This window comes from Jaculus jaculus, chromosome 9 (genome assembly GCF_020740685.1).
Source record: "Jaculus jaculus isolate mJacJac1 chromosome 9, mJacJac1.mat.Y.cur, whole genome shotgun sequence".
Taxonomy (NCBI): Eukaryota; Metazoa; Chordata; class Mammalia; order Rodentia; family Dipodidae; genus Jaculus; species Jaculus jaculus.
Window position 1 is genome coordinate 79370051 of NC_059110.1, and position 144179 is coordinate 79514229.

The following is a 144179-nucleotide window of genomic DNA, read 5'->3' on the forward strand; positions in this document are numbered from 1 at the left end:
TTGCTGCCCAGATCTTTTCTACACTCATTCATATTTTCAAGGAAGAAAATGTTGATGATTGAGCTAGAGAAAAGAAACATTTTGGCAGTTGATCGGTCAAAAAGCCTCTGTCTTGGAAGCAGAAAATCCTCATGCTAACAGTGCCTGCTGTGAGATGGAATGGGATGGTGAGCTCATTAGGACCAACTGCCACCTTTAAACCGTCCATCCCAAATTCAAGCCAGTGTTGGCCATAGCATCATCTCTTCCGCCTTCCTGGGTGACTGGTGGAAAGCTTTGAATGATCTGAGTCTCTCACAAGGACTCAGCACAGTCTTAGTCTGAATGATCCTACCTTTCGGAATAGCCATTTCCCTCCCCACCAGCCCTCACAACTTCATCAGCTCAGATGGTACTTCTTCCAAGAAGCTTCCCTGGCTCCTCAGCAGCAGCTCCTTTCCTGTGAACTCTTGGTCCTTCCCTGAGTCTTCCCCAGCATTGTTTACTGTCAGTCTTGACTCACCATGAGTTTTGCCCACTGCTTCTATATGCACCTCCCCGCTGAATAGCCAGTTCCACACAGCAGAGAATGTTTCTAGTTTTGGTTGACTCCAGTATTTAGCCAATGATTTGAATAGTGCAAATCTTCAATCAACCAGTAAATAGTTGAGTTTGTTACAAAACGGAGTGGGATAAAAGTCTGGAAAAAAATTGTTATGTTCTAAAAAATTTCTATATTATGTTTGTACTTTGGAAAAGAGGAGTAGAATAAGTTTTATTGAATCTATTTCCTCTTTGCAGAATTATTTTGTGGTCTCTTTCATTGGGCCAATTACATTTATGAAGATGAATTATGACAGGCGAGAACCTACTCTCATGGATTACTGTGTGCTAACTATGTAATTAGTGGCCTCGTCTAGGAAGGGAGTTTGTTAGAGATATTTCCATAAGAAAAAAAGACATTATGATCCATAAAAAACAATGAGCAATGATAATTTAATTTTTATTGGTCATTTAAAAACATTCACTGATAATTCTCCCCATGCTTAACAGGCATATGTTTGCTTCCTTCAGAATACACCCATAAACTTGTCGCAGAAAAGCATTCTTACATAATTGTTCAGCCTCGCTTCCATCATGAAAGACTCTCAAAGACAGGAGGCCTGGAGTCCATCAAGGGCATTTGAACAGGTGGTTCCAGTTTTCCTGAATCAGCAGGTCTTTCCAGGGAGCCTGGACCCTGGGCCAGGCCCAGTGCTAAGGGCTGCATTGTTCTCAAACCAAGGGACTATCACACTTGAAAGCCTTGGTCAAATGGTTTGCATTTGAATTAGAAACTCTTTTATGGGTAAGCCCCACCTGGGGAGCCAGGAGAGGCCCCTGGAAGCCCTGTCTGAAGACCTGGACCTCAAGACTAGGCCACAAACAGACACACAGCAGATGATAATAAATGTGAGTGAATGACCAAAGGCTGGGTGAGTGAATGAATGAATGAATGAATGGCTGTGTGATGATGGCTGGAGTCTGTTGGATTGGATGTCCTATCCCTTGAGATTCTGGCAGACTTCAGGCCTCCCTGCCACTGCTTCTCAGCTTTTTTGGAGAGAGGCCCTATTTCCCAAGCACTCTGGGAGCTGGTTAACAGCCTTCCAAGCCGCTTCTCATGTTCAGAAAGAAAAAAAAAAATGCTTTCATGCGTTTCCAAAAACACTGTAGGGAATTATTTCTATATTCCTAACTGAAAATGAAACCTCCCACATGAAGCATGTGTGTGTGTGTGTGTGTGTGTGTGTGTGTGTGTGTGTGTGTGTGTGTTCCTTTTCTTCCTTTTGGCCATATAACTGCTCTCTGGCCCCTGACTGATCACTGGCCTTAAGATCCACTTTACTGTTGTGTGCAAAGCCAGCAAAGCATCAGGGACAGGCAGCAGGATCCAGTGGTAATTAGCAGCTGCTCAGAGGGAAGAGCCTCACTTGCTGGCCTTCAGGACTTGCTGGTTTTGCTCCAGAAACAAGATCTGTCCATTTATCTGTGCTTGGAAATACCTGGAAGCCTGACAAACTTTCAGAGTATGTGTGAGGTATGTATATGTGTGAGAAAGTGCGTGTGAGCTTATGTCTGTATGTTTGTATATGTTCTCATGCATGTGTAATGCTACGTTTGTATAAACATATATGTGCATATGTGGTCCTTGTATTAGTGGGTCATGTATGTGTAAGAAATTCTATACATGTATTCCTGTGTGTGCACATATGTCCATATGCTTGTGTATATACATATGTGAGTATATATATGAAAATGTGTGTGTATGTATAAGTTTGTGTGTGGTATAGAGATTTATTTTTTTCAAATATCATTTATTTATTTGAGAGAGAAAAAGGCAGATGGAGAAAGAGAGAGAGAATTGGCATTCCAGGGCCTCCAGCTACTGCAAATGAACTCCAGATCTACCTTGGCTTATGTGGGTACTGGGGAATGAGCCTAAGTCCTTAGGCTTCATAGGCAAGTGCCTTAATCTCTAAGCCATCTCTTTAGCCCCTCAAAAATGTATATTTATGTGTGCATCAGGTGTTTATATGCATGTGTGTTTAAGTGAAAGTGTATGAATGTATGGGTGTGTCTTAGAAAGGATGATTGTATGCATGTGTGTCTATGTGAAAGTGTACGAATGTATGGGTGTGTCTTAGAAAGGATGATTGTATGCATGCATGTCTATGTGATAGTGTATGAATGTATGGATGTGTCTTAGAAAGGATGTTGCATCATGAGTGTCTATGTGAAAGTGTATGAATGTATGGGTGTGTCTTAGAAAGGATGATTGTATGCATGCGTGTTTAAGTGAAAGAGTACAAATGTATGGGTGTGTCTTAGAAAGGATGTTTGTGTGTATGTGTGTGTATGTCCATGCTGCCTCTGAGTGTCTCTGTCTTTCCAAGTCCCTGAATTCTTCCTGTTAGGGCAAGTGGGGAGAATGGCACACAGACCATGCTCCAGGGCCCTTCCTTCCTGCATCAGGTGGGCTGGCCTCTGTCGGGGGGCTGTGGCCTCCTCCTGATCTAAGCGTGTTCATCATGGGCTTCTTTAGGACATGCTTGGCTACAGTTTGATATCCCATGATCCTATGCAAGTGCCCTTGGTTCCACCAGCACCGGTGGTTCCCATAACTCCTGCCTGGCATTCACCCTGCCAAGAGATGTCTGCTTGCCATCCACGCTTTCTCTTGTCCCCTGCACCCCACTAGCTTCCTTTCATTCTCCAAAACCTCCTGTCTGTACTGATCTCTGACAGTGTGGAGAAGCCTTGGGATTAGAGTTTTCCCTGGAAGATTATGTACACAGTGCAAATGAGCCCAGGTCACCCACACTGCTGGCCTGGACACAGTCCTAAGGTCCTGTGTATCTGAGAGTAAACAATTTATTCTGGTTCCAAAAGGATAAGAAATCTCTCTCCACATCCCTTGAGAGTGTGTTTGGAATGACATCTTTGGATGTGACTTTTATACTAAGTGTGTTGATAAGATTTTTCTTAAGTGGGACAAGGGCAACCACAACTAATCAGAGCAGGTTCTCTCCCTGCCATTGCTTGGATTCTAGAAAATTCCATATTGTAGTCAATGGAGTGGACAGTTTCTCTATTGGTGTGACTTTTTATTATTTATTTGATTGTTAATATGTTTGTTTATTCATCAGACATTTAATGGCACCAAATGAAGCCAGTGTTCAGAGTGGTTAGTGCAAGATCTGCCATTTTTCACAGAGCTTCTAGAAACCCCCATTCCTTATCAGTTAAATGAGAGTCAATATATCTGGCTCATAAAATGGTGCTAGGATTGATGAAATCACATTATACCCCATCCATACGTGTTAGCTATTATTATTACAGTTGATGCTGTCACTATTACTACTACTCTGAGCTAAGTGACCTGTAGAAATGAGTAAACAGTATGTGTCCTTCCTCCAGGAGCTCACAGTCATGGCGATTGTTAAGGCAGATCTGAAGAAGCAATCATAGAGACAAAGTAATGGAATGAGGGCTGGAGGGATGGCTTTGCTGTTAAGGCTGTTGCCTACAAAGCCAAAGGAACCAGGTTCTATTCCCCAGGACCCATGTTAACCAGATGCTCAAGGGGGCACACGTGTCTGGAGTTTGTTTGCAGTGGCTGGAGGCCCTGGTGCACCCATTCTCTTTCTGTACCTCTCTCTCTCTCCCTCTTTTTCTGTCAAACAAATAGTAAAATAATTTTTTTTCTCAATTTTTATTAACATTTTCCATGATTACAAAAAATATCCCATGGTAATACCCTCCCTCACCCCCCTACTTTCCCCTTTGAAATTCCATTCTCCATCATATCCCCTCCCCATCTCAGTCTCTCTTTTATTTTGATGTCATGATCTTTTCCTCCTCTTATGATGGTCTTGTGTAGGTAGTGTCAGGCACTATGAAGGCATGGATATCCAGGCCATTTTATGTCTGGAGGGAGCACATTGTAAAGAGTCCTTCCCTTTCTTTGGCTCTTACATTCTTTTCGCCACCTCTTCCGCATTAGACCCTGAGCCTTGGAAGGTGTGATCGAGATGTTACTCAGTACTCCAGTCACTTCTTTCCAGCACTATGATATCTTCTGAGTCATCCCAAAGTCACTGCCATCTGAAAAGAGAAGATTCTCTACCCAAAGTGAGAGTAGCATTAATATAAGGGTATAAATATCAAGAGAACTGCTTACTGGGTAGTTTGATAAGCATAGTATATACATTTTTCCAGACATCAGCAGATGTTACACCCCTAGGGCTCATGACTACCCCTGTTTTAAGTTTTCAGTATCAGGGATGTGTTCCCCCCCCACCCATTGAGTGGGTCTCCAGTCCAGTTGGAGGGCAGTTGGTTTCCACCATGACAGACATGCCACTATAGCACCCGTTGGCTCATCTGGGCTGGCTGGCCAATTATAAGGCTTGCAGCGTCCACTGTTGAGTATCTTCACTGGTGGTATCTCTTTCTTCCATTGAACTACATGTAGAATGGCTTCTTCTAGTTTTCTGTCAGCTGGTCTACATGGAGGAAGTTATCAGTTCAGTTCCAGCAGTATTTCTTTGTGGCCTTGCAGCCCAAGTATGTGGAGTCTTCAGCAATAGGGTCTTACCATCTATTTCTGGTGGGAAACCAAGGGCCTTGGCAATGGCCTATAATGTTTTGGGGGCATCAGGGACCTCCCTGGCCAACAACTCACTGGAGGTATCCCATCCCTGGCACTGAAAATTTTATAACAACGATCTATGTCTCCTGAGTGTTCCATTGTCTGAAACCCGAAGATTCCATATTATATTTGCATCCTCTTAGATTTTGATTAGCCCTCCCTCCACCTTTCCTTTACTCAATTCCTTCCCCTGACCTCACTTTGGGCCTTTTCACTCCCGTTAATCTATTCTTCTACTTACATATATACAATACCAACCTATTAGGTACCCTCCTCCCTTCCTTTCTCTTCCTTTTATATCTCCTTTTTAACTTACTGGCCTCTGCTACTGAGTTTTTTCCTTTTCACACAGAAGCTTTTAAATGATGGAATGAATTTCGGGGATGCCAGAGGACTTACCCCTCAGTTTTCCTGGCGGGTGTGGGGCAGATCCATTCAAGTTGGGCCTTGAAGAATGTTTAAGATTTGAATAGATGCAGGCTACTGGGGGTGAAAGTCGTCAATGGTTTCCTTGACAGTATTCTGCAAGTTACACAACTGACCAACCAGGCAAGATGTGCCACTGGTGCAATTGTGGCATTCCTGTAAAAGGGGTAACCAGATGCTTTCTGATTAAATTTGAGACCTGCTCCACAGGAGGAAATTTATGCCTGGTATTGAAAACCTAGTCACAAATATATGGTTGGGAAGGTCAAGGGCCCTAGAAGGGATGTTACTACTATTGTTTGACTAAATAGATATGTTGTACCCATCAAATTGCCCTCTAAATATTTATGTTTATGCCCATAGATTAGTGCTTTCCTCTCCTTTTGTCAGAGAAGCTTCCTTTGGCAATTGTCTATAAATACTGGGGTGCCTAAAAACTCATCAAAGTGCTGAGAATAAGTTGCCATTAAGTGCTCAGCACTAAATGAGACATCTCCATTTGGCCCCCCAAGGCTCTGGGAACCTCCAAGGCTCAGAGGGAATGGGAAGAATGTAAGAGATAAAGGATGGGGTGGAGTACTTTGGAATACTATATTTCAGATGTGATGTGGCCATTGCATTCATAACTTCACAGCAACTGTTGTTAACTGCACAATGTTGATTCCTTCATGGATGATGGTAAAGGGAAAAATACATGAAAGTAAAAATGGTACTCATTGTTGGGCTGGAGAGATGGCTTAGTGGTTAAGGTATTTGCCTGTTAAGCCTAAGGAACCAGATTTAATTTCCAGTTACCCACAAAAGCCATATGCACAAGGTGGCCCGTGCATCTGGAGTTTGCTTGCAGTGGCTGGAGGCCCTGACATGCCCATTTTCTCTCTCTCTGTCTGTCTCTTTCTTTTTATTTGTTTATTTTTTGTTTTTATTTATTTATTTGAGAGTGACAGACAGAGAGAGGAAGAGGCAGATAGAGACAGAGAGAGAGAATGGGCACACCAGGGCCTCCAGCCACTGCAAACGAACTCCAGATGCATGTGTCCCCTTGTGCATCTGGCTAACGTGGGTCCTGGGGAATCAAGCCTCGAACTGGGGTCTTTAAGCTTCACAGGCAAGCACTTAACTGCTAAGCCATCTCTCCAGCCCATCTGTCTCTTTTTCAAAATAATAAAATAAATAAAATTTTAAAGAAGAATCTAGTTGGGAAGAAGGGGTTCAATGGAAGGGAGTAGTGGAACAAGGACAAAAGAGTAATGGGACTGGATTATGATCAACATATAATACATACATATAAAAAAATTGTGAAGAAAAGGTTTAAAAGAAAGACATTCCACACAGATGGAAGAGCCATCATCTAGGCTGGCTACAGCATACAAGGAAGATTAGAGCCATGAAAAGGAGGATTCTGTGGATGGGCTGTAGAGGGCCTCGAGTGCCAAGCCAAATGGGGCCTCTGGGTTTTATTCCACAGGCCATGGAAGCGGTTCCAACATCTTAAGAAAGGAAATAATTGGATCTTGTCATTGTCAAGGGTGAAATGTGTCATTGTAAACATAAATAGATTTACTCAAGTCTGGGAAATATTGGCAGGGATAAGTGGATAGTTTTTCACTTCTTTGGCTCTATGTGTTTGCTTTCTGCCACAGGTGAAAAGGCCAAAAAGAATGATGTCACAGGGGCTGTGGGACATTTCATGTTCACAGTGAGCCGCCAACTTGCGCTTACAGTGACCATGAAAAGAACATGCATTTAGCACCACAGCAAGCTTTCTCCTATCTTCATAGCCCTGCTGGGCTCCCAGAGACCTGAGGAAATTGCAGATGGGAAACTGAAGCAGATAGGGTCTAACCACAAAGGAAGTCAGAGCCAGTGGGTCCAAGTCTTAATCCTCTTTCTACCCACTTAGCTATTTGTATGATTTTGGGACAAATAGTTTAGCTTTTCTGAAGCTTAATTTCTCTATCTGTAAAATGAACCTAATTATGGTGACAAATTCACAGAGCTATAGGAAGGACTATGGGAGAGATTCATGGGAAGATTCAAAGGGCTCATTAATGGCAGCTGTTATAAGCAGCTTTGGAGGCTTTGCAAGGGCTTGTCACAGAGGCCTTCTAACCTCTTGTGTCCTTACCCCCCAGCTATGCTCTGACAAGGCATGGTCAACTCCAGAACGAACTAGAGAAGAGTGGGGAAATGTGAGTGTGCACTGTAGCCTTGAAGGGTTTATAGCGAGAGGAAACAAAAGCATAATGTGTATTTTTTAGCACTTCTCCTAAGGGGCTAAGAAATGTATTCTGCATCTCTTTTTCCCTTCCTGGGACCTTTGAAATGTTAGCTCTAAATAGTAAAACACATCAATGAATTTCGCCATGAATATTTATTGAGATAGCACTTTTAATACAAAGCCATTTGAGAAGTGAGCCTCTGAGGAAAATGCATCTTTTGTAGCCATTGATCTTAGAATATTTACTATGAATATGCTCATCCTAGAAATATTACACCTTGCTTTTATTATTGGTGCTAGAAGAAATGGCAGGGATTTGGCCCCAATGGATTTTACAAGCTGAGCAGCATTGGCAAGGTGATCTTCTGGACCACATTCAATTTCTCTCTAGCCCTTGATTTGTCAGTTTCTGGCAATTTTCCAAACACATCTCTGGGATTCACAGCTGGCCAAGAGGGACTTCACACTTACCTGCTAACAGGTGAGCTCTGAAAACAGGTAATGAAAGAATCATAGACAAAAGAGCTAGAAAGCTTTTGGAAGTCATTTGCCCAGTGCCCTTTCTCATATATGAGGCTGCTTTTAAAGATTCTCTTAAGCAAGGTGGCATTTCTCAACACTCCCACTGGTTGGGCCAGAGCTGAGAAGAGGAATTACTTGGTGCAGGGGGATAAGCATTCCACTTCGGTGGAATTCAGATTCCCATCGCTGTGCTTTGTAGAACAGGCCACTCATATCGAAGAGCATGAAAACCGCACATGCCCTTTGAATCCGCAGTTTTACTCTGGGGACTCTGTCCTAAAGGTGAAAAACACTAGTACACAAGCCTCCATGAGGACTGATGCTTGCTGAGGTCTTGTTTGTAATGATTCTTGTTTCCTCACCAAGGAGCAGCCTTCCCCTCAAGAGGGACATGGGTGGATCAATTGTCCCCTGATTCTGCAGACTAGTGGTCTCAAGCACTTTGGATTGTTCACTTAATGATAGTGTGCACCTCCAAAACAGATATTTATTTGCATGTATGAATAGCTAAGTGTAGGATAGACACACAAAGTAGAAATTTTAAAGAGTCAAGATAGAAATAGAGATAGACATTTGAATATGTTTTCCCTTGTGCCAGTGAGGTGTATCTGTTCATTTTGGAAATCCCTTCTGCAGAACATTATGCTACCTTCTAAAGGAATGAATACAGTGCATCATTCAGAAGCAATTGTTTAACTCTGTGCATTGTATACTCATTTTTTAACAAAAAAGAAATGATGACCCCCTAAGTTCTTATATCTGTATTTATAACTAGAGAGATGAAGATATAAAGACCCATTCCTCATATCCACATATGTGTTACATGTCTACCTGAGTGTAGACAGTGGAGTGAATGTTTCCTTGGCCCACTTTATCAGGGGGTTGGATAGGAGAGTGGAAAAAGGAAATTGGAGGAAAATAAGATGTTAAAAAGTCTATCAAAAATAAGAATATTCATGACATAATATTAAAGAAAAAGGAATAAAAGCCTATGAATAGCTGGATGTAGTGACTCATGCCTGTAATCTGTGCATTTGGAGACTGAGGCAGAAGGATTGCCATGAGTTCAAGGCCAGCAAGACTCTGTCTTAAAAAACGACAACAAAGTCCCCAAAGTCTATGAGTTATTTTAGGTCATCTAAATAAAGTTAAATTAGCATGAAAAGGGACCAGAAAACAACATGGATAAATGAGAAAATTGATTCAATCAGGTATACAGTGTTTGCCCTGGGTTTGGGTTGTCATTTTAGCATTAATATTAACAAATACTATCTCATTCTGTCAAGACTGTGATACATTTGCTCTACAAGAGACCACGAATGCTTATGTGAGAAGGCCATGGGCCCCACACATTCACTTTACATACCAAGAAAACAAGCCAGGGTCTATTAAGTTGAACTCTAAGTCACCAAAGGATAGAATCAGATAGTTTCATTATAGGTGATAGGTCCAATGGTACCAGGAACTCTGGCCAAGGAGACAAGGTCATAGGTCAAATTAGACATTAGCTTACCACCATGTTTGAATGACAGTCCTCTGGAAAGGGACTTTACTTTCAAAGACAGAGCCAGTCCATACACAGTCATATCTAGAGCCCAAGTCCCTAAGACCACTGATGGGGTGATTTTCACAACTCCCCTGGAGTTGCTTTATTCTCAGCCTCCCTGGGCTTGTGATCCTAAGAGAGGCTTGTTGTTGACTTATGCTTAGGGCAAGCAAGAGACATCACCACAGGGAATTTCTGTGGGGAATGGGAGAGTAACTTTAATGAAAGAGCAGAATTATTTTTTCAAGGACTGAGAGCAGGTGAAGGTGTCTCTGGTTTATTTACATGTTATTCTTCAGAAGTTGAAAATCTGCATACATTTGCATATGGCAGTCCACTGGCCAGTGTAGCTTGCAGGCCTAAGGGGTTTTGGCTGGCATCCTCTGCTGGAAATGTCTTCTTTCTAGTTCCATCCCTCATATAGTTCAGAACCCTAAGATACATTACCAAATTCAGCTCGCTGACAGAGGAGGGAAGAGATTGGAGTCCTGGCAGAGGGCTCTGCTGTTCCCTATGGAAGAAAGGTTGGAATAAGCTCCCTCGGTGCTGAAAGGAGCAGAAGACAGTACCAGGTTCAGGTCACTGCCCTGATCAGAACTCAACAGTGCCAGAAATGGCCCTGCCGCCCTTGACTACTGGGCCATTTGAGGGGAAAATTGAATTATAATCCTAACATCCTTTGTACATCTGGAAATTTGTCATAGTAATTAAATGCTAATAAGGCGAAGGAGATTAAATGGATAGTTTCCTTAAAGATTACACTCTACCACTCAAGGTCAGGTAGAAATGATAAGTAATGTAGTGGTGTGGACCGGTTACTCTAGCTGAATAAATGTCATGACAAAAGTAAGAAGTCATCCAGTTTTCTATATTTGAACATCTCATTAGCGTCTGTGTCATTTAAAGATGTATTGGGTGGCAGAAAGGTGACATTTAAGGTCTTTCATGGTAAGCCAAGCCCTTAATTATCTGATGGAGGTTAATGTGGCCATGGAATAGGGGAAGCTGGGCATAAAAGGGAATTATATAAAATGGATTACATTAGGAATAGGTTTCATGAGTGGGCCATTGAGTGGGCCATCCTAGAAGGGTGTTTGTTTAGGATGTTTCTACCTTGCTGTTCCCTGACAGGCTGAATGTGGAAATCAGAACTGGTTTCTTTGGTATAAATAAGTCATGGCTGCAATTGTCAGAGCGTCAACTGCAGGAAATGAGCACTCACCCCAACAATGGTAAGCAGGAACCCCGCCAGCCTTTGTGTCTGGAGAATCTTTGCTAGCATGCTGCGGCTAGATGGGGCAAGCCCAGTGCAAGAAGCATTGGGTGGCTGTGACTCCAGTATTGGAGGTCTTCACTGGGCGCGCAGCAGGACCTGATGTCCTCTGACCCTGAGGAATCATGCTTGTGTGCCCTTCTCCCCTGGATGGCCTAGGCTGGGGGACCAACTTTAGGCAAACACAATGCGATAAAAGCAGTGTGATGTCACTTCGAAGATTAGGTTATGAAGATGGTGACTTCTCTCTTCTTCACTCTCTACCTCTTCTCACTTGGTCACTCTGAAAAAGCAACTTGCCATGTGTAATGTGACCCATGGAGAAGATTAAACCAAAGGTGGCCTCTAACAGCCAACATGAGACTGAGGTCCTCAGTCCCATAGCCCTCAAGAAATTGAATCCTGCAACTTTGTCACGTGAGCTTGGAAGGGAGTCTCCCAGAGTGGAGCCTTCAGATGAGGCTGCAGCTCAGCCCAGTTTTGTGGCCTCATGAAAGTCCCTGAGACAGAGGACACTACTATACTGTGTGTAAGTTCCCAGCTTACAGAAACTCTCTATTCGTCAATATTTCTTTTTAAGTTGCTGCTAAGTCTTAGGACAAACTAGTTACAGCAATAGGAAACTAGCAGCGGGCTTGAGACCTTGAGATGTTTTCTGGAGGGGACCCAGGATGAGTCCTCGGTGGACCCTCCATGCTCACCCTGGCCTCATCCCATGACTGAGAAGCCTGATTCGGTGTCTACTATGGACCAGGGTCTTTGCGTTTCACCTTGGAGCCTAAACATAGAAGAGAGGAACTTGATGACTGGTGTTACTTAAGGAGCCGCAGAACCAGGCTCAAGAAGCTGCTGTTCCCCACATGTCCCAAGGCAAATAAGAACAATAGGGGTTCTGATGCGGGCCTCGGTGGGGATTGCGCCATTCGATTGCCTGAATATCCGCAAACAGAAACTTTGACAGACATTCTGCCCATTCGTATCCTTCTATTTTCCAAGAGATAGAAAAAGATGGTTGGCCAGGAGCTGGCATGAATGCTCAAAAAAGCTCGCCAGCAGAATGTGGCAGCCATAGTTCTTCCCCTTTACACCGGCAGCAGTGAGCAGTGGGAATTCAGTTCAGTTCAGTCCCCAAGCCATTCAATAAAGAGCAAGTAGCAAAATTTGCCAACTGTCTTCAGCAATATCTCCGAAACAGCAAAAGCAAGCCATTATTTCCCAGGGTGACATTATTATTATCTTTTAAAAAAAATTTTTTTAAACTAGGTGACTTAGGATTTGTATCTATTCCTCTTTCCATTTCCCTATCTCTTGGATCTTCTGTATACCAGGTTTAGTGCTAATGGCTGAGATTACAAAGATCAATTCAAAATAATGTACTGTCCCTTTAAAGTCCACTGAATTAAATGTGCAAATATAGTTTCTAATATGTGTAAAAAATGTCAGAAAATTGTTTATTGAATTAAAGAGACCACAAACGATGGGAGGAAGAAACAAAAATTATCAGAGAATTTTAGTTTTTTCCAAGGACATTGTCCACTCAGGAAGAGCTGCTCAAAATGGGGAAAACATTCTTTGGGAGTCCCACATTTGTCTACTCTGATGTCATGGCTAGGACTTGTGTTTTGAGCAGGTTACAGAAATCATTTTTTTAAAAATTTTATTTATTCATTTGAGAGAGAAGCAGATACAGAGAAAAAGAGAGAGAAAGAGAGAATGGGCATGCCAGGGCCACTGCAAACTTCAGATGCATGCAGCACTTTGTGCATCTGCTTAGGTGAGTCCTGGGAAATTGAACCTGGGTCCTTTGGCTTTGCAGGCAAGTGCCTTAACCACTAAGCCATTTCTCCAGCCCTCATTTTTCAGATTATTATGTGGGCTTATTAATAAAAATTTTAGAATGCCCAAGGTAGATAAGGATTAGACAGTTCAACTTTGAATTTTTTTCTTTTATTTATTTTTTAATTTTTTATTAACAACTTCCATGATTATAAAAAATACCCCATGGTGATACCCTCCCTTCTCCCACTTACCCCTTTGAAACTCTACTCTCCATCATACTCCATCCTCATCTCAATCAGTATCTCTTTTACTTTTGATGTCTTGATCTTTTCTTCCTCTTATGATGATCTTATGCAGGTAGTATCAGGCACTGTGAGGCCATGGATATCCAGGCCATTTTGTGTCAGGAGGGAGCATGTTGTATGGAGTCCTGCCCTTCCTTTGGCTCTTACATTCTTTCTACCACTTCTTCTGCATTAGACCCTGAGCCTTGGAAAGTGTGATACAGATATTGCAGTACTGAGCACTGTGGTCATTTCTTTCCATCACCATGATTCCTTCTCAGTCTTCCCAAGGTCACTGCCATCTGAAAAGAGAAGAATCTCTACCAAAAATGAGAGTAGCATTAATATAAGGGTGTGAGCATTAACAGAAGTGCTTACTGGGCAGTTTGATAAGCATAGTATACACATTTGGCCAGACAACAGCAGATGTTACACCCCTAGGGCTTATGACTACCCTATTTTAAGTTTTCAGTATCAGGGATGTATTCCCTTCCCATGGAGCGGGCCTCCAGTACAATTAGAGGGCAGTTGGTTTCCCCCATAACAGACATGCCACTATTGCACCTGCTGGCTCATTTGGCCTGGCTGGCCAATTATAAGGCTTGCAGTGTCCACTGATGAGTATCTTCACTGGTGATTTCTCTTTCTCCCATTGAACTGTCTGCAGAATGGCTTCTTCCAGCTTTCTGTCAGCTGGTCTACATGGAGGAGGTTATCAGCTCAGTTCCAGCAAGATTTCTCAGTGGCCTTGCAGCCAAACTATATGGAGTCTTCAGCAATAGGGTCTTACCATCTATTCCTGGTGGGAAATCAAGGGCCTTGGCAATGGCCTATAATGTTTTGGGGGCATCAGGGATCTTCCTGGCCAACAACTCACTGGAAGATATCCCATCCCTGGTACTGAAAACTTTCTAGCAACAATCTACAGCTCCTGAGTGTTCCATTGTCCAAAAATGTAGGATTACATATGTTTTATTTATATCCTCTTAGATTTTGATTAGCTGTCCCTCCACCTTTCCTTTACTCAGTCCCTTCCCCAGACCTCATTTTGGGCCTTTTGTTTTTTGAGGCAGGGTCTCACTCTAGCTCAGGCTGACCTGGAATTCACTATGTAGTCTCAGGGTGGCTTTGAATTCACAGAGATCCTCCTACCTCTGCCTCCCAAGTGCTGGGATTAAAGGTGTGTGCCACCACGCCCGGTTTGAATTGTTTTTTAAATGAAGAAACTGAGATCCAGAGAAAAGACACTGGCTCTAGGCCATATAGTGAGCAAATGGGAACCCAGATTTTCCATGCAAGTCAGCATTCGTGAGATGCTCTCAGTTACCCAACAACTTCTAAGTCTTGATGTTTATGATCAGGTTATCTATTAACCACCAAGGATCTCTCTTTCATGAAATGGTGGGCTAAGCAAGCACTTGCTTCATTCCCATAATTAAATGTGCTTGAAAATACAAAGGGGCACTGGATTGGGCCCCAAACTGAGCAAACACTGGGCAGAGAGTAGATGGAAGCTCAGAAGGGTGCCAGTGTCAGGATGTAGTTGGGAACTATGCTTAGGAAGTATAAGTGCTTCCTACCAAGAGCTGGTGGAACTGGGGATCAAGAAGTGACCCAGGATGACCAACAGTCATTAGTTAGTACGTCACCTTTAGAACAGGCAGGAAGGTGACTCTGCACAAGCTTCTCCTTTTATGAACACATAGTCACCAACATTTAGATAAAAATCGAATCCATGAGACAATAAAACCAACAAAGGAGGGCCTGGCAGATGGCTCAGTGGGTAAAGTGCTTGCCACACAGACACAAGGACCTGAGTTTAGATCTCCAGCACTCACAGAAAGCCAAGTGTGGTGGCATATGCCTACAACTTAAATGCTGGGGAGATGGAGACAGGAGGATTCCTATGGTTTACTGGCAAGCTAGTAAATGGGTGAGCTCCAGGTTTGGCAACAGTCCCTGGCCTCCACATGCACCCATGCCCACATACACACATACACATGCACACACATATACGTGCAAAAAGCAACAAATGAGACTGGAAAGATTGCTTAGTGGTTAACGTGCTTGCTGGAAGGCCTAAGGACTCATGTCTAACTCCCCAGATCCCACACTAGCCAGATGCACAAGGTGATGCATGCACAAGGTCATGCATGTACAAAAGGGGGTGCATGCATCTGGAGTTCCATTGCAGTGGCTGGAGGCTCTGGTGTACCAATTCTCTCCCCCCTTCTCTCTCTCATGTAAAGGCATATGCCACCATGTCCAGCCCCCCACCAAAAATATCAGCAAATAGTAACACACCTAAAGAAGCCAAGTTAATAGAGTAAGCAGTGCAGGACATTAATATCAGCATATTAACTGTGTTTATAGGGATATGAAAAGGTGTTGTTTCTATGAAACAAGTTCAAGTTGATATAAAATTCAACTAGTAGTTTCAGGAGTAAAAACAAAATGAACAGGTGGGTTGCACACCATGGAGAGTAAATTATAATATCTGACTCTCAAAGTGAAGAATTCTTCCAAAGCCTGGCACAATGGGATGAAGAAGTGGGGAATGTGGAAAAGAAGTGAGATGTGGAAATAGGTTCTTGTATTCCAACATTAGTTTAGAGAAATGCCAGAACCAGAGTCAAGGACAGAGTTGACAACACTCAAAGCAATAACTGGGATGGGGAGATGAAGCACTTGCCATGCAAGCGTGAGCACCTGAACTTAAGACCTTCAGTCTGCAATCCCAGCATGCCCAGGGTGAGAAGGGAGGTGGAGACAGAATTTTCCAGACGTTCATAGGCAGCCAGCCAGCCTGGCAAATGCATCAGTGAACAACAGGAGACCCTGCCAAGAGAACCTGCAAGGTGACGACTAATACCAAAAGTGGTCCTCTGACCTCCACATGTGTGCAGCAGCACAAGCGCTCACACTCACACGTCTGAGTATGAACATGCACGCCCCCCAAAAGAAGTACAAAGTAGTAATGCCCTATGGGGCTGGGGAGATGGCTCAGTGGATAAATAACTTGCCAGGCAAGCGTGAGTACCTGAGTTCAGATTCCCAGAATCCGCGTGAAGCTGGACACTGTAGTGGGAGTCTCTAACTCCAGCATCCATAGCAAGAAGGGAGGCAGAGCCAAGAGAATCTGCCAGAAGCTTGTGGGCCAGCTAGCCTGCTAGATGCAATTCTGAACAATGTGAGGCTTTGCCTTAAACAAAGGGGAAGGCTAAGACTGACAGCCCAAGTTGTCCTTTGACCTTCACATGTGTACCATGGTGTGTGTACCCACACTCACACACATGAACACACACACACAAGCATACACATGAACATACATACACACACACACACACACACACACACACACACACAATATGAACTAAAATTAAACAGATAAATTCAGACATCAAAAGAGGCCACTATAGGCTGAGAAGCATAAATTTTATTTTAAAAGCAGAGTTGGCCTCTATGACTTGGAGAATTCTCCTTTTGCTTCTCAGTGGTGGGCTCTGTTAATGCTGGGAATATCCTCTTGGATATTACTTCAACATAACCACCACAATCAGTAAAAGCCAGTGGTCAGTGGTCCTGATTGCTGGACTCCTTCTTTACTGGTATTGTTGCATATTGACTCAATGGTCTCCACCTTCTGGTGTTCATGGTTTTGTCATCTCCTTGGGTGGGACCTGTGACTTGCTTCTGACCAGTGGATATGGCAAAGGTAAGAAGATGCCATTCCCATTATTATTTGGCATCTGTAGGCTTTCATTTTCAGGATGGCCTTAAAGGTTCAAATCCTATGGAACATGGCCTTATGAGAGACCCACTTGTCAAGGAGTGGTGAGTGACCTGTAGGAGACCAAGGCTCTGTCTTACAACCTCATGTGAGTTAGTGTGCCACCTTTTAGTGAGTTTAGTAGTGGGTCTTTCCTTGTCAAGACTCCCAAAGAAAGGCCAGTGTAGCTAGTTCCTTGACTGCAGTGTGGTGAAATGTTAAAGCAGAGAATCCAGTTAAGTCATGCCCAGACCAGGACCTACAGAAACCACGAGATGGAAAATGTGCTGTTTTAAGCTGTTCAGCCTGTGATAATCAGTTCTGGAGCAAAAGAACACGAATAAGCACAGGTGATTCTGATGCAGTACCAATGCCTGAGTCCCGTGGTATCCATGGATGGCCAGGGTTGGGGAAATACCTGTGCTGTGCTCTCCTGAGCCACCTACAGCACACAATAGACAGGTACCCCACTTTCTAAAGTGGGAGTGAAGTTCTGAGTCATCTAAGATGGCAGCTCTGGTTACTTGCTGTAGAGTGAGCAGGTGAGTTGACAACAAAGCCTCAGTGACTTGGCTCTTGTCACTTGCAGTGTCAAAGATGACTGGCATGTCATTCATTCAGAGCCGGGGCTCACACCTGCATGCACATGTATATATTATACTGCTGGGATGAGGCCCACTGAAAATGCTTGCCACTAATATTGTGGAATAACCTGGCCTTTCGGTTGTCTGGAATGTCTGCGACTCCAGATGAAAACTCTGGGATCCTATCTCTGGAAATTGATATATTTTGGATAACTGTGTCCCAAAGAGCCATGAAATAAAGAATTTGTACCCAGCCCATTGCACTGTTGAGAGGTGATGAAAGCCTTAAGGAATGGAACCTAGTGTAAAGTCTTCTGGTTTTGGGGGGTATGCCCTTTAAGGGGAAATTGGGCCCATAAGTACTTCATCTTTCCCTGCTTTGCCCCTGTCCATGAGGTCAAGGCTCTTCTGCCTCATGTTCCACCATAATGTATTGTTCCACCACCAGCCCAAAAGCAGTGGGGCCATCTGGCCATGGACTGAGATTCATAAAACTCTAAGCCAAAGAAATCTTTTTCTCTTTCAAAGTTTGTTACCTTGGGTACTTTGTCACAGCAATGGGAAGCTGACTAATATAGCAAGTTATGGCTCATTTCTTTGACCTCCCTTGTTCAGAAAGAAATTTTTCCTCTGAGAAGATTTTTAAGAACTGGGGGTGCTTGATAAGTGGCTTGTAAGAAGGAACTCAGGTGCCCACCCAAAAAATGTTGGCAAAGAATCAGCAATGAAATGGTCACGTCCCAATGAGCTGAATGTGTGTGTATGTTCCATTTCCATGAATTTCTTGGAGTTTCAGGGACGCAGTATGGACATGATCAGAGAGAGTGAAAAGACATCTTCCAGTCCTTGCTGCACCCTGTGTTCTCATATCCTGACATCATATAGCACCTATTCTGAGCCTCTTTTTCTTATCTGTAAAATAAAGGGGCTGAACTTTGGCCAACTCAGTGTCAGAAACTAGATTTTCTCCTCATATGGAAATAATAATGTTCATTCCCTCAGATACATGTGGGTTGATGTCCATGGAACCCCATGACCCACATCTTCAAACTGTGGCTTTGTCACCATTGATAACTGAACCCAGATTAGAAAATGTCTCAAGTACCAATGACACCTTGGAAGGTTACTTCACTTGGCTCATGCTATGTGTATATCATCAGTTGGGATTTTTGCTGTTATTGTTTGAAACCAAGATCCCTCATTTTATAGGCACACCGTGGTTTTAATTTATGGGAGATCTGTTCATATTTACCATGCAGGTCCTAGGCTTCCACATTTCTGCACAGTAGTCATCCTCAGGAGGGACCTGAGAAACTTATCTTCAGCCACAAAAATGGGGAATTATGAACAGACATAGTAACATTGTTCTCTAGGGAATCTTTCCTTTCTCTATATATCATTCAGACCTCTGACCTAGCATAGTCCATGATATGCATCCATTCCAAGGAGAGCTCAAAGCTGGGGACAACATGTTGATTCTTTTGTCCCTTTAACTTCCGGTAACAATGAAGTTACACAGAGTAGACCAGGGAAGGTCTTGCCTCACATCTGCAGTGGAACCAGTTCTGAATTGCCTCAAACTTGCACACTCTATTTGGTAAGATCAAACTATATGATTGATATGCAAACCTTCAGAGGGCAGTTCACTGTCTACCTTCTGTCACTGTTGTGATTTCTTGAGGGGAGGCTCCCTTCCAGCACCACATGATTTTTTCCACAAAGAAGGATCATGGTGAATACAAAAAGGCCCTACTTTTGCAGCAGTTAGCGATGGTATTCTAGTCCTCTCAACTGTCAGGCGGAGACCATAACCAGGTTCTAGTGATAGCACAGGGTTGACAAGGAGTAACTGGGACATTGGTTTGGGCTGAGCATCCAGGAAGAATTATTTTCTAAGGGTATCTGGGTGATCCCACATGCTGATTTAAACATGTTATTTGTTGTGGTTAACAGTCACACTTCCCCATTGAGCCCATTGAGGAGGAATAGCTCCCAATCTGAACAGCTCCTGCTGATGGCAGAGACAGGGGCCCTTGGCTTTTCCATCCAAGCCTTCTTGTTCAAATGCTCTGGGCTCCAACTCAACCCAATTTGAAAAACAAAGATTCTATTGGCTCCTGTCAAAAAGGGGCCTGAGGCAGGACCCCTCCTTTCAGGCAAGGCATTTCCTTGTCCTTAAATGAATCACCAAGGATCTGGTTTCCACCTGCCACTCAATGTTTTTTAAAGTTTTTTTTTTTTTTTTTTTTTTGAGGTAGAGTCTCACTCTAGCCCAGGCTGACTTGGAATTCACTATGTAGTCTCAGGGTGGCCTTGAACTCATGGCCTTTGCCTCCCAAGTGCTGGGATTAAAGGCATGCACCATCATGTCCAGCTGCCACTGCGCCCAGCAATACCCTGCTGTGTTCCCTGTGTAGCATCAGGACTGCTACTCTGAACCCACAGTTACCCATTTCCTCTTGCACATCTACTGAAGGTTGTTAAGAAGCGCTACTCAGCATTCCCCCAAAAGTCAATGGACATAGCTCACATGATCATGTAATCAGTCACTAAGCCAGAGGTGGAATGTGAGTTTGTTGGGCTCTGAAAGGCCCAGGCGTGAGGCCTAGTGGAACTTCCTGAGTCTAGCTAAAGTTTGGCGACCTGTCTCTGGCCAGCTAGGACTCAGCAAGACGCCTAATGGCTTCTGGCCTGCCACCTCCGCATGTTAATTGTAAAAAGTTAAAGTTTTGTAAAAGTTAAATTGTAAAAGTTAAAGTTTGCTATTGGCCCTTACCTCTACCCCCATCCTAAAATCCCTGCCTTCGTCCCCAACATGATATAAGCAACTGCTCAGAGTAATAAAGAGAGTTGTTTCTACGAGTTCCTGCGTGGAAAAGACTCCCGACTCAGTGTGGTTTTTCTCCGGGGGCCAGGAGAGGTCTGAGTCATCCGACGTTCATCATCCTTTTCAACCCCTTGGGAGGAACCAGCAGGCCTGGTCCTTCCCTCGGCACTACCTGACCGGGAAGGAGCCCCGCATGAGTTGGCTTAGCCCAGGTCCTGTGTTCCTTCTCTGGTGAGCGCCAGGTTACTCAGAAGCAATAAGAGGTTCTGGGGAATGACATGGGAAGAGATGTTGGGGTTGTACCCAACATTTACTACATCCCTCGTTTGTGGAGGGATGGTTATAACCAGAGAGGGAAAAGGCCTTGTTCGTGGTGACAGCAGAGCCGGGACCTACCTCGCGCCACATTCTCCACCATTCTCAGCACCCCACGTGGTGCAGGTCGGCACATCCAGTCCTGAGTGATGGGCCATGACACCACAGACCCAGTGACTTCTCTGCAGCCCCCGCCAACTGCTCTGGAAGCCTTGGATTTCAAACACCTCTAAGATTCCAGGTCGAAGCCAAGCCAACCTTGACCGCAAGGCCTCTTATAGCCACAAGGAACAACTTCAGTACTTCCTCCATCTGCTCTTGGGGGCCCTGAAGAACCACAGATCTGTTGCTACTTTTAAGAGGAAAAAATTGCATTCTGATGTGCAAACATTATCACATATTCATGCACTCAAAATCTAATTTTAGCTCCAAGAAGCTTCATAATAAGATGCTCATATAATTAAGCTGCTTTTTTCCCAGGGCTTGGAAGCTGGTCTATTCTTCTCTCTCATTTACACAGCACTGAGATTATCAGAATGTGTTTTAGTTTTTTTAAATTATATATTTTGGTTTTTCTAAATTGATCCACAACAGGAGATAAAAATCCATGAAAACTACATGTTTTAAACACAGGTTCGTGTCGCTTCATGGCCTTATTATTAAAGTTGGAATCGTACACTGTTAGGGATTCTGTGGTTCTGTTCTAATTTGGGTCCTGACGCATTTGTCACCCGCCTGACTTCCAGACAGATTGGCCATTACAATTTGGCTGGTCGGTTGGGGCAGTATTTTCTTTACTGAGAAGCTGACAGCTCTATAGGAGTCCAGGGGACTTTCCAGAAGGACAGATAGCTCTATCCTCACCACAAGGCAGGCCTGGAATAAAGCCCGCTGAGGATCAGCTGCTGCCGCAGGGCCCTTTCATTTCCTTGTTTGCACAGGTCATGTGAGCTGGTGGCACTCCACCTGAAAGTAATGGCCAGTGCACATCTGTAGGCAGTAGATGTATCAGCTGATTACCCAGGGAATCTGCTGCCCTCCCAAGACTCCTGAGGTGGAAGTCGTCCAGGGTTACATGCCTGGTGGTAGACTGCAATAGAGAGCAGTAGAGCAGACTGGTACAGTTCTGCCTCCACAACCTGCTCATCTCCACCTCCATGACTTCTGTGTCCTCCTCCAGGGGTCCCCTGCCTGGCCAGGAGAGAGCTGTGGAACATTAGAGGCCAGCCTCCTTGCTTTCTAGTCAGATGCCACGCCTGCTGCCTGTTGAAAGACTGGGTTTGCTCTGGGATACAAGTGTACCTGCCCCTGGCTCCCCTCCAGGACAGTGTAGAAACTCCTGTGAGGTCTCAAACACTTCAGAATGAACCATGGGGGCTATCCTGAGCCCATAAACATTGACAACGACCCTGGCCTTTCCTGCTTCACACTGGACTGAGTGAGGCTGAGGGAGGGTCAAGAGCAGGCTTGGTAGGAATGAAGGGACCCTAGGGGAAAATGCTCCATCCCACCCCAGTGACTGGGGGAGGCAGCTACAAGGACCCCAGATCCCACTCTCCTCCTGTGCTCCTAGAGTGCAGTGGAACTCTAGCCCCCATGGTCTGATCAGAGAAAAAAGGTTCAGGGCCTGCCCACGACCCTCCTCCCAAACTTCTCACCCTGCTTCCTTCTCCCATGCAACTTGCCTCAGGCTGAGGTGTCTCCCCAATGGCCATTCCAAGGCAGGTCCCCAGGTCTGTCAGGGTCACCCCACTTAGAGAAGCCACAGAGGTGCTTCCAAGATTAAGGACTAGTGCACAATCTGATCACCACCCCACCTTCTACTCCTGGACCTTACCTCCAGACTACACCCACTCCACATGGACCTTCAGGTCTCTGAGCCATGACATGGAGCACAGGGTGACCCAAGAAGGCCATTAGCACCAGCAGCTCTCCTGATCCTAGATGGCAGGCCTGGGCAGAGCACTATGTGGCTATTAGGAGAGTCCCTTTGTGTCCCAGCTGTGTCCTAAGCCAGCCAAACCCTTTTCCCACTGCACAGACACATCCATGCTGAGCTCAGGGCTCTTCGCCTGCTACCCCCACACACCAGGTTGCTGCAGCCGGAGTCTCCACTCACGCTGTCCTCTGCCCAACTACCCTCCCCTATCTGCTGCAGGGGTGGTTCAGAGTCCTCCCGACCGTCTCCTGCTGCTGTGAGGCACTCCCCTTGGACCCTGGACATGGGGCTCAGCCCCGTGGAGACTCCACAGCACACAAATTCCTCTGCGACTTGTTTCCTGCACCCACTGGGTCAGCCAGTTCCTCATCCCTGCTAGCTAGAGAGATGGACAGGGCAGGAAACAAGAGGGGCCCGTCACATCTACCTTCTCCCTGTGGCCAGCACACAGGTGGGTCACTGGCTCAGTGTATGACTTGACTTAGTGCTCTTCCGCTTTGGTGGAGAAAATAGACCAAGAACTGGGAACACTGTTGGCTTGCAGAAATGGTGTGCCACAGGCAGAGAGCTGGAGTGAATAAACAGTGTCAAGGAGAGAGAGCTCTGTTACCAGGGCACAGGGGAAATGTGGTTCTACTACAGCATCTTCCCTGAAAGATCATGTAGCACTTGTTTATTTTGAGACAGGGTCTCATGTAGTCCAGGCTGGCCTTGAGATTGCTAGGTAGTTAAGAATGACCCTAAGCTCCCAACCTTTCTCCATCTATCTCGCAAGGGCTGCTCTTGGCTTACATAGGACTTTAAGACCCCAGTGTGGGACCCTACAGAATAGGAGCCACAATGTGTGAGACAATCAGTCCCAGTGGCCCTGAAGACACACTCCTCTAGGGTCTCCAGACCTATTGGACTCCCTCCTGTTGGCATATGGACTCCCTCAGGTCCAGAGCTCCCCCCAAGGCTCAGCTCCCACCCCATCCCCTGGTCCTCGCACTCTTGTTTCTGGGACAGGGTGTGACTCCCCAGCTTCCCAGTCTGAGGAGGAAGCAAGCAGCCCTGATGTCATGATTTAGAAGGGATCACATGGCTATGCAAAGTAGAGTAGCCATCCTGAGGTCAGTGTGTATACTGCTGGGCCATGCTGCCACAGTGCTGCCAGCTCTTGTCCACGGAGAAGAGAGAGGCAAGGCCACAGCATCTGCAGTGCCAGGTGGTCATGGCACACATTTATAGGTTGTCAGACACGCAGTCAGGGCCTTATGCCCATCAGCAACTGTCTGTCTGCCCACCTCCATCCCCACAGTCCTGCTGCTTGGAGCGTGTTTGCCAGTCCAGCCTGGCATTCCAGAGCCAAAGACCCCAGCAAGCAAACCTATGCTGAGGTTGGGTGCAGGAAGTCCACAGCTTCACAGAGCCAGGACATGTGTGCATATGTGAGGCAGTCAGCCGGCATCTGAGGACATCTTGATACTTGTGTCTGTCTGGCACCCCTGCTCAGGTGGTTTAGGCACACCAAAATGGACACTGTGAGCACAGAGGAATGACTAAGTGTGTCTGGGGATGTGTGAGGGTCTGACTAGGAGCACATCCATTTATGTCTGGCCTGTGACATGTGTCTGTTGTCTCCCTCCACCTGAGCAGAGCCCCTGCTGTGTGCCAGGAGCTATGCGTCCCGGGGGCCCACAGGCTAGTGCATCATAGCAGTGTGTAGCCCCATGTTGTGGCAATCTTAGCTGGGGCAGGCAGGCAGCCAGACCAGGGTCTATCATCTGGGCACATACTCCCTGGGGAGCCCAGCCCAATTGTGGTCACGCAGGGCCTGGTCCACTGTCCGGATGTAGCCATTGATCAAGTCCTTCATCTCAGGGGTGAAGGGCTCAGGGTCGTGAGGCTGCCGGCCACGCCGCCGAAAGCTGCCCTCCTTGTTGTTCTCCACGCAGAGTAGCCGCTCCTCACTCACAGACACGTTGAGGAAGGCCACCATCTCCCGCAGCGTGGGCACCAGGCTGCGCCGCAGCTCCTCGTAGTGCACGACCAGCAGCCGCTTCCCGTACTTGAGCCAGTCCAGGACGTGTGAGGACCACCACGAGGCGTAGCTGTTCACGAAGTCTGGCCATTCTAGGGTAGGTAGAGAAGGGTTAGAGTCAGGGGTGGCTGGCCCTTTGGGGCCTGCTCAGGAGAGGGTTGCAGCCAGATTTTTACCTCCCACTGCCCAGGGCTAGTGTGCCTATATCCTTATGGAGCAAGACCCTTTGGGGGCCTTGTAGGAAGAATTCCTAAAGCTGGGCATGGTGGCGCACACCTTTAATCCCAGCACTTGGGAGACAGAGGTAGGAGGAATGCTGTGAGTTCAAGACCACCCTGAGACTACAGAGTGAATTCCAGGTCAGCCTGAGCTAGTGAGACCCTACCTGGAAAAACAAAACAAAACAAAACAAACAAACAAAAAAAGAATTCCTATACAGCTGGGCTCTGCAGAGTCTTAGGTTTGCCTGGGACATACATAGTGACCCTGTGCCTGCCTTTTTCTCAGCAATGTTTCCTTGGAAACATACCAAATTAAGACAACTGTGGCCTGTCGTGTGAACTTGTCTCCTTGGTGTGCTGTGAGTTTCTTGATCTCTGGGATATTCCTTTGGAACGGCGGGATGTGGTGGATGGAATGGGTCTACAGGTCCCTGGCCAATGTGACACAGCAGGATCAAAGGCTGTGGGAAACCCACACACTGCATCTCTGTCCAGATGACCCAAGAGCACAAGACCTTGTCTCTCACCTATGGATATTCCGTGATAAGGATGGAGAAACAACCAGGGGTTCCATTGCCTGCCACCTGGGACCCTACAAAGATCTCCTAGGAACAAGAGTCTTGGGGACCAATAGTGAGTGTGTGCATGGTTGTGGGCCCAGTGACTAGATGAAGCTGCTGCAAAGCTTGGTTCCCCTGTGCTGTGTAAATATGGCACACGACAGATGCATGTGGTGCTTTCTGAGTGTGTACGTAATTAGAACCCACAACTCATGCTGCGAGGTTTGTCATGGAATCAGACCACACACAGTGGGGGGGGGAGGGGCTCAAGCTTCCCCAGGTAATCTATGTCTCATGGTGTCTTTTCCAGAACAGTAAGAAATTAAATTTTTAGAGTGGGTGGGGTACAAAGATCAAGAATTATCCTAACTAAAAGAATTTCTAGTTGGTTATGCTGGAATCTCTCTGAAATTCCAGCTCTGGGAAGGTTGAGGCAGGAAGATCATGAATTCAAGGCCAGCCTGGACTACATAGAATTCTAGTCTAGTCTAAGATACACAGTGAGACCCTGTCTAAAAAACATAAAGTAAGGTTTCTGTTCTTGGGCTACTGATACAATTGAGTGCCATGACTTGCCCCCCTTGTCTTTTTTAAAATGACTATTTCTTTGAAAGAGAGAAAGAGAAGGAGAGGAAGAAAGAGAGAGGGAGATAGAGACGGTGTGGGGGGGAGATAATGGGTACTCCAGGGCCTCCACCCACTACAAATGAGCTCTAGATGCATGCGCCACCTTGTGCATCTGGCTTATGTGGGTCCTGGCGAATCGAACCTGGGTCCTTTGTCTTTACAGGCAAGTGACTTAACCACCAAGTCATCTATCTCTCCACCTCCCATCTTGTCTTTACAATGATCCTATGAAAGAGGAAGACCCTGTCTCTACGATAAGAAAACTGAGCTCTGAAGACAAGGTATGCAGCTTGCTCAGGGTCACAGGGATATCATAGCCAGAGGAGCTAAGGCTGCCTGACTACAGAGAGGTTCATGTCTTGCCATTGTCCCTGCATCCCTACTGGGGACTGGGGATGGCTGCTGGGGATTGGCCTAAGGGAAAGGGGAGGACCAGAAGCTAGGTCAGGTCACCAGTCAGCTCCAGCTGCTTTAGAGACAGTGGGGCAGAAGCAAAAGCAGCAGCTGCTGGCCCCGCAGCACCTCACCTCACTAGCACCCTACCTTACAGAGCTTTATTTCTGACTCGACGGATACTATGTACCCCAGAACCAAGTCTCTGTCATTCATCCTCCGTGGGCCACACTGTAGTCCACATTTCAAGCACAGGAATGCAAACCCTACCAGCCAGGGCCAGACACACAGTAAAACTTTGGGAACTGAAGTCAGCAGACTGACTCCATGGAGAAAGCAACTGTGGGGAACGAGCCAGTCTGACTCAGAACCAAGAAACCTGGATGATACAGACTAAATATTTGTAAACCTTCCCCACCAATTCATATGTTGACAGCCTAGTCCTTAATGCAACTGTACTTGGAGATGAGTCCTTTGGAATATAATTTGGATAAGGGTAGGGCTCTTGTGATGGTATTAGTGTTCTGATGAGAGACACAGAGCTTTGGGACTGTCATGTGGTCACAAGATGCCATCTGCAAGCCAGGAGGAGGGCTTTACCAGACAGTGAATCAGCAGGCACTTTGACCTTGGACATCTAGCTTGCAGGGCTATGAAGCCTAAGTATGTGCTGCAAAAGCCTCTGCCCACACCACCCAGTCTGTGGTGTTTTGCTATGGCAGCTGAGCTGACTAGGATGCAGGGTTGGGATTCACCTCTGCCACTTACTACTTAGATCCCTTGGACACATCAGGTCATTCTCTGGGCTCCTCTGGAAAGCAAACCAAATGGTGATCCCCTTTAGGACACAGTGAAGTCAGTGAAGCTTAGGAGGGGCCTGACACATGGTACCAACCACAAACTGGGCATGAATGCTACCTCACTGATCCTGGAATACCCCATGATGTGTGGGTATGGCCTCACTTTATATATATATATATATATATATATATATATATATATATATATATATATATACATATATATATACATATATATATACATATATATATATATATATATGAATGATATATTTATTTATTTACTTGACAGAGGGAGAGAGAAAGAGAGAGATAGAGAGCGAGCAAATGGGCACCAGGGCCTCCAACAATTGCAAACGAACTCCAGACGTGTATGCCCCTTGTGCATCTGGCTAACATGGGTCCTGGGGAATCGAAGCTGGGTCCTTTAGCTTTGCAGGCAAATGCCTTAACAGCTAAGCCATCCTTCCAGCCCTGGCCTCACTTTTTAATGAAGGAACCTGGAGCTGCAGGCAGAGAAGGGTACTGACCAGGCTGTCCTAGCTCTGTGTGAGTCACTGCCCTCCTGGATGGGCACAGACAAAGTTCTTGGCTGACCATTAGGCTGGCATCCACATAACACCAGACTGTGTGGCAGATCAGACTTGGAAAAGATGAGGAGGAAACCAGCTCACATCAGGCCAAGCAGAAGCAAGTCTCAGGACGGTGCACTGCTCCTGCCCTTCTTGCCATACCTTTCAGTCCCCTGCCTGGACATCCTCTGCTAACCTTTGCTCTTCCAGTTGCGGTCAGGTGCATAGCCCAGGTGCCCCGCACATTTCCTGTTGAATTCAGCCATCAGAGATCTGTAGGGGTTCCGGATTAGTAGGATGGCCGAGTCGAACATCTCGATCTCCCTCCGGCCACTCTCATGAGTCTTCACACAAATGGTACGCCTGCTCCGCCAGTGGTCCTTCTCGCCCTTGAACCCTGCTCAGGAAGTATGAGAGGACTCTGTGAAGGAAAGCATCCTCTCCCATTCCAAGTGCCCTAGTTCCACAACAGCAGAAGGTCTTATGACATCCCAGGGAGAACTAAGGGGACCTATGGATGGGGGTAGGAGAGGCCGTCCAGGAGTAACCCCCTGTCCCAGGGCAAGTGAGAGCAAGAGATATGCAACAGAGGGGAAAGATGGTGTTTGTATGGGATATAATGGGGAGCAGAGGGCCTATCAACAAATGTGGGAGATATTGTGTACATGAGCACACACGCACATGCACGCGCGCGCACACACACACACACTTCATGCTTTTTATGGAGATGATTTCACCTGAGCATCATAAATAATTTTATCAGTTACCGATATCTCAGACGAAGAGACTGAGACTCCAAGTGGGTGTGTGACTGGCCCAGTACCACACAGCACCATGGAATCAGTGCCAGGGTTCTCTCCACATGCCCCACGTATCTCTGTAAAGTCCCCACCTTCCAACCCCCTCAGTGGGGGTGGGGTCCCCATTGTGGTGGAAGCCTCAACCTCTGACTGCATGGTCAGGTCCTATCACAGGTCCCCAGCCTGGCATGCACGGAGACTCTTCATCGTAGGTGTCAGAGATGCTGGCCAGGTTCTCAGCCTTAGCATTCGTGGACCCAAGGTCCAGTTTTTATGAATGGAGACTTGGTCCCACTGGTTAACCTCTCTACTGCCCTTCCTTGGCTCCTTGGCCAGTACTGGGTGCTTAGAACCTGAATTACAACTGCCTGAAGAGGCCAGGCTCCATCCATCTATCCCCAGAGATACATGATTCCACAAAGATCACTGTGGCTCACTGTGCAGGGCTCGAAGTCAGCAATAAAGGAATGCAACTACACCCTAACTTAAGTTTACAGTCTAGTGGGTAGAGTAGCTCAAGCATAGAGCACAGAGGTTTAGGAACTGCAAAGTACAGGGGAAAGCACATAGCCATGCCTTAGAAAGCATCCTGGAAGGATGTCACTTGAAGTTCCCTGGCCACAAGCTAGCAATGCCCATGCATATAGCTCTGAGAACAGCCCCTGTGCATGTTCATGAGCTTGTCTTGGGCTCTTGGAAACAAAATGAGTCCTCCCAGCCCCCTTTATGAGTGGTTAAGAAGTGTTTGTATCTACAGTAGTAGAGGGTCTTCCAATGATTAGAATATGCAAGTCTCTCAAAATGGAAATATGGTCACTCACCCACCACAGCCATGGGCCAAACGCCTTCTGTTGAATCATTTTACAAATAGCTGGGAGATGCCAAAAGAGAAAGATCTAAACTGTGGCTAAATAAACTTGAGCTTTAGTGTTTAAGAACTCAGAGGCACAGGGTGCTTTTTGTACCTCTTATAGGCACACCGTCATAGTAACCAGCCAGACCACACGTACCCACTGACTTTCTGGCACTGGACCTGTCTTGTGGATTTCGAATACCTGTGTGCAATCACTCTGTGGGGGCTCTGAGGTCAGTGGCTACATCTAACATTCCTCCAAGGTGCAAAGATGTGCAGGATGCATCCCAGCCTCGCTACTGGCTAGTCTACTCTGGACCACTCAGCCATATACAGACCCAAGCAGCTGGCAAAGCCTTCTAAGATAACGAGGTAGGTAACAGCCCCTGAGCCCAGGGGCAGCAGAATGCGCAGGACCAGGTATTTCTCTGGCCCCTCCTTCCCCATCTGTAGATGCCCAGAGGGGGCTACATTTCATGTATGGACAATGGTGGCTCAAGATTGTCTTGGGTGCTGAGCATGGTGGCGCGTGCCTTTAGTCCCATCACTCAGGAGGCAAAGGTAGGAGGATCACCATGAGTTCAAGGCCACCCTGAAACTACACAGTGAATTCTAGGTTAGCCGGGACTAGAGGGAGACCCTACCTCAAAAACAAAACAAAAACAACAAAAAAAGACTGTTGTGGATGATCCCAGAACCTGCAGTGAAGCCAGTTTTTATAGTATGTTTCTGATATTATCGTCTTCTCCTAAACCCAACTCTAGATTTAAAACACAGAAAAAACACGGCGCCACTTGACAATGGCGAAAAATACATTTTGCCAAATTTAGATGCCACTTGACTTGTCTGAGGTTCTCTGTTCTTAAACAGCACACAGTTTTGAGCCATTTAAGTTAATTTACTTGGCATAATGAGGCCTCTTATTTCTACAAGGGAAAGATTAGAAATCATAAAACTCTTAAAGATTTCTGGACCTATTTTAAAAATCACATTTTGATGAGCTACCCCTTGCCTTAAAGAATGGAATGAACAGATTAACTCTCACTCTATTGACTGAGCTTTTTAACAATTAGGGAAAAATTCAAGAAATGTTTATGGCAGTGGGGCAGGGAATCTAAGCTATGAGTCTTCCCTTTTGAAGCCCAAGTGGGCTGTTTATCTCAGGACCTTCCTTCGTGTGTTCCCTGAGCATGTCAGAAATGCAATGTCTGGGCCACTCCATGGACCAGCTCTGGGGATGGGCCAGGAGTCTGTGCTCTAGAAAGCCTCTGGGCGCTTCTGTGCACACCCTCAAGTTTGAGCAGCAGCTCTAGTGACTGGAGGTGGGCATGGCTTATGAGGTGCTGGTCTGGGGCTCACCCTTGTTGTACAGGGTTCCGTCAAAGTAGTAACTCCCGGTGTAGAAGCCGGTGGCGTGCTCGATGAGGTGTCTCGCCCATGTGTTTCCAGCTCCTGGGAAACTCGACAAAGCCACGAACACCTTGGACTTGTTGGGCAGGAACCTTCTGTCTGTGCACCGGGTGTCTAAAAGTCCACAGGTCATCATAGGGTTACTCACGTCTATCATGATCACATATCTGCTGTGCGAGTCCCTCAGACAAGGCACTGATGGTCCAAGTTCCATTTAACACATGGGAAAACTCGGGGCCAAAGAGGTGAAAGGATGTGCCACCAGTACCTTGGCTGCATGGGTTCGTGGCTGGCCAAAGAGAACCTGGTGCCTTGAGAAGGCCTCCCATGCCTCAGTGAGGGTTTGTGTGGGCATTGGGTGTCCTGTGGGATTTTGTCCTCACTCTGTTGCAATACTACAGTTTAACCCCTGGATTCTGCACAGTACAGAGAAATACAAATTCTGCTCGAGGAGGTGGGTAGGGAATGTGGCAGGACCAAGCCACACCACATAGCATAAAGGAGCTCAGGCTGGGCTGACTTCAGGCATTCAACTCTGCCTCTCATGCTCCTCCCTCGGGCTACTGGAAGATGCATAAGAAGTCACCTGGGAACCATCCTCCAAGCTGCTGGGCTAGGCTGGAGCACAGCACATGCTGGATTAAAGTAGGAGCCTATCTCTTTGTTAACTGGTTCTCAGCCCAGTCCCTAGGGTTATCCGGGGCCTATGTGATGATACCCATCCCAAGATGGACACCAGGGCTTGGAGGCATTGGAGAGCATGGGCTTCCCACTTCCTGTGTTCCCCACCTCAGTCCCTGCCACTATCCCTTGGGTCTATCTCCCTTTGCTCTTCCACTCTGCCATTCTCAGTTACTCAGATTTTTCAAATTGGGCCTGGCCTCATTCTTCCTGCCCTCTCCCTAGCCAACCTAAATGCAATGCCATGACTTCAACCCCCTCCACACTTCTCCCTCACACACCCCAAGATGCACACTCCAGAATGCCTGGTCTCTCCAGCCTGCGAGCTCGCCCTGGCTCTCCAATGCCACAGTCCATGAGGGATACAGGGCTCACCTTGAATGGGTGTCTGGTAGACTTCACAGTAGCCCGGCAGCCTCTGAACCTCTGCAGCTTGACCACAGAGTGAACTGTCCACAGCATCCCGCAGGCTGAACTGGGGGGTGGGGTAGGCACAGTGGCACTCCCAACCCCAGAGAATGGCCAGGGGAAACTCCTGTAGGGAAGAAGAGGAAGAGAGGCATGCGGGGAGGGTGAGCAGTGTACTCTTAGAGCTCCCGTACAGCTGGGCCTGGTATAAGGGCTGCTGGCCACGTGGAGTCAGAACAGATGACGGTCAGCCTCCACTGTTAGTCTATGCTCAGTTCCAGGGGAGACTTAGCAAGATGGAACTTCCAAGTAGCAAAAGTGCAGAGTGGGTCAGCGACAAGCCGACAGTCATCAAACTATGGAAGAGGGTGAGCAAAAGTCAGAGATCCAGGGCAAAAGCTGGAATTCAGCTCAGGATGTATCTAGGCGTTTTCCAGAAGTTCCAGGGTGGGCAAGGGCCATAGGGAGGGCATTGGAACGGGTGAACCTATGGGGCAAAGATCCAGCCAAACTGCCACAGGGCTCCACATGCCACAAAAGAAGACCTCAAGCCCTGAGAGGAAACTCCATTCCCTCTGGCCCTCCTTGGCCAGCCACCTCCCTAGAAAGGGATCAAAGGCAAGCTTTGTCCACAAGGTCCCATAGTAGCATGGGACACAGAAGAGGTGGAGAAACACAAATCGTATTCCTATCTGAGGGCTTTCATGTGATGGGGCTTTCTGAAGAAGGAAGGTCCTCACCAGGCTAGGAGAAGGGAGATACCGCACTGTGTAGGCCTAGGCAGCTGTCAAGGGGGTTCTCATTCTTCCTTGGGGCAGAGAACTGGACACTGGCACCCTGAGGACCTGAATGTAGATCCCAGCTCACTTGCTCGAGTATCTTAATTACATAATGTGCTCTCTGAATCTCACATCGATAAATATCAATAAAACCCCCTTGTAGGTGGACAGTTGGATGAAATGAGCGCAAATGGTCCAGCAAGGGGTGTGAAAGCCAGTCAATGCTTTACAGAAGAATGGGCCATTCTTGGCCTTCTTACTTTTTTGGACATTAAACACAGATCATTAAAAAATGTACCCATTATGCAAAAGGCAGCGAGTGGGCTACTCAGCCACTCTGTCTTGCAAGAAGAACCACAGGTTTCCTGGAGTGCAGGGAGAAGAGAGCCTGTGTGAGGGGGGAGGCAGGCAGTGGGTGGAGAGTGGTGCTCACTGTGAAGGGAGCTGCTGCACAAACCTTTTTATTTCTTGCCCACAGCAAGAACTCTCATAAATAAATAAGGAAAATCAATAGCATTTTCCATGCGTGCGTGGTAAAGCTGGGAGCTCAGCACTCAAGTTAGAAGAGAAACAGTGTCACAGGCAGGGGAGGTGAGGCGAGCAAGGCCAAGGCGAGGGCCCGGCTGGGAGAAAACACCCCACCCAGCCGCTGATAGAGCGACTTCCCTAGTCTCAGCAGTTCCTGGAACATGCCGCTCAACCTCCCTTCCTTCTTCCAGCTCAGGTGCTACTGCTCTCGTGGGACACAACAGATTGGCAGCATCTCTAACTACACTCCGTGTACAGGGTTCCTATGAGGCTAGAAGGCTTCAGGGCAGGCCCAGTCTGTGTCCTGACCCCTACAACGCGGCCTGCTTTTCGGGAAGCAAGATTCCTTGCTGACATGAGTTCATAAAAAACAATCTGGCCTCTGCAGTTCCATCCACCCCTCTCATCATGCCAGTGTCTGGCCTTGTTCCATAGTAGCGCCTTCATCCTATGGCACTGCAAGAGCATGTGGCAGGCTCCCACATCGAGATCTGAGAGCATGTGGGAGGTCTGGCTGTGTCTCCCACACTCCCATCCATGTGAGCAGTGATGGATGGAACTGTGTTCCTCAAACTCATAAGTTGAAACTTAACCAGTGTCTCAGACTTGCTATGAAATGAAGCTATTAGGTTAGGGTGGCCTTACTTCCACGTGACTGGTGTCCTAATAAGAGGTCAGGCCACAGACCCCACAGACAAGCATGTGAGGACACGGGGAGAAGATGCAGGCAAAGGAGAAAAGCCTTAGGGGAAACCAATCCTATTGGTACAATGACCTTGGACTGCCAGCCCCCAGAACTGGGTGGAGGTAAACACCTGTTGTTTAAGCTTTTCAGCTAAACAGCCCAAGTAGTCTGAGCCAATTAAGGCAATGGCTGTCTTGCAACCCCTCCAGTTAGGCTCTGGTATCAGGGCATCTGTATTGGCTGTTCCAGCTACCTGGGATGTTCTTCCCCCAGATACCCTCATGGCTCAATGTCCCTTACTATCTCCAAGCTATCATCACGTAAGGCCTCTCCTGGCCATCCCTTTCCAAGTCACAATGCCCTGCCACCTTCATGGACACACCCTATTCCTTTGCCATACTTTGTGTCTGATAAGTGCCTGGATGAAATGCTATGGCCCCAAAGACAGATTAACCAGTAATGATGAAGCCATATGAAATGGGCACCATTCTCCCAGAGGCCCCTCTATCTTCTCCATCATCCCTCCCTCACCCAAAGCAACTCTGTTCTGATGTCTGTCATTACAGATGGGCTGTATCCACCCTAGAGTGTCACAGAAATAGAATCACCTGGTATACGCTTTGGTGTGCCTGGCTTCTCTTATATATAGAAGAATACTTGTTCAATATGTCTGTGTTCTTTTCCATGTCAGTATATCATTCCTTTTCATTGCCATGTAGCATTCCACAGATGGACTGTGTGTTGATCAATGCCCTTGAAGGGACGTCTGGACTGTTTCTAGTTTTCAGCTGCTGTGAATGAAGCTACTTTAAATGCTCTATGGGACTTTGAGCGGATGAGCTTCACTTCTCATGAGTAACGCACAGAAGTCCCACCTCCCCTTTCTGCGCTGCACCTATCCTCACACAGTGTGTTATGTACGTATTTACCTGGCTTGTTGTCTGCCTCATCCATGAGGGTATAAACAGATGGAATTTCTGCATGCTTTGCATGCATATGTTCTCAGAACCGGAAACAGATCTGCATGTGGCAGATGCTCAATAAGTGCTTGACAGATGAACACACACAAGTGAATAAATGAATGAACACCCATTCCAGGTTACACCCCCGTCAAAAGTTGTTAGCAACAAACTGTGGTATGCTTCTACTGGTCGTGGATGAAGAGCATGAGAAGGTTCAAAGGAAGCGAGAGCCCATGACATCTGAGCACAGCCTCCCCAAGCAGGGGTTCAGTGAAGAGCTGTTCTTTCCCATCAAGAGGCCAGACAAGCCTCTGAAGCTGGAGATTCTGCTCAGGCCCACTGGCTCTTCTCCACACCCCACCCCACCAGCAACGACACTGCCGATCCTGACACTGGCTCTCAGGCTCATACCCCACGGCTGCAGGCAGTCCACTGCTACCAGTGACCCAAGCCTTTTTGCTTCCCTGAGTGGATTAAACGGTCAAGTTCCCGGGTGTTTGCAGAGCGACGGGAGAGCTGCAGACAGTAATGTGGCTTTATTTACAACATAACTGCTTCAGCAACATCACCGCATTCTGAAAACACAGAACAATTTTCAGCCCCTTGGGGATTCCAAGGACATGATTTCCATAAAAATTAAATATTGATGAATCTTATCTCTGCCAACTCCCCCTACCTCCACTCCAAGGTTCAATGAGAGAAAAAGACAGAAAGTGGAGGGAGAGAACACAGGAGCAAGAGAGGTAGAGAGAGAGAGTGAGAGCACAGACATGGGTTGTCTGAATCAGGCAGAGAGGGCTGAGGAAAGTGGGCTGGGCCTGGGGCCAGGGCAGGGTGAAGGCACAGTTGGGCCTGTAGCCTGTGCCTGGCACCTGAGCTGGGTTGTCTGGGATGGGGACTCAGGTGGGATGGTGCTGAGCCTGAACCTGAGCCTGAGCCGGGTAGGATCCTCAGGACTAGGCCCTGGGATAGTAAAGACAGAGCTCTGTGGGTTACAAGTATAAAGGTCTGGCCTGTGATAATGGGGAACACAGGCTAGACATTCACCACACATGGAGAGACGGCCCAAGATGGCCCTCTGGACTCGATTCCTCCACCCCATCCTTCCTGGAGCACCTTTCTCAGAAGCTCCAGTATTAGGCAGAATTAAAGAGATTCCAGCCATCACAGAAGGGGTGTATTAGCTCCTTTACTCACTGCTGTGACCAAACACCCAACAATAAGCAGCTTATAGATGGGAAGGGTGTATTTGGGCTTACAGTTCCAGTAGATACATTTTATCACTGTTGGGAAGGCATGGCACCAGGGTCAACAGGTTGCCTGGGCACCTTGCCTGTGCAAGCAGGAAGTGAACAGTGATGAGCGCCACTGCGCAGCTCACTTTCTCCTTTGTGCAGTCTGGGACCCCAGCCCATGGGATGGTCCTGCCCAGTTAGAATAGGTCCTCATACCCCACCTCATCTAGAAAATCCCTCATGCATATTCCTAGAGGTTTGTTCCCACTCTGATTCCAAAGCTTGTCAAGTTGACAATGCTAACCTCCACAAAGGGAAACTGAGGCTCAGAGCCAGGCAGCCGATGTCTCCAGATCATCAGCCTGTCAGGTGAGTAGGCATGGAAACCAGGCTTCTGGAGAGACCCAAAGCTGGAACCTCTGCATTACTGCTCAACTCCTGGGTGCCAACTCCAGGGTGTGGTGGCTTTCCAACGAAATCACACCTGGTTCACAGCTCCAGGAAGCACCCATTGTTGCAGACACATATCTGGTCATTTAAGACTTTGAAGATATACAAAGGAACAAGGGCCACAAAGCAACTGAGGCAATGGGGATGAAGAAGCAGACATCTGCATTCAGGTGAGCATTAGGTTGAAGGAAAACACATCCAGACAGGTGGTAACTAACCATGGAACTGTGAGGTGGCTACTGGGAGGTAGAAACAGCCCAAAGGTTGTCATCAGGACTCCTGGGCTCTGCATCCATTTGTGGATGAGCATCTAAGCATCTCTGAGCCTTAGCTTCATCAGGGGCCCTGGGATCTGCAGGTGTGATTTTACACTTAAGAGGACTGACTTGATGTCCCCATGTACAAGACGGGGACTGCAGTGAAATCCAGGTATCTTTCAGAGAACAGATACTCAGCAGCTGTGATGGTGGCAGTATGAGTGAGGCTCAATGAATGGGGCCAGAGGCCTCACCCTCAAGGCCCTCTGGCACCTTTTCTGTGCAACTGACTCACCAGTCCCCTTCCAGCCTTCTAGCCTCGGTTGCTGGCCATCTTCCACATGGGCATAAGAGAAGCCAAGAAAAATGGTTTGGGGCAAAAGTCAGAGTGTCTCCAGTGGACCTATGGATGTCACAATGGGTGAGATAGCATTCAGAAGACGTGAACCACATCAGACAGTAGATCTGCCTGGCCCACTCCAAGACAACACCTGATCCAGGCTAAATTCCATCAGATAGAAGAGTGAAGGCGAAAAAATGCAGCAGCCCAGGGTGTCTGGTTTCCACCAGAAGGACCAGCTCCTCCCTGCCTTGGGCAGTTTCTCAAACATGTTCCACCCAGCAAATGAACTGAAAGAGGCTGAATAATAGCACCCATCACAATCGCCTTCTGGAATGTTCGTGGCTCAAGGGATACCTGGAAACATAAATCACAAAACCACTGACTGCCACAGTCTGATAAGGCATTCTCGCCCCACCAGTCCCATTAAGCAGGCAAGGCAATGGAGGATGGGGTGACAGGGTCAAAAAATGAGAAAGTGGCAGGACAGGGGCGTGGCCACAAATGCCTTCCTTGGAACAACTTGGGAAGGACAGGACCCAGCAGGAAAATGTCTCTGAATTCTTTTTTTTTTTTTTTTTGGTTTTTCGAGGCAGGGTCTCACTCTGGCTCAGGCTGACCTGGAATTCACTATGTAGTCTCAGGGTGGCCTCGAACTCACGGCGATCCTCCTACCTCTGCCTCCCGAGTGCTGGGATTAAAGTCGTGCGCCACCATGCCCAGCTTGTCTCTGAATTCTTAATAGTATACACACAAAAGCACATGTCCTTTGCTCCGCAATGCCACACCTACCAACTCAGCTCAAGGAAGTAACTTCATGAATGTTCTCACAGGTTTACCAGTAAGGATGCTCAGAGCAGAGATGTTTACAATAGCAATAAAAGAAATATATTAAAGAAAGGAGGGAGTGAGAGAGGGCACAACACAGAAACAGAAATGTGCAAGATGGAGGTGGAGAGATGGCTCAGTTGTTAAGGCATTTTACTGCAAAGCCTAATGACCCAAGTTCAATTCCCCAGTACCCATGTAAAGCCATGTGCAGAAAGTGTTGCATGCATCTGGAGTTCATATGTAGTGGCTAGAGGCCTGCTGTGCCCATATTCATTCTCTCTCTGTTTACAAACAAATAATAAAAATATATTTTGAAAAAGAAAATAAATAAGCATGGTATATTGAAAAAGCATGAAGGAAAGGTTCAATATTTACCAAACAAAGTCCCTATGCATATACACCTAGAATAAGAGATCAAAAGGCTATTTTAAGGTAGCTGTTGCTTTTAAATTTATTTTAGCTCACTTTTATTCTGATGTAGTAACGTAATAGGTAAATTTTATTTTTTTCACTTCTAAATTCTCCAAAATTGACAGGTTAATTACAGCTGTAACCATCCAAACAACAAGTGTTCTTAAAAGTAGATATACTGGTAGCTGGAGAGATAGCTTAGCAGTTAGGCACTTGCCTGCAAAGCCTAAGGAGCCAGGTTTGGCTCCACCGAACCCATGTAAGCACAAGGTGACACCTGTGTATAGAGTTCTATTGCAGTAGCTCGAGGCCCTGGTACGCCAATTCTCTCTCTCCTACCCCTTATAAAAATAAAATTAAAAAAATATAGATATACTGCACCATAGGCCTTATGCATGCTAGGCAAGTGCTCTAGCACTGAGCCACAACACTAGGCTTTCATTTACTTTTCTTCTTTTTATTTTTTTCGAGGTAGGGTTTCACCCTAGCTCAGGATGACCTGGAATTCACTATGCAGTTTCAGGGTGGCCTCGAACTCATGGCAATCCTCCTACCTCTGCCTCCCAAGTGCTGAGATTAAAGGTATGCGTTGCCATGCCCAGCCATTTTCTTTCTTTTTGATACAAGGCCTGACTGTGCAGCTTGGGCTGGCCTCAAACTCAGTCAGCCTGCCTTACCTCTTGAATGCTGAGATTTCAGGTGTGGGCCGCTATGCCTAACTAAAAGCACTTCTGAGCCACTAATGAGAAAAATGGAAACATTTTGGCAAAAGGAAAAATCCTTCCTATCAAAATATTCATTCACAAACCAGACCCCTACACACCTGCACCTAGAAACCTGCTTGCAGATGGCATCAGGCTCCCTCCTCCTTTATTCAGGAAACTTGCTCCCACAGTAGCCTATGCTTTTGTGTGTGTAAATATCAGACTTCAAAATTAATTACCCCAGATCCAAACAGGCAGCAATGCAAATATCTACCTTCCTCTCTGCTCTCACACACCTTGCATCTAAAGGAGGTGACAGGATCTTGAAGGCAAATGGAGATAAGCAAAGTTCCTTCCATTTCCATTCCAGTCATCAGAAATTAATAGACATTATGGGGATGGGGAAATGGCTCAGTGGTTAAAGCCACTTGCTTGTGAAGTCTAACCATCTAGGTTCAATTCCCCAGTACCCATAATTCCCACTGCCCACATAAATAAAGCCTGATGCACAAAGTGACATGCATCTGGAGGAGGCCCTGGAGTGCCCATTCTCTCTCTGTTTCTCTCTGTCAAATGTATATGTATGTATGTATGTATAATTTTTTTAAGAAAATGAAGACATTATGATTAAGAAGACCAGATCATTAAGAGGCTGATCTTGCCCGCTAAACATTCTTTTTTTTTTGTTGTTCAACTATATTTCTGGGGCTTGCCAAATCCATTTTTGGCAACTAACCAAAAACTGTCTAGATTTTTATCCAGGGCCACAAAGAAGCCTTGCAGGATAGCTCAAAAATGGAGGGCTGCCATCTTCCAACTTCCATACCCTACCTCTCATATCTGCTGCTCTGGGCAGCTGTCTGCCCAGCCAGCCACAATGAAGCCCCAGCCCCCTACCCAGGCTTAGTTCTGCCTCACTGAACATTCTTCTATGAGCATTTCCCTCATAAAACTGCAAACATTTGCAATGGCTGAATTACAGCCCACTGCATGGTCCTGACATAATTTGGCCATTCCCACATCATAGGGCATCTGAGCTTAGTTTTTTAGTCCAATGAGAAGATGGTAATGAGGCTACCACTGGGACAGTCCTGCAGGGGCAGAACCACTTGTCTTTCTAGGAAAGGAAGTGCTTAGATAGCCTAAGCATGTCCAATGCACATCTTCCTACTCTCTGCTTACAGGCAAGAAGAAGAAACCACTCCCCACAGGAACCTGTCAGGCCAACTTCTAGATCATTCCCTATACCAGGCTTCCATGCTGGAGGTAGACTCATGCCATAGGGAAGGTGCACCAGCCCAGGCAGTGACTCAAGCCAGCTCTCTGGAGGTGTGGTTCTCACCTCTAGGGACTATGGCCATTATCTGCAGTTTGAGTTGTCACTAGTGAGGGGAAAGTTGCTCTTGGCATCCCATGGGTAAAGGCTAGAGACCCTGCTAAATAACCTTCACTGCACGGAGATCCTAAACCAAAGACTTCTCCAACCCCAATGGTCAAGAGTACCAAGGCTGAGACCCAACTGTGGGGAGAAGCCAAGCACCCATCAGGACCTGCAGGGCTAAGGCTTGAGTCCTGTTATACTAACAGCTAAGGCCAAGGTAAGGGTCACAGGACAATCATCCTGGGAACCAAAAGCTCACTGTTGCATGAAATGTGGTTTACTGAATGTATGACATCTGGGAACCGTTCTTGTCCCACCTGGAATCCCTCACTCCATAGCCAGGTCATAGGTTGACGTCTGTGACCATTTTGCCAAGTGTCATTGACGGTGACTCCAAGGAATGCTGTCTCACAGAAGGATACATGGAGAACTCTACTCCCCTACCTTCCCAGATGGACGCACCATCCACACTGGCCACATCATCCTTCCAGGTGGTTCTCTCATCTTCTCACGTGGACTTTGCTCCTGTGGCACCTACAGCTCAAAAGCACCATGCTGCTCACACCATCACCTCCCTACTACCTCATCAGCAGCTCGCTCATCCCCAAATGTGGGGGAGGGAGTCCCCACTAAATTTTAAGATGACCTATGACTTTCTATACCTTGTCTCCACCCTAACTTTCACACCACCCCATTCTGGCCAGATTGGGCTGCATTACCATGACCCTGGCTCTGCTCATAGTTGCCATAACCTATAATGAGCTACCCAGTTCTCTCATCCACATGTTCACTTTGCCCCACATGCTTTAGCGCCAGTCCTTCCCTGAAGTTGCAACCCCTCTCTATTCTATTTTATTTATTGTTTGTTAGAGAGAGGGGGGTGGATATGGGTGTGGCAAGGCCTCTAGCCACTCCAAACAAATTCCTGATGCTTGCACTACCTTGTGCACCTGGCTTTACGTGTGTACTGGGGAATCAAACTCATTCCCTTATGCTTTGCAGGCAAGTTCCTTAACTGCTGAGCCATCTCTCCAACCTAGCCCTTCTCTTTTAAGCTTCCTTTTCTTTCTTCATGCATTGGCTTTACTCAGCCAAGTGTCTTGGCTCCTCTCAGCCATAAACTCTACCTTGTGGATGTGGATGGATCTCACCGTTGCTGGCCTGTACTGTAAAGGACAGCTTATGCATTTGGCTAAATCCTACTAAATGGGCTTTGCTAAGATCCACATTTAACTAGAATGCTGGAAAAAGGCATTCTTTCCACAGCTGAAAAACCCTGCAGTTCTCAACAATAGGACTTGAGGACACCTCTCCTCTGTCCCACTTCATCCTGCTGGACCTTGGATAAAACATAAACTGACAGACTCCGATTCTGTGTCCTCTGAAGGCACAGGCAATTTCTGAGAACCCTGGACACCCTTGCCATGTGATTCTGACCTGAACCTTCCTAGCTGCACATGTCAGAGCTGAGCAGGTAACTTGCCCTTGAAATTCATCTGCAAGGGAGTCAGTCAAGGTGCTAAGGTGCAAAACGGCTTGAGCTACCAAGAGCCTGCGGGTATCTTTTGGCATGCTTCACTGTGAAATTGTAGCAATCTGGGTTTGTGCCAGTAAATGTGAAGAAGGTCTGAAATAGCAAGGAATTTCAAATCTTTAAATGCTTGTCGGTAACCATGAGGCAGAACTTTCTGGGCTCTAAAGAGCTGCCTAGGGGTAGGTATACCTAGAAGACTTGGGCATCTTCCTAGGATGCTACTCAGAGCCTAGTCCCCCGAGGGAGGAGGACCCTCCAAGAGTGGCTTATGTCCCCTGGAAGAGGTGTGAAGTTAGTACAACCTCTGCTAAGGGCAACTTTGCAAAGTTAACTAAAATGGCAAAGGCACACTCATGAATCAGCATTGCCTTGGAGTTTTGGTTTCATACAGAATAACCTACAAATAGTCATTGCAGAATTATTTATAAAAGCAAAAGACTAGAAACACCCTGTGTGCTGAGCAGTGGGGGTTGGTTAAATAAATTATAGGACATCTGTGTGAAGGGGAAAAGGAGCTCACTTTCTGCACTGATAAGGAATGACTGCTGATACAGACGGGTGGTCCAGAGGAAGAGGTCTGGTGCAGAAACACATGCAGCTTGTGACCATCCTGGGAGGTCTGTAATGGACCAGACAAAGATACAACTGCTTCCATATTCTGTTTCTGAAGGTGGCCACCGAAAGTCAAGGTGACACTGGATGGAAAGGATATAGGAGTGAGCCAACATCCCCCCTACATCTTTTGGTAACTTTTCAATGTGTTCCACATGAACATATTACCGGAAGTTAATTTGAGGCATTCAGGTCCACAGTCACAATGACTGCTAATTCCCTTTCCTACTATTTCTTCTCATCCTTCCACCACCTCCCCTGTCACATGGAGAGGTCATGGAGTGTAAAAGCACAGGTGGTGGCTCTGTGCTGCTGTGCATGCATTCACCTCAGCAAGCCTGGACTGTCATTTGTAGCACACAGGGATGTGAAGAGCTCCCCCGAAGAGTTGCAGGAAAGATTAAAGCAAATAACCCACAGGAAGTGCTAGGCTTCTCCAGGTTGCTGACACGGGAGGCTGGCCTTCAGTCAGCACCAGGCCACCGTCGTTCCTGATTCTAGTGTGTGTGTGTGCGCGGGGCGGGGGGGGCGGGTTCTGGGAATGGCTGAGAACTTAGGTGTATGGGGTCCCCTGAAGCGGTGGCTTGTTACCTTCTAGACACAGGCAGGGGCTGGTAGCTGGACAAGTATCTTGTTTGTTTGTTTTTTACCATCTCTACTCAGAGCTCTCTTGTTTTCAGACCAGAGTTTTGAAAATCAAAAATCTGCTTGCTTTCTTGGCTGGCTGTACTTTGTCTTGTGAGCTCTGATGCCCAAGCCCCCCCTTGACAGTGGCTTTGGAAGTGCTGCTGACATAGTATAGACACTTTAAAGGCTGTACTTGGGCAAGAGGAAAGTGCTTATACACAGCTCTGTTGTCCTTCACCCTTCGAGTGAGCAAAGCATCTCTGGAGAGCCTTGGAAATAGGAAGCAGGAAGAGGGCAGCTCCCAGCTCAGCTGGGGACACAGAGGACACACATCACAGTGATATCTGCGGCACTGCCCTGCAGCTGCCCCCACAGCTTCCAAATCCTCAGAGGGCTATGGAGCTAGCTAAGGTCAAGTACTAGCTTCACCAGTGCTACCCAACCTTGGGCAGATGGCTTGAGGTTTCTGCCCAGCTTCCTTACCAAAGTCAATTTAACATGTGACATTTGTGCCAAGTGCTACCATGCAGAAAGACATAAAAGGCACATTCCTTTCAGCTTCACAACCTTGGCTGACAATTTCCCACCCAGCCTCAAACCGCTGGCATTGGCTGTGACCTCCCCAATGCACCCTGTGACACTGGTTTATAGTCTCTCCACCCACACACATAGACCTTGCTCTTCAGCACCCATGTGGGCTGACAGGGTTGGTGTGTAACAGCCCAGCACTGGTCTCTGCTCTTGTTCTGGAGATCACCATGCATGCTGCATTGTTGAAGCATCGTGAAATTGTAACCCTGCTTACTTTCTGGGAGCAAAATCCTGAGCATGTCTCCACGGTCACGTTGGCCTGTGTCAGGGAGGAGGAGAAGGTGTGAGTGATGTTCTCTGGAAGTTGGAAGCACCCTCGGTAGGTGGCAGTCCGCCCTGTGGGAAATGAAATGGGGTTTTGGTGAGACATAGTGTCTGCAGTTGCTGGTGGCTATCACAAGGGAAAATGCTGGCTTTGGATCCTGAGACTATGTTAAAAAAAAAAAAAAAAACTCAGGAGGGGGCAGATCTCAAATCCTCAAATCCTAGAGGGCAAAGTATCCTGAACAGCCAAGCTCCTGGGAACAACATGCATGGAGACCGTGCTCACCCAGGGTCAGTGACATAGGTCACTGGGCTGAACACTGAGCTTAGGGATGGCTTCTGCTGCCTAGTCTTTGGAGATGGCATGTGAATGTCTACTTACTTGAATTTTGCATTCCCTATGTGCTAGCTTCCACAGTAGTTGACCTGACAGAATGATATTCTGGAAAACTCTATGACTCTGTTAATATCCATACAAAGACAGGTAGACTTGGAGATCGTAACTTCTGACTGCTCCTTCCTACTATGCTGCTGGAGTCAGAACACTGCATCGCTTCCTATCATGGTTGGCCTCACTCTGATATTGAATTCCTGCCTGGGATCTAGGAATACTCCTCAATCCTGTATCACATGGGAAGCTTCCTGACAAGTCATTCTCCAACCTTCTACTGGAAAAGCCTACCTCCTTCATTGGCTCCCTCATTGCCAACCAAACCTTCTGTAACATTCCAGCACCAACTGCTTGCATTTCTAGACTCATCAGAGTTTCTCTAGATGACATCTGATTCCCACCCCATCGCTCTTTGCACATGTGGTCTTCCAGGGCATGGCAGCAGAGCTCTTACCAGTCTTAGCCATGGTGGGACTCTTTCCATGTACAACAGTCAAAGCACAGGCTTTGGAAGCCCATCCTGACTGGAACCACTGGAGTCAGGTCATACTTTGTAAAGCCACCTTGTACACACAGAAATCGCCAGCTTAAAGTCCTCAGGGCCCAGGGGCTGTCCAGCTCATGACTAATTTCTCATGGTCTTTGGGACTCTGTCTCCTCACCTACACACTGATACGTTCTGAGGATTATTATGGGAGCACTGTACACCCACATACCAGATCCTAAGAGGGTTGCATTTCCTTACACCCACACACCTGTCTGGAACTGTGGTTCCACAGTTGAGGGTAAGAATGTGCACTGAGCCCACAACACTCCTTGCTATCTTGCAGCAAGGCTGGGCTACAAAGGACAAAGTATTCAAGCAGCCACTGGGGTGGGACAGGTATGGAGAGATTGGGTAATAGGCACATGTTAAGGAAGGGTCAGCAGGACAGAGAAGGCACAGGCAAGAGAAAGTAGACAGACTCACAGGGAGTCCAGGCCACCAGAAGGGACAATAAGGGGCCATGAGTACTCCAAAATGAGCTCCTGGAGGGAGGCTACATATGCACCTGTATGCTCTCTGCAACCAACCAGCCCCAAACCTAACACACATCATGTGCCAGTGGGTGCCAAGAAAGTGGATGATTGGAACAAGGTGAGTCACAGGTGGACCCAGCATGACCTGCAACAGGGACACAACCTGTGAGCCTTGGGACAAGGTCATAGTGGCTACTTCTGTACACTGCTGTGATCGTCAGAAGGTAGTGTCATTGAATATAGCCTGTTCCACAGCCTTCTCCCCCACTCCTCAAAGGCCACTCAGGAAAAAAGGAAATCATCAAAGGTAGATACTAACGATCTATCAGAACCGACCTTGACCTTGGCCTCAATCTAGAGGCAAGCTCATGGGCCTTGTTTCTTGTGAGTTCATCCTGCTACCTGCAAGTTGCATCTTACAGGGGTAGTCACCTGATCAACTTGACATTGCTTGCTGGCCCAGCTCCTGGAGAAGGGAGCTAAGGGCCGAGGCCAGCCAGACAGCCTGCTGTGGGGGCAGCACCGGCACTACCTGAAACAGGAACCAGGACAGCCATCTAGCAGACTCAAGATCAGGGGATGACCTGGACAACAGGACCATCTGTCCCTCAGCCAATGGACAACACAGACCAGCTGTCTCTAAGCGAGGAAGCAGAGGAGTGGCTGGGGCCCAGAGTCTATGCATAGGTCTGGTCCTTCTAGGAATGAGGGGCGAGGGACCAGGAATCATGCTGATTACTTATCTGAGCCCAAAGATCCAAGAAGGCAGCATGAGGCAGTGAAGTCCTCAGGAAACTGACCTAGATGTCCAGGTAACAGGGCAAACTCTGTGCTAGGTCAAGGCCTGTTGCTGAGTAGGCGGCAGTGAGTTACTTGAATTAACAGCCTCATCAGTGAATCCTTAAGCTAGAATATGTTGCCAGTGTCTCTACACCAGGCCCACTGCCCCCTCTGCACATCTCAGCTCTGACACATCCCGTCTGAATGCAAGAAGCACCTGACCTTCTCCAAGAACAAAGAAGGCCACTCTCCCTCTACTGACTCCATTCACTGTGGCCAGGGATGGCCTTTAAGATTCACCATAGTTCTCAGGGTTAGACTATTTCCTTTAGAGTTGTCTAATTTTGAATTGCAAGCTCATCATCAGTGGAAATTTATCCATGAGGGCCCTTGACGCCTAGTCCTGTTGGCATACCTCTAAGAGAGATTCTGCAATTGGGCTCTGCCAGATAGCTCCAGAAACACCAGAACCGGCTTTTATGTTAGCGCTTGCAGGGCCAGGCAGATAGTATAAATGTGAATGTCCAAATTCATACACTGGCAGGACTATCGTTACAGATTCTTAGAAAGAAATATTGTTCGTGTAAAGTAAAATGTTATACTTTCTATGTCCCTGAACCAGTAGGTAGTTTACTATTGTCCTGGCTATTATTAATAATCGAAATTTCTACTGGATTATATTTCAGGCAAATTGAGTCTACTTTATGTAGAACTCTCAGTCCAAGTCCCTTTTGGATGACAGGCCCAAGGCTTCCTTTCCTGCCCTGCTCAAACACTGACATCTATACTTTGTGGCCACCAGACAGGAAACAGCCCAGTGCTGTGTATCATAGTCCTCCCTATTGCCACTATCGCTCTCAATTTCTTTCTATTTCTGGAGCCAGAGATAGTTTCACTTTCCCACTAGTTAAGTTCTCCACTTAAAATAGTATTGCTCAGCTGGGCATGGTGGCGCATGCCTTTAATTCCAGCACTCGGGAGGCAGAGGTAGGAGGATCACCGTGAGTTCGAGGTCACCCTGGGACTACATAGAGAATTCCAGGTCAGCCTGGGCTAAAGTGAGGCCCTACCTCAAAAAGCCAAAATAAATAAATAAATAAATAAATAGTATTGCTCAATGCTGAGCATGGTAGCACACATGTTTAATCCAGGTATTTGGGAGGTGGAGGTAGGAGGATTGCTGTGAGTTTGAGGCCAGCCCAAGACTGCTTAATGAATTCAAGGTCAGCCTGGGCTAGAGTGACACTCTACCTTAAAAATAAAACAAACCTTGTACAGTGATGCAAGCATGTAAGGTTGCACATGTGCACAAGGGGGCACACGCACCTGGAGTGTGATTGTAGCAGCTGGAGGCCCTGGTGTGCCAATTCAACCGCCCCCACCCCTTGCATTACAAAAGGCAGTCTGAAGACAGGTGTGGTGGCAGATGCCTTTAATTCCAGCACTTAGGAGGCACAGGTAGGAGGATCACCATGAGTTTGAGGCCATCCTGAGATTATATAGTAAATTCCAGGTCAGCCTGAGCTAGAGTGAAACCCTACCTCGTTGGGGAGGGGGTGGCAGGTAAGGCAGTCTGTTGGGCTTGCCTCAGGGAAAAAAAAAAAATCAGTTCCCATTGGGACTGCGGATTTTCTATCTCTGGACTTCCCTCCTCACTGAGGAATCTGTTCTCTCTGCTTTCTTTATCTTTTTCTTTTAAATAAACTTTTTATTCTTAAAAAAAAAAATAAAACAAACAAACAACCCCCCCAAAAAAAACAGTATTTCAAGTTACTCACCGCCCCCCCACATAGGGTACGCTGACCTGGAATTCATTATGTAATCTCAGGGTGGACTCGAACTCATGGCTATCCCTCTTACTTCTGCCTCCAAATTGCTGGAATTCAAGGTGTGCACCACCATGCCTAGTATTTCTCAAATCTTTTGGAACATTTCTAGTGGTTTCAGACCTCAAGTCCACTGCCCTATTGTTAGAAAGCTTTGTCGGTCCAGAGGCAGTTTACTGTATTGGCTGGAACCCAGGGAAGGGAAGTGAGCTATCTGAAGGTGCACAGCATGTCTGAGGCATGTAAAAGATAAGGCAAGGTACCAATGAAGTTTCTGATGGGCCCTCACCCCTGTCCACAGCTATTCAGGAGCCCATGGGGGGCAAGTGACAGGGAGGGAGGGTATAGGTCCTGACTGAGGAGCTGAGGGCAGGGCAGGTGGAGCACAGGACACGACGGGGAGGCTGGCAGACTCACGTTTCCTGGAGCCTGGCTGCAGCATCTCCACACTGTACACAGAGAGTCGGCCCATGGCCCCGCACGCGGTGCCCTTCTCACCCTTGCACTCATGGCTACACTCCTTCAGGCTGACACGTGTGGCTGGCAACCTGTTTCCACAGTAGCACTCTGAACCAGCCTCCAAGCCAGCATAGACATAGGACCTGCAAGGACATGGAGCCCAAATGAGTCCCAACTTCAGCCCAGATTTGGGGCTACAGAAAGACCAGGCTCAGACAATAGGAGGTGGGTTTCAGGGATGGTCATGAAACTCTGGTGAAGTACAGGTATGGAGGCAGGGTTGCAACCATTAGCATACAGCAGGCCTAGATCACCCATGTAAGTTTACAGAACAGTGTTTTACGTGGAATCCACTATTTAGCCCTACTGGCATCTTGACCTTTGTCTCTGAGATGCAATCCTCTGCACATGAAAGGTAAGACCTTGGCCTTACTTTCTCTAACTTCAGTTTTTCCTACTATAGAATAGGGATAATTAATGACTACCTAGCAGGGTAAGGGCTGGGAATTTACATGACAGAAAAATATTTTAAAAAGTAAGGTTATACAAATAGAAAAAAATGTCATGCTACTCTGCTTGCCTTCTGCATACCCAGTGAATTGTGACCATCTTGGTGGTAGGAACACTCTGGCATATGACAAATTTCTAATAACCTTTGGTAAGCTGGCAGTTCAAAAGACAAGTAAATTTTGCTATAAACATAAGTAGAAATCATTTTTCTATCAGAACTGGAAAGGTCCTCAGAGAAATCTATGCCAACACCCTTTATTTAAACAGATGAGCAAACTGAGGCCCAGGTATGAAAAAGAACACAAGTCACGTGGCAAGCCCCTAGTACACACTCAGAACAGGAGCCCGGTCTCCAGCCACCTGACCTGTCCAGTGCAATTCCATGTGCCAGTGAACTTCCTTCTGGAGGACTTGTTCTGATCACTGGAGGCATAGGGACACTGTGACAGCCACCCAGAAACAAGGTGTCACTTAGCTGCCAGTCTTCTGACCTGACCTAGGCCGTCAACAACACAGGCCCAACACTCACCACTCAGCGCATGCGTCCTGACAGTGTGACACAGTCATCTTTCTCAAGTCGTAAAACACTGCCCCCTTCAGAGTTCTCTCCTGGCCCTCATCACTGAAGCATCCGAGGTAGGCGCCTGTGGGGAGGGAGCACAGCTGAGATCACAGGACTGGGAGACAGGGAGAAGTCCTAACCATGAACCCACCTCTCCCAGGAAAAGTGAGGTCCCTAGCCCTGCCTGGCCTACACATCTCTCTGGGAAGCATGGAATGAAGCCCAGCAGACAGCTAGATGGCCCCACCTTGCTCACTTCCTGCCCCCTTTCTTAGTTAATGGTCCACTGTGCACCCAGACAGTGCTGCCAGGAGTCTAGTACCAGCCAGACAAATGCTTTCCTCCAGCCTGTTCCCTGTGTTTGGAGCTGGGCTTACACAGTGTATTATTGTTAACTGTACCTACCTATGAGGTAGAGCATGAAAATTCAATATATGTGTGTAATGATCAAATTGGGGTGGTCAGAATTTCCTTTCTATGAACCTTTATAAACATTGGAGAGTTTAGTGATTTCACCCTTTCTTCTCTATCCCTGTCCCTTCTAAGCTCTGCAAGGTCCCAAGAGAAAGTATTTCCACATCTATCTTAGCCAGATGGAGGACAGTAGCCAAGGAAGGTCTGATACTAGCTAACCTAAGATCTTTCAAAAGAAGGGAGATCTTAAAAATGATGTCTGCAGTCTGTGGTTGGCATGGGTCTGCTGGAGTGTGAGACAGGTGTCCTGTATAGGAATAAATGGGACCAATCAACAGTGGAGACTTCTCCAGTTACCTTGGTACTTCCCTGGTTAGGAACACTGGGCAATGACAGTATTAACCCAACAATGCACACACCCATGGGAGAATATGACAGCCCTTTCCTGTCACCCTGAAGGGAGACAATACTTCCCAGAGACAGAGAAGCTTGGAGAACACAAACACAATACAAACACAGCCCCAGGTGTGTAAATGTCACACATACCTCCTGCTTTGGAGGAATGGCATGTTGGGAATCTGCAAGCACATCCTCACACATCCCAGGTTGTTGAACATCCATCCACATCTGCTATGCCAGGGCAGGATTATGCCCCTGTGACAAAGACTCTGCACTCTCCAGAGAATGTCTGAGTTCTGCTGCCTGGTGACTAGGAAATGTCACCTGTGGCGCAGTGCAGATGCTAGGGAAACTAGACCGTCTCTGGAAGCTTCAGGCCCAAGTCCTCCAGGCAGTCTGATGGCTCTGCACAGCTTTTAGGGAAGAATCAAGTCATGGCCCAGTGCAGGGAATCTGGGGCCACCTCTGAGGTGTCTAGCCACAGTGTGTTCCTGAAGCTGGGAGTGGATCACTTCAACTGTCTATTCCTCGGTTTCCTTAACTGTCATGTAGACAAATGGCCTTCCAGGGTCCCTCCCTTCCTTTGCTCGGGCTCACTTTTCCCCTGTCACCTGCACACATGCCCTGTTTAGTCAACCAGTGCTTGCAGCCTGACCTAGAGGTTAAAATCCCTTTCGTAACTAACCCAGCTCATGACAGTCTCTAGAATCTTATTGGGCCTAAAAACTCACCTGTCAGCCATTGACTTGCTATGAAAAATCTTTTAAACTTGAGCTGTGTGTTAAGATACATGCCTATAATCTCAGCACTTGGGAGGCTGGGGCAGGAGAATTACTGTGAGACTGATGCCAGCCTGGGCTGCATAGTGAGTTCCAGGTCAGCCTGAACTACAGAGTGAGATCCTATTTCAAGAAAGTCTTTCAAAACTGTGTATCCTGCCTCTCTGCAACTCCACAGAAGTCCCCTGCAGGGTAGGGACAACACTTTCTCCACCTTAGCTGGTGGCCCCCAGTGACTCATCAAGGTTTGGCCCAATGTCAGTGTCATCACCTAACTGTGAACAGTGGCTTACAGCTCCTAGGAACCTTCAGTGATATACCCCAAGGGAACACATATGGAGAAAGGAGAAGGCTCCACTGCAGGGCAGGGTGGTCCTGCTGAAGGGCCTCCATTCCACAAGTGAGAATGAACCCCATGGCAGAAGTCTAAGCTTCTCTCCACCCTAGGCCCTAAGGACCTCAGGTCAGAGGACTCCAGGGCCGAGGAAGTAAACAGTCATCTTCTTCAATGTGGCCCCTTCTTAGCAATAAACCTCCAGAAGCAACCTCCTGGAGGACTGTGCCATCCACAGGAACCTGCTTCTCCCTGTTGACTCCCTAGGGACTGCTTCCCTGGCATGGGGTCTTGCAAAAGCTTCTCTCTCTCTCATAAGCCTTGGGACTCCTACGATCAGCACGTGTGGCCACAGAAAGCGTCCATTCAGGGTAGTGGGCATTAAGTGCACTCTGCGTGCCTACTTATCCATGTGTGAGGTATGTCTTATGTGTTGCTTAGCAAAGAAAGTCCACTACAGCTACCAATTAAACACATAAAACACACAATCTCAAGGACTGTTAAACATGCATCACCATAGATAGTAAGGAGCCACAAGGCTTCAGACTTTTGAAGGCTGAGATGGATATAACACATTTCTGACAATGGGCTGATTTGGGTTCAAATCCTGGCTCCACCATGACCTGATCAGAGAGATATGTTGCTTCTCTTTGAGCCTTTGCTTCCCTATCTACAAAATGGGTACATGGTGCCACCTCAGGATGACTATGTCCTGTGTCTAATATAAAGCTTGGCATGGCAAATGCACACTAGTGATTTTTTATTGTTAATAGCTCATTTATTGACAATGAAAATTCCTCAATGACTTGACTTCCCTGGAACTCACATTCTTCATCGTTAAAATGGTAAAAGCACCATTTACATCAAAAGGCTCTTTGAAGATTAAATTAGATTTGACAGATGGACACCTATACAAAATAACACTCTGTACACAGCAGATGTTCAAATAAGTAACAGCTATTATTATTCTGATCCTATATGCTAACCTGGGAACAAGTAGGACGATGGAGATCAGTAAATATCAGGTAAATAATTAGCTCACTAATAGAAGAGGAAAAAGCAGTGGCTTTAATCAGACAGCCTGGAACACAAGGAGTGGCCTAGTAGTTGGCAGCTGGCTGTATCTCTCTGACCCCCTGCAGAAGCCCCATCTGGGCCCCCTGTCTGCTCCATCTTGGGGTATAGCCATGTGAGATGCAGATGAGCCCTCTGATTTGTACAGAGTTAGGGAGCCCTTTATCTCAAAGCGTAACTGATGGTTTTTCTAAGTCCATGATAGAAGCAAGGCTGTGAAGAAAAGCAAGAACTTTTGGAAGATGCACTGGGACTGGGACACATCTTGAGGTGGATTTATTACTTTGGGCTGAAATGGAGACGATGCATTATTGTCTGTGACTCTGCATCTGTTCATTTGCACATCAGAATGGACAAGCCGTGAGGCTATTAACAGTGGCTTTGGAGATATTGGAATGTCTTTGAAAATTACTATCAATAAAAAACAAACTGGCTATGGAGAAGTTACTATTTTTCCCCTAGTAAACTTACTGACATTTTATTCCATTATGGATGTTGTCCAAGGTATAATGAAATGCTCGGTGATTGATGGAGACTCCTGCGGCTTCCGCGACTTGCAGGATCCCTTTCAGGGGATGGCAGGCTGCCCAGGCCGCAAAGAGATGCTTGCTTTGTCTGCAGCCCCAGCAGCTGGCCCAGGGCTGCACTGTGGGCCACTCTCCACCAGGAAGACTGGCCCAACTATACAGGACACAGGAGCCTCCTCATGGTGGGGGTGGGGTGGGGAAGAGACAGGAAGGGCTCCCAGGCTGGTGCTTTGCCTTCCTGTGTCTTCTCTGAAGATCTCCGGCTGCTATGTAACACCACAGCCTCTCCCAGCCACACTTTTAGTCTGCAGCTAGACCAAATTCTTCCTGAACTCCTGCAGCAGACCGAAAATATTTAATCACCTAAGAGTAACAGAGCTCACTGGGACTGGGCTCTGGAAGCTCCCTGCTGTGTCAGGAGTTAATCTTTCCCAGATGGGTAGTGGGGAGTAGCCCTTGTGCAGCGTATGCTACAGAGACAGGGGCAGGATAATGAACAGGTGTGGAAGTGTGTCAACATTAAGCCCTCCTCAGAATGTACTGTTGGATAATGGCTGAGTTTCAGTCCTACTTGCATCTAACTTGAATCTCTCCTGTGCTCATGGGAGCCTTCTAAAACAAAGCACTGGCAATAAGTCAGCAATTCTCTTGAGCATACATATCTATGTCCAGAAATAGACAGCTGGTCATCCTGAGTCCTCTTCTCTGCTGGCCAGCTATAAAAGTCTGTCCCCTGTAATGAGTTCTTAAACCCCGTACCAGCCTCTACCATCATTCGGTTGCACTCTGCAGCAGTCATTTTGATACATGGTTGACTCCAGCCCAGACAGAGCTCAAAGGCCCAGTGCAAAGACTCATGCAGAGCGTCTTCAGTACATGTAGGTGGAGAGGAATGAAGAGAAGACTCAAGCCTAATTTCCTTCAGGTAACAAAGCCTTGCTAAAGAACCCACCATGGGCCATGCCCTAGATGACAAAAAACCTCCTCCCATGGAGACAGGAGCCCACAACCCTCTAGTCTTCTTTTAGCCGGCTTCCCAGAGTCCTCTTCTCCAGACAAGTGAGGCTTGGGCTCCTTTCTCTAGAATGCAAGGTCTGAGGATGTGACTTGATAGTCGAGGGCTTATCTAGCATCTTGTTTGGGTCCCAGCACCACAGAAATGAATCAATCAATCCAAATTCCTAGGTCTGACATTTTTTCTTTTGCCTTCCTTCCCCAGCTCTGGTGGCCCTCTTGTCTTATTTCCTGCCACAGTCTGCCACTAGTAACCTAGGCTAAGTTCTCAAAACTGTGCTTAGTACTGTGAAAAGAGCACCTCCTCTGCTGACTTAGGGATGCCAAGAGTTTCCTGAGCTTAGTCATCATTCAAGGATAACTTCAATACTTACCGTGTGTACTTCATGCGCCCAGCATGTTCTCTGGACTACACACAGAGTCTGCTGAACTGAGTGTCAAGAACTCCAAGCTAGAGCTAGGCCTTTCCCACATAGGACTCCCAGAAGTACATGGCAGTCAATGCTGTCATGCCCTGCCCCCAACCCCAGACCTGCAGCTTCTGGCTGCCTGAGATGTGCGTTCTACTCTGTCTCCAGCCCCTCCCAGCTGGATCCAGCTAGGACTGCCCAGTAGTGTCCTGCTCACATGACACACTTCTCCACTGTATTCTCACTCCTATTCACCTGCCAAGGTTCCCTATGGTCACAGCCCAGAGCCACACTACACTTGAGTCCTGGTTTAGAGAACTCAACTTACAGCGGCTTCAATAGCTTTGCTGCAAAATGGGGAAATACCAACAGTACCTTACATGGCAGAGTCCCAGGTGTAGAATGCATAGGTTGGCCACTTTCATTAGATTACAATGGCTGCCATTATAGCACCAGCTACTACACAAGGGCCTCTGCCTAGTAGTTCTTGGCTTAAGTGTGTGTCAAGATGATCTACAGTGTGGATACAGATATGGCTGGCAGTGACCATGTCAGAGGAATGCCTGCTTAGCTACATATGGGAGAACTTGATAGTGCATTGATAACCAAGTTAAAGGGGCAGCACCTGATGCTCTGGGACCAGGCCTGAGACTCTGTGACCCACGCAGTGCTATCACAGCTCATTCTCACAGTAACCTGGAGCCGCTGTCTCTATCTCTACTGCAGAGGACCTAGAGAAGTCAAGTGATATACCCAAGTTCACTCGACAAGGTGTGGCTAAGCCAGGATCAACCTGAGTTCTGCCTGAACTCTCTGGGTAAGTGGCTCACACACTTCAGCTTTGATCCATGTAGGGTTGCAGCAGGAGAGTTAGAAAACACCAAAGACTTCATGCCAAATGCCCTGTCTCCTGCTGAGCCAGAGAGAAGAAGCCATCTGGGGAAATCACATAGTGCCAGGCTGACTTCACCAGATGTCCCAGGGCCCCAAGAATGAGGACACCAAACTTGTGACCCTGAGCAGGGATCCTGGGAGCAGCTCATGAGCTACAGTGGAGCACCTACCTTGGCTATGGCCAGCTGGCCCAGGGGCCTCAGGGCCCAGTGTGGGTTGTCCCTGGGGGTCACTAGTGAAATGGTGAAGCCAGCGGCGGCGCAGGGAGCTGCGGTTCCTCCTGGGCCAGCGGAGTCCAGGTGGCTGCCGGGCCAGAGGGCTCCGCAGCGTGTCCACATCGAGCACCAGATCTGGGCTGACGTGGGAGTCCTGCAGTGGCCTGCTGTCCAGAAGGCCCACACCCAATGCCAAGGTGGCCTCTGGCAAAGCCTGCAGGATGCCAGGTGCCCGAGGGCCCTGTGGGATGGCCACTCGGGCCCGCTGCAGAAGCAGTAGGCTGCCGGTCATCAGGTAGGCAGCTGTAAGGAAGAGAAGCAGGAACTGTGTTCTGCGGAGAAATTTCTGGAGTCGGAAGAAAGGTTTGGCCATGCCCTTGGGCAGCAGGGCTCCCCGTTGGAGCCTGGGGGATGGCGCCTAGCGCCAGGGCAGTAGGGAAGCTAGGGCCTCCAGAGGTGTCATTCCAGCATCCTGGATCCTAGCCCCTGTCTGTGGGGTTCTGGGCTGCTGTCCCTGTAGTGTTCAAACGTCACCAGTGCCTCTCTCCACTAGCCACAGGCCTGGTGGCGGCAGCTTCTGGCGAGGTGTCACCATCTCGTCCATCCCTCAGCTCTTCCTGGCCTGCATCTTCTGGCTTATGAACCTGGAAATATAGAGAAAGGACACTCATATGAGAGAGGAACCACTGTGCCCCCCACCCCTGTGGCTGCTTTACTAAAGGGGTCAGCTGTGTGGCAGGATCCCTTGACAGAGGGCTGGCTTTAAATCCCAATTCTGCCATTAGCCAGTTAGTTGTGTGATACTGAACAAGTTGCTAAACCTCTCTGGGTCTGTAGGCTCCTGATTTGTGACACAAGAATGATCCCCTGCCTGTCAGGAGCAGTGACAGTAAACCTAGTGATACCAATAGTAGAAAGCAGCAAGGATGTGAGCAACAGCAGTGTCCTCTGAGCCCTCAGCAAATGCCACTGAGGAAAATGAGTTATGTATGCATCTCGTTTTCCTCTCACCAACTAGAGACCCCACTGTGCAGGTGAGGACACTAGAGGCAAAGTGACTTCTTTCAGATCACTCAGATGGCAAAGGCAGGAGCCAAGATTCTCAGCAGTCTCTATCCAGATCTCACAGTTCTCTCAAGTACTACATGGAACATGGCAGCACTGTCCACAAGTGCAGCCAGCCCAGGCAGACGTATACTGCAGGTGTCTGGTAAGTGCATGCAGTGAGCTGCCTCCCGGGGAGGGGGTGTTCTAAGAGTTCCTGCAGAGGTTTGCCACCGCCTCTCATGGAGACAGGGCTCAGGGGAAGAATGGCTTCCTGTGAGAGTGCAAAGGACAGGACAGCACAGAGACTGGGTCAGCTGGTGAGAAGGGAAGGTTCCCTGAGCAGCCTTGCACGGTGCCCTCCACTGCCCACACCATGGCACTTGCACTGGGCTCTGGTTCCCATCGATGGTGTCTCAGAAGGGCACTATTAGGGTTGGCAGGGGCTCTGCAGCTGCCACAAGCAGAGCTGCTGGGAGAGGAGGGCCCTGAGCACAAGGACAGGCTTGTCCCAGAAGAAAGGCCTCTAGAAGCGTGACTAAGCCACTGGCCGTAACTAACGTGGACCGGCAGCTGCTCAATGGCTATTCTGTGTGCAGGGGCCAGTGGCAGGGTGTGAGAAGAAAGACAATGTTTGGGCTCTGGGGCCCAGCATTCCAGGTCCTGGGGAGGCTGGGGGCCCAGGAGACAATCCAAAGAGGCTTTCACCAGCCTGTCCCTTTCACATAAGTGCTGAGGGCCACCAAGTCGGTAGGTGTAGTCAGAGAAACACAGGTTACTGTCACCAGCAACTGAAAGTAGGACTCAGCTGAGTAGGGAAGCCATTTCAGACTGTCTCAGAGCTTTTCTGCCTAAGCTGGTGTGTCACCAGGCCCACCCCAGCCAGTCTCAGATTTGTAAAACCACAGAGAAAATCCCACGAAATCCAGGCTGATCTCTGCTTTCAGCTTGGGCTCCTCCAATCCATCGTGTATAAGGCTGCTGGGGTGAGCCTGCTGAACGCAAATCTGATCATGGTGCTCCCCTGCTTGAAAACTCCTTTGAATAGCTCCCCAGAGCATGGGGGATAAATGCCAAGCTCTTCAGCAAGGCATACAAGGCTCCCTTCAGGATCTGCCCTGACCAGCCCCACCACCTGCCAGGCTCTGGGCTTCAGCATCCTCAATATGGTACAAGTAAGCACACACACACCACGGTCCAGCAAGTCCACCTACCACCACAGCATACCAGCCCTTATGCCTCCTCCTCCCTCTGACTGGTGAATCCTTCTGTGACCATCTCACTCATCCCAAAGCTCAGCCTTGTTGTCACCTTTTCCAAGTTTTCATTGACCATATCCACTCATGGGGACAATTTTTTTTTTTTTTGACGTAGGGTCTCACTCTAGCCCAGGCTGAACTGGAATTCACTCTGTAGCCTCAGGGTGGCCTCGAACTCACAGTGATCCTCCTACCTCTGCCTCCTGAGTGCTGGGATTAAAGGCATGCACTACCACGCCTGGCTTTCATAGGGAACAAATTGGTCCGTATGTGTTGACCCCTGTCCTAGTACACATAATTCAGAGATGATTAGCCTTATCTGCCCACTTTTCATGCATCCCTGGAGTACTCTGATTAACCCAAGGAGAAATTATTCCTTATTCAGTTTTGTCACTCTATAACCCAGCCTAAGGCCTGGCCCAGCATGGCTGCTTGGTAATCTTCACTGGTCAGTGCAATTTTAAACAGTGCATGAGGGGATGGATAAGGGGACAGGCAAACTCGGCTAGGAGAAGTTGGCTGCTGGAGGGGAGTGGCCATATGAGAGCAGGCTACCTCAAGCCCCTCAACCAGAGCAGGGCATGAAGTTGAAATCAGGTAGAGAGGGAGTGATACATGGAAAACCTGAGGTCTCAGAACACTCCATTACCGAGAATGCCTAAGCTTTGTATGGAACTTTCTTGCACTGTATTTCCATGGAGAGGGGTTTCAGGTGTGTTTGCCAAAGGGTTCTGGTTGAAGGAGGTTGGGATTCTTTCAATGCAGAAGTCTACAAAACTAAAATGACAGGTGAAAGGTGGCACGTCGGCTGGTGAGATGGGGTAGAAGAGTGGGCCAAGGGCCCTGAGGTTGAGAATTTTGAAGGCAAGGTGAGTTCTGCCTGTATTTTACAGATGGGATCTGTATACATGACACAGGCAGGGCTAGTGAGCAGTGGGAGGTATCAGCATTGAGTCATCAGGATTCAGACTCACTCCAAGCTCTCCAAGACCCCTCAAATGCTCCCTGGAGCTCCCTCTATCAGAGGGTCCTCTTGGTCTGGGCACTGTGAGGCTGATGCGCACTTGCAGGCTAAAATGTCACAGCCTCCTATAAAGCAGCCTGCTATTCTCAACATTTAAAATTGCATAGCTAAGGCTGGAGATATGGCTTAGAGGTTAAGGTGCTTGCCTGCAATGCCTAAGGACCCAGAATGATTCCCTAGTACCCACATAAGCCAGATGCACAAGGTGGTGCAGCAGTCTGGAGTTCATTTCCAGTGGCTGGAGGCCCTGGTGTGCCCCTCCCTCCCTCCTTCCCTCTTTCTTTCTTTCTTTCTTTCTTTCTTTCTTTCTTTCTTTCACCCCTCTCTCAAAGTAAATGAATAAACAAAATTTAAAAATTAAAATTTCATAGCTGATTCCCAGATCCCAGGCCAGAACATTTGCCAAAGGTGGTCTGGAAGGACCACATGCCCAAAGTATCAGGAACTCATCCCTGTCCTGGATGTCCCCTGCACTTCACCATCAAACTGGTATTTGCCAGTCTGTCTGTCCCCCTCATTCCACTCTGCCATGCTCACCTCTCCATCAGGCATAGATCAGACCTGGCATATCTCCACAGCTCCAGATCCCAGCACAAAGCAAGTGGGCAGGAATGGTGAGTCTCGTTGATGACTAAACCCCAAACAGACAGCTGGGTGGGGGACTGGGCAACTTGGAACCAGACAAAGAAGCTCACAGATGAGCTCAAGGTGTCAGCAAACAGAACCAGCTGAGACCTGGGTTAAGAATCTAGCCACCATCTGTCCTTACTGGACCTGGGAAGCCACTTTCCAGACCTACTGTATCCCAAAGTTAGCAGGCCCTCATTAGAGCAGAGTTGTGGATTTGGCTGTGAACATGACACTCTGGTTTCTTGACTATGGTATGCATGGGTTACCAATGCCAAAGAGATGTATCAAAGCAGCTGGAGGACAGGCTGTAGCAGGTGTCCCTGGAGAACTGTCTCCTCCCCACTTTGCCTGTGACTCTGCAGGATGGGCCTGGCACTCTCATCTTGCTTGAATCTGACACCCCTGCTAAGACTACCATTGACAGTTGCTTTATTTTCCAATGACACCATGTGTTAAGCCCTTGCAGCATGAATAAATAGGTCAAATGGGCTGCATACCTCATGGGTTTCATCTTATCTACTCTACCCAGCCTGCTAAGGCAGGAACTGTCCCCCCTTCCCCCACCAACCCTGCACAGTTGAGAAATGAGGTCTGTCCTCAGACCTGATCAATCAGGGCTAGCATTCAGACCCAGGCCATCTGCTCCTGGAGCCCTCCTTGTGTCCACTAAACTCCCTGGTCCTCTCCCCAGTTCTGATTCTGCATGAGGCACCTTTTGAAACCATGCCAGAGTGAAGTTCCTCATGCTACTCATGTCTCCAAGCTTCCAGACAGCACCATGAGGGGAAGCACTAGACCTCTAAGGTTGAACTGAGGCAGACTGGAAATCCTTTCCTCCCTCTGGAAGTCTCTATCATTCTTTCCTAAGGCATGTTTTGTAGGTCTTGTTTTGGGATTACCACGTTGTTTGAGGTGGGAGGGGGTGCTGGTTAATTCCTGAAAGTCCCTGCCTAAGCCTTCACCCTATTAGGAGAGGGCACTTGGGCTGGACAAAAGTGCCCACTTTGCTCAGTGCCTGCCCTCTAGTCTTTTGGGTCACTTCACAGCACAGCAGGAACTGGGGAGGAAGTCCCTAAAACTTCAGGAACGAGAGGACAACAATGGAACTGAGGGACTTCCCAGTCTCAGGGAAGGAGCAAGCACCTACAGCAGGGGAACTTAGAAAACCTGGATCTCAGAGGATGACAGGTGCCAGCCACCTCTAGGCCAGGCTGGGGTCTGAGCCTAAGGAGTTGTAGCAGAAAAGAAAGAGCAAGGACAGGAGAGAAGGCAGCTCCTAGAGCTAGCTCACATCTGACCAGTGGCTGGCCACTGAGGGGTGGTCAGGCATGTTTCTCCACCTTCCTTCTACCATCTGGCCAGAGATGCCAGGCAGTAGCAGCAGATAATTTTCAGATGTCCTCACGTGGACTCAGCCACGGTGGCCACTCCAGCACAGGGCATGTATAGGGCAAGTATACTAAAGACAGAGCCCAGGACCCAGCAGGCTGCTCTGCAGCCAAGATGGGCACTTGTGTCCCAGTTGCTCAGAACTCCAGTGTCGCTGACAGACTACCAGGGCCCCTTACTTAGCCTTGGGAGCTTGGCAAAGTGGTTCATGGAAGCTGGGCTAAGAGCTCCAGCAGCTCCCTCCTTCAAGTTCTGCTTCTGCTCCGCTCAGGCGCGAGACCTGCCATCTGGATTCCACCCCTCCCCAAGGGGCTGTGGCCCTCCAGCATCCTAAGAAAGCAATCTTCCTAGAGCAGGAACCAATGATGCTACAGCCTGCAAGAGGCCCGAGGGCTTGGAGGAACAGGTTCAAACTCCTTGGCCTGGTATTCAGGGGCCTATCTTGGTCTTGTCCCCAAGCCTTCCCTGACTAGTTCTTATAGAACCCCAAGTCCCAACCAGCACCCCTGGCCAGTAGGGGTACTTCAAGCCTTCTTACAGGGTGTGTTCTTCAGGCAGCCAGGGATGCTGACCAGAAATGCTTTCCTAACCCCAGTGCCATCTCAACCACGAAGATGCCCAGGTCTCCAGAGCAGAGTGGCCAGCAAGAATGGATGCTCCATGACCTATACTGGCTTTGGGTTCTGCTTTAGAGTCAGGCTACCTGTGAATGTCCCCGCTCGCTCTCCCAGCTGCAGCCCTTCACAGGCACATTCAATGTCTCTGTTTGCATCAGAGCATGATGCCCTGGCTTCAGGGTCTGGTGTCCCTAGTTCTAGGCTGAGAAAAAAAGCAAGGAGTCCACTAAACAAACTTGTTGGGCCCTTGGCATGGACATGGCCTGTGAAACAGGAATAGGATGAGATCTCTGCCTTTGACAAAGCAAATTTCTTTATTTTTTAAACTTTAGAACTTAAGAATTCAAAGAAACAGTATTTCTGAAAAGGTATAACTCATAATTAGCTTAATCATTCGATATTGTATGAACCTCAAAAATCATATAACAGCCCAATAATGTACACAGTAATGATCTGTCAATCTCAAATGACAAAAAAATAGTAAAACTAAGGTCAAAGCCCAATTCAATACAAAGGGGGAAAATCTTTCAATAAACCTATGGCTAAAGTTCATATGTAATAAAATTTTAGGTGTCACAGTAGAGATGACAAGGTGCTTCCATATACTACCAAGTGTGTTGCATGAATGAGCAGGTGAACACATGAATGAATTATCTTCCCACACATTTTTGATGTTAGTGTATTATGAATCATTATCTCCATCGTATAGATGCAGAACCTGAGAAAGAATGGACCAATTAACTTGAACAAAGGCAAACAGCTACTTCTAGCTTGAACTCCAGTTTTCCAAGTGTGCACCATCACCTGCCCTGACAAACACACATACACGTATACACTTCATTCACTCAAAACCAGCTGGGGACCCCACTACAAACCATGCTCAGGCTGCAAAGAGAGGTGGGTACTACATGCAGCTGGCATTTTTCCTTTCCTTTCAGGCTTATCCTATCTTTGACAGCCAACCACAACATCTTCCAGATAACCTCTGGCTACCTCTTCAACAGAACCCTAACTTGTTCATTGTTCCTGGGCGTTTTCTACCTGGTGGTGAGTTCCTGAGGGCTGTCTTGTGTCCAGCTCAGAACATGAAAATTAATCAGGTGTTATAGACCCTTGAAGAACTTGAACAAATCTGGGCAAGTGAATGGGGCATCCAGCTAGTCAGCATTGTCCGTCTTTAGTTCCATGCCTACCATGGGACATGGACCCATGCCCAAGTCAGCCTACCTTAGACTCTCCACAGTTCCCTCATACCAAAGCAAGCACCCTGGGGCAGAGGAGGGGAGAAAGCTCATATCCATGAACAGAGGAGAGGCCTTAATCTCTACCAAGAGGCACACAGAACTGTGCAGATGCAAAATTAATACAACCTGTTCTTCCATCCATTTCTCCCGACACCGGGAGGCGGGAGGCGGTGGAGGGCTCTCCCTAACCACACTTCTCCAAAGTGGCCTATGTGGGATACTTTTTCGGGTACCAGGTCAAGATGGTGGCTATAACGAGATTAGGTGAGATTAGGAGAGGGAGTGAGAAAGCAAGAGGCTCACGGAGAGGGTCATGTTCCTAACACTCATTCCCCAAATGAGCAGAGCATGGACTCCGTGAGCATGATTATCACACCTGTTGTATGGATAAGGCCCCAGGAGGTCTAAACATAGCTTCCACAAAGTCACTGATGTCACTGAGAGGGAGGATAAGGAGTGGGTCTCACCAAAACCAAGGGCTGAGGTGGATGGGAATACAAGCTGGAACTGTATACAAAGAGGAGCACCTTCATGTGAGGGCCTACTCACATGCACAGGGCTAGGGGGCTGTGGATCGAGAGCCGCCTAGCCACCTGCTCCAGCTCCTCCTCAAGGAGCCAGCTCCAAGACTCCCTGACTTGCACAGCCATATCTGGGCTGAAGTTGGCAGGCTGGAGGCTCAGGCTAAGCAGCAGGTTAATGGGTGGCCCAGAATGTCCTCTTTGCTTGTCCTACAGGGCAGCACTACTCAGGGCTCCTAGGACCACTGAAGAAAGGGACTTCCTCACTCCAAGATAAGGCTCTCTCAATCCTGGGAGGCCTGGAGAGTATAGCCATAGTGGAGAGCCAAGTGTCCCCCAGCCACCAGCCGAGCAGATGGCAGAGATGCCTCCAGCACTTTCTCCCTGAAGCCTAGGGGTGACAGTCCCCCCAGCACCTTCTTATGGAAATTCACCTAAGAGGTGAGGGGCTCATTCTTAGGAGAAATGAGCTATTCCTCTTCCAAGGAAGCTGCCCCTGAGCCTCTGACTAGCACTTGTAACCATCAAGTGGGGGGGACCTAGCTACAGGCTGCTTCTGATTCTCTGACTCCCCAACACCACAGCCCTCAAGACCTCCCACTCCCATCCCAACCATGGCTACATGGTCTGGCCCGGGAGGGCGGGGAAGGAGCTCCGCAAATTAAACATGTTGTCCCAGCATCAAGAAGGATGAGGGCACCTAAGGTGACAAAAGCATAGTGGATTCTCCAGTCCAGAAAGTAGCCTGGCTTGGTGAGGGTGGCTAGGGGCTGGGTCCCCTGTGGAAGCCCGATGATGATACCAGCCTTTCTGCGGCTCAGCAGAAGGGACAGAGGTCCCCTCCCCCACCCCCAACTCCCCACAGACAAGCCAGCACGAGGAGGCACTGTCCGCGGGGTACAGACACTCAGCCAAGCAGTCAGCCAGGGGACCCCGCCAGAGACACTGCCGAGCAGCATAGAAAAACGCCGCTCAAGGCACCAGAGTCGTCTCCATCCACACTTAGGGAAGATGCAAAGCTCAACGCCGGGTCATTTTCCGAACAAAATACATACGTTCCAGTTTTGCCTCCGGCCCAAGTTCACCAAGAGAACGGAGAAGACCCTGCGCTGACCGGAAGCCTGGGTTGGCAGCGGAACGAGGCAGTGCGCACCCACCCCCAAACCTGCCCCAGCCTCCTCGGGGAGGGTGGGGGAAGCGGGCGGCGAGTCAGCCTCCCGGCCCGGCCCGAACGTGGGCAGGCTGGGGGCCCGCACGCGCGGCTCCGCCGCTGCCCCGGCCCGCGAAGCGCCCGCCGCCCGGCGCCCGCCGCCCCGAGCCCGGGCAGGTGCGGCCCCGCCGCGTCCACACAAACTTGTTCGCCGGCGACGGCGGCGCGGAGAAACCCGGGCTCCCGGCCAGGGCGACCAGGAGGGAACCAGGACTCACCTCTCCATCGCCGCCGGTCGGGGCGCCCGCACCCGCGGCCACGCGCCCGCCTCCCGGGGCGCGGAGCCCGCAGCCCCGCAGTGCCCCGAGCCCCGGCGGGCGTCCTCAGGAGCGCACTCCGGCCCGCGCCGCCTGCGCTCAGCTCCCCGGGGCTGCGGACGCCCGGGCAGAGCCGCGGCGGGCGGCGGGGAGCGGAGCGGAGCGGGCGGCGGGCGCGGAGGAGCCGAGGAGCGGAGGAGCGGCCGGCGGGCGCGGAGGAGCCGAGGAGCGGAGGAGCGGGCGGCGGGCGCCCAGTCTGCACATGCTCACTCGCGCGGCCCGGGGACCGCGGCCGGCCGCCGCCGCCGGGTCCTAGAGGCGCCGGCGCGCCCGCCCGCGGCTCGGCTCCCTGGAGGGGAAGCCACACTCGGCGTCGGCCCGGGACACGCACCCACGCGCCGCTGTGAAGTCAGACACGGACACCGTCCCCGCGGACACGTTCAGACACGGCCTCCCCGGGTCGCAGGGCCCGGCGCTCGCGCGGCACACGGAGCGCAGCGGGCATGGGCCGCCCCACTCCGACGCAGGCACGGTGGCAGACGCAGGCTGGCCGGTACGAATGCACACCCCGAATCACCACGCTCCCGCGCCCACACGGTGGCCTCTGCACCCTCACTCAGAAACGAGCCAGGACGCTGTGACGGGCGCACACAGATACAGCCACTCAGTTTGTACCACTCTGACACAAACAGGCAGACACACTGGAAGACTGTCCCATGCAAAGACACGCGCGCGCACAGAGATAGGATTGCAGTATCAGACAGTCCCACACAGGAGCACAGACCACAGACAGAGACACCCACACCATAACACCACACACGCGGGCTTCTGTAGCAGTCGCTCTGCCCCACTCTGACACAGTGGGACCGAGCTGCTCATTCATATAGTCACCCAAACAAAGAAGCGGTGCCACATACCTCATGGACTCCACTAGCACACACTGAGGGCCATCGTCGGTACTGCCTCGCAGATGCACACACCCAGGTGAACAGATACTGGACAATCCCACAGGTCTATGCGCAGCCCTCCCCCGCCCTTAAATGAACGCTGGGCCCCACTCTAAGTGCTTACCCCCCTCCAGAATTCTTACTCCTACTTTCCAGGAGCCCTCGAGTCACAGTATCCACCGTGCACTACCAGGGGCAACAGTGTGCCCAATCCTCACCTATAGCTGGGGGCTAAGATGCTCTCAGAGGCTGAGGACAGCTGAAGCAGGCAGAAGAAGCAGGTGGCAGTGGCGCTAACGGAGCTTCCAGAAAGGAAGTTTCATGCCCCAGATTCCCCACTAGGGGCAGAGCTGCTCAGCCAGGCTCAGGAGCGCGGTTTCAACAGGTGCTGCGAAGCTGGGGGATTAGATGGGGACCAGTGGAAGGCTTCCTGCAGGTCAGTTGAGAGGCATCCAGATGTGAGAGGCCCTTGGTGGAGCAGAATCTGTGGCCTGGAGATGAAGGGCGGGCTCTCTGGAGCCCTGGGGAACCTGGTTGAGGGCACTGGTAATGAGAGAATTCTGTGCTATCCCAATATTCCGGACCTGCAACCTCCCTCCATATCCCTTACAGAATGTGAATATTTATGTAATTTTCAACAGTAACCTGCGGTGCACTTTTACAATGTTGTTTGGTGTTCAAAAGGCCTCCAGCATTGGCTACAGAATTTCAAGGGTGCAGTGCAAAAGGAAAATATGGGCACCAAACTAAAAAGTATCAGAATTTCAAAAGACGAAGACAAAATATTCAACCAAATTCAGATTGCTTCCGAGCTCAGAAACCTGTGTCTTGCATAAGTCTTAGGTCCGTGGAGTCAGCCCTGGCCCTCTTGTAGCCATTGTTCAACTTAATAATTTGTCTTCCTGTGCCCCCTTGTCAGATGGATTTCTTGGTGCCCAAGGATGGATGATCTCCCAAGGCTTGCAGCTAGTAGAGCCTGGGAGCATCAAACTCAGTTCCTCTAAGGATTTCAAGCAGCTGCCACTTGGGAGGAAATACCACTTGGAGCAGCTGCCACCTGGGACAGAGGACTCAAGCTGAGGAGTCCTGAGGAATCTGTGTGACATGTACCAGGGAAGAAGAGGAGACTCTACTGAGTGCTCCAGAGAAGCACCTCGCAGTCTGCATGCAGAGGCCCGCGCACCTGCTGACTCTCAAGAGAGGTGCTAAGAAAGGAGGATCCTGAATCGAGTAGCTAGCAAGGGCTTGGGAGGGGCTGGGAAGGAGGATCAGTAGATAAGAGCCCTTGTATCGCAAGCACGAGGACCAGAGTTTGAACACCCATGTGAAAAGCTTGACGTGGCCATGCACACCTTAGCCCCAGTGCTGAAGGGTGAAGGGTGACAAAGATGGGAAGCTTGCTGGGGTTTGCTGGTCAGCCATCCTAGCCCCCCCCCCAAATGGTGAGCTCTAGGTTTAGTGAGAGACCCTGTCTCAAGGAAATGAGGTGGAAGAGTGACAGAGGAGGACACATAATGTCCTTCTCTGCATGCATGCACACAGACACAGGGACATGCATCCGCATATGTGTGCACACACATGCACACCCCCACAAATATATGCACCACACACACTAAATTTTATTTTATATTTAAAAATAAATATGAAAATGTTTTTTAAAGGTTATAAAGGGGAAAGTGCCTGGGAAAGCTATTTAGGTGTCAAAATGGCCAGAAGTTTTCCGCCCTGGGTTGAAGTCCTCCCCTCAGTACTGCAGACAGAGTTGTGAGCAGGCATTCTGGCTAGGACTGATAACCAAGTCACTCTCAACCCATGCCAACTCCATGCCCCCACACAGCTGGGATCCATTTGCAGTCATTTCCATATCACTACTGTCCATATGACAAAAACAACTGTGGGATTCTTGATGTCACAGGGACTTGTTTGGTGGTCCCAACATAATGCTGACACATGTCCAGCTACAGAGTAACGCAGTTGCCCCTACCTCCTCCGCAAGTCTGGGACTATGAATTATACCAGTCTGGTCTCACTTCACTCCTAACTCGCTGTACTTGCCTATTCACTCCATCTGCTCTTTGTGGCTCTTAATTATTAGATCCTAAGTATTTGCCTTGCCTCCTAATTCAATGCCATCTGCTGCCTTTTCCTTCCTCTAGCCTTTTCTTCATTCTTTTCTTCTTTTCTTCTCTCCCCCCACTATGTACTAGATGCTATGCTGAACACTGGAGACTCAATAAGAACCCACCCCCTTGAGAAGTTTCCAATATGGACAACTGGACAAAAACACAGACCCAAAGTCAGGGATGATGAATGTGCAAATTAAACAACATCTGCCACAGTGTGTAATCTATTTTAATAAATATTCCACACAGGAGTTTCCCCCAGTGTCCAGAAATGTCACATGTGCAGTGTTTCTTTGACCCACCGGGTCTGTGGTGTCTACTCTTCTTCCCAATGCCATGTCTCCAGGGAGGCCAGCCGTGACAGTCCAGCTAGATCACCTTGCCCATAGTCCACCATCCAGCCCCTGCAGGACTGATCACTGCCACCGCTTTGTGTCTTCTCTGGTTCGTTGTTTGTCTTTTCAACCCTCAAAATTTCACAGCTAGAATGGAGCCCCAGCATGGCTAGGGATCCCCCCTGCCTCAGTTAGAGACATACTTAGCACACAATTCTAGACATATAGACCTGCTCTCTAAATGAGTATTGATTTTTTTGTTTTTGTTTTTGAGACAGAGTCTTACTTTAGTCCAGACTGACCTAGAACTATTCTGAAGCCCAGGACGAACTTGAACTTTTGTACAATCTTTCTGTCTCAGCCTATTAAGTGCTGGGATTATAGGTAGAAGCCACCATGCCTGGCTGAAAAAAATGTTTTTTTTTTTTTTTAAGATGCAATGTGTCTAGCATAACATATTTTTAATGAACTCAGATGTGTTCCCAGTGATACTGCATTATTCTCAAGAACTCACTACACTGTTCACTCTTGTTCTGGTTGCAAACATCCCTGTCAGTATCCACCATCTTGCAACTGTCCAGCAGGCTCTACTAGCCACCAGGTGGGAAGTGGAGATGGCTCATGGCATGAGACAGGGATCTGTGCTTGGATAAGGAAGCTTGTGCCCAGCAACAGGGTGCCATCTGTATCTTTCCTTACCCAGCTCTTGGCGGCTGCTCCCCTTCTGTGGCCTGCAGGGTGACAGGGGCCTGGCTGACCTCTGCTGCTGTGCATCTTCTAGGATGCTTCTTTCAGGGACTGGGTGAACCCTCGGCATCATCATCAGAGGGGACAATGCAGCCCTTCACCTTTCTTCCTTCGTGCTTACTCCATCAAGCAAACCGCTTGATGTCTGCAGGAGCGGCCAGACCTGAGGTTGGGCTCAGCACTCTGCTTGGCCTTGTGTATTTACTTGCCTTCTCCTGTGAGTGCTGCAATGACTTCAATGTGCCTTTATAAGATGCTAGCAACACAGATGGTAATTGCACCCCCTGCTGCTGAGCAGGGCCTGCAGAACACAGGGAGGTGGGGCAGTGGAGCAGGGTAGAGGCTGTATTTACCTGGACCAGGACACTCCCCCGAGCGCTGGTTGGTCTGGGGGTAATTACACACCCCAGATATGGGCCAGAGGCATCTAAAAAGTTGTAGTCATTCAAAGGTGGCATGGTGAAGTCAGATCTTTCTGTGGCAGGACGCGAGTCAGCTGTGAAACTTGTTCCAAAACTTACTCTGCTAAGTCCTGGCCTCTAGGTGGGAAAAGCACATTTCTCCCAGAAGTCATTTTGGTTTTATTTGTTTGTTTTGTTTAGTTTTATACCTACTAACACAATAATACCCATTCTGCAGTACAAGGATCAAGCAGCAATTTCAACTTTCAAGTCTTATTATTTAAGAAATACTTCTGGGGGATGGAGAGATGGCACAGCTGTTAAGGTGCTTGCCTGCAAAGCCTAATGTCCTGGGTTTGATTCCCCAGTACTTGTGTAAAGCCAGATGAACACAATGGCATATGCATGTGGAGTTTGTTTGCAGTGGCTAGAGGCTCTGGATGCCCCCTTTTCTCTCTCAATCTGAAAATAAATAAATAAATAATCAGCAAAAAGAAATACTTTTGTAAGGCCTTAGCTTCCTTAAATAGTGTTCCTGCTGATGGATTTTTAACAGGAAACTTCCTGGAAAGGATTCACCATTCTCAGTCCTGTTGAGAACACTGATGATTCACAGGAGGAGGCCAGCATGTTAACATTAGCCAGAGTTTGGAGGAAGTGGATCCAAGCCTCGTGGATGGTTTCTTGCTCAGCTCTGGCTAGCAAGAATATCCTGCAGGCTCATTTGCTCATTTTAAACAACCAGGCATCTCAAACTGGAGATGGGAATGTCGAAGCTGAGGCATCATAAGTGTATAGATATTGTCTCTCAGGGCACGCGACCTGTTTTCTAGGCTCTAGGAAGGGAGAGCTTGAAGGGAGGAGAAGCTTCCAGAGAAAAATTTCTAACAGAACCAGGGCCAGAGGCTGAAATAAAATTCTGGAGGAAACACAACGACAAGTTCTGAATGTGCTGCTAACAGGAGCCCAGAGGCACACCAGGATACAAGGGCCTCTTACTCGCTTCTCCTACCCTCCTCAGTCCAGGTGACTCAAGGGCACAGGCGAGGCCCCGTAGAAGAGCTGCTTTTCCCAGCCTCCTCTCCAGCTCTGCGCCTCTCTCCACATGGACAGATCCATCCACTTCCTTGGTGTAGGACCTGCTTCCTGCTTTGTTCAGCCACTTGTCTTCATGCCTCCCTCATCAAATTCTTTTAAAAAATATTTATTTACTTATTTATTTATTTATGTGTGTGTGAAAGAGGAGAGAGAGAGAGAGATAGAGAGAGAGAGAGAATGAATGAATGAATGAATGAATGCCAGGGCCTCTAGCCACCTTGTACATCTGTTGTTATGTGGAGTATTGGGGAATCAAACTCCAGACCTTAGGTTTTGCATGCAAGTGCCTCAATTGCTGAGCCATCTCTCCAGCCCTAATATTATTTTTTTTATGTATCATTGTCTCCTTTTTATTGCTGAATATCATACAATTATTTTCTAATTTTATTTTACATGTATATTGTAACATGTTATAATCTTTTATTCCCTCTCCCCTGATCCTTTTTCCCTGGGGCCCACCCCTATGGGGTTATGGGATTCACTGTGGGGTTATGAAGGCCTCAGTCAGTCCCAATGGGATAGTGGGGGGACTGTGCCTCAGGGTACTCCCCCCCACTCTGTGGCTCTTACAGTCTTTCCATCCCCTTTTGTGCAATGTTCCTTGAGCCCTGGCAGGCCTGTTGGCAGTCTGATACAGTGTTGAGTTCTTTGTAGCCTCTGGATTTCTGCTTTGACAAATTTTGCTTGATCACTGTGTCTGCCACAATCACCATGGAGCTCTTGTCAGGCTACCAGTAAGAGCAGGGTTCCTGGCACTGATTCCACTGGAAATTCTCCAGGGCCCTGGCAGCTGCCTCCCCATGTTCTCAAGTGTCTTCTTCATTGAACTACCAGTGGACCTGTCTAGGAGAGAGCCCTCTTTCTCCCCAAAGTCTAATTAGCTTTGGCTGGAATGTCTTCCTCTAGCTGCCAGTAACTCCCTCTGGACCACCAAGTCTAGGGGCTGCTTATTAATCCTTCTCTGCCCTCTATGGGGAGTACATCCTCACCTTGCAGCCCCATGAGGTTCCTATCTCCTCACTTCCTTTCCTCTGTGCTCCCTATCCAATCCATAAGCTCCTCATTTCCTGCTCATCCCTTAAAGATGTTCCTGAAAGTTCTGTCCCCAGGCCCTGGCTCTGCTGGCCTCCTCTCGGCTTTGACTCCTATCCTCTGTCGGTCAGGGTCTTTCCTGGATGGCCCACTGGTCTTGTGCACCACTTGTCTCCCATCTGACTATGCACCTCCCTTTTCTGTCCCTGAGCTGCTTCTATATCCTGAGCCCTGGGCTCACAGTTCTACCATCCCCTGAGGAACTGAGCTCAACATGTGGATGCAAGCCCCTGCATGTTTCCCTCTTTCACCCCAGCCCATCTGGCTGATGGCTGTAGAACCTCATCCATCCCACATTCCTAAATCTTGTTCAATGGCTCTCATTCTGACCTTCCCCACAGCCCTTCCATCTGGCCCAGATTCTGACCCATCTAATCCAGGCTATAGGGGTTCTAGGCAGTTCTCATGCTCCTGTGTGAAGCTTCCACTGTGTGCACAGCAAAACCAGATTCTGGAAGCAGGGCGTCCAAATCCCTTCACAACATCCTTCTCAGTCCCCAACTTCTTGGTTTAATTGTGGGTTTTTTTTTTTTTCATTTCCTCCAATCACCATGGGCTAGCCATCTCTTCATGAGTCTGCCCTCTCTGCTCTCTGCGCCTGGAACCCTTTCTCCTCACTAGATCTCCAAGGATAATTTCTGCATTTGTCCTAGATGCCCTCTGAGATTATACACCTAATTTGAATCTCTGTGTTCTCATCAGTGCTCCCATGGTTTATGCTTGGGATAAAAGCTAGGATAGAGAAGTGCAGGCGTCAAAGCAAGGAAACACAGTGTGTGCATGCATATGTATGAGGTGGACTCACCTGATCTGTACTGCTCTAGAAAGTACTGACATCTCTCCTCAGCAGAGGATGTAGGAGATGGCATTATCCATTAGGAAGATTCTGTGGATTGCTGGATCCTGTGTGAGACACTTTTTAAACCTCCTCACAGTCTTCCACTAGTGGAGTCTCATTTTGCAGACAAGAAAACGGAGGATCAAAGAAGTTAAATGACTAAGCCAAGACCACACAACTAAAGAGTGGAAAAGTTAAGGTATATTTGGAGTCAAAAGACCCTTTCCTCATAAGCTCTACCCTGGTCACCATATCCTACCTGCTCACATCCCCACACACCCTACTTGTGGGGCACACAGGGCAGCTGCCACAACTCCATCCAGAGAGGCCTCTAGGTTCATTCTCTGAGCAACACACACACGTGCCTGCCCCCCCCCCCACCTATCCCCCAGATTTCAAAAGAAATCCCAGGGAAAGGGAACTGCTGAGTTGTTACTGGCTGAGGACATGGCCAGAACACTCCTAGAGCCCAGCAGCCAGGGGAGGAGGAATCTACCGCTCTTTAGAGACCCCTAGCCAAGCAGGGTCCAGGGACCCACTGGGGAAAGGAAAGGAGGAGCTGTAGAAAGACATGCAGCCCCAGGCCTGCCCCCACCTAGCCTGTGAATCCCAGGCAGGCAGACTATTCCACAGTGGGACAGCAAGAAGAGAGGGGCAAAGCTACCTGTACAAATCAAGTGTTTGCCTCTCCTTCTTTCTGTGCACTTTCGCATGTTTCCCTAGAGAAACCAAGGGAGAGAAGCACTAAGAAGGGATGGGAAAGTGGCAGCTCAGAACACTCGCCCATTCTGGAGCTCCACTCAGGATCAGGTAATCATGTGTCCTCTGGCGAATCCTTCCTCCACTCCATCCCCCACCCCCACCAACCTCAGTGTCCTTATCTGGAGCATAGAGATCATGAGGATTAAAGGGGGAGCAGAGCAGGCCTGCTGCTAGGTCCTTGGCACTGTGCTACATGCCTGACATATGTGACAGTCCTTATTTCTTTCCTTGTGGACATCCCATCACACTTTGTGGCTTTGTTTGAGTACCTGTTGGGTTAACACCTGCCTCTGACACTAGCCCTACCCACAGGCAAGGGCCAGCCAGCATTCATTATGGTGGCTTGCTCAGAACTTAGGGTGGCATCTGCACGGGTAAGCTCAGGAAAGGTGTGACTCCTGGCTGGTGTGCGTAGCTCTCTTCTCTCTCCATCCCTGTCCGGGTTGTACATCACTGTGCATGGACTCCCTGAGCTACTGTGACATTTGAGCACCTGCCCAGTAGAGGCAGGCAAGGGACCTCAGGACACAGGAGGTATTGGTACTTCAAAAGGATCCTGCTGACCTTGCTTTCATCACTTTGGACAGAAGAGCAAGGAATATGTTTTAGAGAAAGAAGAGTAGAGCTTGAAAACACATTAAAGAAGAGATGAATGTATGTATGGCAAGGCATATTCTGGACCAAGAGGAAGTATGGTTTTGTCTAGTCCAGAGCAGAAAAATAAATACCTGGAGTGCTCAGGAGAAAGTAGGGCAGACTGGAGGTGCATTAGGAAACAAACCCAACGAGGCTTGGCCTTTCTCCTATAGCTGGATGCATGTTCAGAACCAAGGCCAGTGTCTGCCCAGATTAAGTTCAGGAAGGACATGCCCCATAGTTGGTGCTGTGTTCTCCATCTCTGTCCAGGATTGTACACAAGTCAGGGATGGGTTCTCTGAGCTAGTCTGTGAGTTTTGTCTATAGGAAGGAGCCATGATCTGGAAAAGGGAGGGATGGTGGGTTCTGACCATCATGCCTGGATCTGTCTGGCTGTTGCTATGGAGACTATTGTTGAGGACCATGGAGAATTGTCTTTTGTTCACATATGACTTTGATTCTCAGTATCTCATGTTGATTTTGGGTCCCATAGCTGGGGTGCCTACTTTTCCTTCAGGATCCTCAGATGAGGAGCAGTTTCAGCACATGACACTCCTGCATACCCTCTCAGCAGCAAAGCTCAGCAAAGCAGCAAAGTGTGGGGATGAGTCCCTCCCAGGCCCTCATACCTAAGGGTTTGCAAGCTCAGGTGTGTACCAGGCTCTCTGACTAGCCTCCACCCAGTTTATCCATGTTGTAAAGAGCAGGGAAATGGGAAGTGACAGCAAGTGCCAGGAGTCACTAAGTCTCTGTCACCTCGATTTCCAGGCAGACGGAGGTGCTGTGAATGAATGCGGCACTTCAGAGACACCCTTGTCCCTGCAGGATCCACCTGAGACAAGTGAAGCCTTGGCCCCACATCTCAGCTCCACTTCTGTGGCCGTGTGCCATGCCACCTTCCCTTGTCCCTACCACCGCTATGAGGTTCAGCTATTTCCTATTCCCTCTGTGTCTAGCCACTTCCCCCATTTCCAAAGCCTATCTCCCTGTTAGAATCATGTTTATCTTGCATAAAAGGTCTCTGGCTCCTCCATAGTAAGCCCCAAATATCTCTTTAGCCAGCTCAAGGACTGCCTCCTCAGAATAAATAACTTTCTTCGTTGCTCTTTGAAGATAACCTTTTCAAGGTTTGTGCACAATAACATCCAACAATTATGGGGTCAGACTCCTGGGAATAATGAATTACTGCATGTGTGTTCAATGTCTTTGTCTCCTTTCATTTTCACTGACAGACTGAGGAAGTTTGGGGCTGCTGCATCTTTCTTCAAATAGTGCCACGTTGCTTTCCTAAGCTGTCTATTTAGACAGTGCCTGCTTGCTACATGTCAGACCTGGGAAGGAATTGTTCCAGAGGGAAAAGGTTGAGAAAAATAGTTTCATCTTGTATGCAGGTACTTACAGTAGCCCCTTCTTGGTTCAGCCAAACTCATCACCCATCTTTGCTCAAAATATGACCCTCATCCCTGCATTAAGTTGTCGGAATCCACAGACTGGAGCAGATTCTCCCAATCTGCTCAGTCACATACATGTACACACAAATGCACACGCTCATGCTGTAGCACATGCACACATATGGATGCATATACTGCATACACACAGGTGTGTGCACACATGTACAGATAAATGAGACACATATGAATGATAAAGCTGTGCAGAGACTGAACAGGCACACATGAGCACAGACACACTTGTCTAGACAGCGGCACCCATGCACACACGGGCACAACATATGATGGCCAGTGTTTTCACCTGGACACTATTGTAGATTATTGTGACACTTTATATGTGCCATGATGTCTTGGGTCTTTTGGTACTGGCCTTTCTCTTCTAACTCCAGGCCTCCAGGGAGGGGACAGTCCAAGAGTCCAGGTGAGAGATTAATGGACTCCATAGTCAGGGAGGGAGTACAGTCTGGTGCTGGCTCTCTGTCACTACCCTGTCAGGTTCCTGTCCCTCTCTCTGAGGCACAGTCTTCTCCAAGGATGATGGCTGTGGAGGCACTAGGATACATAGGATACGACCTGCCATCTCTTGGTCCACAGTCCCCTGGAGGGAGCAGCTGGAGACCACTCTACAATTCCTGCCGCAGCCAGCTCATCTCCCAGCCCGGCTTATTTACGATGCTTTTAGCTCTGAGCAGACCCACTTCCAAACTCCTGTCCCAGACATAAATTATTCTAAAGGACTAAAGGACTGATTTGTATCACTATGGTTGGGTGTCTAAGCAGAAAGCACTCCCACCTTTCAACGCTTTCAATCCAGGCAGGGCTACAGGATTTTTTTTTTTTCACCTTAATTGAGCACGTCAGAAAGAGGGGCTGAAAATCTTCAATAGGTTTCATTTCTAGGGAAAGTAATTTTGATTTATTAGGCACCGTTGGCTTCAAAAATATACTCGCTAATGACTTATATTTAAATATTTTCCTCCAGCTGAGGCTTTAAAAAAAAACATGTTAGTGAATTCAACACCCCCTAAATGAGGATTTTCCTACCATGGCCTATGACTTTTTCAAGCCAGATCGTCTCAAGTGGTCCAGAGGTTTCAAGCAGGCCATGTGCAGAAACCTTCGGTTGGAATTCCCTAGAGGAATAGTGATAGCCACTGTCCTTTCTTCTCAGTGTTCCTGACAATGACAATTTATTACATGTAAACACACGCTGAGACAGAGTCCCCAGTTCTCAAAATGTTTTCCTGGCTCCCCAGTCCCTACAGAATTAAACCAAACCATAGAGCCTCACACAAAAGGCCCAGCCTGCCCCTACCTGGGACCTTTATCCCTACCATACTTCTGGAGCCCCAGGCAGGGAGCATGGGAGGCAGGTAAACCCTTTGCTGTCCTCATGGCTGTGGACGCTGAACAGACTCTCAGGACCTGGCAGCAGGAGAGGTTCACACTTGGTTTCACATCCTCTTACTTCCACCCTGAAATTCTCGCTGAGATGAACGAGATCGCACATTCTCATCTTGTGCTCTGTTCTGCATATTATGTAGCTGCTCACTGCCGGGTTCAGGCTTCTTCCCTTCTTGTTGTACATGCTGTTTCCTCTGTACAGAGTGTCAGCCCCAGCCCAGCTCTGTTGTCTTTTGTCCATATGGCAGACTTTGGAGAAAAAAAGAGTATGATGGGCAAGAGAGCTGACACAGCCCAGGGGCTGAGCAATGCCATAGGCCAGGACACCAGCTTCAGCCCTATCACCTCTGACCATGGATACTCAAAAATTCATCTGAAAAGTGCAGTTGTCATCATTCCTACCTCCTACGTTGTTGCAAAGACGAATTGAGTGATGATCAGAGGGCACTTAAGGGGGTGTCTGGCAGAGAGGGGCAGTTCGACACTATTGGTGACCATTGTCACTTCCTCAAGACTGTGCTTTCATGTTGACCTTTTGTGTAGCCTTCCCTAGCTGACCCAACGCCCTCTACGGTAGCTAACCTTTGTGTATGGTCCTACAGCCTCCTCTGTTGCCAGTATGACAATTATGCTACTGTGTCACAACTGTCTGTCACCACAGCTTTAAGATCATTTTGGTCTGCAAGTGCTAGCAATTTCCTTGAGCTTGGGCAAAGAGAAAGGCTGGTAATAGACAAAAGGGCATCTCAAAGAAGCCAAGGGCAAGGATGTCACTGGGCATCTGTGAGCCAGGGGATTCAAATTTGGAAGGTCCCTGTAAATGTCAGGAGTGCCCAGCCCTTTTCTACTTTTTTGCGCATTGATAAGTGTGTACACACGTGGGTGCACAAGTTTGCACACGCACATGAAGGTCAGAGGTGGTTGTTGAGTCTTTTTTTAAAAAATATTTTATTTATTTATTTATTTATTTATTTTGGGGAGAGAGAGAAAGAGAGTAAATGGGTGTATCAGGGTCTCCAGCCACTGCAAACCAACCCCAGGTGCATACACCACCATGAGCACCTGGCTTACATGGATACTGGGGAATCAAGCCTGGGTCCTTAGGCTTACCAAGCAAAGGCCTTAACCCCTAACCCATCTCTCCAGCACTAGTCTTTCTTGATCACTCTCCATCTTGTTTAATGAGTCAGGGTCTCTCACTTGAATCCAGAGCTCACCAATTCAGCTAATCTAGCTAGACACACTGAGCCTGACAATCCCTCTGCATCTGCCTACCACACAGGTCTACCTTCACCTACAGAACTACACAGCTCTCATCTTTGCCCTAATAATACACAGTCCATGTCTGGGGTATAACATGGATGTTGAATATAGGAAGGCCTGAACTGTAGAGAAAGGAAAGCTTGCTTTTCAAACTGGAGCATCCTGCCAGCTCCCAGCTCTTCTGCTCCAGCAGGAATCCAGTGAAGGCACCTGGCCCAGAACCAAAGGCCCTAAGGCAGCAACTCACCTGAGGAGAGCCTCCTCCCAGCCTGCACACCCTGGCAGAGCTTTGCCAGGCTTCTCAGCCCCCACCCGAAGAGATTCCAGCTCACTTCTCATGCTAGCCCCGCCCACCCCCAAACAAACAAGGCTCAGTCTTCCTGAATATGCAGTGTGTTGCTTCAGGATCTAAGTTGATTTCTGCAGGAAGGAACCTGCACACTCAACAAAAATCTATACTCTTAGAAATTATTAAAGGAGTAGAATTAAATTCACTGGGGTCAGAGGCCAAGCAATGCTGGAAACAGGCAATCCCAGCAGAACCTTAGCTAATTGCCACAGCTGAACATGCTGGAGGAGCAGAAATGCTGCTGATATGTTCGCTTGGGGCCTCACTCCAAAGGATAAAACTTGAGATCCAGCTTCCCCATCAGGGAGCTTGCCGGTGGTCAAGGAGTCTCAGTACCCAAGGGGTTTCCAGATCATATCAATCAATCAGTTTCTTCCTGGCTTCTTTGCAGAGCAGGGCAGGGCCAAGTGGAGGTGCCTGGACCGGATTCATCCACTCAAGTAAACCCAGCAGATTGGATGTGGAATTGGAAGCATAGCATTGGCAGCTGCTTATAGGGGCCCCACTCATGCTCCTCTTCCTGAATTTCCACTGTTAAACATGGTTTAGAAGGGGATGTATTCTCCCCTTTCCTGGTTTCCATATGGAAGTGGTCTCTCTCTGTGAGCTGGCCGCAGGGAGTGGGGGTTGAGCTGTTCTTGCTAGCATATGCAAATTGATTTGATGCAGTACTGGATGATGTGCAGGTCTCCTTTTTACTCTTTGTTCAACTTATTGGAACACCATGTTGCAAATTGGGCTTGTTTGTTGGGGGTAGGCTTCTCAGAGACTTTAAGTTTTGTTGCATGGATCAAAGTCTTTGGCTTAAAACACAACTTCCTGCCCATACAAGAACTATTAGCAGTTCACATACAGCTGTTAAAAGTTTAAAGACAAAACTGCAAGAAAACTCACTTATTTCATTTCTAGAGACCAGAATCAAACTGTCCTACCCAGGTGCAATGCTTGAATCTTGAATGCCCTCTGAGGACCATGTGCTAAAGTTGTGGTCCCAACTCATGACACTATTAGGAGATGGTGGAATCTTTACTATGTGCAGCCTGATAATAGTAGGAGGTCTTCTGGTCATTTGGGGACATACCTTGAAGTCATAGCAGGTTTTCTGTCTCTCTGAGATCTGGCCACCATGAGATGAGCAGCTTTGCCCCATCATATACCCCTGTCATGATGGCCACCTCACTGCAGATACCAAAGCAGCAAGAGAAACTAGAGGTAGAATGAGACCTCTGAAACCATAAGCCAGAATGATCTTTTCTTCTTTTTAAGCTGACTGACTCAGATATCTTGTTAAAGTGATGGAAAGGTGACTAATGTGCTAGGGAGACAGCCGTAGGCTCTAGTTGCCCCTAAAACTCATTCTGTGTGCCTATTTTGGCTTCTTAATACAAGCTTGTCTCAGTGTACCAAATTCATTATGAGTGAACTCCTAATAAATTGTACCTTACCACCCCTACTAAGTTTTGAACAAGTTATGAAATAAAATAAAAAAAAAAATTAAAGTAAAAACAGAGGCCAAAAAATTAAACAAATCCCTCAGGATATGACTGCTAGAAACCAGGTGAAAAATGTGGTATCGTGCCTTTTAGACAACTGATTTGCTGGTACTAAACCCCAAAGCTGGCAGATGTATTTACTCAAGTCTCAGTCCTTGCCAAACTACAGCAAGCTTCCCACATGGAAGGTCTTGCCTGGGTAAGACTTGAAGCTTGGAGAAACTGAATAGAGCTTCTGTTCTTTGAGATTAGATTTGAGATTAGTCTTTGAGATTAGATTAGGTAGAAGAAGGGTGTTTGAGACAAGTTCTCACTTAGCCCAGGCTGACCTGGAACTCACTCTGTAGGCCGAGGCTGGTCTCAAACTCACAGTGATACTCCTACCTCTGACTCCTACATGCTGGCCAATGCTTCACTTAGTCATCCAAACCATAAACCAAGACACCATTCTCTTTTCCTACGTGTCTACCTAACACATGGAAACAGTCACCAAGTCCTGTTAATTCCAAATTTACTCTCTAAATTAATTTTGAATCTTTCTAGATCTCTGTATCACTGCTGCTGACATTCTGATATAAATTATATCTCTCTCCCAGGAAACAGCAATACCTCCCTTACTTTTGTTTTTCTACCCCTGAGTCCATTCTTCTTTTACCAGAGCAGTCTGTCTAGTCACATTGATTCCCTTCTTAGACTCTTGTGTTCCCCAGCAGCTTACCTTTGTCTCCACTCTCACCTGTCCCTTATTCATCACCCTGTGCTCTCATTCCAGTGACCATGACTCTGGCCTCCAACATAGCCTGTTTCTCATGCCCAAGAGTGTTTACATGTGCGATTTGTTCTATTGGTTTATTGTCTTGTTACATTTTGCTTTTTCACTAGGACAAATTTTAATAATCTTTCAAGGTACAAAAGGAAGCAGGACATCTTATATATATTATGGATTGAATCAGTAACCTCCCCTGCTGGTTCATATTTTTAGGTCCTCAGCTGGTGTCACAATTTTTGGGAGGTTGTGGAAATGTTGGGGCAGTAGTCTAGCTAGTGAAAATGGTATAGTGGAGGCAGGCAGTCCTTCAAGGTGATGTCTGCTTTTGGTCCAGAGTTCTATACTTGTTAACCCCATTTGAGAAGCTGCCACTGCCTGCTCCCAATACCATGGACCAAGTCACTCCAGCTGCAATCTGTCCCCACCTTGATGGACCATATGCTACAAACCATAAGCCAAAATAAATCTTTGCTCTCTTGTATTTTGTTACAGTGGCAAAAAGTAAGTAATACAGAAAATTGGTACTGAGGAGTGGGGTTATTACTGTGATAAACCTGACCATGTGGTTTATAGGCCTTTGGAGCTGGTTTGTTAGAGGAGTGTGGAAGAGTTTGGGGCATTAAGACAGAAAAGCCCTGTAATATTGTAAGTAAAACTCACTGGATCATTCTAATGAAAATTCAGAGGACCAGAATGCTGGTGTAAATACAGTGAAGGCCAACCTGCTGAGGTTTCAGAAAGGAACAAGGAAGGACTGCCAGGAATTGGGATAAAGGTAATTTTTACTGTACTCTGGAAAATAATTGGCTATAGTCTGCTTATATTCTGAAAAATTGAGTGAGGCTTTATTTAAAACTAATAGACTAATTTATTTGACACAGGAAATTGCAAGATAGAGCTGTGGCATGGTAACTTGTTGCTGTGTTTAACCAGATTTATAGTGAATTCAGGGCAAAAGGTAGGGGCAGAAAGATTTGGTACATGTGTAGGTTGGTAGCTCAAGTGCCTTTAGAGCTATGTACACTGTGCCAATATAGTGAATATAATTGTTGCAGAAATTAATAATATCAAAGAAAAATGACATATTTTATACCAGGACAATAGGAAAATCTCTGAGGGCAAGAGTCACCCCTCAGTGACTCCAGGGTATAAAAAAATGCAAACCCACTTAAATATTTCTTTTTAAAAAAAATGTCTGGAAAGATCATGGCAAGTGTATTCTTCCGTAAAACAGCCATCTTGGAGAAAAGGTTTTCCCAGTTTTGTAGCATAAGCACTCAGAGGCTACTGGAGCTATGATTGGGTGTGGCTTCCATATTGAGAAGGGAAAACTTGGCACCATCCACATGGTGCTGCCTTTATAGGGATTCAGAATGCAAGTGTTACAGGGTTATCAAGGTGTTTGCAAAAATTCCAGGAAAATGCTAGTGAGGCTAGGCAGTATGTAGCATACTCAGAGTCCCTATGGATAGGCCCTGAGATGCTGAGGTATGAACTTGTGGAAGTTAAGCCTAAGTTGCCATGGAGACCCAAGAATGTTTGAGGTACCGGGAACATGGGACAACTGCCAAGGGAAACTTCAAGCACCAAGTAGAGACCATACTAGACAGGGGAGAATGGGGCTCCAGGGCTTAAGTTATCTAAGCCTGCTGGAGTCTCAGGGGCTGAGCATGGGTCTGTGAGGCGTAAGTTACCTAAGCCTGCTGGAGTGTCAGATGCAAGGCATGGGGCTGTACGGCTTAAGTTTGTCTTACTGGGTTTTGGTCTTCTTTACCATCTCTCTGCTCCTTCTTTCATGAATGGGAATGTTTACACCATTTTACATTTGAAGCATGTAACTTATTATTATTTTTTTGATTTTATAAGAGTACACACTTAAGAAATTGTCTTGAGGGGCTGGAGAGATGGCTTAGTGGTTAAGGACCCAGGTTCGATTCCCCACATAAACCCAATACACAAGATGGCTCATGTGTCTGGAGTTTGTTTGCAGTGGCTAGAGGCTCTGGCTTGCCCATCCTCTCTCTCTTTCTCGTCCTCTTTTGCTCTCTCTCTCTGATAAATTCATAAAAATAAAATATTTGTGGGCTGGAGAGATGACTTAGCAGTTAAGCGCTTGCCTGTGAAGCCTAAGGACCCCGGTTCGAGGCTCAGTTCCCCAGGTCCCACGTTAGCCAGATGCACAAGGGGGCGCACACATCTGGAGTTCGTTTTCAGAGGCTGGAAGCCCTGGTGTGCCCATTCTTTCTCTCTCCCCCTCTGTCTTTCTCTCTGTGTCTGTCGCTCTCAAATAAATAAATTTAAAAAAAAATTGTAAAAATTGTACTGAGTCTCAGAAGAGACTTTGGACATTTGAACAGTTTGGGAACTGTGAAGACTATAGTGGATTTTGAAGTATGACTGACCACATTTTGCATTCTCAGATAGCATTGAGCCCATGGGATGAGATATTTTGGTTTAAAAGAGGAATGTTCTCTCAGGCTTGTGTTTTGGGCATTTGATATAGTACTAGTTGGGTAGGCTTTGGAACCTTTTAGTCTGTATCTTGACAAGCAGAAATGGTTAAGTAGGGGTGGACCTTGAAGATGATGTCCACTTCTTGTTTATCTGCTTCCTGGTTAGTGTCCATATAAGGATACTAGTTCTGTTAGTTTAGGTTCCCTGACTCTAGGACTTCACTTAACCTTAACTATATACATCTCCAAATATATATTTGAAATTATGGGGTGAACATACAAATATGGGGGCATTATGGTTGGGCTATGAAATGTTATCCACAGGCTCATGTGTTTAAACACTTGGTCCACAATTCAAGGTGCTGTTTAGGAAGACTGTGGAACATTTAGGAGGTAAAGGTGTGTCACTCACTGGGAGTGGACCTTGAGGCTTCATAGCCTGGCCCCATGTCCTGTTAACCCTCTGCTTCCTAATTGTGGACAAAATATGATTAGTTCTGGTTTTTGTTTGTTTGTTTGTTACAGAGAGGGTCTCACTCTAGCTCAGCCTAAGTTAGAACTTACTCTAGACCTAGGCTGACCTCAAACTCACAGCAATCCTCCTACCTCTGCCTCCTGGATTCTGGGATTAAAATTGTGTGCCCACCATGCCCACCTCAGCTCAGTTTTATGATTCTGCTGCCATGCCTTTTCTACCATAATGGAATGTATTTCATATAAATATAAGCTGAAATAAACCTTTTCCTTCCTTAAACTGCTTCTTGTAAGGTATTTAGTCTAGTCACAGCAACAGTTAAGGTAACTAGTATAGATAATTAATACTGAGAAATGGGGCCTTTGCTGTGAGAAGTTTGACCATGTTGTCCATAGGCCTTTGTCCATAGGCCTTTGGAACTGGCTTTTGGGAAGAAGAGTTAGGAACTTTGAGCTAGAAAAGCACTATAATGCTATAAACTGAGCTTAAGCAGCCATCCTGGTTGGACCTTGGATGACCAGAGTGCCGAGAGAAACACAGACAGTGGAGGTTTTTAGAGGGGGAAAGAGCCAGAGGTAGTTATATTCTGGCAAAGAATCTGGCTATATTCTGCCTGTGTCCTGAGAATTTGAGTGAGGTTGAACTTAAACTTAAAAGCAATGGATGAGCTCTTGGCAGAGGACATTTCAAAACAACCTAACATTCAACCAGTGGCATGGTTACATCTCACTACTTTTATGCAGAACTACAGTAAAAGAGAGTAGAAAGATGTGACAAGTGAAGTTTAAGAGAAATGCTTTGTGAGCAACTCTTAAGTCCTTGATGAGGAGATTACAGCTGACAAAGCATCTGCAATTTTTAAAGCGATCAAAAAGACTAATGCAATTAAAGAGAAACCTACTTTTCACTATGACAATGGAAAAGGTGCTCTGAAGACAATACCCCATCCATTGACACCTGTATCTATAGAATGGGTTCCCTGCTCAAAAACAACTGTCTAGGAAAGTGTTTGCACAGATTCAGCAATTAAAGCACACAGGCACCATTTCAACTCTCTTCCACTGTGTCCAGGCACCATCCTGAGCTGGCAGCTGAAACTAGCAACACCATCTATATGATAATGGGTTTGGAGGCCTGAAAGACACAAGATCAAGGGAGTTAAAGCATCTTGTTTCCCTGTTTCGGGAAACTGCTGGCGTGAAGCAGGGTCAGATTCCCTGTGGGAAACCTCTGAGAAGTCCTCACGTGAAGCTGTGAAGGTGAAGTCACACTGCAATGGAGACCCTTGGGTGCTGGAGATTCAGGGACACAGGATGTCTGCCAAACAAAGCTGCAGGCTCAGAGTAGAGCTGGCCCAAGAGAGATGCTATATGTGCTTCAGGCAGCCAAGCTGGCGAGGTGGAGCTACCAAGGCCTTTGGAGCCCAAATGGTCCCATCTGGAGTCTTAAATACCAGACATGGAGCTACAGGATTTGGAGTTTGCCCTCCTGAATTTCAGTCTCACTTTAATGCAATCTTTACTTTGCTGTGGCCCTGCTCCTCCATTTTGAAATAGAAATGTGTTGCAGTCAGGTTTGCATTACTGGTAGAAATCACTCAACCAAGAGCAGCTTGGGGGATAAAAGGTTTATTTTGGCTTATAGGTTCTAGGGGAAGCTCCATGATGGCAGGGGAAAATGATGGCATGAGCACAGGGTGGATATCACCCCCTGGCCTACATAAGGTGGACAACAAGAGCAGGAGAATGTATCAAACACTGGCATGGGAAAGCTGGCTATCATACCATAAGCCCACCCCCAACAATACACCACATCCTGGAGGCTTTAATTTCCAATTGCTATCAGCTGGGGAACCTAGCATCCAGAATACCTAAGCTTATGGGGGCACCTGAATAAAACCACCACATTCTTCCCTGAACCAGTTTACTGTTATGGTCAGGTTCACATTGCTGGTAGAAATCACCCAACTAAGAGCAGCTTGTGGGAAAAAGAGGTTTATTTTGGCCTACGCACTCAAGGAGAAGCTCTATAATAGCAGGGGAAAATGATGGCATGAGCAGAGGGTGGATATCACTCCCTGGCCAGAATAAGGTAGACAATAGCAACAGGACAGTGTGCCAAACACTGGCAAAGGGACACTGGCCATAACACCCATAAGCCCACCCCCAACAATACACTCCCTCCTGGAGGTGTTAATTTCCAAATCTCCATCAGCTGGGAACCTAGCATTCAGAACACCTAAGTTTACGGGGCACAACAGAATCAAACCACCACATTATGTTTGTTCTGTACAATTGTATGTTGGAAATATGTAGTTTACATATGAATTTTACATAGGTCATAGTTAAGAGATTACCCTGAGTCTCAGAAAAGACTTTGGACCTTTGAATAGTGTTGGAACTGTTAGACTATGAGGACTTTTGAAGTTGGACTAAGTTGTATCAGGAGATGGCTATGAATTGATGGGGGTCAGGGCTAGAAGGTTGTGTTTTGAGAGTGAAATGTCTGTCCTAATCTCATGTATTTGAACATTTGGTCCCCAGCTGGTTGGTGCTATTTGGAAAGTTGAAAGTCCTTAGGAGGTGGAGCCTTGCTAGGACGTGGGCCACTGGGGATGGGTTTTGAGGCTTATGGCCTTGCTCCACATCCTGCTTGTCCTGACTACAGACATAACGTGACCAGCTCTGCCTCATGTTCCTGCTGCTGTGCCTTCCCTGACATGATGGAAAGCATTCCCAGGATCTATAAACCAAAATAAACCTTTCCTTCCTTAAGCTGCCTTTATCAGGTATTTGGTCACAGCAATAAGTAAAGTAACTAATACAGGGCTCACAGTATAGTTCACAACACAAACTAAGGGTTATGCTTAATCAAATCTTGTACACCTGCAATAAAAAATGAGACAAAAGAATACACTTACTTTAATTGAAAACAAAGACAAAACAGGTATGTACCTATGCACAGATGTTCATAGTAGCATCATTCACAATATCCAAAGGGTAGAAACAATAAAAATACCCACTAAGCAAAACTGTTTCCTCCATACAATGGAATATTATTTAGCCTCAAAAGGAATAAGTATCTACTACATGCTACAATAAGGATACACTTGAAAACATTACTAAAGATGAAAGAAAGAGACACAATGGGCCTAATTTTGTATAGATTCACTTACATATAATATCAAGGATAGAAATTTCTTCGAGACAGAAAGATTTGAGAAATGTGGGGTTAAGGGAGGAAGGAATGGAAAGTTATTATTCAATGGGTAATGTTTCTTTCTGTTTGGGTCAATGAAATATTGGAAATAGTGACCATGAGTGACTAATGCTGTAAAAACAATCAATATCATTAAATTGTATACTTAATTAAAATAGAAAACTTCATGTTATAAAGATTTTAGTACAAGAAACAAATAAAAAGATGAGGGTAGGACCCTGTCACAGACTCCACAGGACCTACTCATGTCCCAATGCATGTTGTGGGAGTCTTTGTTTGTTTGCTAACTTCAGGATTGGTTTGTACATATTAGATGCTCAACAACTTAATAAATAATTGCTGAAGGGCTGAACGAATCAAAGCTTCTTATTTCCTACTGAATCTACAATTCTTGCAGAGCGACTGACACACGTACACACACACACATCGTTCTTTTCAGTCAATTGATGAACAGCATCATGGATGAGCCATTGAAGGGCTTTGGTCATGTTTTTTCGGTTCCTGCTACTCAGTACAGATTCAGCAGAATATTGGTTCAGTGAATGAGTAGGTAAGTAATAAGTGAAGCAATATAAGTGTCTGAGGTATAGCACAAGGGAGGTGACAGTCTTCCTGACCATGTGTGGTAAGAGCTAACCTAAGATTTGGGTGCACATGCTGAGAGCAGACAAAGAGGAGGTGAGTATTGCTTGGTTTTTTTGGAATTGTTGAAGGAACTACAAAAGATGTGACACTGTGTCTTCAAACGTGTCTTTAAATTTCTGCAAGGTTGTCATGGGAAGGAAGCAGCAGACATACTTGGGAATCCCTGAGGAACTCATGAAGGAATGTTGAGGAAGGAAGAGTATGGCAGTTTAAGAATTCAAACCTACATACTTTGTGCACCAACCACGTGTAAGGTGTTCTGCAAGTTGTTGGATGAACACAGAGTCACTTCCCATTTCCCCAAAAGCACCATGATTTCTCCACACTCAAACACAAGAGCTGGCCTAACGGGTGTGAGCTACCAGACAAAGGAGTGAATTTCCCATTCACTGGAGAATGGGCTTGTTTGACCACTTAGCTAAGATAAAAGAGAACATGAAATGTAGCTGAAAGGACACATGGACCTGGAGCTCCTGCATCCCTGGTGTGTGAGCTTACCCACTCTTGCTACCCTAGCCTCACCAAAGTGTTTGCAACAATGACTTTGGTCTAGTGAACTGACTTTAAATAAAATATACCCATTCTCCAAGCCACCTACAAGGCTGATAGACCACACCTAACAGCGAGGTCAAGAATGGCAGATGGGTTTTTTATTTTTTTAAATGTTTTATTTATCTGTTTCCAGGTGGGGGGAGAGGAGAGAAAGAGAATATGGATGAATATGGGTGTGCCAGGGCTTCTAGCTGCTATAAACAAACTCCACGTACCACTTTGTGCATCTGGCTTTATGTAAGTACTGGGGAATCAAATCTGGGTCATTAAGGTTTGTAGTCAAGTGCCTTAACTGCTGGGCCATCTCTCCAGTCCAGTAGTTAGATTTTTTTATTTTTGATGTTTCCTTTGATTTGATTGGTAGTGGCTGCCTCACATCCTCCTCTACAAACAATTCTATAGCTTTGTGTAACCTCCGTGGGAATTAGTTCTTTGATTAGCGTTGTCTGTCAGGGGTGCAGAATAGTGACTAGAAAACATTTGGCAAATATTCGACATCCTCTCATTCCACTTTAACTCTGAAGAGCTGCAATTGGATAATAGTAGGAAAGTCACATGCGTGTAAGAAAACAGCAAAGTACATCATCTTAGAGCCAGAAAAGGGATTAATTTCAACATGGAGATTTGCAGCCATCCAGATTCCAATTCCCCACACTACTCAGCTTGCTTCCTTGTGGGCCTGTCCTTTAATTAGGAGGCTCTGCAAACACTTCAAAGCTGAGCAGCTCCCTAGCCCAGTCCCTGTCCCTGCCAGCTCCTAAATACTGAGTCCCCCCCGCCCACCCGCCCCACAGTCTCCTCAGAGTGCCAGACTGGATTTTGATCAAGCAAATCAGAATGTATGTTTCCCACTGTGAAATAAGTAGCCATCTCCCAACCACATCTTTATCCCTGAAGCCAATTAGAAGCACAGCTCTCTCCCCTACCTGATCTGGAAGGAAGACACTCTGTCATGTCTCCTCTTTGGGTACTTGGGAGATATTGGGGTCTGTATCCCAGTTGTTCAAGGCTCCAGAAAAATCAGGGAGCCTTCCTTGGACAAGTGACCCAAGAAGAGCTCTCTGCTAATCTTCCCACTGGTGCCTTAGGGATAAGAGGGTGGTGTTTGCAGCCTGGTAGACTCCAGTTCAAACTCCAGTTTACCATTATTTCGCATGTTGCTTTGGGTAAGTAGTTTAATGTATCTGCATTTCACTATGCTCATTTCTAAAATAGGATTAATATAAATCTCATGACACTTTTGTCCACAAGGTTTCTTCCCTTTTACTCATTCCACTGTCCCATGTGACCATGCCTTCTGCATGCACATGTATTTGGTGCCCTGCCATGGTTGGCACCCAAGCCTCATCAGCTCTTCTCCCTCTGTCTCAGATTTCTGCCAGGCTCTCTCTGTGTCTGAGGTCTTTGCCTGGCTCTTGCTTTCTGCCCCTCTTTCTCTGTGAGGCCTTTGCTGGGCTGTACAGAGCTGGATTTCTTGGGTTGACTGTATTTTAAGCCAAAGGAGTTGCTGTTCAGAGCTGTCATCACCTCTGTCCCATGAGGGACTTGAAGCCATGCTGGGCCAGCGTTTTTCCTTCCTAGGACGAATTCCTAAAAGCAACTCCTTCAGTGATGGAACAGGGGTATGGGGCGAGGACAGGGACACAGAGTTTGCTGTGTTGAAGAAAGAGAAAAAAAGGACTCTTCTGAGGTTTGACCACAGCCATGCCTTCTAATAGTCCAGAGCTGTTTACTGGAAAGAAAGAGGCAAGTTAGAGGTCTCTTGGGGGAAAGCTTCAAAAACCTTACATCTTTCTCATGGCTGTGGTCTAGGGACATAGTGTGAGCTGGCCCAGACTCAGGTCTGTTGGAAGCCAGGGAGTGCTCACTGGGAGAGGTGGAAAGATGCCATGAGCGCCCATCCAGGGCAGTGGGTTTGCCTGGCTGGCAGTGGCTATATATCCTCTGAGAAGATGTACCCTGGAGAAATTCCCTGGGGCTGGATGAAGATGCTGAGAAATGGCAGAAGCATCTCTGCTCCCTGCTGAGGATAGAGCTGGTACCATTAGCCACCCACATGTGGCTACTTAAGACTTAAATCAAATCAATTATTATAAAATAAACTGGAAACCTTAGTCCCTCTGTCACAACTGGCCACATTTCAGAGGCTCAATTGCCACATGTGGTTAGTGGTTACGTGAGACAGTGCAGAGTGACAGAACACTCCCACTGCTGCAGGAAGTCCTGTCGTGTGGGGCTGATGTGACAAAGGGCTTCTCTACACTGCACGACTGGTGTGCAAGGCCTGGTGACTGTGCGGCGGGGCTGTCCATCTAGCAGCATCGCTGGCCTTCACCCACTAGATGCTCGCAGTATTCCATCCCACAGCAGTGATAACCAGACACCTCACGTCGCGGCCCAATAGCTTTACCCACTTACTCATTTTTGTGTGTGTGCATCTATGTGAGGATGTGTATAGTGTGTGTGTGTGTGTGTGTGTGTGTGTGTGTGTGTGTGTGCATGTGTGTGTGCGTGTGTGTGTGCACCACTGCATGTATATGGAAGCCTGATGACAGCTGTGGGGTGTTTATTCTCTTCCACTTTCTTTCTAAGACAGGTCCCCAGTTTTGCCACTGTATGTTGACTAGACTAGCTCATCTATAAGCTTCTAGGTTCCATGATCTTGCCTCCCATTACCATGTGTAAGTGTGCTGGGATCACAGACATGTACGTACCCCACTCATGGGGCTGGCTGGGACTGTCACTCTCATGTCTCTGAATGATTCCTGCAGACATATGGGCTCAGTTTGTTGTGTTCCCTCAAGTGATGGGGGAAAGCTCCCTCCCCAGAGGGAGGTCTGTCTTTTGGGCAGTATCTGTAATCATCACAGGAGTATTTAAACTGGACCCCAGCACCCACCACGCCACTCAGGCCATCTTGGTTCATCCCATTCATTCTCTACCACCTCTTGCCAAATAAAACACAGCCCCAGAGACTTTGGTGGTAACCATGGCAACTGCCTTCTAAGCTGGATTATTGTTACTTTATCAGAAAGTTCTCTTTTCCTTTAGCTTTCCCATGCTTGATGCTTCGAAATTCACTGAATTTTTAAGTATGGTTTTATTATATCTTGGAGCTAAATCATTTTTTTTTTCCACCAGAAACCTTTTTTTCAAATCAGATATAAAAGCTGACAGGAGTCTAGAATCTGCTCCAAGGCCAACCTACCCTACCCCACCTCCAACCAATGTTGATATTTTACTGGGAGCATATATTCTCTCTCCTGCTGACTCAATCAGACTTGTCCTGGATGCTCACTGGCTGAGGACATCAGGTGTGGAACACTGGGCATCTAACTGTACTTCCTTTAGACTGCTGCTTCTGGCTCAAGGGAGGCAGGAGACTGGTGGGGTGCAGGTTGGGAGATGCTCCTAGGGCAGAGACTGGACAGGCTCAGCTCTGCAGCACAGTCCTCAGGGCACCAAGCAGTGATGGGTGGATGCATGAGTAGTCGAAACCGTTCTGGACTTTGTCTCTCGTTCCCAGCTCCCTGACTGTACAGGGGCTGATGATACCAAGCTAATAGCCCAGGGTATCATCTTACATCTAATAAGTACTCTATAACTAAATGAATGCACTGTTTAACTAATTAATTCCTTGCTGTGATTCTTACAAGTTTTAGATGAAGGAATGATTATGGAAGTTCATTATCAGCTACAGAGTGCCCCTAAGTGCACGGGAGCACTGTTAGGGTCTTGGTGATTTATAATGAGAAGGCCGACAGCAGCTCACCCAGCCCACGGACGGAATTATCTCCTGCGAGCTCTGCTCTGCCCAGCTCAAATGGGATTCCTCAGATCAACCCTGCCTCAAACCCTTCACTCTTTGCAGAGGAAAGCCCCCCATCCTCATTGGCCTTGACAGGCAGCACCCTGTGGGTAAATCCCACTTGCTCCTTCCCCTTGGCATTCTCTGGTGTGGCAGAGATCAGATTCAAAGCCACCTCATTCAATGGAGAATAAAGGAAGAAAGGGCAATGCTATGGTCAAGAAGTAGGAACTTGGGTTTACATGACTCCATGAATTACCTGTCCTCAGATAAAAGGCCAGGCTGGCTCTCTACCCTGCCAAGCTCAGTGCCTGTACAGAGGGCATTTGTTTTACTACTGCTTTAAGGTAAATGCATCCTTACACAGGAAGGAGACAAGGAAGTGTCCCAGCTGAAACAGGGGCTCCAGGATGTGCTATGAACAGCAGCCAGCAGGGAAGGGCTAGGAGAGAAGAGGCATGCTGCTCCATAGGCTGCTCATTGTGGGCCAGTGGGTACTGGCAGCTTCCAGAAGCCCGTGGGGACAGAGGCACTGAGCAGGGAGGCACTGCTTCACACCTCTGTTTAGGGGTCACCACTTCTCGGAGAATGAAGAGCCTGCTCCTGTTCCTCCCACCAGCAGCTCCTGGACCCATTCCACCTTGGTCTTGCTCAGTGCCTCCTCAGAGAAGGTCCTGGAGCTCTGGGTCTCACCCCTGACTTTCCTGCTCCAGAAAGCCCCTCACAAGCCTTGTGCATAGTCATAGAAGTGCCCTGGAAAAAGGATGGCTGAGATCAAGGTTGAGGTACCAAGGGGAACAGGGAACTGTGGGAAGGATTTGGGGCAGAGGAGAGCTGACGTCACTTAGAGTCAGTGTCTAGCCAAAGAAGGCCTGGATGAGAAACCTGAGGGCCACCACCTTTTAAAGAACATTTCCTTGTGGTCCTAACGAGGGCACATATTCAGTGCCCACCAAAATTGTCACTCAATGAACAGCTGGGAGCAACTCACTGGACTATAGAAAGGTGGCCTTTTTCCCCATTATCCTGCTGCTGTGAGGGTCTAAACTTAGCTGGTCGATACAGTAAATACTGCTGAAAGGTCAGGCCTCCTGGAGTCCATGGCAGGAACGTCTCAGCACTGACTTTGAACAAAGGAGAAAGCACAGCTGTTTAAAATTTAAAGCTTCCCTGGAAGCACTCAGGACTGGGTCTTTTATGATTTCTCAACCACCTGTGACCAAGGGCACTGACTTCTGTTATTCTACCTCAAGAATAGCCCCTCTTCCCATCTAACTGCTCCTGCCTCAGCTTTAGCCACATATTTTTATATAATTTACTTAATTATTTATTTGCAAGCAGAGAGAGAGCGAGAGAGCGAGAGAGAGAGAGAGAGAGAGAGAGAGAGGGAGAAAGGGAGGAGACACAGAAAGAATGGGTGCACCAGGGCCTCTAGCCACTGCAAATGAACTCCAGATGCATGTGCCCCCTTGTGCATCTGGCTTATGTGGGTACTGGGGAATCAAACCTGGGTCCTTTGGCTTGCAGACAAGTGCCTTAACCATTAAGCAATCTCTCTAGCCCCCACATATTTTCACCAGGACAATTGTTCAGCCTGTTCCTTGTCCTCTAAGAAACCCTGTAAACTAGGTCCTCAAGGATCAACCTAAATAATTATTTCATTATCATTATTATAATAGTAGTAGCAGTGGTGGTGGTGGTAATATTAAGTTATGTTAGCGTTGTCTGGGATATTGATGCATGTCAATCCCCTCACTGAACACTTAATATGTATTGTTCCCTATTCCTCAAGAAATCCTAGGCAAAGCTACTATTACCATCCTTGCTACAGTCTTAATAGTCCCCTAAATTAATATATGGGAACTTAATTTCTGACATTTGTGTGCTATTCAATTTTCCATTGTTGTGACAAAATACTGAGAAAATTAACTTACAAGGAAGAAAGGTTTATCTGGGCTCATGGTTTGATAGGTTTCATTCCATATACAGTTATAGTCAGTTGGCTCAGTTGTGTAGAAGGCAGGACAGCATGGCAGGGAAAGTAAAGTAAAGTAAAGCTGCTTATCCCACAGAATCCAAGAGGAAAAAAGATAGCATGTGATAGTTTGAATGCAAAATGTCCTCCATAGGTTCAGGAAGGTTGTGGAACCTTCAGGATGTGGGGCCATGCTGGAAAAAGTGTGGCACTGAGGGGGCAGGCCTTGATGTGTAGGCAGGCCCCATACGCTATTGCCTTTCTCTCTTTACTTCCTCCCTGCTGATGTGATGGTGGGAGGCGGGCCTCCTGCTCCTGCCATGCTTCCCCCACCACAGCCATGGAACTGCAAGCCAAATCCAACCCTTTTCTGTCCATAAGCTGCTTCTTGTCAGGTATTTTGTCCCAGCAATGAGAAGGCAACCAACACAGAGAGGAAGGGGCCAGGACACCGATATCCCCATCAAGGGCATATCTGTAGTGACGTTAGTTCCTTCTACTAGGCTCCACCTCCTAAAGTTTCTGCTGCGCCTTAAGGTGACCCCAGGGATCCAAGATAGAACAGCGCTAGCACTGGAAAGGGAGCACTTAGGACTGAGGCTCTACTCCATGAATGGATTAATGGCACCAAGAAAGATGTCTGTGGTAGCTAGTTCACTTTCTTGCCCCTTTGCCTTCTGCCAGGCAAGTGTATGCTAAGAAGCCTGATCTTGTCCTTCAGAACTGTGAGAGAATGTATCTATATCCTTTAAAAAAATATTTTAGGGCTGGAAAGATGGCTTAGCAGTTAAACCAGATGCAGAAGGTGATGTATGCACTCAGGTAGCACATGCATCTGGAGTTCATTTGCAGTGGCTAGAAGCCCTGGTGTGCCAATTCTCTTTCTCTCTCTCTTTTTTGCTTTTGCTTTTTTGAGGCAGGGTCTTGCTGCAGCCCAGGCTGACCTGGAATTCACTATGTAGTCTCAGGGTCGACCCAAACTCATAGTGATCCTCCTACCTCTGCCGCCCAAGTGCTAGGATTAAAGGTGTGTGCCATCATATCCAGCTCTCTTTCTCTCTTTCTTGCTCTCTCAATCTCACTGTCTCCCATAAAAATATAAACTATTTTATTTTATTTATTCATTTGAGAGAGAGAGTGAAAGAGAGAGAGAGAATGGGCACACCAGGGCCTCTAGCCATTGCAAATGAACTGCAGATATATGCACCTTGTATTTCTGGCTTACATGGGTACTGGGGAATCGAACCTGGGTCTTTAGACTTTGCAGGCAAGTGCCTTAACTACTAAGCCATCTCTCCAGCTCCATTTCTATTATTTTTTAAAATTATTTATTTGAGAGAAAGTGAAAGAAAGCAATAATGGGCATGCCAGGGCCTCCAACCACACTGCAAATGAACTCCAGATGTCTGCATCCCCTTGTACTTCTGGTTTATGTGGGTACTAGGGAATTGAACCTGGGTCCTTAGGCTTTACAAGTGCCTTATCCACTAAACCATTTCCATAGCCATATCCCCATTTCTATTCTTTATATGACCCAGCCTCAGTTGTTCTGGAATAGCAGCACAAAACTAACTAAGATAATCCCTGTTTTAAAAGCAGGGTATCTCTCTGTAGTTAAGCAAAGTGACTAAGGGCCATAGATACTAAATTGAAAACCTGAGGTTCCAGCCCAGATCTTTTGGACTCTGCAGTCCTCATTCTTTACCCCTACATACTAATTAGGTCTCATGCAGAGTTAGGTTAGGCATGGCTCCCCCAAGGAACTCTGTCTGGAGACTGTACAGAGAACTGATGAAATCAGTGAGATAGAAACTGTCAAAAATGAATAAAGGTCTGTGAGAGAGGTGATAGCCCATTTACCTGGCTTGGGTGGTTGGAAGAGCATGTACCGAGGACTTGGCTTTTGAGAAGGCTGCCAAGGGAGGGCAAGGGCAGGGTAAAGGCATTTTCTACTGAGGAACAGCATGCTGGGGAGTTTGGTAGACCACATGAGCCAGCAGATTGCCCAGGTACAAAAGACATAACAGAGATGGAGCAGGGCAATCAGTGTGACTAGCCGGTATCCTAATGTGTGCCCCAGCAAGCTCTGCTCCAAGCCTGTGCCGTTGCTCTGACCTCAGTCAGCTGCAATATCCTCCAGATACTCTGACCTGATAGCCTGACGTCATTTTGATACTTCTCTTTCTTTATCTCTTATCCAAGCCATCAATTCATTCAACTCTACTTCAAACTGTAGCTGGAATCTGATCACTTCTCAAGTCCCCTCCGCCCCAACACCTGCTACAGGCGAAGCCTCTGGATTAAAACAAGATCCTCTCTGCTGGTTCTTGCCCCAGAAGGCACCACAGAGGCCCCAATGAGATGTTTTAAAACATCAGTGAGGGCTGAAGAGATACCTTAGCAGTTAAGGCACTTGCCTGTAAAGCTCAGGAACCATGTTTGATTTCCCAGGACCCACATAAGCCAGGTGCACAAGATGGCACATATGCCTGGAGTTTATTAGCAGTGGCTAGAGGCCCTTGTGTACCCATTCTCTCTCTTTCTCTATCTGCTTCTTTAACTCTCTCTCAAATAAATAAAAATAAGTAAATAAATAGAATTTTTTTTTAAAAAAAAAGTAACCCAGGGGCTGGAGAGATGGCTTAGTGGTTAAGGTGATTGCCTGCAAAGCCTAAAAACTCATGTTTGAATCTCCAGGACCCACATTAGCCAGACACACAGCAACTCAACTGCACAATGTTATACATGTACACAAGGAGGTGCATGCATCTGGAGTTTGTTTGCAGTGGTTGCAGGCCCTGGTGTGCCCAATCTCTTTCTCACTTTTTCTCTCTCTGCCTGTGGTGGCTTGATTTCGGTGTCCCCAGTAAACTTTGATATTCTGAATGCTAGTTTCCCAGCTGATGGAGATTTGGGAATTAATGCCTCCTGAAGGCAGTGTATTGTTGGGGTGGGATTATGGCTGTTATAGCCTGTTTCCCCTTGCCAGTGTTTGTCACACTCTTCTATTGCTGTTGTCCACCTGATCTTGGTGAGGAGATGTCCACCCTTTGATCATCCCATCATTTTACCCTGCCATTATGGAGCGTCACCTTGAGTCTCTAAGCCAAAAATAAACTGTTTTTCCAAGAAGCTGCTCTTGGTCAGGTGATTTCTGCCAGCAATGTGAACCTGACTGCAACAGTAAAGTTGATACTGAGAGTAGCATCATTGCTACTAGACACATGACTGTATGGCTTTGGCCTTTTGGAACTGATTTTCAAGAGTAATGTGGAAGGATTTGAAACCTTGGCCTAAAAGATACCTTGCAGTGCTGTAAGTACAGTTTGATGAACTATCCTGCTCAGAGTTGAAAGACATGAATGCAGTAAGAACTATAGACTATAAGGTCTGGTTTATGAGGATGAGAAAAAGCTTTGCTTGGACTGGGTTAAAAGAATTTGTATGAGAGGCTTCCTGTTATGCCTATGTCCTAAGAAGTTGTACAGGGTTGCATTGTGTAGAAATAGACTGGTGTGTGCAGAGAGATATGGCACAGAAAGAAATCTTTGGGCTGAAACTTCTGCTTGTTCAGCTGTAATTGTATGAAAGATTATAACCACTGAGATTGGGCCAGCTAAAGAAGTATCCTGTTCTTCAAAATTTGTTTTATTCCCCCGTGGATTAACAAATTGGTACCCTATCTGGTATTATGGAGTATAAGAGATTCAGAAAAGAAGGGTCATTGAATGTACAACATGGTCTTGTGTTTTGTAAATGGCCACGGGCAGTGTGAAGCAAGTCTGCTAAGGATTGCCTGTATGGAGACCTGATGGAGCCATAAGGATGGATGGTAGGTTGCAGTGGAGAGGCCCAGTGGAGATGCCAGGCAACAAGATGGCTGCTAAGGAGAGCTGTTAGCCCCAGATGAAAATTTCCAGGGCTATGAATAGCCTAGATGGAGTGGTGGAATTAGAACTCCAGAGACTTGTTGCTGGTTCAAATTATTGGACTTGGAGATTGGTCATTAACTAGAGCTGTTGGACTTGGAGCTACAGAGTTTGATCTTTGCCCTGGTTGTTTAAAATCTTGTATTGGTTGAATATTTCTTTACTATACCCAATGCCATCTTTGCAGTGTGAATGTTTATTTTGTGTCATTGTGGATTACTTTTGTTTGGGGGGGGGATTATGGCTCAGTTAAAAGATCTAGGATTATGGGAATGTTTGAACATCATTAGGATTGATAAAAATTATGGGGACTTTTAAAGATGGACTAAATGTATGGCATTTTACATTACAGATGGTTATCAGTTTATGGGGGCCAGGGGCAGAATGTGCTGGTTTGATTCTTAGGTGTGCTGAATGCTAGGGTCCTATTTGATGGTAATTTGGGAACTAACACCTTCTGGAAACAGTGTATTGTTGGAGGTGGGCTTATGGGTGCTACAGCAAGCTACTCTTTGCCAGTGTTTGGCACACTCTCCTGTTGCTGTTGCCCATTTGATGTTGGCCAGAAGGCAATGTCTACCCTCTTTTCATGCCATCATTTTCCCCTGCCATCATGGAGCTTCTCCTTGAGTCTGTAAGCCAAAATAAACCTTTGTCTCCACAAGCTGCTCTTGGTTGGGTGATTTCTGCCAGCAATGCAAACCTGATTGAAACACTGCCTCTTTCTCTCTCTCTCTCTCTCTTAAATTAAAAAAAAAAAGTAATCCAGACCCTGTCCAATACTGTCCCATGACTCTAATCAGGATGAGGCAAATACAAGACTTCTGGTAACCCAAGAGGTCTGGTTACATGTGCTCTAACCTGTTCCCCTGACTTCTTCTCATGCCTGTTTTCTCCTCTGGCCACACCAGGCCCCAGCTCTTTGTGGATGTAACCCCAGTGTGTTATTGCTCAAGTCCTTTTACTTGCTGCTCCCTTTTCATCTATTCACCTGAATCACCTTCTGTTGCAGGAAAAACGATGACATGAGCAGAGGGTGGACATCATCCCCTGGCCAACATAAGGTGGACAATAGCAACAGGAGAGTTTGCCAAATATGTGGAAACTGGCTATAACATCCATAAGCCCACCCCCAACAATACACCACCTCCAGGAGGTGTTAATTCCCAAATCTCTATCAGCTGGGAACCTAGCATTCAGAATACCTAAGTGTATGGGGGACACATGAATCAAACCACCACATTCCATCCCTGGCTCCCATGAACTGTAGGCATCCATGATAGAAAATGTAAAAGTCCCCACATTTTTTAAATCAATCCTAATAATGTTCATCCCTATAATCTAACGTCTTTTAATTGAGTCATAATACCAAAAAATACCCCCCCCCAAAAAAACCCATAATGGCACAGAATCACCACTCATACTACAAAGGTGGAACTGGGCGTAGCAAAGAAATATTCAACCAATACAAGATTAAAACAGGGAAAACATCAAACTCTGTAGTTCTAAGACCAATAACTCTAATCTCCAAGTCCAATAATTCTAACCAGCAACAAATCTCTAGGGTTCCAATTCCACTCCTCCAGCTAGGCTACTCAGGGGTTGGCAGCTTTCCTTAGCAGGCATCTTGTGGTCCTGGCACCTCCACTGCGTCTCCACTACAATCCACAGTTTATCTTCATGGCTCTATTGTGTCTCCATGCAGGCATCCAGCAACCTGCTTCACACTGCCCATGGCCATTTCCAAAACACAAGACCATGTTTCAAACTCAATGACCCTCTCTTTCCTGCATTTCTTATGTTTCACAATACCATGTAGGGTGCCAATTTGTTAATCCAGGGGGGGATTAAAGCAGACTTTGAAGAACAGGACATTCCTTGAACACTCAGGCCCCTTCAAAAGAGCCCACATTCTTCCTGTTGCCCCAGTGCAAGTCAGTTGGCCTAATCTCAAGGGTTGTAACCTCTCAATTGCAGCTGAACAGGTAGAAGTTAGGGCCTAAGGATTTTTTTTTTCTATGCCATATCCCTCTGTACACACCAGTCCATTTCTACCCAATGCAACCCTGTATAATTTCTCAGGATAGGAGCATAACAGCAAGCTTCTCATACAAACTGCTTCTAGCCCAGTCCAAGCAAAGCTGTTTCTCACCTTCATAAGCCAAATCTCACAGTCCATAGTTATTACTGCATTCAAGTCTTTCAATTCTGACCAGAATATTCCATCAAACTGTACTTACAGCACTGCAAGATGTTGTTTATGCCAATGTTTCAAATCCTTCCATATTCATCTTGAAAATCAGCTCCAAAATGCTAAAGCCACACAGTCAGGTGTCTAGAAGCAATCCCACTCCTGGTACCAACATTACTGTTGCAGTCAGGTGCACATTGATGGCAGAAATTATCCAACAAAGAGCAGCTTTTGCAAAAAAAAAAAAAAAAAAAAAAAGGAAAAAGAAAACAGGGCTTATTTTAGCTTACAGAGTCGAGGGGATGCTCCATGATGGCAGGGAAAACTATGGCTTGAGCAGCAGATGGACATCACCTCCTGCCCAACATAAGTTGGAAAATAGCAACAGGGGAGTGTGCCAAACACTGGCAAAGGGAAGCTGGCTATACCACCCATAAAACCAACCCCAACAATATACTACCTCCAGGAGGCATTAATTTGGGAAATCTCCATCAGCTGGGAACCTAGTATTCAGAACATTTGAAGTTTATGGGGGACACCTGAATCAAACCATCACACCTTCTCATTCATTTGCATAGTTTCCACTCAAGTCCTCACCTCACTGAAACCACCTATTCTTCTCTAAAATTGTCAGACAAATTTCCTCAATATTTCACATCCCCTTTACCTTACTAACTTATTTCTAGAAATACCACAAACATTCTAGATATATGGCTTTTTAGATTGTCTCTTATCACTCCCAAAGGCATGACAATAGGGATATAATTCTTTACTTCATTAGCCACTAGGGTATAGGGAGAAAGAGGAAGGGTTTGTTGGGAAGGTGTGAGACACAGGTTTGTTGCAAGGAATTTCAAGGCCTCAGTGTTTGATATCTTCAAGGGAATATAAAAGGCCAAGGAGGTTCACAGTAGCTGAGTTGAGGCAGACCTGGGGATGGAGAGATGTTGTCAGATGCTGCATCCTATCCTGACATTAAAGATACCTACAATTTAGGCAGAGGAGGAGGAGTGGGGCTTGCAGCTGTGGGGTTACTTTCCCAGGTAGCTTCCCTCAGAGCACAGGTTCATTGTTTAGGAAGTCACACTATGATCAGGTCATGGCTAGCTGTAATTCATGTCTTTCTCCAAACCCTGTGTCATTGCCAGGACAAAGTCTCACTTTTCCAGTGGTATCAGAAGTCCCTTCTTGTTTGACCTGATACCTCCTAGCTTCAGCCTTTTACACTGGAGTCTTGAAAGGGGCATAGACCTTAGAGCCAGAGAGTCTAAATCAACCCATTAAACCTGCTACTGGCTTACTCATCTGCACCTGGATTTTCTTATCACAAAATTGGTATAAAAAGCCCAATTCCTGAGGTTCCTGTAGAATTGAGTGGCATCAATATTTTGTTTATTTTTTCTCATCACTGAGAAACAAACAAACAAACAAACAACTGACAGAATCAACTTCAGGGAGGAAGGATTTCTTTTGACTCACACTTTCGGAGATTCTCAGCCCATGGGAGCAGGGAATGCATGGTGGGCTTTGTGCCAGTGGGAGCATGTGGTGAAGACTGTTTACAGTGGACCAGAATCAGAGAAGCAGGTGATGTCACCTTAAAAGACAGCCACCGTGATCTACTTCTGCCAACCACACTTTACTTTCTAAAAGCATCACAGCTTTCAAAATAGCACTGTCATTTGGAGATGGAGAACTCAGAGCATGAGCTTGTGGGGTACATACTTTTTAAATGCAAACCATAATAATGAGCTATCATGCACAAAATACATAGCAGAATACATTACGTGCTCAGCACTGTCATTTTTACCACCCACCTCTCCAAATCTCATTTGCCAAATCTGTACTCGAGTTTGGTGATACCAATTCATGAGTTTGTTATAAGGACTAAGTGAGCATAGGCTGATGAACAATTTTGTAAACCAGCCTTGTGTAATATGAATGATACCCTGCAGCACCAATTGACCCATACTTTCTAGAATACATGCTTCCTTCATTCACATCCCTGTTTTATTTTTCTTTTTAAAATTTAATTATATAATTTATTTATTCACTGATTTTTAAAGATATATATTTTTTTAATTTAGAGAGAGGGAGGGAAGGAGGGAGAAAATGAGCATTCCAAGGATTCCTGCTGCTGCAAACTCCATACAGATGAACCACTTTGTGTATCTGGCTCTACATGTGTACTAGAGAATCAAATCTGGGCCATCAGGGTTTGCAGATAAGTACCTTTGTGCACTGAGCAATCTCTCCAGCCCCATTAGTTAATTTTTTGAGAAAGTGTCTCACGATAGCCTGGGCTGTCCTTGAACTCACACCAATCCTCTTTCCTCAGACTCCCAAGTGCTGGGTTGAGTGAAGAACCATAGCTGCCTGTACTCTTGGGCCTTTGATCCAGTCTCTGTGCCTGGAAGTGTCCCTTCCTAGATATTGCTGCCCAGACCTGGCCTTTCCTCATGGCCCAGCTCTTCTTTTTGTCTCCAAGAAACCATCACTTCCAGATCTCCCCCTTGGAGTCTCCAGCCCCAAACTCAACTTTCCTTGAACAAAAGCCATGCACTAGCTTATTTGTTCATTTCTGTCTCCCTGCTGGACCATGTGCTCTGGTGCACCACCAAGAGGTTTCTCATACCAGGGGGCCTGCAGCTCCCTTCTCCAAACTGTACTCATGGTGAGCCCTTGATAGATGTGGGTTTAATTGGATTATAGTAGCAGAATCTGGGGAGCAACCATTTCCTCCTCAACTGCTTTTCCAATCCGATGTCTAACTGCATCTCCAGGATAGGAATTAATTGAGTCAAGGGCCATTTACCTAAAGAAAAAAGCCAATTTACGATTTGAAAAATAATCGTTATTCTGTGTTATATCCCATCTCAGGGAGCACAGGAGACCCAGACGAAGCAACTCACAGCAAGCCAGCGAGGAGGCACCCATTTCTCACAACAAAGAACATACTTAGTCTCTCAAGACCACTTGTAAAGTGCCCTCCCACAGCTGAGGTTCCTTCAATGCTTAGGCACCCCACCCAGCTGCACTGGGGTTTGGAGAGGTGGGCCATGGACTTTCTGGCTCTGCTCCAAGCTCTGGCAGTCTGCACAGTCTTCTGAATGGCATTTGCCAGCTCTCATTACACTGTAAGAGCTGATTCCCACTGCTTCTTTCACACCAGCTTCTGTCATCTCCAGCCTGGACCACTACTTGGGCCATCTTGCCAGTGCCCATTTCCGCTGCCATCTCTTCCAGTTCGTCCTTCATGCCAGCCTCATTGGGAATCCTTCTGGAATGCATGTATGAATAAGTTCTTCCTGCCTTTTTTATTAGGAAACCCCGACTTTTCCTTTAGAAAGTTTTCCTCACCTTCCTGAGTAAGGGCTGCTCCCTGAACTGTAATGTTTCTCTGTTTAACATTCACTATCTTTCCTAAACTTGCTTGGAGTTGTCTAACTTCCCCTATCATGAACCCTTTAAGAGCCTAATGTCTGAGGAATTATCCATGTTTTTGGTGTTAGCCCATGGGGAGGATGGAGGAAAGAAGGAGTCTGTCTGTTCTACAGCTTGAACATTCTCAAAATTCATCACAAAGCCTTGGCTTCTTCTTATGGGGTCCTCTGAAGTTTCCCTATTTGGAGGCACCAGTAGAGCAAACCTAGTTTAGAGCAAATGGCTGCCCTAGTGAGGGACCTGGAGACTGGTTCAGGAAACTGGATGCACAGGGTAAGAGGCCAGAGAAGGCAGCTTCTCAGGACTCACCTTCAAGCAAAGACAAAACACCTTGGAATTGCGGAAGCTCCTGGCAGAGGGTCTCAGCTTGATAAGACAACTGCTCTGACCTCTCAAACTGCAGGCTCCTTGAGGCCAGAGATATCTGCTCACTGCATCCTCAGATCTCCCAGCACAGATCAGAGTGTGAGGGATGTTTGTTGGATAGATGCTGGCTTGCTGTCTAGGATTGGACAGAGGACAGAGGACAACAAGCCTTCAGGTTGCAGGTGTCTACACTTGGAGCCACAGAGATGAAGAAGGCAGGGGCTAACATGCATAAACACACACACACACACACACACACACACACACACACACACACACACACTCACACACACACACACACACAGCCTTCTCTACCCCCTCTGTTCCCCAACCATAGCAATCTTATGCTCTGTTCTAGTTAGATTGAGTTGCCTTCACCAGATTCCCAAGGCCCATCCACATCCTCACACTGATTTTGAGGCCCTTTAGGAGCAGGTGATGTGGCAGCCTTTATACCTCCAGGAGGTCCAAACAGTGACTCTCTGAGTACCATTTGGGGATGGTTTGCTCCAGCTCCAGCTGGAGGCTGCCAGCCTGGCTTGTGAACTCTCAGTGCTAAGTTTTCAGAGCCAGTCTTTGAAAAGTCGATGCACCAACTCAGCAGTAATTCTCTCTGGGGGACGGGCTTTCAGCAGAGTTTAGCTGAGTTCCTTATTCTTTTCAACGACTTCATTAGCAATAAACTCACTTTAATAACCAGAGAATGCAGCACCAAATGCTATGTTTTTATGTGCAATCCCCTATGTGTTGCCCAGGCTGCCTGCCCTTGGCCCACATCTTAAATGGTCATGGGACTATTCTGCATACAATCCTTCATTCATGTCCCATGGCCCAACTGATGGGTTCAAAATGCATTACAAGATCCCTGAGGACCGAGCTCTTACATACCTCTCTATTCTCATCCTGTCTCAGCCTCTCATTGTCTCTTCCTTCCAGTTACATAGATCCTTCTTCCTCATTCGTGAGCTGCTGTGTGACCTCTGGAAGCTTCTCCATGCTATTTCTTGCTGTCATACCTCCGATTCTACACTGTCCCCATGGAAGCCCTCTTAGTCCCACCACCCCAAACATGCTCCTACTTTGTAGCAAATGGCTCTTTCATTTACATACTCTGTGACTTACCCCCACTAATTTGCTGTGGGCACTCGGTACATTGTTTCCTAAATAAGTCTAATATTCTAACCTAGCCGCTGGGACTTCAAGACGAGTGATGTTCCAAGGAAATACATTTCTCCTTTTTCAAGTTGAATTCAAAGCCCAGAGATGCTAAGCCCTTTGTCAGAGATACTTTCCCATCCATGTTTATTGCTGCTCTCTTCACAATAGCTAGAAAATAGAACCATCCTGGATGTCCATCAGCAAATGAAGGGACAGAGATCATGTAGTACATATATGTTACAGAATTATACTCAGCAATAAAGGACTATGAAATCATGATTTTCAGGAAAGTGGATGGAATTAGAAATTATATTAAGCGAAGTAATTCCAACACAAAAGACAAATATTGCATATGCAGATCCAAGATTTTAATTTTATATATGTGTACATGTAAATGAGTGGGAGGACATAGGTCAAGAAACTAAGAAGGGGATATGAGAAAGGAAAAAGGAGTCTTAAGGAAGGTGGAGGAACAAAAGAATGGAGGCTAATAGTGGAGGAACTGTGGAGGAGGGAAATTCACAAAGACAAAGTATGTATTCAGAGCTATAATGCAACCCCATTACATTGAACTCTAATTTTTGAGTCCACCTGAGCAGGGGCTGTCTTTCATGTGAGTGTCTGAACATCCAAACACACACTCTAGAATCTAATATCAGAGTCCCTGGTCAAGGTTGGCAGCCTCACCCAGGAGCTACCTTGCTCTTCCCAAGCTGAAGCTCTGCTGCTCCTACCCACAACTTTGACTCTGCTCTGGCTCTGAGATGGGTCCTGGAGGTAGGTAATGCAAATCATGCTCTGACTGGAACCCAGGAGCTAATATGCATACCTTGGCTCCCAGCATCTTCCAGTCAGTACCATTTGACCCCAGGGCTCAGTGGCCACCTCTCTTTCATATTGCTGTGTCCACCTAGGACTTCAGGTCTTGACTGTACCATCTATTTCCCCTGGGTACTAGAATATATGGCTGAAGCCTTGTTCTCATCACTCACTAACTCTCCCAAATGGCTGCTAACACCTGAGCTTCGTGAAGTCAGTCTGTCCCTGTGGCTGGACTGCCTTCACACCGTTTGGCAGCCTGGGTGATTACCATCTTCTCCAGAGACAGTGTCAGACTGATCAGGCTTGACATCTCCCCTTCACTGATAGCTGGGTATACCCTTAATTGTTTTTTTATTCTTTCTTTCTTTCTTTCTTTCTTTCTTTCTTTCTTTCTTTCTTTTCTTCTTTGGTTTTTCAAGGTAAGGTCTCACTCTAGCCCAGGTTGACCTGGAATTCATTCTGAATTCTCAGGGTAGCCTCGAATTCACAGCAATCCTCCTGCCTCTGCCTCCAGAGTGCTGGGATTAAAGGCATGTGCCACCACACCCAGCTTAATTCTTTTTTAAAATATTTATTTTTTATGTTATTTATCTATGAGAGAGAGACAGAGAGAGAGAGAGAGAGAGAGAGAGAGAGAGAGAGAGAGAGAGAGGCAGATATATAGAGAGTGGGTGCACCAGGGCCTCTAGCCATTGCAAACAAACTCGAGATGCATGCACTACCTTGTGCATCTGACATTTCATGAGTACTAGGGAATAGAACTCAGGTCCTTAGGCATTGCAGGCAAGTGCCCCAACCACTGAGAAGTCTCTCCAGCCCCCATTCCCTTAATTCTTATTGGCCGGATATCATCCGTATCCCATGGATGCAATTGATTAATTACATGCCAAGCAGGTCCCAGGTTGTTCCTGGCTGCTTAGTCAAGGACTTAGTCATACCTTATATAAGGCTGCACAAATCTGGTGTATTATACTTGTGGATGGTGTTCATGGAGATGCACTATGATGGCCTTGTACTGTAACTTTCCAGCCACAACCTCTCCATAAACAAAGACCAAGTGAACATGAGAGTAGGAGACCCCATATACATCCAGGAGTTCTCAACTAAGTCAATCTTGTGTCCTTAAGGATTCTAACTGAAGGTCACCAGGTTGGAATACTAGCCACAACCATGGCTCTTCACCTTCATAAACCAGTTTCTGACTTTCATGACCAGAGGCAGGTTGACCTTGCTCGAGTCTGAGAAGAACAGAGAAAGGAGGGACCATCACTGGGGAGGCTGGTAAGGAGCTGATTCCTGCTGATCATACAGGATTTTCCTTTTACATTATTCATAAACACAGGTTTAACTGTTTATGTCCAGGCAATGATCAAAAAAGGAAATCAGCTGATGCAGTTGGGACAAAAATGGCTTTGTCAGAAACCCCAGAACTGAATTCAGCAACAGGAGTATTTGAAGGATGCATTTATTCTGCTTTTTCTATTTCAACCATACTTTTGTGAGCTCACGAAGGGACAATTTGCATCCTAGTGGCGTTTAGTCTGGTGCACTGCTCACCTGACTTGTTGGCTCCCCAGAGACCTGAGCCTCAACCTTACTTTTCCCCTATGGCCCGAAATCTGGCTTTTTTGGTCATGTGTACAGGGTTCTTTGGAGTCCTCTTGGTAGCAGGGATAGGTATCGCACATGTCCATCAAGTGCCTCTATGAACTGTTGGTGAAGGAAAACGGAGACCTTCCAGAATTGCACAAATCTTACATTTGGGAGCTTAACCAAAGGTGACAAGTTTCATCAGCATGGTAAAGGCAAAATAAAGCTCATCTAAGCAGTGTGACAAATAGCAAACATTGGCTGAGAACTATCAGTGGATTTTAAATATAATTTGGACAAAAATCAGAATCAAAAGAATCTCAGAAGTATCCTAGGCTTTTAAACAACATATTTTTATAAGAGGGTTGCACACATAGAACCTCCTCTACCTTGCTCCAATTCTGCTGGGGCTCTTTGATGGGGATATTGGTATTCACTGTGGGGACTAAGAGGTCCCGGTCAGTCTCTGCAGGGATGAGGGAAACATGGTATCTCAGGCTATTCCCAGCCCCCCTGAGACTCTTACAATCTTTTTCCCCACTGTTCTCTTCCATGATGCTTCCTGGGTCTTGGTGCGCAAGATAGAGATCTGATTTGGTGTTGCTTTCTGTGTAGTCTCTGGATCCCTGTTTTTATGAGGTCTGAGTGAACTCAGTCTTCCTGGAAATGATTTTCAGGCTAGCTCATGGAGCAGTATTTGTGTCACCACTTCCCCTATAATGATTTCTGGGCCCAAACAGGTGGGGTGGAGGTGACCCATCTCCTGGTAGAGAGTGGTTCCTTCTTCTTGATATATCGATGTATCCTTGTTCTCCCCCCTATTCTCCTCCATCCATAAAAAGAGCAGATGAGACTTCTAACGGGCCACACTGAAAGAGGACTAACTAACCGGAAGTAGGCCATACTTTAAATGACTGAAGCCCTGGTTCAAATTGCCACTTGAATGGAATAGAGAGAAAAGTTAAATAATTATATCAGAAAATTCAAAATGCACACAATAAAATTTAATTCCATGTATGAGAAAAAACTTTAGAAAATCAAGCATGAAAATACACCTTCACTCTGATAAACCTATAGCAGGTATTATACATAATAGAAAATACTAGCCTTTCTCTATAGCTGGTGGATAGTTGGTATGGACAATTTTATTCTGCTTTGTGTTTGAGGACTCAGCCAATGCAACAATGACATCTAAAAAAATCTCACGTCATAAAGAGAACTAGTAACTTGACATTTTTACCATGTAGATAATTTTATAAATATAAAATCCTAAATAATATGTAGATAAGTTATTAAAGTAAATATGTAAAGGTAGCTACCGAACGTAAGATAATCAAATCAATTATTCTTTTATGTGACAGCAGAAAGCACCAAAAAGTTCAAATGAACTATTTACAATAACATATGAAGTTAAATGCTTAGAAAAAAAGCTTAACAGAAACTTTATGAGACCCCCCTACTAAGGAAATGATAAAACATTGGAGGTAAATTAAAGAAGACCTAAGTGAATGTGGGGACAGACCATGTTTATGAACCTGAAAATGCAATATTATAAATATATCACTTCTCCCAGGTTCACTTAAGAATTTAATGTAACACTAAAGGAAAGTTCTAGAAGGTGCTATGAATATGTACAGACTAATTATTTTAAAATTTATATGAAATAAAACAAACAGGACTGAGACCATTCAAGGCAAACTTCATTATATATATTATTTATAAAGCTAGTAATTAAGATAGTATAGTATTAGTACAAGGATAAGAAAATAGAGAATCCAAATGACCCACCTGCTCTGTGTGTGTGTGTGTGTGTGTGTGTGTGTACACAAGTGATTTGTGACAGAGCAGTGCACAATCATGGGAGGAGGAAGTCTTATTAGCTACAGACAGGTCAATGGCCTATATCCATATGAGGAATATTAATGCTAAATTTTACCTCCACTCATGCCCCACAGAAAACTAGTACCAGCTGGGTTATATTTAAATCTGAAGGGCATTGCAATAAAATCTCTAGGAAATAATAAAGGCAATTATCTGTATTGACTAGAACTAAACTTAAAGGGAAATTTCTGACCAATTGGACTGCATTAAAATTAAGAGCTTTGTTTACCAACTGATACCAATAAGAAAGTAAAAGACAATGGCAAGATAATGTGGAAAGATATTTTCAACACACATAACAGACAAAAGGTTAACATAAAATAACTTAGAACATCTAGAAGTAAGAGATCATACAAAACTAGGCAAATATTGGAACAGTACTTTACAGAGTATTTAAATGGTCAATAAACTATGGCAATATGTTCAAAATCATTGGTAATCAGGGAAACACATTTAAAACATAGTGAGAGCCACTAGTTTGTCTAAAACACAAAACACTGTTGGTGCCAGCAAAGATGTGGAAACTGGAGCTCTCTTACACTGTGTGTGAGAGTGCACATTGATTAACCTCCATGGAAAAGATATTATTACCAAAAGTTAGAAAATTTCATGTCCTCTACCCAAATGCCACTCAGCTATGTCTAAAAAGACACTTGTGAGAATGTCCATAACAAAAAGGGGCAAAGCCTCAAATATCCTAACATTTATTAAAACAGAATAAGTTAATAAATTGCCTATTCATAGAGTGAAATACTAAAATGCAATGAAAATGTCATGGAAATTCTCATGAATGAGTACCAGTGTTGAACTAAATGCCAGGCACAGAATAGTGCATGCATCATGATCCCTGTGACTTTTGTGAACATACACTGTACTTCAGTAACACGTTATTCCATTTATACTTACTTTATTATTTATTTGAAATAAGGCCTAATGTAGCCAAAGGTAGTCTTGAACTTCTTATGTTGTCAAAGCTGACCTTGGACTCCTGATTCTCCTACCTCTGCTCCTAAGTGCTGGGATTACAGACATGTACTCCACACTTGGCCTAAATAATTAGTTCCTCTGTGTGTGTGCACATGTGCGTGTTATATATATGGTAGGTATAATGTATGTATGGGCATGTGCATGGCATGGTACACATGTGGAGACTAAAGGACAGCCTTGGGGCATCAGTTCTCATCTTCTACCTTGTTTGAGACAGTGTCTCTGTAAAGAGTTACTTCTGTAAAAAATATGCTAATCTAGCATGATGATACATGCTTCTAGTCTTAGTATTCAGCTGGCAGAGGCAAGAGGATAACTCCAAGTTCGAGGCAAGCCTGGGATACATAAGAACTTCCAGAAAGCCATCGCCATATAATGAGACTTTTTCTCTCCACCAACCCCCCAACAACAACAACAACAAAAAACCAAAATAAAACCTCTTTCTCTCCATACATATATTATATGATCTAGAGGTAAGGCAAACAGGGTAGGAAAAGGAAGGTGTTAGATGTGTCATTGTATTATGAGGTGGTACAAAGACAACATACCAGGAAAGGAGTATCTCTGGGCAGTGTAGAAAAGGAAAAATAGAAGAACAAGAATGGGGGGGGTGGCTGGAGAGATGGCTTAGTGGTTCAGGTACATGCCTGCAAAGCCTAAGGACCCAGGTTTGACTCTCCAGGTCCTATGTAAGCCTGATGTACAAGGTAGCCCATATGTCTGGAGTTTATTTGCAGTGGCTAGAGGCTCTGGCATGCTCATTCTCTCTCTCCCTGTCTCTGTCTCTAACAAATAAATAAAAATAAATCTTTAAAAGGAAAACAAAAAGAATGGGTGGAGGTTTACTTTCTTACCTCTTCTTCTGACTTCTAGGAAATGAAATTGTCAACCACTGCCATCCTTTATAACCTGTTCTTGGTGAGAATAACTTATTTGTCACAGTGCATTGATGATGATGTTATTGCCTTGGGAATTGAGGGGTTGTTTCTTGTTTTCTGCTTCCCTAGCTAAATGTTTCATATACTGTAGTCAAAACACGGCTACTGCTGAAGAACAAGAAAAATCAATAGAGGACTTGGGTTTATTGGGTTTGATCTTATGACTTTCTATCATGAAATAATTTCCAGAATTGAAATCCAGAAAGTGGAGTAGATCCCAGACCGCACACAGATTTTTTAATATCTCTTCACCATTGCCCACTTATGGCCCACCCAACCTGTGGTTGTAAATGATAGATCTTTCTGTACCAACCTGCATGTGTACACACACATACCCACACACAGACAGACACACACACACACACACCCCTTGCTCTCTATCCCTAGTCTTCCCATTACTTCCTCCTTCCTCTTTGAACATCCCTTTGCTGAGTGAAATGTTCCTGCCATGATTTTGGTCTCAGTTTCTCCATCTGCTCAATGAGGGGGCAAGATGTGTGTTGTAGTCAGCTCCATGTTGCTGGCATGAACATCTAAGCAGACACAGTTTGTTGGAGGAAGGACTTTATTTCAGCTTAAAAATCCAGGGGGAGTTCAATCAATGGGTAAAGAATCTGGTTCCCATTTACAGATCCAAGCAGAAAGCAACCTATCAAAGCAGCTAGCAAACAAACACAGCCAGAGCTCAAACTGTTCTCTCCACCTTTTTGAGCTGGAATTCAGATTATGCCTTAGGACACCCTAGGACTCTGGGATCTGCCCCCAGGACACTTCCTCCATCCAGATGGCTGGAAGACCCAAGTTACAAATTTTATTTATTTATTTGAGATAGATAGGTAGAGAAAGGGAGAGTGAGATGATAGGTGTTCCAGGGCTTCTAGTCACTGCAAGTGAACTCCAGATGAATGCATCACCTTGTGCATCTGTCTTACATGATTACTGGGGAATTGAACCTAGATCTTTTGGCTTTGCTGGCAAGCACCTTAACCACTAAGACATCTCTCCAGCCCGAAAAATTTAATGTTAATAAAAACATCTCAGTCTGTGGGGCCATATATTTACACTACCACATTCAAGCTATCATAGTGAGATAATCTCTCTGGATCTTCCTTTTTTAGATCCTTGACCATGACTCTCTTATTCCATTGGCCTTTCTTGAAAGCAAACATGTAGGCATAAGGCAAGCACAGGCAAAACCGAGGGTCCTTGAACTGTGGTTCTAGAGAATTATCATGGCTTTAGCTTCCTTCTATATGCATAGCCAGAAGTTGTCTATAGAAGGGGATGAGGGGATGTGAGGTGGGCTAGTTGGAACTCTGAAACATCTGATCTTTCTTATCTCCACTACAAACAGTCCCTAAGGAAGTCCTCCTTCTGCTTCTAGAATGCCCGCTTCATTCACTAATTCCCTCCCTCCTTGTTTCCTTGATTCAGCATTATTAGTTCATATATCTCACACCACATTGACAAGCTCAGGAGCTTAAAAAGACCTTCCAACATTATCAGATACAAGTACCTCCTTAGCATATTTATGTCTAACTGTTTACCATCAGCATGAATAATTTTTTAAGCAATGTCTCTGGACAAGGACCATAGAGCTCCTAAGAGCAGCCCAAATGTCAGTGCCCTGTGGGATGACAGGAGCTGCCCAACCCCTGGGGTCCGTGAGTTGCCAAGCACCAGTAGTGTCTAGTCACCACAGTAGCTATCGGTGTTCCTCACCACAACCCCTCCTAAGCCCTCTGAGAAGTCCATGTAGAAAGTACCCCTGGGCTGATAAAACCCCCACTGAGAAGCAGTAGGCATGGTCTGGGTGGCAGCTGCCAGTGTTCATATGGCTTTCATGACCTGCTGCAGTAATGCTGCTCTTGGCCTCAGTTCATCACATTACCTGGCTTCCTTTCAGCACAGAGGCTGCTCAGTGAAGGGTATAATTTCCTGACTCTAATGCATGACAAGATTCACTTAAAGGATAAAATAAAATTACCTTGGGAGGCAGACACTGGGAAGTCATAGGTATGACTTGGCCCACAGGGATATGCTGGGCGGGCAGATTGGGGTGAGCACACATAGTCCCCATGACTAATGATACCAGTTTCCCTCAAGTCAGGGCTCATGCTGGCTCGAGTGAGAATCCTCTCTGAGACTACTGAGTTGACTGTCTTAAATCACGTTGGCTCTTTCTTGACTGGAATTCATGACTTTGGGTGCCTTCACCTTGTGCTCAAACCATTGGTATGCCAGCCCACTGTTTTCATTCCACAGTGATCCCTCACAAAGGCTGGGAGCTCCCCCAGTCATGCCTACAGCCCTCCCTACGCTTTCCCCAGACCACTGAGTTACACAGAGCAAAGTGGAACCAGATCAAGAGGGGCTGGGATTTGCCCAAGGTTATTGTATTGTCTCCCAAAGTTGGGAGACAAGTACACACCAATGACAAGGGACCACACCTTCCACCCTGACCGGATGACATCATCATGAGCCATGAAGAAGGGACAAGAGTAAAAAAATGTTAGTGAAACTCAGGAGGTGGTAGCACCATGAAGACATAGCCTGCTCTGGGAGTTGCAAGCCTGGGGCTGAGCATTCGGTCTGCACCTACAGAAAGACAACAGAGCCTCTCTCTAGAAAGCATCCTGGCCTCCCTTCTGCTGCCCTCTTGATATCTGAGAACATGCTAGCGCTAACTAGTTCTTCTCCAGCACTGGCCTCAGGAGAGGTTCACAGACCTTGTCTTGGTTGCCCACACTACTGACACACTCTAATGCAGGGTGCATGAGCTCAGGCTCCCCACTGTCTGATAGCAGGCTTGGGAGAATGGCACGAGAGCCATCAGGGAGCCCCAGTGAGAAGGCCCCTCAAGAATATAACTGTATTCCAGGTCAAAACTTCCACCCCACATTCCCAGAAGGACATAGATCTTAGGCACAAGACTGACTCCATTTCTACCTGGGCTTAGGGAATACAGAATTCTAAAACATCCTCCAGGCTAAGAGGAAGGAGACTGTAGGTGATGCCAGAGCTGACTTTCACTGCAAGACTTCAGTAGTGGAGCCAGAAGTCATCAGAACAACATGAGTACTCTCTTCCTCCAGAGCTCCCTGGAGGAGCTCCATGCAATGCTGCCACTGCCCAGATTTCCCAGCTGCCTGATCTGCCTCTTCTGTAAGGATGGAGCTCTGTTATACATGCGATGTACCTTGGTTAGGGATGGAGTCTGTAGTTACGTTTCATTAGTTAATAACCCACTGACTATTAAATTGAGAGGTCAGATTCAGCATCAAAGGAATAATGTGAGAGACATTTTAGAATGGGGATGAATGTCAGGAGGCCCTCCACCCCTCAGCTTGGCCACAAAATTCCTATGCAGCATGGGCAGAACCATATCTCTTTCAGACTTCCACTCGCAAGCCCCCATTTATAAAAGAGAGACAGCCTTGAAGGGACCTGCCCCTATGAAACTCTAGGCAAGAACCCACTAAGCACTAGGTATAAAGTCAGGTCTGCAGAAAAAATTCAGCCAGGAAAAGGAGGCTTTTCTTTCTCTCCTCCAGGTCTGTGCACCTGAGCTTTGGACTCCAGTTGTACATGGGAAGTGTCCACTTAGCCCTGTTCACTCACAGAGCACAGGCCTCACTGGAGGAACTGAATGAAACTTGAGCTGAGGCAGGCTTCAAGGAGGAAACACCAATTATTTTGAATATTCATGGAGTGAGTTTCATGGAGGTGGGGGAGGCTGAGCATAACAGCTGGACGTGCAGGTTGCAAAGAGGCCTAATTTTAGAGTTGTTTTGACATTTTTCCAGGGTTTAGTCACTGGTGCCTGGGATAAGAGGATCCTTTAAATAGAGAAAGGATGCTTTCTGAAATGTGTGTCTGTCTAGTTATTTCTGAGGCACAGGAAAAGTCCTAGCTAGCAAAAGGTAGGCGCTACTGTGGAAAATTATTTGACATTTTTTTCTTAAGAGTTACACAGATATCTTCTCACTGCAGGGACTTATTTTACTATGAAGGTGAGGCAAAAAAGAATTGCCCACAAAAGAAAGACTATGCATTTCTCATGATGGTCAAAAACTAAAACTACCAGCTCAAAGTCCATCATCATGAGAATGGATAACTCTGGAAGAATCAAGTAAGGAGATAGTATTTAGCAACAATTAAAGAAGCAAGGCCTGCTAACAGATGCTACAACATGGGCAGAACAAAAGAAGCCAGGACAGAAGAAAGAGTACATACAATGTAATTCTAATTCTGTGACATTCCAGGACAGATAACCCACCTGCGATAGAAAACAGGTTAGGTCAGTTGTGATGGCACACACTGGTAGGAAATTGCTGAAGAGGTGGCAGCTGGAGGATCAGGAGTTCAAGGTCATGCTGGGCTACACATTTAAGTGTCATGTGTTTTCTCTCATATGTGGATTCTAATGTGAAATAATTTGATTTTTTTAAAAATAAATTGTGGTATCAGTAGTACTGCTAAAGAACCTAGAGTGAGGCTTTTAGATAGCAAAATCAGGGAAGGGATTAGAGGAGGAGTTAGTACAGGCAAGTAGAGGCACAAAATATAGGGAATAGAAGGGTCTGGGGGGACAAGGATGAGGGAGTGTAGTGAGGGGGAGATACATAAAACTAATGATGGCAGGAACCAGGTCCATGTAATCCTACTTTTTGGTTAACTAATAAAGGTAAAACTCTCTTGAAAAGAAAGGGATGGAGGAGGCGGGGGTAGGGGGATGGAGATAGTTTGGGCAGAAGTACCCTGCAGAGTAGAGAAAGCTTTCCCCTAAAACCATAGGTTGTTGCTGGTAATCCCAATGCCAGAATTGAATTAATCCTTATACTAAGCTGTTGGTCAGGGAGGTTCATGAGGCCCCCAAAACAATGCAGCCACTGCTAAAGCACTTAGTTACTCATCAGAACTACGTGATAAAACCTGAAGACAGCACAGAATATGGTCACAGGATATTGAGAGATCGTGCTGGAAGTGAAATGGAAACCAGATACCTGCTGGTTAGTTCTTACAGTGCTGGAAAGCACTATGTGAGCTGCTGGGGGATAAAAGTCACCAACAGAATGAACAAGCAATGGATCCTGAAAACTACAAAATCAAGAAACCAGGCAAGATGTACTCACAGATGCAATAGTGGCACACAGGATGGGGGGATAATCAACTTCTCTCTCATTGGATAGAAGGCCTGTCCAGTGGGAGGGAAGTCGTGCCTGGTACTGAGAACTAAGTCAGAAGTCTATGTCTGGTCAGGTCATGGTCCCTAGAGGGAAGCTTCCACTGTTCCTTGGCTAAAAATAGAGGTTATGCATGCACCAAAGTCTTCTAAATGTCTATGACTATCCCTTTCAATACATGCTGCTCTCACTCAGTTAGAGAATCTGATTTTTACAGATAGCCATAGCCACAAATACTGAGAAGACCCACCAGAATGACAATAAAAGAAAGCTGACAGCCTAGCATGAGACAAGTCACCTGTTTCATATCTGCCAGGGCCTGGGAAACATATACAGGGAGGAGTGGGTTAAATATAAGTGCTGCACTTGATTACCCACCAGAGGTTAATGGTAAGACCCTACTGCTGAAGACACCATATGATGTCAGCATGGACCATGGAGAGACCTGGATGGAGAGACTGGGGGAAAGTGGCCAAAATGTGTCCAAGCAACTCTAAGTCTAAGTGACTCAGACGCAAACAACCTGATGTGATGCACATAGACATGCAATAGTGGCACACAGCCATGGTGGGTAACCAACTGCTCTTGGATTGGCTAACAGATCCTCTCAGTGGAAAGGAAACCAAATCTGGAACAGGGAAACAAGAAAGAATCATATCCAGATAATGTTTCTGCTTTCTATTGTCAAACTCCCACTAACCTTAAACTATGAGAGGGTCTACACCCTTTGAATTCTCTCTAAATTCATAATGGTTATCCCATTTAACCAGTGCTGACTTCATTCTCCATTGGAGAATCTGCTTCTCTTTTTCAGATGGGAGCTGGACTGGAGGAGATAAATGACCCAGTGTACTCCACTCCAGCCCCATCTAAAACCACAGAGGAATTGGGGAAATGAGCAAGAGTGCTGCTTCCTTAGTGACTCAGATATCTTCACAAAGGTGATGGAGATAGTAACTGAGGACACTTAACACCTACCAAAGCAGAGATCCAGAGGCTTCTAAGTACCCATCATTGAAGTAGACTTAAAATGCTCCCAGCATGATTCAGGGAATTTTGCAGAAGAGGGGGTAGAAAGGCTGCTAGAGCCATAGTTGGGACATTTTCACAGAGACATTTCCTCTCTACTCCATAATGCATGACTCACAACCCCCATGGGGTTGACCTGCATCCTCAATGCGGAAGGCCTCTTTAGAAAAGGAGCAGGAAGGAGGAAAATTATGGTACCCACATGTGTTGTTTACATACTAAATATGCCCATATCTAATTAAAAAATATGAGTGTTGCTCTCATTGCTAAGCTGAGACCCTCCTCCAGGGAGATGGTGGTAGACACTGAGGATATTCAAAACTCATCAAAACAGAAAACCAGAGGCTGCTGAGAGCTCAACACTAATGGAGAATTATAATAAGTTTTCTAATGTTAGGGAACATTGTGGAAGAGGGGGCCAAAATAATGTAAGAGCTAGAGGGTGGGAAGGTGTAGTCTGAGGCATTGTCTTCTGCCCCCCACCCCCCAGAGTCTGACTGGGGCTTTCATAACCACACAGTGATTACTGATAACACCACAGAAGTGGGCTGTCAGGGAATGAGGGCAGGTGGAAAGGATATAAAAATAAAACCCAGTAAGAAAATAACCAATATGCAAGTTGATTAAAGTGATAAAAAGAAAGCAGGAAGGAAGGAAGGGAAGGAAGTCAAAATTTGACTGGGAACGGGTGTAAGGACAATTTTGAGGCTGATGAAATTGTCTTGTTTCAGTACCATCCCATCACATTCCTTCTGTACCTTTGGTTCCAGTAAAACAGAATGAGATTTTGCCTCTTACTGCTAGTCCTCTGTTTTGGTTCATTCTCTCTTCCTGCCTCCTCTACCCCATAACCAGAACTTCCTACTTTCAGGATCTAATTATAAATATAACCTTCTTCAGGAATCACTTCTTGCTCTACTCCTTCATGGTAGTAACTGCCCTGTCCTTCTGGTACTGACCATATACAGTTCTTCTACCTCCATTTTCCCCTTTGGACCTTGCTTACTTTCTGTGTTTTGAGTTTATAGTTGGTTATATCTCCAAGTTAATTCATCTGATATATTTTTATAGTCTGTGTTGTGTATACTCCAGCCACCCCACCCCTGAAAAAGGGTTCATAGCAGATGGTCAGTACATACATTGGGAATGAAGGAATTAATGGAATGTGTTTGTTGTTTAGCTGCAATGGTGGGAATCAAATTTGGGGACTTGAGCATGCTAGGCAAGTACTGCATCACCAAGCGACATCTCCAGCCCAAGTCTTCTTGTTGCACCTGTTCAATGCTGCATTGCTTTGTGAGCTGGATCCTTTCATTTTTCATCCTTATAGGATGCAAGGCACATGGATCTTTGCAGAAGAATCCTCTGGGCCCCCAGAAAAGGCTAGGCTGCCAACTTCTTACAGAGTAATTAAATGACAAATTACCTTCAGGCTCTCAGCTGGAAAACCTGTAGGAGCACAGCCTTTCCATATTCATAGGATTTAATCAAATCTGAAGGCCTGGAAGACCCTTCACAGCCTTTGTTCACAAGGCCTTCACTTGTACACGAGGACACTGAGGCTCAAAGTGTCAGGACCGTCAGGGATATACAGGACTTGTATTGATTGGGATGCTTATCATCCCTTCCCTTCTCCTGTTTCTATGGAGAGGGTACTTTTGGTCCTTTCCCAAATGAGATAGAATTGGATACATCTCTCATCCTTCTCTCCAGCCCTTTCTCTAGAGAAGAGGAAAACTATTAGATTAGAGAGATCCATACCAAAAAAAAAAAAAAAAAAAAAAAAAAAAAAATCTGCAGCTCAGGCCTGCCCAAATAGATACCAGCCTCTTCCTGTTCAGTACTTTCAGGCTCTAAAGTTCTGCACCCACCAAACGAATGTATGCTAGGGGAAGTTGGATTCCCCAGGTTCTTGGGAAGGTAGATTAAAATGCAGGAGAAAAGACCTCGGATGCTACTCTTAGGGCTCAGTGCAAGGGGACTTCATCAATGCATCTTTATTTGTAGTAATTTGAGTTTGCTGATCTTTGAGGGCTTCCTATATGTGTTTTTAGAGGTATTGTCCAACTTCCATGGAGAAAACATCAGTGCAGGGAAGTGGAGTCAGCCAAGCTCCTATTACCCATCCAAGCACATCTCCTAGAAATGAGGGAGGAATGGGAGAAGAGGAGGTGCCAAAGGTTTCTTGGTTGGAGGACTACATGGATGGATGAAGCAGTTGTTTATTAAAAAAAAAGAAAATCAGGACATGGGTGTCAGCAGGAAGGAGGTTTAAGATTAAGATAGCCAGTTTGGCTTTGGCTCTGAAATCTGACGCGGACACTCCTGTGAGAGGCCTGAGTTAGAAGTTTAGGAGCCATTGGGGAACACTGCCCTGAAGCTATGCCCATAGGGAACATCCAGAGAACTGAGGAAAGAACATCTAGGGCCTCTGAATCGAAGTGGCTGAGGGAGAGTGAATAAGCTGGCAAGACGAAGGGCAAAGAGACTATGAACCAACATAGTTGGAGACAGGCAGTGTGTAATTTCTCAGGCACTAAGGACGAAGACTCAGAAAGTGACTGGTTCAGACTGGGGAGATGGCTCAATGGATAAAGTGCTTGCCACACAGGTATAAGTACCTGAGAACACTCTATCTGCAGAGCCATCTCCCCAGATCCCTAATTTGTACTTTTGAAAATAAAATACAATAATTTGAAAATGCCAGCAATTTATTGTTAGTAACAGATTCCTGGTAACATGACACACATGCACACAGTGTATTGATATCCTTCCTGGAAGGACCTCTGATTTATACATCCCTTGGGGAAAGAGGGACACAGGTGTATGGAAAGGTGGTGGCTGGGATGTTAGGAATGAAGAAAGGTACAAGCAGTGACAATAATTTCTGGTCTACCAGATGGAGACTGAGACACCAAGGTTTCCCAAGTTCCCCTTGAGATTACCTCTGTGGCCAACAGCTGTAATGAGTCATGAATTTCACTCGCCATCCCCATCCTCTAGCCCCTATCCCTGTCTCTGTGGAGGCCAGAGTCCTTGAGGAGGTGTAGGTCTTCCCAGCCCTCTCACACACAGGCTGGGTGCCAAGGACGCAGGTGTCCTAGCGTCCCATCCCTCAGGGATCCTACCACCTCCCCCCCATTGCTGTAGGCAATGCCTTCAAGAGTAGTTTGACTCGCATTAGGGTGGAATGGGAACAGTCAGAGTTGGGGCAGATGCCCCCAAGCTTGAATCCTAGCTTAACTTCTCTGAACCTCATCTCCAGCTTTTAAAATCTGCATGTGGAAATCACTACTGTGCAGCCACACAAGCAAGATTATCCATGAGTGATGAGCCACTGGGAAGAAGGACGTTAGAGGATAGGCTATTCAGACATTCTCTGTGATCATCCCATGGTTACCTGGAAGTTACAAAAGGCTTCAACCCAGAGTCCTGTCTATTTAAGGCCTTGATGCAGAGAGAGGGCATGGCTCTCTAATCCCTGGAGGGTGAAGACTGATAGGAAGGCCCCACACTTTGCTGTGATTGTGAGGTGAAGGCATCCACTGAGCAAGGTCTGCACTACACACAGAAGATGCAACTTGGGAGAAATTCTTAGTTCTGCTGTCTTTTTCAACACAGACTTTTCAGAATCATGCCTCATGACACATTAAAGGATACCACAAATGAGGCCATTAACATGATGAGACACCACTGATGAGGTGGTAGATTCTGGGTGCCTTGGGTTCTGAATAGAGTGGCACCCACTACTCATTGTGGGATAGCAGCCACAGCCAGAGCCTGGGCTGGATTTGTCCATCTGAGTTAAAAAAGGACAGAATGATATCCTAAGGACTTCTCGTTCTTCCTCTTTCCCCTGTCCTCATTCCTTCCTTTTCTCTTCTGTGCCCTTTCCAGCTCCCATGCCTCAGGTGAAAGGTTAATATCATGGAGGAAACCACATGTGATCAGGCAGAGGTGACCTGTGTGCGGAACCTGTGGCCCAGGGAATTGACTAGGGCCTGTAAATACAGACCACGGTCAGTGTAACAAGGTGATTGGGGTAGTAGGTAAGAAGGAAATAGAAGACATTTTAAATTTTAGGTCACTGTTTTGGGTTAGAGGTCTGGAGAGTTTTGTAGCTTGGAAGGCGATAGTTTTGGATTTAGGAGACAAAACTAACAGACTTGATTCTCAGCTGTATCCAGGCAAAGTGATTACCTTCTTTGCTTACAACCCTTCCTCTCTGTATGTGTGTACATGTACAGGCATGCGTGCCATAGCATGCATATGAATGTCAAAGGGCTATCTCACATGTTGTCATCACTTTCCACCTTTTAAAATATATTTTATTTGTGAGGAGAGAGAGAGAGAGAGAGAGAGAGAGAGAGAGAGAGAGAGAGAGAGAAAGAGAGAAGAGAATGGGTGTTCCAGGGCCTCTTGTCAGTGTAAACAAACGCCATATGCATGCTCCACTTTGTGCATCTGACTATACATGGGTACAGGGGAATTTAAACCATGCCATCTGGTTTTGCAAGCAAGTGCCTTTAACCACTGAGCAATCTCTTCAGCCCCACCTTTCACCTTTTGATCTCTTTGTTGTTCATGGCTATCTGGCCAGCAAACTTCAAAAGTCTCCCATCTTTCCATAGAAGTGCTGGGGTTAGAGATACACACTCCTGTGTCCAGTTTTATATGGGCCCCAGGGATCTGAACACAGGTCCTCATGCTTATGTGGTGAGCATTTTAGCCACTGTGTCATTTTCCCAGCCCTCAATTTCTGAACTTTTAGATGGAAACAATGCTACCTCTGCCTTAGAAGGTTATAAAGATCAATGGAATTCTTGTGGCTCTGGAAGATGATGAGCTAGGTTAATAATGGATCTCTCTATTATAGATACTGAGACAAGCCAGATAAATGCAAAATAATTTATTATAAAGTACAGAACTCACCACACAAAGAAAAGTCCCCAGAAACAGAAGAATTAAACATAGCAAAGCAAGCAGTCCTGGTTTCACATGTCAACAGAACTGTGTAAAAAATGTCCAAGGTAGTATTCTTCTTAGTAGTCCTCAATTTGGAAGCAGCCCAAATGTCCTCCTTAAGTACAATGGCTAAATTCAAATAATGTACTGCTGTAGACAATGACAAGAGAGAAACTATAGTTAGGCAACAGATTGGAGGAGGTTTGTAAGTAGCTTTAATGAAAGAAGACACAAAGAGCATATGTATTCTTGAGTCTTTACATGAATACAGATCAAGACAACTGCTTGGTTTGAAATGGGAGCAATGGGTTTATGATTCTGTATTTGTCAAAACTCATAGCAATTAATGTCATGCAGAGTGGACTTTATGTACATAAAGGTTGTTTTAATCAATCAGGATATTAGAACTCCTAGAATAGAATATCATCTGTAATGACTGTGCTAGAAATGTGTGGCAAGTCCAAACTGAAGAATTGGGATGCTACATGCTGATCTGAGAAGTGTTGGAAAGCTCTATTTTTACTGAAAATTGTAAGGCTAAAAGGAAAAAAGAACTGTACCTAAATATTATGCACTAGTTGGTCATTTTATTTCTCCAGGAGACACAAGTTGATAATTCTGAAACTACATTACATGTCCTAGGGTTGAACAAATAAGTTAATAAATGACAAGATCATAGAAACCAGATGTTTCTCTGTCAGAGAAAGTTACAAATAAGCAAGGCAGTGAGACTAAAATGAATAAGGTGACACTGGATTAGTGCCAGGTGGTATGAATTCATTCAGTTTAATATATACCCAGATGGATGATACAGAACTAATCATAAATATGTATGCATGTATGGGCTACTATACAGTTTTATATTTGTAGCCCTGTCCACTGATTTGGCCCAGCTGTGGGCTAATGCAAGCATTCTGAGCACATCAGAGGTAGGATGGGCCTTAAAAGCTATCATGGTGAGATATATTAAATGCATTTTAAACTTTCAGTAGTTTCAATTTGCGATGGGTTTGTTGGGCTATAACCCTATCATAAATTGATCTGTACATGACATTCTGGGACAGGCAAATCTAGAAACAGGAAACCAAGGTATGTCATTGCCAGGGAGACGGCAATGTGGGGGAGAGTTGAATAGATAAGACACAAGTTTTAAGGCAGTGAACTGTTTTATATGATAGTCTAATGATGGATATGAACTCTGCATTTATAAAAACTTTAAAATACACAGAGTGAATCTTTATATATATACATATAGACACATACATACATATATATGTATATATATATATATATATATATATATACACACACACACACACACACACACACACACACATGCGCATTATATATATATATATATATATATACATATATATATAATTGGGAAGTTGAGAGTCTTGAGATGGAATGCAGAAGGTGACTAAGTAATTTAATTGTATTATAAATATGTGAAACCCTCCCCACACACAAAAGGAAATGAGGGGAAGGTGGCAGTGTCAATTTAAGTATCCTTGGAAATAAGTCTATAGGATTGAAGGCAGCAGAAACTACATGCAAACACTATTTTTGACACAATTGCTTTCTATTGGGACATAAGGTATTGCTGCTAACATCTATATGTGTGTATGGAAATTGAACAATGTGGTTGGTAGAGGGCAGATGGTGAGGTTATAGATAAGAGGAAGAAACCAGTAGTCCACTTAATCATGGATTAGTACTGTAGACTACAGCATGCATTAGTGTTTATCTAATGTAGATGCAGAGGCTTGCAAGGAAAGTGTGCACAGGGATATGTATATACATCACTTAGCATACACAAAGATCTTTCATTGTTTTGCCTGCTGAGAGGGCGAATGTAATATTAGTCCCCTTTTATTCTTGGGTAATATGTTCTAAAACCTCAGTGGATGCCTGAAACTGCAGGTAGTTGCCAAACTGTATATATACACTATGATTCTTCACATCCATCCTTCCATCCATATGATAGTTTTCAATTTATAAATTAGGCACAGTATGATATTAACAAAACCAATAGAATAGAAATGTTACAATAAATGTTATATGAATGTTCTGAGTGTCTCTCTGTGTGTCTCTAAACATCTTATATATCTAAAGTACAGTTATACTACATAAGGGTTGATTCATAACTCAAGAGAGATGGAGTGGGATTGCACAAGATTTCATCAGCTTTCTGTGCACTGTACAATTTAAAACTTATAAATTGTTTAGATCTGGATTTTCTTTTTTTTCCGAGGTAGGGTTTCACTCTAGCTCAGGCGGACCAGGAATTCACTATGTAGTCTCAGGGAGGCCTTGAACTCAAGGCAATCCTCCTACCTCTGTCTCCCAGGTGGTGGGATTAAAGGCGGGCACCAGTATGCCCAGCTCTAGCTCTGGATTTTCTATTTAATAGTAACAGGCTGGGTAACTGTAATCATGGGACACTAAGCCTCAGGGAGACCACTATATAACCCAATAACACTGAATTCATCCAGCACCCAAGAAGAGCTTCTTAGAGAAATTACTAATTCTAACACTAAGGCAGAAAATATAAAAAATGATCCTGGAACATTTTGTAGGGTCAGAAAGTGGGAGGTGTCCAAAAGACAGCACAGGCGCACACATACACACAGGCACACCCCAAAGGGGCAGAAGACCCACCTAAGAGGACTCACCATTGTGAGTGGTAAAAATTGTAGCCACAAAATAATTGGATTAAAACCCATAGTCTTGGTGCTGAAGAGGTTGCTCAATGGTTGAGGCCCTTGCCTGTAATGCTTGATGGACCTGGTTCAATCCCCCAATACCCACCTAAAGCAATACACACAAAGTGGCACATGCATCTGAAGTTAATTTGTGACAGTTAGAGGCCCTGGCACACCCATTTTCTCTTTCTGTTTGCAAATAAATAAATAATTAAAAAAACATACTCTAAAATAAATATGAATAAGACATGAACTGAGAATAAAAATGGCTGCATTCACAAATAAGTGGTGGAAAAGAGGGAAGTCCTCATGCTGAAGAATTCTAAATAGTTTACATAGATTTTCTGCTTTTAAGGAGCACAATCCTCTGTTCCTAAGTTTAGACTTCAAATCTAGATAGTTCATTCTGGTGAGTGAATTACTGAAAGCAAAGAGCTGAGAAAAGTAGCTTAAAGCAGGGAAGCCTGACAAACACTATCTAGCACTGAGCTAGGCGAACAGAGCTAAAACCAAGGGCTACGCTGACAGCATGAGCCTTTGGTGTAGTATAATGACAGCGACTCTTTCTCCCTTCCAAATGAATAACTCTGGTCTAATCATGAGGAAAAATAAAACAAATCCAAATTCAAGAGCATCTTACAAAGTACTTGATTACAGAGGTTTTTATGGATGAAGCTCATGAAAAACAAAAAGTTCCAAGAAATTGCACAGTCCAGAACAGCCCAAAGAAACATGGTGGTCAAATGTAAGGTGGTGTCCTGACTGGGCTCTTAGGCCAGAGAAACATTTGATGCAAACTAGTAAAACATGAAAACCATACAGAATTTTGTGAATAATAATGCATTGATATTGACTTGTGCATTGTGACAAAAGTACCTTGAAAATGCAAAGTGTTAGTAATAGTGAAACTGTGGATAAGAATTTTGCAAATATTCTGTAAACCCATAACTATTTGAACATTAAGAATATCTTAGTTAAAAACAACAACAAGACTAAACTGAGAGTCTGACTGTGTGGACCACTAATTGAGTCAGAATGGCTTAGTGGTTAAGGTGTTTGCCTGCAAAGCCAAAGGACCCTGGTTCAATTCCCCAGGACCCACGTAAGCCAGATACACAGACTGGAGTTCATTTGCAGTGGCTGGAGGTCCTGGTGTTCGAATTCTCTCTCTCCCCCCTCAAGTAAATAAATAAAATATATTTTAAAAATAGACTTTATCCCAAAGAGAGAAACAAAAGAAATGTTTTGGAAATCCACAAAGGAAGTGAAAGGATACAGAGAAAGAGCTGAAACAAAGATGCAGGACAAAATAGCATTTAGCTGAACAGTCTGGGCCACATAGTTCCCTGGTGGGGGAAAGGGGCTGAGAAGCTTCTTCCAAAAGTTAACAGCCAAGAGCCAAGCAGCCCTGCCAGGATGAGCCCACAGTCCTCCTGAGCCTCCAATCAAGTTGTGAGTTTTGACAAGACAGTGATTCTTTTCCTGGCCAGGTCAGCAGAGAAATTCCAGTCTGCTAATACTTTCAGACTTGGAGGACAGTGGGGCAGTCTCCAATATCTGAAGAACCAGAAAAGAGTTGTTCCAACACTGCTTTAGTCAATTTGTTGTTGCTGGGGCAAAATAGACAAAAATCAGTTTAAGGGAGGAAGGGCTCACTACAGTTCCAGTTATATGCCACGATGGCAGGAGGGCGCAGCAGCAGGAGCTTGAGGCAGCCGGTCACATTCAGATCTCAGTGAGGAAGCAGAGTGACGAGTTCTGCTGCTTAGCCAGTTATTTACTTTTCCTATAGTCCAAGCCACCAGCTCGTGAAATAGTGCCACATACTTAGTTAAGGTGGGTCTTTCCACTACTTCATTAACCTGATCTAGATAATCTCTCCAAGGCAGGCACAGAGACTAACCTATTCTTCATAATTGCTTATAGGAGATTCTATGTCCTATCAAATTGACAATTAGTGTAAACTACCACAAGCATTTAACCTTTCCCCCCATGTGAGTCCTTATTTTTCTTATATGTTTAGCAGGGTTTTTACTCTATCAGACTTTTACAAATTTATGGTTTTGTTTTTATTCCCCTACATATATTCATCTATTTTTTTTTGTTTGTTATTTATTTGAGAATGACAGACAGAAAGAGAAAGAGGCAGATAGAGAATGGGCGTGCCAGAGCCTCCAGCCACTACAAACGAACTTTACACACATGCGCCCCTTGTGCATCTGGCTAATGTGGGTCCTGGGGAATTGAATATTGAACAGGGGTCCTTAGGCTTCACAGGCAAGTGCTTAACTGCTAAGCCATCTCTCCAGCCCTTATTCATCTAATTTCATTTATGCTTTTTTTTTTCATTTGGAGGCATTACTTTTTTTCCCATCTTTTTCTTTTTGTCTCTGTGTTTCCTCCTTTTCTTTGCCTCTATATTTGGTAGGATTTTGATGTTACCATATTTACTTTAGAAAATATTCACTTTTTAAAATACTTGTCTTACTGACAGCCTGCAAAATTAAAGATTTAAAAACCATGCTAATTCCCTCCCCCTCTCCACTTTCCCTTTCACAAATCCATTCTCCATCATATCCCCTCCCCTTCTCAATTAGTCATTCTTTTATTTTGATGTCATCATTTTATCCTTGTATTATGAGGGTCTTGTGCAGGTAGTAGCAGGAACTGTGAGGTCATGGATATCCAGGTCAATTTGTGTCTGGAAGAGTACATTATAAGCAGTCCTACCCTTCCTTTCACTTTTAAATTCTTTCTTTGATCTCTTTCACATTTGACCCTGAGCCTAGAAAGGTGTGATAGAGGTGTTTCAGTGCTGAACACTCCTGTGTCACTCCTTCTCAGCACTATGGTGCCTTTTGAGTCATCCCTGAGGTCACCACCATCTGAAAAGAGAAGCTTTTCTAACCAAAAGTGAGAGAGGCATTAATATATGGGTATGAATGTTTTTATAAAGTGTCTCCAGGGCAGTTTGGTGAATATAATATATGCAATTAGCCAGACACCAACAGATGTTACACCTCTAGGGCTTATGATCTTCCCCATCATAGACTTTTGCCTAGATTTTTAGTACCAGGCATGCATTCACATCCATGGAGCAGGCCTCCCTGTCCAGGTAGAGAATGATTGGTTTCTCCTATAACAGACATGCCACTATTGCACCCATTGTCTCATTTGGTCTGGATGGCTAAACTGGCTTGCAGTGTCCACTGTTGTTTTTCTCCACTGATGACTTCTATCTCCCATAGGACTGCATGCAGTGTATGTTTTTCCAGCTTTCTGCCAGCTAGTCTATAGGAAGGAGGTTTTTGGCTCAGTTCCAGTTTGATTTCTCAGTGATGTTTCAGCCTAAGCATGAATACTCATGTTTTTATTCTTATTCCCCTTCTTACATATATCTAATTTTGTTTTTGAACATTTTCACTATTGGGAATATTTTTTTTTGTTTTCTCTTTTTCTGATCTTTTATTATTTTTTCTCTCCCCTCCAAAACATTCTTTTCTATACCCCTTCTTCTTTCTCCTTTCATCTATTTAATCTTGCTTCTCTTCTTTTACTCTCCACTCTATGTATATTTCCATTCTCTCTTCATTTTATTTTTTTTAAAACTTAATTTTATTATATATTTGTTTGGGAAAGTGAGAGAGAGAGAGAGAGAGAGAGAGAGAGAGAGAGAGAGAGAGAGAGAGAGAATGGGCACACCAGGGCTTTCAGCCACTGCAAATGAATTCCAGATGCATGCACCACCTTGTGCATCTGGCTTATGTGGGCTCTGGGGAATCAAACCTGGGTCCCTTGGATTTGCAGGCAAGCACCTTAGCCACTAAGCTATCTCTCCAGCCCTCCCCTTCATTTTATAATTCCCACAGTTATCATACACTATTTCTTAACTTTTTAGTACATTCTGAGTAGTTTGACCATTTCAATTCTACAATCATTGGAAGTTTTAGTAAGGTATAACTAATTTCAAGTGTGTTCCTTACAGTATAATGTTTGATGTTATAACTGCTCTATCACTTTGTTTCTTCCTTGCCAAGCAGTACTTGGAATGGAGCCTTCAGGAGCAGGGTGCTCAATAATAAGACCCCAGAAGAGGGATCCAAGCCAATGGATGCATAAATTGCAGCCCAGACATCAGAGACAGCAAGGTGGTACCACTCCTCCCAGAGATCACAACTCCCTAGTAACCAAATCCAGATATCAGAAAATCTAAACAGAAGGTGAGTATTTCAAGTTTCCTGGCAAAGCAATCCATGACCTTAAATAAAGAGGATTCAAACGAGCAGATAAATCCAACTCAGAACCTAGAGAGGAGAAAGGTCAGCAACACGGAGGGAAAAAGTCAGAAAAGTGTTGACAAAATCAGCAACACAGATGAAAAAGTCAGCAACATGGAAGAAAAAAAATCCAGTGAGGAAATTGAGATATTGACAAAGAAAACCAAATAGAAGTGTTGGAAGTGAAAAGCTCAATGAATTTAATTAAAAAAAAACAAAACAAAACAAAAAAACAACAATAGGAAGCATCACCAATACACTCAACCAAGCTAACCACAAAATCCATGGGTGTGGACTCCTGGGCTCGGGACCCAATGAGAATGCTGGGAAGAGATATTGCCTGTAGGACTCCATCCCGTCTCTCCTCTATGCCCTCCCCCTGTCCATCCATCTTTTTGCTTTCCTTATTGATATTTGAATGCAGAATTTCATCAATCTTGTCCTTCATCTTTGATATTTTTTCTTTTCCCAGATGTCCAATTTCTCTGGTACCCAAGCATAAGATAGTACACAGTTCTCTCTAACTGCCAGACCAAATTCAGCTTTATGTCAGGGGTGGTCAAAATCAGGCTGGAAAATAATTAAATTTCGTACGGAAATTTCTACTTTGCTGGGCAACCCTGAACTAACCAAGGGAGCAGACACTGCAGAAGAGGCTGTGTAGTCCAAGTTGAGTCAAAGACTCTTCAATGACAGCCAAAGTGGCATACCAAGGCTGCCATGAGGAGATGAATCACCTGTAAAGGTGCAGCCCACAGTCCCACAGGCGCTCTGTACAGTGGCGGGGACGCCCTGCTCAGTCAGTGTGTGGTCCTGTATCTTACCTTCTGGACACTGTTTTCCCTATCAAAAAGCACTTTCAGATCCACGACTGTCTCAGTCTTTGTGTATTTGGGCATTTTGATGTTAAGTCCAGTCTGAGGAAGAGATAACAGGCTCCTGGAAGAGAAATGGCAGTGAGTGGGTGTGTTGGCCAGGGCTCAGCTCCAGGTATGCACCTTAATGTGGCCTCCATGCCTGGGCACCATCATCTGCTCCTGCCTAATAACAGGTGGCAGTTTTGGCTAGCTTATAGATGAGCCAGAGGCCTGGGCTGTGGCACCCAAACAATACCCATGTTTCTGTGGCAAGAACTTTTGCAAGATTGAGAAACAATGTCTGCCCAGTAAAGCAGTAGCCTCTGTAAGTACATCCACTGGGGTTCATACATAACCTCTTCAGTTTTATCCTACGAGTCTGATTGGACACAGAACCTGGATGCCCAGTCCCAAGATAATGGGAGATGAATGCCAGGTGCATGGGGAACAGCAGAAAGAGCCAAACAGGTGCAGCTCTGCCATGGCCGGCTCCTCTCCCTCCTAAAGAAGACCCAGCTCACTGGGATACTTTTGCATAGCTTGTCTCAGTTCACCAGAACACCCTAGGGCCCACTTTCCAATGCAACTGGTCCTCGTAACTCCTCTGATAAGGTGAATATGGGACCAGACACCCAGGCTTCTAAGGGTACACTGGACTATCTGAGATTCCAATGCAGGCCATCTGGCCTCTGCCCCATGTTTTGCCCACTGCACTGTTCTGTCCTTTGTGCACAAGGGAGCATCACAGAAAACAGAACTAAACTAAGGGGCTGCTTGCATGCTCTGTAGGAAAAAGCAGAATGGAAATCATAAATACTCTGTTGTTGCTGTAGTCATAATTTCCTTAGCTTCCTTAAATCCCAAGATTGAAGATGCACCATCTTTTCTACTGTTCAAACAAGCTCACAAGAAGAAAGTAAAGGAGCAGAGTTCAACCTTTTCAGGTTGGGAAGTTATAAACTTTTTATTTAAGGCAGATTCAGCTTTTATCATTAGCATGTAAGGAATTATTCTCAGCTTTCAATGCCTCATAATTGTCTCTCCAAAGAATCTCATTAAATATCATTGGGCACATTTGATCATTTTTAATAAAAGTAATAACTGAGATACTCTTGCATTTCTCAGTTGAGGATGCAAACCTGAGGCATTAAGCCAGGTAATTAATGCTGGGTGAAAATCTCCAAGAAAACCACCTGGGGTGTTTAATCTTTGTTCTTCCCTTGCCTAAGTTAGGAGAAAGGTTTGCCTATGGAGTCTGAGATCTATGTGACCAGTGGTTTGAATTCCTGTCATGACTCTTCCTAGATGAGAATATATAGGCACATTTATTTATTTTTACTTACTGATTGTTTTCAAAAATGTATTGACAATTTTCATATGTGTATGTAATGTATTTTGATTTTAATACTTTCCCATGACCTTCTCTTATCTTCCCTTCTTGGTCCTCCTTACACTGAACCCTTTCTTTTTTCCAAACTAGTCTTTTCTACCCTCCCACTTCTTCTGCCATCCATGTTGATGGGCCCAAAACTGTGCAGGTCTTGTGTGGGTAGTGACAGCTACTGTGAGGTTATGAATTTAACAGTCACTTCAAGTTTAGACAACAGTGTACCAAAACACTCCTCCCATTCCCTGACTCTTACATCCCTTCTACCTCTTTTTCGGCAATGTTCTTTGAGTCTTGGAGGGTATGATAGACATGTCTCACTTAGCATCAAGCACTCATCAGTCAATTATCCCCAGTACTTTGACAAGTTCTGAGCCTCCCCATTAGTCACCGTATGGACATATTTCTTAATTTCCTTGAACATCTGTTTCTCTAACCTGTGTTTTTATAACTCATATATGGTGAACTTTAAGGCTGAAACAAAAGATGCTCACAAAATCCACATTCTGTTGTTATTAGCTAAGAAATAGTACTTGTACATTTGTATTCAAAATTCAAAAAAGTACACCTTTATCTGGAGCTCTTGTACTTGTCTGTGCTGGCCTCTCTGAATTACAGTCCCCCCCGACGTTGACTGTTATATATGAATAAAACATGCTGAGCTTCCACTCCATGTCAGGCACCATGCTGACTTTTGACATGGATTACCTCATTGAGCACTTGTGACAATTCTAAGAAGCAGGAAATATTAGCCTCATTTTACTGATGGTCAATATAAGGTCATAGTGGATTTTTTTTTTTATTTGACAGAAAGAGGCAGGGGAAGAGAGAGGGGGGGGGGAGGCAGAGAGAGAAGAGAGAGAGAGAGAGAGAGAGAGAGAGAGAGAGAGAGAATTGGTATGTCAGAGACTTTAGCCACTGCAAACGAACTCCAGACAAATGTGTCACCTTGTGCATCTGGCTTACGTGGGTCCTGGGGAATCAAACCTGGGTCCTTTGGCTTTGTAGGAAAGTGCCTTAACCACTAAATCATCTCTCCAGTCTCCACAGAGGATATTTAGCGTGTTCAAAGTCATGCAGGTAAGAAGCAGTGGAGTTGGATTTCAAACCCAACCAATCTACCTATGGTGCAATATGTTCTACTTCTTTCTCATTTCAACTTTTCAGGGGCTCAAACTCAACTTTATGGAAGAATAAATTGACCTAAGAACCTGTTCCACTTTTCCCCATCCTCCTCTCATATGAACAAATTAGATCCAGGATATCCTGGTTGGTTACCCTGACAATGTCCAGTCTTCCTTAGCCTGCTTCTACACCTCAACTGTCATCAATATTTCTATCCTGCATGCTCTTCTTATATTTGATTTTGATACTCTTGTCCCTTATAAATGGTGTCCTGTTCCTGTCTCTTAAATTCGGAAAGCTGCTGCTGAATGACTTCCAATGGATTGTCATATAAGATAAAGCAACTTCTCCATGATTCTCTAGGGATGCTTGATCTCGGAACTTATTACCTACCTTCTGTAGGCACCCAGGAAGAGTATCTCACAATAAAAAAGCAGAGACACCCCTCTCTACTCTCAGACCTATATGAGATCCCAGCCGGTGGCTGGGGCCAACTTGCCAGCTCTATTAGTGAATGAGCCATGTTGGAAATGGATCTCAGCCTGGTGGAACCACCCTACATGCAGCATAGATGAGTCTTGCTCACCAAATTTTGTCTAAATTACAAAGCAAATAAGCAAAGAAACACTGCTTTAAGCCACAATGTGCTATGAGTAGTTTGTCATACAACAATAGATAAATCGGAACAAGTTTCAGCCTCTGTTTTGCTTTTCAAATTCACATATTCAACTGTCTGCACATGTTCACTTGAATGTCCCCAAACATTTAGACTTAATGTGTTAAGGAAGTCCCACTTCTACTTTGGATGTAGAAATCCACCCTCCCCCCACAGAAATGCCATTCTTGTCTTCACTGTAAGAAAAAAAAAGAGCTAAAAAATCTACAAAATCACAGCTTTTCTTGAGCCCTTCAGAGACCTGAGCTCACAGGATGGCTGAGTGAATGGAATACTGAAGAAAGCCCATGCTAGTCACTTTTCATCACTGTGACAAGATGGCTGGGAAAAAACAACTTAAAAGAAGAAATGCACATTTGGCTCATGGTTTCAGAGGTTTTGGTTCATGGCTGGGGGCTTCATTGCTTTTGGGCTTGTGGTGAGGCAGAACACCATGGTAGATGGGAGTGGTGGAGGAAAGAGCAGAGAGGCCAGTGACAAAGGCTCTTCAAAGGCAAGCCCCAAGTGACTTACTTGTTCCAACCAGACCTCACCTTCTAAGTGTCCACAATCTACAAGTATAGCCATCATTATGACTTCATTAGTGGATTTATGTATTGATTTGGTTGAGTCCTCCTGGTCCAGTCACCACTCAGTGACTGGGTTCTCAATGCTGACAATCAGGTTACATGAGCCTTTGGGGGGAACAGTTCATATCTAAGCCATGGTAGTGGCAGCTCCCCTCTGAGGAGCAATGGGCCTTGTGAAATGCTTTAGCTTTATCCCAGCCAGGTGAAAACATGTGGTCATAATAAAAATAGATAAGAAGAAATTAGCTAAAATTGACATGCATTACTGAAGGTTCTACAGGTGAGTATAACAGTACAGGAAATTGAAAGCCCCATGTTTGTGTTCCCTTGAAAGCTCTTCCCCCACAGGTCACAGCTGTGTGCTCATGAGAAATATCAGAAGCAAGGCAGGAGCCTGGAAGGCTCAAATCAGTGGATAAACACACATGCTATCCACCTGTGATAATAAAGATGTATTTTGCCTTATTGATTCAGAGGTTTCAGACCATGATTAGATGACTCTGTTGATTTTGGGAAAAGCAGAATATCATGGCAGGACACACATGGGAGAGCAAAGACGCTCATCTCGTAGTGGCTCAATAGTAACAATAAAAATGGCAAAGAAGAGTCTGGGATCCTAGCACCCACTTCAAGGGCGTGTTCCCAGTAATTTAATGTCCTGCTATTAGGCCCCACCTTCTGAAGTTCGCATCATCTCCCAGTAGTACCACAGGCTGGAGACTAAGCCCTCCACACACGGACATTTGGGGGACAGTCAAGATCCAATCTATAGCAGTGACAGCCACAAACTCCTCTTATTTCCTCAGACATTTCTGTACCAAAGCTAGAGTAATAAAAACATTCCTCTTTTCATGGATTAAGGAAAGCCACTATTCTGAGAGAAAAGGAAGAAGCTAAATAACCCAATTCTGGAACTGATGAAAATTTTCTTTCCTTGGAGAAAGGGTAGGAATGTCTGCCACAGACACAATGAGTGTTTACCAGTCACAGAATTAATAAGTAGCAAGACCCATCCCTCAGGGCCAAGTGTAGCAGTTACTTTCTCATGGCTGGAACAAAGCACCTGACCCAAAGTAGCTTATGGAAATAAAGGGTTAACTTCTGGCTTATAGTCTTGAGGAGAATTTTCACTGTGGCAAGGAAAACATGGCAGGAGTAGATAGTTAGGCATATATCTTCACATTAGCAGAGATGAAGTAGCAAGAGCCTGGTGAGTGTGGCAAGCAGGGCTGGGCTGTAACACCCTAAGGGCCAACCCCCAATGACATACTTTTTCTAGCAAGGCTCCATTTCCCAAAGGCTCCACACCTTCACAGATAGGGCCACTACCTGGGGATTAAGTACTCAAACACATGAGGCTGTGGGAGGGGGATTTATATTCAAACTTATTTTCAGATTATGATCTACCTAAGATGGATGAGCACAAAGGCAAAAAAGCTCCTGTCCCAGCACCAGCCTCTCTGTGGGCACTGCAGAAGCAGTGCATTACAGGGTGTGAGCCCAGGAGTGAATTCCTTCTGTGGTGCAGGTGCGCAGGGCCTGCTGGAAATTGAGTGTGAAGAAAGGCCAAGAAACTCTTGGCACTTCAGATCAAACACAAAATGACAGCATATCACCCTTAGAGGAATTTATGATTTATGGTAATTCTGGAAGGAAAGGTTATAACAACAACAACAACAAAAAACAACCCAGATCACCCCCTCATTAGATTAACTTAGCTTCAACATGAAGAATCTGGTGGAAATGTGCCTACTCTCAATAGTCAGATTTATTAACCTCAACTTCTACTGTTATTTTGTATACAGTGTATAATTTTCAAAAATTAAAAAAACAGCAATGGGAAACATAAAGAAAGAAAACAGTACATATTATCAGGTGCTAGAATCATCAACATAAGCAGACCTAGTGATGACAATGATGTTGAAAATAACAGACTAGGACTGTCAAATTTTTTAAAAAATCAAATAACTGTAATTACTATGAAGACATGTCTAATGGAGAAATGTGGAAAAATACAGAAAGGTGTGAAGAATTTCAACAGAAAAATTTTAAACATTAAAATGCTATAATTGGGCTGGGGATGTAGCCCAGTGATAGAGCCTAGCATAGTACAAGACCATAGGTTCAATCCCAAGATACAATTATAAAAATATGGTGCCAGGTATAAAATAAGCTTTTGATGAGCTTAATAATGGAATGAGTGAATCTGAAAGAGAACTGATGAATTTGAATTTAAGTGAACAGAAGGAATCCAAACTATAACACACAATGACAAACAAGTGACCATTGCAGAGCTAGGAGGTGACTCAGAATAGAGCAGCATTTGTGCAATTAAGTCCAAGAAAGAAAAAATAGGAAAATGGAAAGGAATATTTGAAGGAACAAGAATTTTCCAAAAATCACGAAATATAATATCCAAGACTCTCAGGTTGAATAAATTATAGCACATGCACATACATACATACATATATACACTCATACATTACAACACACACACACACACACATATAGATATATATATACACACATATTATAAAACACACATGCACACAAACACCCATATACACACATAACCACATACATACATACACACGTGCACACATCAACATATCCACACACATTCACATACATACACATATACCATACACACACACACACACATACACACACACTTTTATAGTCTAATGTCAACCTGTGTAAAAACTAAAATTACTGGGCTGGAGATATAGCTGTTAAGGCACTTGCCTGCAAAGCCAAAGGACCCCAGTTCAAATCCTCAGGACCCATAAAAGCCAGATGCACGAGGAGGTGAATGCATTTGTGGTTTGTTTTGTAGTGGCTAGAGTCCCTGGCATGCCCATTCTCTTTCTTCCTATCTGCCTCCCTATCTCTTAAATAAATAAATAAAATAAAAATGTTAAAAAACTGAACGTCAAAGACAAATAGAAAGTCTCAATAGTCACTAGAGAAAAACAAAACACTACATGTAGCAAAACAAATAAGAAGATTTTGTGGGAAATGACACAAGGCAGAAGAAAATGAAGCGACACACCAAGTACTGAAAGAAAAGATCTGTGCAGGGTTCTACGCTAAACAAAATACCTCTTAGAAATTAAAGTTAAACAGACACTTCCTAGAGAAGGGTGAAAGAACCCATCACTAGCAGACCTATTCTACAAGAAATGCTCAGAGAATTTCTTCAGAAATGTAATAGATGTAAATTTGGATTTATGTAAAGAAATGAAGTACACTGAAAATGTGAAAATGCGGGAAACTATAAAAGACACTTTAAAAACTGATTCTTAAATTGCTTTAAAATATAATAGATTGTCTTAGGTTGAAAAAGTAATAATGTACTTGGGGTTTATAGAATGTGAGGAAGTCAATATATATCTCTACTATCATACCAAAAATGGGAAAGAAGAAATGGAAATATATATTTTAAGGTTCTTAAATTATATCTGAAGTAGTAGAACATTATATTAAGGAAGACTGCACTAAGTTAAAGCATGTAAGATCTACAATGATTATTAAAAATGACAAATAAGGAAACAGCAGATATAAAAATGAATTGTAAAAAAAAAAATCAAAGTAGTCCAAAAGAAGGTAGGAAAAGAGAACAAAGTGGATAAAAGGACAGATGTGACAAATAGCAAACAACCAGCAAGATTAATAGAAACAACTTGTTTCCTTCAGCTTCCCCTCCTTCTGAAATATTTGAGTGCAAATGGCATTCTTACAGGGTCTCAGCCACTTGAGGAGACCCAGGTTTCTGTCAAGTATTTCTTTTTTTTTTTTTTCATTTTTTTTAAAATTTTTATTAACATTTTCCATGATTATAAAATATATCCCATGGTAATTCCCTCCCTCCCCACCCCCACACTTTCCCGTTTGAAATTCCTTTCTCCATCATATTACCTCCCGATTACAATCATTGTAATTACATATATACAATATCAACCTATTAAGTATCCTCCTCCCTTCCTTTCTCCACCCTTTCTGTCTCCTTTTCAACTTACTGGCCTCTGCTACTAAGTATTTTCATTCTCACGCAGAAGCCCAGTCATCTGTAGCTAGGATCCACATATAAGAGAGAACATGTGGCGCTTGGCTTTCTGGGCCTGGGTTACCTGACTTAGTATAATACTTTCCAGGTCCATCCATTTTTCTGCAAATTTCATAACTTCATTTTTCTTTACCACTGAGTAGAACTCCATTGTATAAATGTACCACATCTTCATTATCCACTCATCTGTTGAGGGACATCTAGGCTGGTTCCATTTCCCAGCTATTATAAATTGAGCAGCAATAAACATGGTTGAGCATGTACTTCTAAGGAAATGAGATGAGTCCTTTGGATATATGCCTAGGAGCGCTATAGCTGGGTCATATGGTAGATCAATCTCTAGCTGCTTTAGGAACCTCCACACTGTTTTCCACAATGGCTGGACCAGATTGCATTCCCACCAGCAGTGCAGAAGGGTTCCTTTTTTTCCACATCCCTGCCAACATTTATGATCATTTGTTTTCATGATGGTGGCCAATCTGACAGGAGTGAGATGGAATCTCAATGTAGTTTTAATCTGCATTTCCCTGATGACTAGTGACGTAGAGCATTTTTTAAGATGCTTATATGCCATTCGTATTTCTTCCTTTGAGAACTCTCTATTTAGCTCCATAGCCCATTTTTTGATTGGCTTGTTTGATTCCTTATTATTTAACTTTTTAAGTTCTTTGTATATCCTAGATATTAATCCTCTATCAGATATATAGCTAGCGAAGATTTTTTCCCATTCTGTAGGTTGCCTCTTTGCTTTTTTCACTGTGTCCTTTGCGGCGCAAAATCTTTGTAATTTCATTAGGTCCCAGTGGTTAATCTGTGGTTTTATTGCCTGAGAAATTGGGGTTGTATTCAGAAAGTCTTTGCCAAGACCAATATGTTGAAGGGTTTCCCCTACTTTTTCCTCTAGCAGTTTCAAAGTTTCTGGTCTGATGTTAAGGTCTTTAATCCATTTGGACTTAATTCTTGTGCATGGCGAGAGAGAAGAATCTATTTTCATCCTTCTGCAGATATTTATCCAGTTTTCAAAACACCATTTGCTGAAGAGGCTGTCTCTTCTCCAATGAGTATTTTTGGCATTTTTATCGAATATCAGGTGGCTATAGCTACTTGGGCTTACATCTGGGTCCTCTATTCTGTTCCACTGATCTACATGTCTGTTTTTGTGCCAGTACCATGCTGTTTTTGTTACTATGGCTCTGTAGTATAGGTTAAAATCAGGTATGGTGATACCACCAGCCTCTTTTTTGTTGCTCAGTATTATTTTAGATATCCGAGGTTTTTTGTGATTCCAAATGAATTTTTGGATTGTTTTTTCTATTTCCATGAAGAAAGCCTTTGGAATTTTGATAGGGATTGCATTAAATGTGTAGATGGCTTTAGGTAAGATTGCCATTTTCACGATATTGATTCTTCCAATCCAGGAACAAGGGATGTTTCTCCACTTTCTAGTGTCTTCTGCAATTTCTCGCTTGAGTGTTTTAAAGTTCTCATTGTATAGATTCTTTACTTCCTTGGTTAGGTTTATTCCAAGGTATTTTATTTTTTTTTTGATGCAATTGTGAATGGGAGTGCTTCTCTGATTTCATCCTCTGTGTGTTTGTTGTTAGCATATATGAAGGCTACTGATTTCTGTGTATTTGTTTTGTATCCTGCTACATTGCTGTAGGCTTTGATCAGCTCTAACAGCTTGCTAGTAGACTCTTTAGGGTCCTTTATGTATAGAAACATGTCATCTGCAAATAATGATAACTTGATTTCTTCCTTTCCAATTTGTATCCCTTTTATGTGTGTCTCTTGCCTTACTGCTATGGCCAAGACTTCCAAAACTATATTAAATAGAAGTGGGGACAGTGGACACCCTTGTCTTGTTCCTGATTTTAGTGGAAAAGCTTCCAGTTTTTCCCCATTTAGTAATATGTTGGCTGTAGGCTTGTCATAAATAGCCTTTATTATATTGAGATATGTTCCTTCTATTCCCAGTCTCTGTAGGACTTTTATCATGAAGGGATGTTGGATTTTGTCAAATGCTTTCTCTGCATCTAATGAGATGATCATGTGATTTTTGTCCTTCAACCCGTTTATGTAATGTATTACATTTATAGATTTGCATATGTTGAACCATCCCTGTATCTCTGGGATAAAGCCTATTTGCTCAGTGTGAATGATCTTTTTGATATACTCTTGTATTCTGTTTGCCAATATTTTGTTGAGAATTTTTGCATCTATGTTCATGAGGGAGATTGGTCTGTAATTTTCTTTTTTTGTTCTATCTTTGCCTGGTTTTGGTATCAGGGTGATGCTGGCCTCATAGAAGGAGTTTGGTAGAATTCCTTCTTTTTCTATTTCCTGGAAAAGCTTAAGAAGCAATGGTGTTAGCTCTTCCTTAAAGTCTGGTAAAATTCAGCAGTGAATCCATCCGGGCCTAGGCTTTTTTTAGTTGGGAGATTATTGATAACTGTTCGGATCTCCATGTTTGTTATAGGTCTATTTAAGTGATTAATCTCATTTTGATTCAATTTAGGTAGGTTATATAGATCAAGGAAATCATCCATTTCTTCCAGATTTTCATACTTTGTGGAGTATATGCTTTTATAGTATGTCCCTATGATTTTTTGAATTTCTCTGGCATCTGTTGTGATGTTACCTTGTTCATCTCTGATTTTATTAATTTGTGTCTCTTCTCTCTTTCTTTTGGTCAGATTTGCTAAGGGTTTATCAATCTTGTTTATCCTTTCAAAGAACCAACTCTTTGTTTCATTAATTCTTTGGATTGTTCTTTTTGTTTCTATTTCATTAATTTCTGCCCTAATCTTTATTATTTCTTCCCGTCTACTAATTTTTGGTTTGCCTTGTTCTTCTTTTTCCAAGGCTTTAAGGCGAAGCATTAGGTCGTTTACTTGCGACCTTTCTAATTTCTTAATATAGGCACTTAAGGCTATAAATTTACCTCTTAGAACTGCCTTCATTGTGTCCCAGAGATTTTGGTATGTTGTGTTCTCATTATCATTTGACTCTATAAATTTTTTGATTTCCTTTTTGATTTCTTCATTGACCCACTCATCATTTAGTAGTGTATTGTTTAGTTTCCATGATTTTGTGTATTCTCTATAGCCTTTCTTGCTACTGATTTGTAGTTTAATTCCATTGTGGTCAGATAGAATGCAAGGAATTATTTCAATTTTCCTGAATTTGTTAAGATTTGCTTTGTGTCCTAATATATGGTCTATTTTAGAGAATGTTCCATGTGCTGCTGAAAAGAATGTATATTCTGCAGCCTTTGGATGAAATGTCCTGTATATATCTGTTAGGTCCATTCCTTCTATGACCTCATTTAGTCCAGATGCCTCTCTGTTTATTCTTTCCCTGGATGACCTGTCAATTGATGAGAGTGGGGTGTTAAAGTCACCCACCACCACCACTGTGTTTGGTGTTATCTGTGACCTTAGTTCTAATAGTGTTTGTTTGACAAATTTGGGAGCCCCCATGTTAGGTGCATATATGTTTAGGATTGTAATGTCCTCCTGTTGGAGTGTGCCCTTAATCAATATAAAGTGACCTTCCTTATCTTTCTTGACTAACGTCGGACTAAAGTCTACCCTGTCTGATATTAGGATAGCAACCCCTGCTTGTTTTCTAGGCCCATTTGCTTGAAACACCGTCTTCCAACCTTTCACCCTAAGATAATGTCTATCCTTTGTAGAAAGTTGAGTTTCTTGGAGACAACAAATTGTAGGATCCTTCTTTTTAACCCAGTCTGCAAATCTATGTCTTTTTGTTGGGGCATTGAGACCATTGATATTAAGAGATATTATTGAAAGGTGTGTATTTATGTTTGCCTTTTTTGTGTGTGTGTGTGTTTCTGGTTCTACCTCTGCTCTCTTCTGTTAACTGGTATTTGAGTATAGCTTGTTTTTTCTAGGTTCCTTATATGTGTGTTTTTCCTTTTGTTCAGCATGGAGGATTCTATCAAGTATTTTCTGTAGAGCTGGTTTTGTCTTCAAATACTCCTTTAACCTGCTTTTGTCATGGAATGTCTTTATTTCTCCATCTATTTGAATGGATAACTTTGCAGGATAAAGTAACCTTGGTTGACAGTTGTTATCTTTCAGAACTTGGAATATATCACTCCATGCCCTTCTGGCTTTAAAAGTTTGTGTTGAATAATCTGCTGTAATCCTGATGGGCTTGCTTTTGTAGGTAACTTGATTTTTCTCTCTAACTGCTTTCAATATTTTTTCTTTGTTGTGTGTGTTTGGAGGTTTGATTGTAATATGGCGAGGAGAGGTTCTTTCTGGGTTTTGTCTGGCTGGGGTTCTAAAGGCTTCCTGTATCTGTATTGGCACCTCTTTCCCAATTTGGGGGAAATTTTCCTCTATGATTTTGTTTAAGATGCCTACTATGCCTCTGGAGTGGAGTTCTTCTCCTTCTCCTATGCCCTGAGTTCTTATATTGGATCTTTTCATAGTGTCCCGAATATCTTGAAATTCCCACTCATACTTTTCTATAAGTTTGTCTTTCTCTTTGTTGGACTGCATTAGGTCTGCCACCTGGTCTTCTAGCTTAGATATTCTGTCCTCTCCCTCATCCATCCTACTGGTGAGATTTTCTACAGAGTTTTTTATTTCATTAACTGTGTTCTTCATTGCTAGTAATTCTGACTGGTTTTCTTTATTATTTCTATTTCCCTATTTATGTCTTGTATTGCCTTCTTTATTTCATTAAATTGGTGTCCTTCCTCTTCTTTGATTCCTTTGATTTCCTCTTTGATTTCCTCTTTGATTTCTTCTTTGATTGTTTTCATGTGTTCTTTGACCTCTTTGAACATATTTATAATTATTCTTTTGAACTCTTTCTCAGGCATTTCCTCTAACTCTTTCTCACTGGAGGACATTTCTGATGCATTAATACTTTTAGGTGGATTTATATCGTCTTGCTTTTTAGTGTTTCTTGTGTTATAATGTATATATTTTTGCATCTTGGATTAAGTTAAAGCTTGGATTTTCTAGCTAGCTGTGTTTTCTTAGCTGTATCAATTGATTTGATGTAATATATTTTCAGGGTAGGACCTTAAGGTATTAGGTGTGGCTCTTAAGACTCTCAGAGTATCTACAAAGATGTTCTTAGGGGTGAGTTTCCCTGCTATAGGAGTATTCAAGCAGGCTGAGTGGAATAAAATACAGGTAGATTCTAAAATTTAACTAAACACTGTACACATTCAATCAAAAACAGCCCCGAGTATGTATGCAAGAGTAGTTATTATAATGACCAGATCGTCTATCAACAAAGAGGTTTATATTTCTGGTCTGTTGAGGGATCCAAGTCAGCTTGTGACCAAGTGAGACCCTTCCCTGGTGCAATCCCAGTTACCTTGGGTGATTTTGGTCTCAGTCAAGTTGCTGCCTGGGTCATCGGGCTGCTGTTCTGATTTCTGGAGCTGGGCACTTGCTTTTCCTATGGGGCAAACTGAGCCGCTGCTGCTGCCTCTGCTGCTGCCGTAGCTGCCACCACCAGAGCCACCACCGCTGCTGAAGCTGCTGCTGCCGTGTCCACCGCCGCCGCTTCCCCCGAAGCTGCTGCTGCGGGATCTGCCGCCGCTGCCGCTCCTGGGTCCGCTGCTGCTGCGGCCGCTGGTACCGGTGCTGGAGCTGCTGAATTTGCTGCCGAACTCTGCTCCTGCTTGGGTCCCGCTGTCAGCTCAAGTTGGCGTGGCCGGGTCCCGGGCTGCTGCTGTGTTCGCTGGAGCTGGGTTCAGGCGTTGGGGGAGGGGAGGGAGCCGCGGCTACTCTGGTTGTCTCGCTGCTCCACGTGTTCTTCTACCTCGCGGTCTTCTCCTCCGCTGCTCGCTGCCGCTCTCCCCTCACGTTTCCCGAGTTGCGGAGAGTGTGGTGTGAGGGGAAAATCCCGCACCTGGCTTTTCCTGCGGCTCGAGCCTAGAGTCTGGCGGCTTTCTGCTGCGCTGCGGCTGCGGCGGTTGGCCGAGCTGCCGGAGCCGCTTTTCCCGCCTTTGCAGGCTCTGGATGCTCTATAACTCTTCTACTTCTCCGCTGCCGCCTCAATTTCCTATACACCTCACTTTTTAGTAAAAGTGTGTATTTTGCTGAGTTTTTTTGGTCTTTTCCCACCCTAGGCTGCTTTGGCGTGGTTCCTACGCCGCCATCTTAACCGGAAGTCCCTGTCAAGTATTTCTAAAGTGCCAAGTGGG

At 45.6% G+C, this 144179-nt stretch overlaps 1 protein-coding gene across 7 annotated transcripts; it reads right to left on the reverse strand.

Moving 5' to 3' along the window:
* Positions 1 to 23316: 23316 nt before the first annotated feature.
* Wscd1 (WSC domain containing 1) lies at positions 23317 to 66295 on the reverse strand. Of its 7 annotated transcripts, none has more exons than XM_045159370.1 (9): positions 66166 to 66295; positions 55761 to 56449; positions 49713 to 49827; positions 48632 to 48816; positions 44148 to 44269; positions 31974 to 32133; positions 30867 to 31031; positions 28051 to 28251; positions 23317 to 24773 (listed from the first exon to the last, which is right to left on the reverse strand). In XM_045159370.1, the coding sequence occupies exons 2-9, from the start codon at positions 56176 to 56178 to the stop codon at positions 24421 to 24423; spliced, it is 1719 nt and encodes a 572-aa protein (XP_045015305.1). In that variant the 5' UTR covers positions 56179 to 56449; positions 66166 to 66295; the 3' UTR covers positions 23317 to 24420. The 7 variants fall into 7 exon arrangements, with proteins under 7 accessions (XP_045015305.1, XP_045015308.1, XP_045015309.1 ...); XM_045159373.1 differs by having other exon boundaries at positions 66072 to 66185; XM_045159374.1 differs by lacking the exon at positions 66166 to 66295 and adding an exon at positions 65918 to 66030.
* Between the last annotated feature and the right edge of the window lie 77884 nt (positions 66296 to 144179).

Coding starts and splice junctions, on each gene's coding strand:
- Wscd1 (XM_045159370.1), bottom strand. CDS start 56,178: ATGGCCAAACCTTTCTTCCGACTCCAGAAATTTCTCCGCAGAACACAG. Junction 48,817..49,712: donor CAGGACGCATGCGCTGAGTG/GTGAGTGTTGGG, acceptor ATGTCCTTGCAG/GTCCTATGTCTATGCTGGCT. Junction 32,134..44,147: donor CAGGATTTTGCTCCCAGAAA/GTAAGCAGGGTT, acceptor TCTTCCCTACAG/GAGTTTCCCCTGGCCATTCT.